Source organism: Solanum dulcamara, chromosome 6 (assembly GCF_947179165.1).
Source record: "Solanum dulcamara chromosome 6, daSolDulc1.2, whole genome shotgun sequence".
NCBI lineage: Eukaryota > Viridiplantae > Streptophyta > Magnoliopsida > Solanales > Solanaceae > Solanum > Solanum dulcamara.
In genome coordinates, this window is record NC_077242.1 from 1,434,091 (window position 1) to 1,540,421 (window position 106,331).

A 106,331-nucleotide genomic window follows, 5' to 3' on the forward strand; every position below is an offset into this window, starting at 1 on the left:
CTTTTGGGTGCAAGACTTGAACAAATATGAAAAATTCCTACTCCTTTCGTCTCAATTTTACATGGCTGAAATTTGAGGTATAAAGTTAATTATTTGTGTGACTATCTTATTAAATTAATTTTGATTTTAAAAAAGTATGGCATTCTTTTAGGGTCAAAATCACCCCCCCCCCCCCTTCCGAATTTTGGTTTAAAATCAAACTCCCCCTTTCCCCAACTTTTAACAATAATCATCTTTCCCCCTTTATCCTAATTAATTTTTCAAAATGCTTATTTTACCGTTTGTATTATCAACCTTCGTCCTTTTTTTTACTTCTTTCAAATCATGATTTTTTATTTTTTATTCTATTTAACAAATTTTCTATTAAAAATAAAAAATATTTTTTCTATTCGAAAAAACTAAAGTAAAAAAATTCTAATTGAATATATAAATTACCGATGTTCTATATGAAATAAATTAGTAGAGTAAAAAGTAAATATTTTAATAATAATCAAAACTCTAATGTATACTATTTATCTTTCTTAATCTAAGTATTTATAGATTTTTATTTAAGCACATTAAAATTATAAGTAGAATAATTTTTTTATCAGTTTGTCATTAAAATTTATGTTATTATTTATAATTCTTATTTTAATATTACATGCATTTAATATGTTAATATATATAAATGTATTTTTCAATTTTCTTTTATTCTTAAATGTCTGAATAGATAAACAATTTTTGTTTGTCAATAGTGAAATATTTTTTAAATTAAAAAATAAAAATTACTTACAATACAAATAGATAATCTTTTAATTTTTTATAGGACATACCTTTATTTTTATTAATATTTTTGTATTATTTTTGAAATATATTTAAAACCTATTATATTACCTATTATTTTTATTTGTATAAATAGGTGATGAAAAATAGAAAATCAAGAGCAAAATAGACATTTCATGGATAAAAGCGTGAAAATGATTATTGTTGAAAGTTTGGAGGGAGGGGAAAAAATTGATTTTTAAACCAAACTTCAGAGGGAAAAATGATTTTGACCCCATTCTTTTATACATATATTATGAAGATTGAAATAATATATTTACCTGTATAATTAACGTCTGAAGTTAAAATTTACATATTTTATTCTGTTTGAACTTTACAATATAAAATTATACTAAATCTATTATTATTATTGTCATTGTCAACGTCAGAAATTTGAACGTGAAATAAGTAGTAACAGAAATGGGGAAATGGTGGTTGGTGGGATTCAAAATTTCATTTAATGGGTGTTGAGTATTGACTATTGACTATTACCAAATTCTAACACAACAAGATTGTGACCCTTTCATTTTAATCGATGATTTTTCTTTTAAGCTTCGTTTGGTTGATTAAACTTTTAAAATTAATTTATTTTTAAGAAAATATTTTTAACAAAAAGTTACTTTTTTAATTTCTAAAAACTATTTTTAATATTCTCCTCAAAAGTTTGATGAAATGGTGTAACTCGTGAAAATAGATAAATTCTCCCGAGTAAAAGTTTAGGTAACATTTTTTACTTTTTTTTTTATTTTGTGTCATAACATAAAGTATACCAAAAGGGAAAAGAGAAAATATTTGTTTGTAATAAATAATTGAGCACCTAACATGCTATTGACTTCTAACAAGATATAAAATTTTCTAGCAATAATTTTTTTTAAAAAATGTTTAATATGTACGGAAAAGGCAATACCTTAAACATCCACCAACAATAATTTTTAAAAGGCATTTGGGTATATGATTATTTTAATGTATGATTGTGATAAGATAATATTCCATCAAACAACTCGTCAAATATTTGTAAGGACTTAGTGAAATTGTCCTTCACTTTGAAATGTTTGTATATGGTGTTTGTTGCTAATTAGATAATGAGGCATTAAGCTATTTTAAGACAGTCATAATTATTTAAGACAAACAAAAATTATGGGACAAGTAATTTCTTGAAAAGTGAATTCAATTTTATAATCGTTTTTGTTTGAAAAATGCATTGCGAAAAGCGATGCTAGTTGGCTCGATGAAGTTGTAGCCCAAAAAAAAAAAAGATTCGGAGTGGTTCTTCACCTATCCTTTTAGCCGTCAAGGGCCCAATGGAACATTGTTCATCCCTTGATCGATAAACGATAACTCACTTTCACCTCAGAATAGCTTGAATAGTCTATCAATAGCCGCCTGCCCCAGTTCTCGGAGTTTTTTTTTTGAAAGTTAGCAATCCATTTTGTCAACTTTTTTTGCTTACATTGTTTCATCGATCAGTGGCTATTCACTTCATAAAGAGCTTAACACATCTTTTATCACAAATAAATAAATATCACCACCACTTGAAAAAAAAATTGAGTACACTTAGAGCCCGTTTGGATGGGCTAACCAACTTAAAGCCCTTTTTAGCTTTTGAACGTGTTTGCCTAATGCTAACTTTAAGCCATAAAATTCTTAAAGTCAGTCAAAAATGAAAAGTTAGGATTCCTAACTTTTTTTTCTAAGTGCTTAAAATCATTTTTTTTACCATGAAAATTACTTTTATATCCCTTATATTTTAACTAAATTTTCAAACTACCATTTTTATTCTTTTAACCCTAAAATTCACATCATTTTCCTTATTTAAGCACTTTTATTCAAACATTCAACTGCTTATTTATAAAAATAACTTTCAGCACTTCAAAATTCTAAAAGCACTTCATACATAAAAGTTACTTTTTTAAGCCATTTTTAACGGGCTCTTAATATTATTAGTATTATGAAGTTGTTGAGACTACACGTCTGAACTTCAATTATATGTAATTTCACATATAAATTAAATAACGATGTCTAAATAAAATACCCCTTTAACTTTATACTAGTACTACTGCTTTGAGTGGGACTTTGACAAAAATGACCCCTCACTGTCAAAGCTTACCCACAAGTCTCAACTCTTGAAGAGTAAGGGGCACACCATGTGTTTTAGTTGAGTAAATTTAGTTAGAGATTGCATCATAACACATTATTATTATTATAATTATTAGTCTAATGTATCAATTAAAATAGTATTATTCTTTTTTATAATGATCATAATAAACAAAAGCAGTACAGGATTCAGTGCATTGCAATTGCTGTTTGATAAGGACATAAAGAAACATAAATTTAATACTATACAATATCAGTGCTAAAGTTTGACCCTCCATTATTTATAAACTAAAAGTTTTCTGAATTGGCATATTCTTGTTAGATTATGTTAAATGCCGTGTCATTTAAGAATTTTTTGCAGTTGTTCTCTGCCCCCCTTGTCTGGTTTTTCTCCATGGGGACAGAACAAGTATTATAAGTGGCTTTTTATTGGAATAATAAGACATTTTTATCCATAGGGCATAATAATAACCCTCCACAACATTTATAAGTCAAGATAGGAAAGTAAATGCCTTTTGGAGCAATTATTCTTTTTCCATTTCTTTATGCTTTTCCTCCCTTATTTGATATAACTCTATCCAAAACAATCTCTTTAATCTGCAAAAATAGGCATAAGATTTACTTACATTCTACCTTCTGCAAACCCCACTTATGAAACAACGTTCAATATAATTTTTACTGTTAATGTATGTAGGTAAAATTTTTAAAAATTCATATAAGGAATGACGACATCCATGTAAGTACCTCAGTTTCTTACTCATACAAATGAACTATTTCTCAACAACTTAGAATGATATTTGTCTAACTAATTAGCCGAAAGATAGGTATCAGTGTACAAAGAGAATACAGGTGACCAATAATAAGCACTGAGTAAATGGACAAATGAAAATAGAGAACTTTGTCCCTTCATTAGAACTTTTTTTTTTTGGTTTTCTAGTCGGTGTCCGAAGTCCGTGGAGCCCAACTAAATTCGGATCACGCACTGCAGGACCCATTTGGGGGTGGCGCTCCCAACAGAATTTTTTTCATACCCAAAGCTCGAACCCAAGACATCTAGTTAAGGGTGAAGCAGTCTCACCACTGCACCACAACCCATGTTGGTACCTTCATAAGAACTAAACCCCTCTGATAGTTCAACTTTTTTATTTTTCTGACTGACTATATAAAGGACTTATCAGCAGAGTATCCACAGTGAAAAAAAGAAGATAAAACTCAATTTCTCCAATTGTACAACCAGACAATGCATGAAAGTTTGAAATGTAAAACACGCAAAATAGCAGACATTGGAACTTGATCAATGCTTATGTAACTTTCTTTCCCAAAAAAAAACAAACTTTTTATACAATATTTTTCCAATCCTTGTTAATCATATGACTGAGTCAACTATCACATATAGTAGATTTACAATGTTTGATTCCTTTTGAATTAAAAACAATCACAAAATCATCTTCCAAGCATCTATGCCTATCCCCCACAAAATAAAAGACAAAAGGGTAAAGGGTCCATTGCTAAGCTAACTGTTACCTGCTCCAGTACAGTCAGTTTCCACTACTTCGAAAACCTTTAGTCACCTCAATGCAAAAAAAAAAAAAAAAGTTCCAACTGATTTACATGAATCTGCAGAAATCATTACCAAAAATAACTGATCCAAGAAGTGTACTAAAGCATGGTGTTGTGCTTGTAAAAGGAACCAAAAAATTGTAGCACCGGATCCACAGCTAATGCTTGCAAAATATCTGCTTGTTGGAGACTGCATCACATAAACATACAATAAGAAGCTAATAAGCATAAAAATGTCAGTATCAGGTTTACACATCAACTTAAATGCTCTTTAACAATCAATGACTTTTAAACGCAATACTGCAGTACTAAAGCAGAAGCTATTAGATGATCAAATTTGTCAACTGATTTCATTTTTTAAGTGAGCTGAATAATCTTGACACATATGAAAGATGAAAAGGCAAATCACAATAATCTTGCAGCGCAAAGCATGAGTTTGATATCGAAATAGGTGAAGTTACTTGCTGCATCAAGAAGCATAAGTGCAACATGAAATCCTTCAAAGTTCAAGTAAAATGATATACATCTATAGTTAAATTGATGACTTCTTGGTTAGCTGAAAGACTGGAGAAATCAAATTTCGACAGGCTCCAAAAGTAGATTTGCATATTGCAGTTTGCTTTCAACTCCTTGTGATGTTTCCACTCATAAAAGTCCAAAGAGGTTCTAGTTCAATAATTTCGTTGCGACACTGTGCTCTTTCGAATAAGAAATTCAGTGAATGTACATCCTAACTACAGAAACCAGATTTCATTAAGTGATTCCCATTTATCAATCTATAATGATAAACTAATGTCACACAGTCTCATGTGCAGAATTTCAGTTAAGTTGCCGAAAGATGAAACAAACGAGTCTGGATATAATTTTCCAGTCAAACCTTAACTCTATTAACATGGTAAGCTTTTGGTGCAAGCACGTGCAAATCTTTTTCTACCATATAAAGAGACATATTTTCATCTGGTGACCACGGATACACAAAATATTATCGTCATTATAAAAGAATGAGACTATTTTTTATTGATATGTAACACTAATTATAATAATTAATGATGCATATTGCAATTACTCTTGCCTTTAACTCCTTGAGGAAAGAAGAAATTATTTGATGTTTCCAGTTGTAAAAGTCCAAAGAGGTTCTAGTTCAAGAATTTCTTAGCAACACTGCTTTTTTAAAATACGAAACTCTGTGAATGTGAATCCTAACTCCTAGCTAGAGAAACCGGGTATTCAATAAGAAATTACCCACTCCCATTCATCTATTTATAATGGTACTCTAATTTAATACAGAGTCTCATGTGGAGAAGTTAAGTTGCTGAAAGCTGGAACAATTGGGGCTGAATATAATTGTCCAGTCAAATCTTAGCTTTATTAACACGGTGAGCTTTTGGTGCAAGCACGTGCAAATCATTTTATACCATATAAAGAGACATGGTGGACAATAGATGCACAAAAGTAGGAATAAATGAGAGATCTTATTTTGACCTGGCTAGCAACTACAACAACAACAACCCAGTGAAATCCCACAATATGGGGTCTGGGGAGGGTAGAATGTACGCAGACCTTACTCCTACCAAGGTAGGACGGCTGTTTCCTGGAGACCCTCGGCTCAGTGACCTGGCTAGCAACTAATTAAGTATTATAAATGAACTTTGAAATGTATATTAGCAGGACAACATATGTGTAATATGCGATTTTCAAGCACTAGATACTAAGCTTAACTTAATCCTGGATAGATGTACTTCTATGTTATTCTGAAACATGCATAAACCTTCCTCTTTTTGTATTCCCAAATTATAACTAGCTCCTTGCAACTTGAAAGTAACTCATATATAATCCACGGAAGACTAACCTTCTGAAAAATGACAAGAAATTAAGCATTCATCATGATTTCTTAGTAAAACTCAAGTTCATATCTTGGCCCGGACACAACATTATCAAAAACTAAAGCTCAAGTTCATATTTCGAAGGGCAGAATTTGAGTTTTTATGCTCATTACTATACTGAGAAGTCTGATTCAGATATTTAGCTAGTAATTTGAATTATGAACCAAAGCAGAAGGAAATAAAAAACAGATGCCACAGTTCTGCATAGAAAGAAAAATGACGAGGAAAACTAACAAGCTTCTTGATGGAAAAGGAACTCACATGTAAAAGCTCTTTTAGGTTTTACATAAACTTGATAGCACAGGACACTGATCCTCCGTGCCGACTCTGAAGTTGAGCTTCAACTTCCTTTTGCTTCTTTGGATCCCCAAAAGGTCTCTTTGAACAAACTATGTTCAGCTTCTCCAAAACAATTGCAATTTCCAGAAAATTTCTTAAAAAAGAAATTTCTGAATCATTACCATGAAAATTGCTGTATTTCACTGTCTTGAGACTAGACAAGAAACAGGGTGGTACGGATCTCAAGTTCCAGTCATCTTCAAAAAGGCGCATGCAGGGGTCAAGTCCCTGAATGGAAAGAAAAATGAAAAATAGAAAAGAATTCATGTGACTTGACAAGAACTTATAAATAAGTCCACAATGCCAAAGGTATCTACCTCAGAAAAATGAAGTGATTGCAACTTTGGCAGACATCGGAGCAATTCCTTCAATGGTCCAATGGTATGATTTTCAAGTTCCATACTCAACTCCAAATGTGTCAAGTTATAAAATATTGGAAATCGGTCTTCCTCAATATCTGCGATGAAGAGAGACTTTGCCAAGCAACAAGTGGGATCACAGAAAAGGAAAAAAGAAAGGACATCAGTATTGCATATTTAGACATTCAACATTCTAGACTGTGATGTTTTGTAGCTAATTTCCGTCTTGTTAGTAATTACCTCAATAGCCCTGCAAGATATTCTCGCAGCACTAATCTTGTGTAGCCCTCTAAAGAGCTTAACAGCACGAAAAGCAATTTGATTTCTCTTCTCATACAGAATGGGGATGTGAATTGATGCATTGACTGAGGAAGATATATTATACAAACATATCTCATTTGAGAGATAACCACTGTACTTAAGGAAACTAAGACTTGCTGCCTCAATCTTGATTTCGCAGCCATTTAGATCATCAGTGGAGCCAAAGAAAGGCAAATCATCGATTATCAAACTCTTTAATGAAGATATTGAAATCGCAACTTGCTTCAAGTTCATCCATTCACAATCTAATATAGCCAACTCCCGAAGCATAGGGCAGCTAGAAAACAGCCTCTGGGTTGAGCTATCATCCCGAAATGTGACAAGACATAGGTGCAAGGTTTTAAGTAAAGGAAAAAAAATACTAGTAGGTAGTTCCAGAACACAATTCATTTCAAGTTTTAGAGAAGTAAGTGTCTTGCTACTGAAAACACATTGAGGCAACATAAAAGGTTCTTCTACAAAAAGACAGAGATCAAGATCTTGAACATTATGTCTAATAACAGCTGAAAGCCATGAACAAATATGAGAAGCACTGAAGCAAACACGGCAGGAAAGGTGAAACTTTTTTATGTCTGATTCTTCTCGAAGTTGAAGGACTTTGTGAACAAAGTGCATGAAACAAGTGACCTTCATCGGATAACCAAGAACTCCACTTGAGTAGAGAAATGAGTCATCAAAGTCAATGTTTTCAACACAAGTCCAAAGATTCTTCCACCTTGTTGACAGTATACATGTGCCCACAACATCTCTGGTAGGAAGATATGAAAGAATGTGAAGAAGAATGGAATCAGGTAAATTGCTGATCTCATCCTCTCCGCCTTCAGGGTTATAAACTTCCAAAGCATTAAGCCGTTTGAAGCTGTTAATTGAGTGCCACCTACCCCCTGGGCAAGGAAAAAAGCAGTCAGTAGGTTGAACTTAGCAGTAAAGATGTAGAAATGGGCAAACACATATGCAAGTTGAAGCATAAGATTCTCGTTAGTTAACGTGTGGAAATCAAACTAAAGGAGACTTGAATCTCCAACACCATCAATGAATTACTTAACGCAACAATCAAAGTATAAAAAAAAAAGGGCAGCCCGGTGCACTAAAGCTCCCGCTATGCGCGGGGTCCGGGGAAGGGCCTGACCACAAGGGTCTATTGTACGCAGCCTTGCCTTGCATTTCTGCCAGAGGCTGTTTCCAAGGCTTGAACCCGTGACCTCCTGGTCTATACAACTTCGTAAAAACATCCAAATCCTAGAAACGAGACAAATCCATTATCAGCCTAATGCATTAGAAGTCTCACTAATGAATCATGCCTTTCAACTGAAATTGACCCTCTTCCCCAAGACCCCAACAGAAGAAGGAAACAATATGATTGATATGTGATAATACCCCCACTTGGTCATTGTTTGACAGAGCTTAGGGGTAGTTCATTCGATCCAAGACTTCAGTTGAGACAAATACCAGTTTAGCTGAGCCGAGGGCCAAGTCAGCCCAAACAATGAGACAAAGGCCAGTTCAACTGAGTTTAAACAAAACCTCCAAACCTTATGTCAGCCTATCAACTGGATAATGATTTTGAGGTTTCATGACGATAGGTTAAGCTTCAAATGGGTCTGAATCAATTAGATTAGCATGAATTTGATCATACCTTTAGCTAACTAAGCACAAGGAGCTACGTCATAGAATCAATCAAGGTCCAAGTTACTGTGGAAAAAAGTTTTGAATTTGACCAAGTCCAAAGAAACTTATAGGCAAAGGATCTAGTTAGATACTAACTTCCCAAGGAGTGAGGGACAAGGAACAAACAGTTACTTGATAAAATAACTATCAGCCATCCCAATAATATGTGGGCATGATCCACTTCTACAAACTTAAGGAGCAAGTCTAGAAGAATATGAAAAAAATAGTCAGGGTAGCTTAATTTCCATATCTAAATCCATAATATATAAAATCATCAACAACTTTTACAGTAGGTAATCAGGCATCCAACATAACACATCCATGACTCTTGTTATCCTTTTTTGCCAATTCAATTCAATGCAGTTTATTTTAGCTCAATTACTGCTTTCATGTTATATCCAGGTTTTACATCTTTTAAAGCTTTCCTGAAAGTTCATGCCCTTACACCTTGTTTGGATGGTTGTTACCCATTGTATTGTATTGTTAGTTTAAATATAATATTTATTTTGATTAGGTTTTATTGTATCGTATCGTTAAATCCATCATTAGGTAACGACAAAATGTCCCATTTTGTGCAACGAACGATTTGGTGTAATTGCATCGTTACCTTATTTTTTCTTCTCATTTTGTCTTTACCTATTATTTAATAATCATGTTTATCTTTTACCTTACCTTTTTATAGTAGTTCTATCTTGTACCCTAGTTTTCTTGTAGGTTTATCTTTTAAATTGTTGATGAGTGACATTATATAACAACGGAGAATGATACAATCTATCCAAATGTTGTATTCATTAAAACAATATAGTACGATACAATACAATACGATACATTATAACAAAATCCAAGCAGAGTGTTAATAACATTAATTTGCTTCTACACAAGTGATGCAACTTGTACTTGCTAGTATTTACCATTAAGAGCTCTATTTGAGTCCCACAATGAATCAGGAAATGGGTCGTCATCTCCTTGTGAACAAAATTATAGAGTTGAGTTAAACCTAAGGTTGATTTTCTTTACATGATACCAGAGCCACACCCATCACTACTCTTGGTTTACCTAATGTTGGGCTCCTATGTTATGTTATCCATGCTCCACATGCCCGCACTTGAGTACGCCGTGATGTTAGAGTCAATCCACATTGGTTGAGGGAATGGATTATTTTTGTCTCGAACAATCCTCGCATCATGAGGTAGCTTTTTGGAGTTAGGCCAAAGGTTTATTTCTAGTCAAGAAGTAGAGTCTTTCCCATGTGAATCATCGCAAATTTTGGGAATCATTAATATGTTATTCGGCTACACAACACAACTAACTAATCCCGGTGTCTTAGAAACTTTGCCAACAAAAGATCAGATGTATACAAAAACAACAACATAGCCAATTTTATCCAATAGCTAACAAAGAGGTTGTTTCTCAGAGGCGCTCACTCTGTTTTTAAAAGATCCTCGACTCAAGTAGCGGTTTGAAAAGGAAAATACCAAAGTAAAGAAGACATGACATGTAATAGGCAAAACATTAAAAGCATTCAGAAAAGGAAAAAAGCAGTAACAACAGCAAAATAATGCAATAACCCAAGCACAATAAACAACACGTACTAACAGAAATCGAAGGATAAAAAACTATGAGAATAGTGCTAATACTACTAATAACCAGATGTATACAAAGAGAAACCAAAATGTCAATTGAAAACTAGGAAAATAGTTAAAGTAAAGTGACAAAAACCAAAAGACAAATATAGCTATGTTTGATACTAGCATCAACAGCACCAGAAGCGACAACCTAAAACGGAAACCGAAAGAGGTTAAGATTCACTAGAAGAAAAGTGAGAAAGAGCTCACTAGAGATTATAGTGGTCATTTGAGGAAAGAGGACTCGGAGACTGAAGCTTTTGGCACCAACCGGCAGACAACACAAATGGAACCACGGCGGCCCGTAACCTCCGTTACCGGCGAAACTTCGTCATCGGAGAAGTACTGAACACGACACTCCGACTCTCTGTGTCACTGGTGTGCGTAAAAAGTGAACGGTCCTTTCAGTTGCAATGATGGGAAGCATGTGCTCGTCACGTGACCCCAAATCCTGTATTGGCAAGTGGCAAATCTTGCTTCCTACACGTGGATGGACCTGATTTGGTATTTTTGTTTTGTTTTTGGTTTATTTATTTAAGTTGTGATTTGTTAGGCGTTTGGACATATTGATTGAATGAATTTTGAAGGGAAAAAAGTGTACTTGTTTGGAAGTTGAAATTGTATAGAGGTATTTTCCTTAAAAAGAAGTTTGAAATTTTGTGAGAAGAGAAGTTTCGATTGAAACAATGGTTTTGATTTTGACTAGTTTTTTGAATTTTAAAAACTTTTCTTCAAAATCAACAATAATAAAATATTTAGTGTAATTTCACGAGCGAAATTTGGAGAATATGATGTATACTGAAAAGAAATGTTAACATCGCGAGAAAGTAAAATAGAAATAGAGGCAACAAAATTGCAAAATGTAAAAAACAAGTGTAGCAACATATATATATTAATATACACTGGAGAGAAAGAAGTTGTGTTATACCTAAATTATGCTACTAAGAGTAGTAATTATCCAGCTAAGAGTACTACGATATTACTCAACTACCTACTATCACAATTCTCGACCTTCAAATACATAATGATAAAACAAAAAATACAATTTTTTTTCTGGAGAGTTGTTATGGAAAAAGATATCACAAAAATTCTCAGTGCCATTAATAATACATTAAAATTCTCAGTGCCATTAATAATATATGTTCATTTGCAACTAAAAAAAGTTCTTCCAAAATAAAAACAAAAGATATTTGTAACCAAAAGAAATAGTTGCGCATCTGGGGAATCGAACCCCGGTCAATACCGTGGGAGGGTACTTTGATACTATTTTGATGTCGACATTTATATACAAACTAAATGTTAGTGGAACAAATTGATATAAAGCAAATGTGGGGTACAATGAGATTCGAACTACGTGCCGAAACTAGTAATTTTATGAAGAAGGTTCAAAAAAAATTAAACACGCTAATCAGAAAAAAAATATGATTATTAGGATTCGAACCCGCGAGCTAAGGGAAAATATTAAATCGATTTGCCACTGAACTAATTCTCTATCTTATGCTCAAGAGGTTCAATGTTAAATATATACACATAAATTAAAAAAATTATCTTATATATACAGTGTAATTTTTTAACGAAGGGAATAAACCCCTCACTTGCACTTGAGTCCGCCGCTGCCTAACACTGATGTTAAGGTGTGAATAACTCTCCAATTGATCTGCAATTTATACATGTATTATAAATTGCACAAAAGCTTATAAGAAAAACAACATTATATTCAACAAAATTATAAATAACAATATAAAAAGTTATTTCAATGTCATAAATATCTCAATCTTCATTAATTTTGATATTATATATTTTTTAAAACCAAAATGTTGGTTCGTCGGCATAGCGTTCATCACATACTAGCATCTACAATATGTTATGGGCTAAATGAAGAAAAATCTTCAATTTATACGAGAAATACTAATTGATTTGCAAATGTTAGAGGTTGTTTGATTGATAAGTTAAAGGATTGTAATTTTGGAGTAACTAAAATGTTAGATATTTTATCATATATTTGATACAATTTTTAACTTTTGGATTAGCATTTCTACATATATAACAATTGTGATATTATTTTACATTATAATTTAAAAATACTGGTAATTACTTTGATGTCTGGTTAAACATATGATTAAATAAGCAACCAAGTAAACACTTGTGAAGAACTTCTTAAACAAGAAAATGAGAATAATATATTCACATGCTTCTGTTTCATAATCTTTTCTTTATTTCTTCAAGTAATAAGAATCGTTACTTTCATGTAAATCGAGGAAAAAGGAAGGTCAACATCAGTATATATCTGCAAATTTTTCATAAAATATGGTAGAGTATTTTTGAAGTGATATAGGTAAAGATGACTTTCTTGTTACAAGAAAAAAAAAGATTTTTGCCAAATAATCTCCAATACCATTTTCCAATGGCTTCTAATGACTTCCCTTACACCTTGTACATTGTATTGTATTATATTATAAATTTAAATATAATATTTATTTTAATTGTTATTTAAAATATTATATTATATTATTATTAGGTAATAATGAAAAGTTCTAATATAATGATTAATTTGGTGTGATTGTATTGTTACCTTATTGTTTTCTTCTCATTTTGTTTTGACTTATTATTTAATAATTTATTTTATCCTTTAACTCTAAGCAGTGACAGAGCCAGCATTTTGAATAAGGGATTCAAAATCTGAATAACTAGATACGCGAACTATTACAAGAAAGTTCGACATCTATTTTATATATATAAAAAATTATTTTAACCATATATAAATGATATAATTTCTCTGTCAAATGGGATTCAGATGAACCCCTAGCCACAAAGTTGCTCTGCCACTGCTTCTAAGATAAATGTATGCTCTACATACCCTCTATCCTACGCACACTCCATTTGTGAATGAAATTTTATTGGATATATTTTTATTGTACTCAATCTTTTTTATAATAATTTTATTCCATATTCTATTTTTTTTATAGAATGATTCTTCAAATTGTTAATGTATAACATTAAATTATGACAAGAAATTATATAAATATTATATTTACTAAAATAATATAATATATTAATACAATATGATATATTCATACGTAACAACCACCCAAACGGAGTGTTAGTACCATCCCTACGGGAGGCAATGAACGTGATTAAGGTGGCCATTTATTAACCTGGTCCCTCTTAAAGTTTTGTGGGGACCGATTTTACCCACTGGATTAATAACCCGACCCAATACTTTTCCGGGTCCCATCCTGCACTTCATTAATCTTCTTCAGATTTTTACCGCTTGAAACGCCTGCGGGAAACACATACACAAACTCCCGCAGATACAGCTGAATCCTCCAAATTCTCGATAAGAAATTCCATTGAAATTCAACATTTCTATCTGTTTTTCTTCGTCGGAGATTTTGCAGATCTGTTAGTTGATTCATACATTAGGAGTATTCGCTTTGCCATTTTTGTAGAAGCTCAATAAACATGGTGTCCACCGCTAAGATCAAATCCGTTGACTTTTACAGGTATTTGCTCCTTTTTTTGATTCAGATTCCGTTTATATATTTTTTTGTGCCTCTTTTGTTGTTAGTTGATTGAGACATTGTTCGATCGACGTGTTGATTGGTTATGGTTTGTGGAGTAAACTTGAATAAAAGTGAAATAGTTGTGTCCTAGTTTTTTTTATTTTATAACAGTGGTGTTCGTGCCACTTTACGTGCACCTGACTAGTTTTACGGGACAGGTGCGACCTCTCACTAGTAATTCTGTTCACAAGATTAGAACAGATGTGAAGAGATAACTTAGTGTTTTGGTCTTTGCTGGGTTTTGAACACGTCGTGATTTTCAACCTATTTCATTGACCACTGGGCTACACCCCGGGTGGCAATTGTGTACTAGTGTTAATTTACTCTTTTAAAGTGAATTGATTCAACTAAATGAAAATGACATTAAACTGAGACTGAAGGCTAGTTCCCCCCAAATCTGCAGAAATTGTAGAAACAACTGGTGAAATGTTTAGACGTTTAATTGGGATATAGTTGTCACCTATTTTTTTGGGTGTGTTAATACTGAGAAAAGGGCATGATGAGGCAAGCTAACCCAGGTGGGAATCCTTCTTTAGCATCAAATATGCTTTTATCCTTGGGATCACTGCAACCCCACCACCTGCAGCTGCAATCGGAACTAAAAAGCACAAGGATGATGCTGGAGTCATTTTTTTCTGTTGAATTTCTTTAACTTGAACTGCAATTTGCACCAACTTTTATGTGCATAAAACAGTATACCAAAACTAGAAAATCCTACGAACAATACTGTTCTATGCTGTCAAAAGCTCTCCCTTTACCTTTATCTTATTGTTTCATCATCTATCTCTGAAACTAATTGTTTATGCATTTTCCATTTTCATAATCTTTTATAAAATAAGATCATTGTATGCTACTATTGGGTTCCCGAAAACCCATTAAGATAATTAACTAAAGGGCTTTGCTTATATTACCTTCAACATTTATGAATACGCAAACCTTAACTAAATAAGGCCATATCCTTAGCTTTCCAATTTCATCACGTTGCTGGTTTTGTTCTTTCTCTCCTTTTTTTGATCCATTTAGTCAGGTTCCATTCCTTTACTTCTCTTTCTTGTACGACATCTATTGAGAGGAAACAGGAGAATGGACATACTTAGGAGAAGAGGAATTGAGGGAGAAATATGTGTAATGCGCTTTCTGGAGTGTGGAAAAGGGAGGATAAAAATTTAGATTGGCTGTCCATTACCAATAAAAAAAACTGGTTGCTTGTTATGTTAGAGTAATTAGTCGTAGAGGGCAAAGATCACGATTGGAAATGAGTCTTTTACTCAGCATTCTACGAAATGTATATGTGATTATCTGGTGGGCTAGTTAATATGATTAGGAGCGTGAAAATATCAGACAGGTCAAATAGCTATACGTGACCTGTATATGATGGAGCCGCAACATTATTCCTAAATCCCTGCGCTTATAATCCATGGATGAGATGGGTGGCTTCACCTCTCCCAGCTGTTTTAAGGTTTTTAGTTTTCTCTATATTTGAGCAGTTTCATGGGACAAAAGGGGAAGGAGATTTCGGATAACAGTTTAATTTTGGCATCTTCGGTTGTCCTTCTTGTCTTTTCCATGTTGAACCCATCATGAAACATTCTGCAGTTTTTCCTTGATGTTGATGAACTAGTTGTGTTTGGTTTTTGAAGACTAGGGGATGGGAGATCTCTCTTTGCTTATGAATGCCTATATTGCATTACATATCTACAGGATCCTCCAATCTCCCGATTTTGTTTCTAGCAACTTTCACTTTTCCATGATCTCAATGATAGGGAGGCAAATGATCTCATGTCCTTTTATAAAAAAACCATCTTGTGTCCTCTTAGATTCTGCTTACAATTTTAGCCCTGTTTACGTCATCTGACACTAGAGCTTGGTCTCTTGAAGGTTCAAGTCTGTATACTCAAGTCTTTCTTCTCTTATCTGGTTTGTTCCAGAAATTGTAATTTTTTTTTGTCGTATCTTGTTTGGAAAAAGGAAGTTCTTTCACAGGGTCTCTAGTTGATTGCTACTGCACTGCTCCAGGGCTTTGATCTAGTGGTAAGAGCAAAGTGCATGATGTGTTGATTAGGCGCATGCCACACGTTCAAACTCTGTACAAAAGTCTGGTGTTTAAGTGAAGAAGGGTAGGTGTGAAAACCATTATCCACAGAGTTTCGAACTTTTCACCACTAGCCCTCGGGGATTACTCGGTTATCAAGGAAAAAAAAATAATTGCTACCGCACTACAATTTTCAAATTATTGTTTCATAATTGAGCTTTATGCCTTTTCATTGGAAAGCATCAAGTAGATGCACATTTACAGAGAGGCAATTTACAAAAGAAAAACGAATGAGAGAGCATTGTTTGCCTCAATACAATGTCTAGTCTACCAGCTAGAGAGCAAACTAACAAAATCTAAAAACTGTCCAGATCTATTTACTGGGGACAATCTTGTCCAGCTGAGAAGAGGAATTAAATAAGTTATGCCTTTTCATTTTCAAAGCTCTGTTAATAAATAAAATCACTATCTACTGTTAATGTTCATACACAAAATCTCACATATATACTATCAGTGCATCCTAAAATTGGGTGAATTCTTGCGTGAACGGTCCTCAAAGTTTACTCCTTCAGATTGTTGTATAAACTTATTTTAATTTTTATTGCAGGAAAATTCCCCGAGATTTGACAGAGGCATCATTATCTGGTGCTGGATTGTCCATCGTAGCAGCACTTTCCATGATGTTTCTCTTTGGAATGGTTAGAACTCAAAATGCTTAACCTTCATAATTAAAGAATAAGTGGTAAAAGATAGTGATTTAAGTGCAATTGCTGAAGCACACTCTCCCCAATCTCTAAGATAGACCTGTAATCGTAAATTCTGCTGCAGTTGTATCTTCGTACTGGTATTGTTTAACCTTGTCTTAATGCATTCTCTTTTGAGTGCTGTAATCAGAAGCAATGGTGATCGGTGGTTGTCTATTTTTCAGCTGTCTTGTAGCTCAATGACTAGCTCCTCATCAGGGAAGTAGTTTTAAGTTAATCATGTTTATTACTTGCAGGAACTAAATAACTATTTGACAGTGAGCACCACCACATCTGTCGTTGTTGATAAGAGTTCTGATGCGGAATTCTTACGAATTGATTTTAATATGAGGTAAGTCTGAAACATTTAGGGAAAGAATATTCAGTTTCCCTTTTTCTAATATGGAGTCACTTTTGTTTGACATACTTTCATACTTGGTTTTTGTTAAACACAAATGATGAGACTATATGTGAAAAAATTAAAAACTGGGTGATAGCAAGCAGTTGATTACATATTAATGATGCACTTTGCTGGATTATTTATGTCAGCATGATACAACTGTTTGAGAGTCTTTCTTGTTTCTGTTCAGATTGTTTCAGGATGTCTCATGTTTTTTCATTTTGATTTTCAAGTCATGCATTCCCTTCTATGATGTTGTATTAACCATGCAAACCATTTCTTTAAGTTTGTCCATAACACTTTGCATAAACTTGTCTTGCAGTTTCCCAGCATTGTCTTGTGAATTTGCATCAGTGGATGTGAGTGACGTCTTAGGAACCGTAAGTTTCAACTTGTTTCCTATGGACTCTATAATGTGACAGGAAAAAAATGCCTAAAGTAATTTTTACTATCTAAAAATTTAGTAAAGAACTACTTATGAGGCGCTTGTTTTAGAATACCTATTCAAGTTTTGAAAAATGTGTCCTGTTCAATTAGGCTGTGTTTTTCATTTTGTTCTTAATCCCTTTTGTTCCTATCTAGTCTATTGTCCTTGGTGACTCTGGGACGATGTGTTTCTTTCACATTGGCTATTTCTTCTCCCATCCTTCTTATAAAAGAAAAAGGGTGTGTGTGTGTGTGTGCAGGAGCATGATCGACCAATTAAAACTTCTGTAGGGGAACATGCTGCTGTTCTCCAGTTAGTCATGATCCTAGCTAATGAACTACCTTAGTAGGATATAATTTTTTTTAAATGCCCAGGTGGTGCAACTAGTTCTGTAAAGTGGGTTGTCTCCTCCAGCCGGTGCTTTAAAGTCCATTATTGTCTATTAACCTTTTATAACTCAGGTTTTAGGATAGGTGGTCTTTGGGCCTCTATATCTTCGTGGAGCTATTCTCTTGTATTTGTTGTATACGAGTTCTTTTTTCTCAATGCTTGACCCTAGGGGGAGGTGTCGGATGAGTAGTGTACTTTTTAGTTACTCAATACATTTGTTTTCCTGAGATAGTTTTGGAATCAATATAATTCTTGTTTGACAGGCTGTGGATATTCGTGAGGAAGAGATTTTCTTAGGGCCCATTGCGGATATGTATCTTATGTTGATATTCCGCAATTAGTGTTCAAAAATATGTTTTCATTACTGATCAGTTGTTACATTATTCTGCTAAAAATCGCCTAGTGAACTAACTATTGACAAATGATGCAAGATTGTCCCTATGATTCTAGTTGTGCATGTATATCAAAACATCATGCAGTTTGATGTAATTAGCCATTAGCTTTTTGTTTCTCCCAAAAGTTGTTAGTGTTTAACAGATTTGTATATATTAATTAATCTCAGAATAGGTTGAACATAACCAAAACAGTACGCAAGCATTCCATTGACAAATTCTTGAGACCTACTGGCTCTGAGTTCCATTCAGGCTCAACTGCAACAGAACTCAAACATGATGAGGAAGATGATGAGGAGTATGGTGAAGGGTCCGTTTCCTTAAATGGACAGAGTTTTGATAGAGTTACTCACCAGTGAGTTATTAGCTATACACTAGTCATCTGTTTTCACTCCATTAATGTTCATCTCTTTATTCTTATTCTTATCATCACTCTTTTTGCAGTTACCCAATTTTGGTTGTAAATTTCTTTGCTCCTTGGTGCTATTGGAGCAACCGACTGGTATTTATCTATTCAACCAAACTGCTACTTTCCTCCCTTCTTGTTTCTGGTTGTAGGCTAAGTTAAACAGAAAGTTTTGAGATATATGTGACTTGCTTTGCTACCAAGAAGTGTGGATTTTCTGTCTTAGGATGGGTTATTGAGGTCCTATCTTTCTCATAGTGATCTGGAAACAGGATAGTTTCAGGGTTGTGTATCAATATGCACTTACCAGTGCCTGTATGCTTGTTTAGATATATATATGCCTAAAGGATGCTGCTAAGAAATGGATCGGGGTAAAAAGATAGCGTACTATTTGTAATAAGAATGGAAACCAGATTACTTAGTTAAATATACAGTAGCTTAACTAGCTATAGTTTAATAAAAGGTCTTGGATTTGACAGTTATCTAGACAGGAAAGCAGTTAAGCAATGTGTTTATAGCTGCTTATATAAAAACTCTAATTTTATGACTCTTTAAGTCCTAATTTTTATCCCCAAAAAGTTAGAAAAAGGATTCTTATAGTCCTAAATTAGCAGCAACGCTAAAATTCTAAGAGTGACCTCATCATAAGGGGCAATGACTTTAGGGAACCACTAGCGAAGAAGAACAAGGTACGCAGGCTGGATTCCGCTGAGCCTAATATCTATGACTGAATAAAGAAACGAGAAAGAAAATGAACGTCTTGGTTACTTGCAGTTTTTTTTCCCTGTGTCTGGTGGACATGTACAAAGAATGCACAACAAGAAGTATTTATGCTAATTTAGAAGAGTACTACAACAACAACATACCCTGTGGAAGAACTCCAAGATGCTATGTTGCTTAGACTCTCCTAAAATGTTGCCGCACCCATGTCGGATCCTTCAAAAATTTACTACTTTTGGAGGATTAATCGATATTTTGAAGAGTCTGAGCAACATAGCCAAGATGTGAGATATCCTAATAGAATAAACACAAGGCATTTTCTCTCAGCTGAGAGAACTCCAGAATGTGAAATCATCAGAGGAAAAAAGATGAAAAAGGGAAGCAACTTATAACAACAGGAAGGTTAATGCACAACACATAGTATAACCTATGGAAAGGTTAAGTAATCAGCACAGACCCAAAGCCCAAAGGTAAATCCTAGCAAATTGTGTGGAGGTAAACATAGTTATAGGAAATGTTTAGATGGGGTTTCAACCCAAATATGTTCTGTTGAGGCTAGTTGTTTGGTTAGCCTCTTTAGTTTGCTAACCTTTCCCCTGTAACTAACTTAGACACCTTTCTGGATATTGTCAGCTCCTTAATTCTATACGTTTTTGTTTATTCTGGGCTGAGACATCCTCTTTTGTTGTGATCTTTGCATTTTCTGGATGCTTTTAACGACAAATCACTTCATCAAAAAAAGAAAAAAATATAGTTGACCAATGGAGTAATTTCCCATAGAACCTCTGTTCCCTGTAGAATAGCTAATATTCTTTTTCCTTTTTCTGAAAATAATTTTCCTGTTGTCGCAGAAACCTTCATGGGAGAAAGCAGCCAATATTATGAGAGAGAGGTCCACTTTGTTGCTTTTATACTTTTTTACAGCTTCTACCTGAAACAGTATATGCTAAACTCTATCTCATGTACGAATGGAGCTTCTAGCAATTCCCTGCTGATATGCTGATTCTAAGTTCCATTTTGCAATCATTTCAGATATGACCGAGAATCGGATGGGCGTATTCTTGTGGCAAAAGTTGATTGCACTGTAGAAGTTGATTTGTGTAGAAGGTATTACTTGAGTGAAAAATTTACTTGTTTAGTGGAGGTTATTGCTGTGCCTGTTCGGTAAAACCTTCTTGTCACCAAAAAATTACAACTTTGGTTTAATCATATCTTTGTTTCTGTGTTCAAGAAAAGACGGTTAGTCTAATTGTTTCCTCACAATCTCAAAAATGGAGAAGAGCAAACTGAGCTTCAAATCTTTGATTACATATGTCCAGTGGATTCTCAAACTATGAGAGGTTCAGTTAATTTAGGGGATAGTAGTGATGTTACCTCAGCTATCACAGACCTAATCCTCAATCTACCTCTTCCTTCAATTCAATTTCTCAATTGCTGCAGTATTGATTGGTTGGACTGTGATGGTGAACTTGCAAAAAAAAGATATCACCTGAATAAAGGAGGAGATTAGGTTGGACATTTCATACCATATGCTTTATTAAGGAGTCCTTGTGTATTCCCCAAGTAGTTTGATGGAAGTGCTCAGAGTTGTCTTGACTAATGTTCTTTTGGTTTATGAGTTTCTTACTATGATTTCGTTTTATCCTTATGCCTAATAATCATCTAATAATAAATGTTCAGGAATCACATACAAGGGTATCCCTCCATTCGCATCTTCAGAAAAGGATCGGATGTTAGGTAAACCATTAACTTATCTTTATCACTTGTGAACTTGCGCTACTACTATTTAAAGTTTTTAAATTGTAAATGGATTGTTTAATGTCCTTCATATCTCATTGGTTTGACTATGATCCCAAACATCTCAAATTGAAAAAGAAAAAAAGAAAATCTCCTGTTAGATCTTCATTATGTTGTTAACTGTAGGCTGTTATTGTGTGACTATGTTGCATCAATGCTAAGGTGTTAGATTGTCTAGCATGATAACAGGAGCACTTGTTATTTTATGTTTGACCCCTTTCCGAAAGTTTTGAACCTTATCAGTGCTACTTTTGGCCATGGAAAGTGTACTGAAATTCCTCTTCTTCATCATTCTATCTTCTGCCTTTTTTTTAAATCTCTATTTGCTTCTACTTTTCATGCTGAAAATTTTGAGCAGCATGATAACTTTGTTGAAGTTCATATCTACCCCTTGTTGTGAGTTATAAGCGCAGTAACCCTTGTTGAAGTTGCTACCAGCATTCCAATTTCTGAATAATTAGAGCTGCACATTAACCAGTGTTTGGATGGTGAAGGTAAAAACTAAAAAGGAAAGTAAATAGGTCAATGTTTGTTAACTTACTTCATTTCAACTGTGATATTTGGCCCATGTACTTGGAAGTTTAATGAATTCCGTTTTTTAAGCCTAAATCTTATTTCCATGGTTTTGTAATGTATTTATTGTTTACTATGCTTGCCATGCAGAGACGATCATGGACACCATGGTCACGAGTCATACTATGGCGATCGTGATACAGATAGCTTAGTCAAGGTGAGAACAATTGGGCTTGGATAAGGAAAAGAAGAAAACATTAAAAGAGGAAAACTTAAGGATGGTTAAACTTGAGGAAGAAAACAGAGCTGGTCCACATCATGCTACCTTTTTGCAATCACAGGGCACAACCGTTTGAACTAATTTTTCACAATGCCATGCCATGGGGCAGTTGTGTGGCATTAGATGTTATTGTATCATTTGTATCATGCCATTGAGATGACTGGCATATTTATTCTTCTGCAGATGATGGAAGATTTGGTTGCACCTATCAAGTTGGAGTCTCAAATGATTACTTCGGATAATTCGTCTACTAAGCTGGCAACTGGCATGAAAAGACCTGCTCCTGTAACTGGAGGATGCAGAATAGAAGGTTTTGTACGTGTTAAGAAGGTACGCAAGTTATTGATGGGAGCCAGAAAAGAATAAGTGCCCCTGCAGTTGCAACCTGAACTAAAAAAACACAAGGATGATTCTGGCGATAATGAGAAATATGTTATGTTTTAAGTAGTTTGAAATATATACCGGGGCAGTCAGATTGTTGAAGTGCTCATGCATTATTGTCTTGTTGAAGTGCTCATGCATTATTGTCTTGCTTATCTTAAAATATTATACAAACTAATATATCCATTTTTGTTATGTACTGTTCAGGTTCCTGGCAACCTTGTCATATCAGCTCGTTCAGCAGCTCATTCATTTGATGCTTCTCAGATGAACATGTCACATGTAATTTCTAGCTTTTCGTTTGGTAAGACAATAACTCCGAAGGTTATGAGTGATATCAAAATACTGCTACCACATTTGGGTCGAAGCCATGATCGTTTGAATGGTAACTCATATGTTACTAATCCAAGAGATTCCACAGAAAATGTTACTGTAAGCTTCCTACTCGCCTACTATATCCCTCCTTTTGTTTTTGGATAAGTAATTATTGAGTTGTGTGACCATCTCATCTACAAGCTTAACTTGTTATAAAAGATCACAGTTTTATCTAATTAGTTATATCCTCAACATGCCCCTCACATGTTGTTCGTTCCCCAAGCATGTGAAAATTCTTTTTGATAATAGGTAGTAGTGAGACTCGAACCCAGGACCCATGTGCTCTGATATCATGATGAAATGTGTGATCATCTCATCTAAAAGCTTAAGATGTTAGAGAGAACACACTTTTATTTACTTAATTATATTCTCATTATTTAGGTTCCCGTTTCTGTGGGTTAAGGGTGATTGGTTTCTTTATATGATTTTTTCTTCTTAGGCAATCCTCACCTCTTGAGCTAGTTATTGGAGTTGAGTTAGGCTCAATGTTCATTTTCTTATCATAATATCAAAGCCAAGACCATCCCAATTTATTGTTTACCTGATGCTGGGCCTCTATCTCATATTGTCCATGCTTCATTGCCAGTACAGGGTTTGCTGGGCTGTTGAGTTCCCACATCGGTGGGTTAACGGTGATTGGTCTCTTTGTATGATTTTGGGCAATCCTTACCTCTTGAGCTAGTTTTTGAGGTTGAGTTAGGTCCAATATCCATTTTCTTATCAGTGATATTTTATAAATGGTAAAACAACACTAAGACAGAGCATTAAAATTACTAAGTGTTCAAAGCCCCATTCATATCTAACATGGAATATACATCACTTACAAGGTCATGTTGCAAAAAAAATACTAGCAAAGAACCTCACCTTATTTAGATGCGACTGTAACTTTGCATGGAAGCAACTTCTACAAGCACGATTGCGAACTTTCAGAAACTGAGAAGCCACAATGATGACAATGCCACTAGTTCCTTTATTAGGATGTCCAACTTACACTCTTTTCTCTCTTACACTCATACTAGAGTGGATACGATTTAATTATGGTGAATTATCTACTTTCTGGCATTTACTATGTGATACCACAGCAAAGCGTTTTCTGAATCATGAGAATGGTACATGTGATGATAAAATGTTAATTTAAAATTTTACATTTTGCTACTTTTTCTGCCTCCGATATATAAAATCTTCCAAAAGTATGAAGAAATTCTCAATTGTCAGTCACGGCTTCGTGCGCTTCTCCACAAGTTTTTGGGTGCCCTTCTATAAGTTTTCTGGTCTCCACAAGCTTAGCTCACCTTTTTTCTTTATTGCAGATCGAACATTTTCTTCAAGTGGTGAAAACAGAGGTGATGACAAGATCTTACAAATTAGTTGAGGAGTACGAGTACACAGCGCATAGTAGTTTGGTGCATAGTCTTCATATACCAGTAGCGAAATTTCATTATGAGCCATCACCCATGCAGGTTTTGCATCAGTACATTTCATGATTATGTGATAGAGCTTAATACATCTTGTTTTGGTTTCTTATTCTTATTGCATGTCCTTTGCTATCAGGTCTTGATTACAGAAAATCCCAAGTCCTTTTCACACTTTCTTACCAATGTCTGCGCTATTATTGGTGGTGTTTTTACGGTCAGTTTCTCCTACTTGCCTCTCCCGTTGTTTCACACCTTCATTCCCTACTAAAAACTTTCTCTGGGCTTTTTTTGTGTCATCTGAGATCCCCCTACATTCGTTCTTTTTGGCTGTTACAGGTTGCTGGCATACTGGACTCGATTCTGCATAACACAATGAGAATGGTGAAAAAAGTTGAGCTAGGAAAGAATTTTTGAGGAGTGTAGCATGATGATAGAATTTTATTTATGCACTACATTAAGCTGGATATACGCTTTAAAAGTATACTATATTAGATATTCTCTTTGTTTGCGGTGAGTCTTGAAAACATTTTGCTTGCTGCAAGAGTTCTGGTGATCTGCATTATGTGTAGAATGTGGTTTTGGTGTAGATTCATATATCAATGAGCATCAGATTCCTCAAAAAAGAGAACTAGTCAATTTGGCGTGTAAAGTCGTTCTATTAAGAGGAAATTTCACAAATAGCTACTTTAAGTATTTTAATTATGCTCCTTATTTATACAACAATACCAAGTGTAATTTCATAGGTGGGGTCTGGGGAGTGTGTGTGCATATTTTACCCCTACCTCGTGAAGGTAGAGAATTCAGGGGAGACTGTTTCTGAAACACACTTGGTGACTCATCTTCTATGTCCATGCAATCTATACACAAACATTCAGTTTATTTATTTTCATCACAGAACCAATACAAACCAATTTCTCTCAGCTACATTCACTGAGAACAAAGTAGGAAAATCATGAAACATAAAGCCCAAAAAATGAAGTACAAACAATCAAATACAAAATAAATACAAACAATTCAACCAACTCTTTATCAGAATCCCAGCAGTATGGATGAACCAACAAAAGCTGCGGTAGAGCCAACAAAGCTCATAACGATGGACGAAGCGCCATTCTTAGGTGGAGAAGGAGGTGATGATTCTTGAGAAGGTGCTGGAGTTGGGTTGGTTGGTGGTGATGGCGCCTCCTCGCCCGAAGGGGCCGGAGACGGAGGAACATCATCTGCTGATGGAGAAGGAGGAGGAGAAGAAGCTCCTGTTTTGTTGTTGCTTCTATCAGCCATGACCACAAGATGCAACTTTTGATTCTTGACACAGTTGTCATGAACACCACTGATGAAGTAGTATGGTCCAGAATGGTTAAGCTTAACCACACTATGTCCATCACTGTACTTCTCAAGAGGAGAAGCTGTGTTGCAATTGTCAAAGTCTGCCTTGTTTACAAGAAGCACTGAGTCTTTATCAGGTGAGTAGTTAAAAGCTGCCAAGCCCAAGAAAAAGGTTATCAGAATTGACAATCAAACTTGTACATGATCTAGACCGAGGTGAATCCAAGATCCAGAGTTAGTGATTCTTGAATAAACAAGAGAATATAGTTTTAGTACTACGGGTTTGATTGAACCTAGTAGTTTTGACATCAAAGATTGACACAATATATCTAAAAGAACAACAATTTTTAGATTTTGAGTACAATACTAATAACTTTAAGATTTAACCGTCATGAATCATGAATTTGCCTCTAATCTTATGATATGTATTTATTTTAGACCTCTTTTTATATGTATATATAGTTTGAGCCAAAAGTAATGTATTAAAATGAGTTTGTAGGATCATGTTAGATCCCGCCTAGAAAGATCAATTTTGAAAATAGGAGGATAAGAGGCACACCCTAAACAAATAGTATGAGATTTTTTCACAAATAACCCGTTAGATTTACTGTTTATTTTTTCGAGTTTGTATATATAGATTATATTGATTATACACAATTACACATATCTGACAACTATTATTGGTTTAATCAGTTAGAGTAGGTGACTATCTAGGTTTATTCTTTTAAAAAAATATTGGAGCTAATTTGGGTGTGACAATTGAAGGGAAACATTGAAATGAATATAAACTTACATAAAGTGTCACCAATTTGGAATCTACTCCTCTCAGCCCATTGATTGTAAGTATTGGCATTGGCATCCATAGGGACACTCCAATCTCCAGAACCACCAACTTTGAGCTCATAACAATTGGCATTTTGTAACAACATCAAAATATTGAACGAGCCTAAAATATAAAAAAAATTTCTATTTGATCTTGAACTTCTTGTTTGAGCCATTGGGGAAAAAAAAATAAAGAACACAAGAAATAAAATAAAATTAAGTCCTTAACAAAATTAATGTTGGATGAGATAGAAAACTATTTGGGTGATGAGAATGGAGAATGAAAATGTGGGATATTTGTAGGTACAATTTGGAAGAACTTTACAAGTTGTGGCAGTGAAGCTTTTGTTTCTTTTTGTTATTCTTCTTCACCTTTAGAATTTAGATTTCTTGACAACTATGGCAAAGCATAAAGCCAAAGAGAGGAACTTGTTATTTTTGAGTACTTTTTAGTAACTTATTTTGGGATTATTCTTTTCTTGAACATTATCAAGAATTTTCAAGTCTTGTGTGTTGAGTTGAGAATTCTTTTTTTTTTCTCCTTTGTTTTTTCCTTTCTTTCTGATATTCGTATTGAAGTCTCGATTAATTTAAATTCATGCCACGTAAAATTCATTTAAGGAGAGAAACACTTACTAGCACACTTTTTCATACTCAGATTCTCGAATACGAAACATCTAATTAAAAATGAATAAAATTTATCCATTCCACTACAATTTTTGGCGTCTCTTTTTATCATACATGAGAAGATTTTCTAATTGATAACACAAAAGTGGAAAGGGAGGTGGAGTATATAGGTAGAAGGAGTATTTTGTGATTAAGTTGGGTGTGTTTGGTGTATGAAGAAAAATATTTTGTGGAAAAGTAAGTTTGAGTTTTTCATTTTGTTTTAAATGGAACGATTTATAGCCACAAAAATATTTATAATACGTTTTTCATCACAAATTTCTAATATCCTTTTTTTTTTCTTCATAATCTTTATGCCTCACGAAATTAACTTTTTAGCGGTAATGAGTACAAATAATCTCTTTTTTCTGTTATGCTAAGTGTTTCTCTTGCACTAATGCGATTAAATATTTCTCTTTTAGGACAAATATGGAAAGCTAAGAATTTTTTTATGCTTTAATAGCAATATATAAGAATCTAATGAAATAGGATAATAAGGTGTTATTCGAATTACATAAATATAATTATGCTTTGCTAGTTCCATTTGATTTAACTTAAGCTTGTATATATCTAGTAGGATTTAAAAATATTATTATGGCGGCAATTGGATGTGATTGTTATTTTCATAAATGCAGATTTATAGGTGGAAAAGGAAAAAAGGCAAGCCTTGTAAATTGAAACGATGGCTATGAATAATAATGTTGATTTGCTTCATGCCAATTCAATTTGTAGGGAAGACCCTAGCAACTCTTAAGGTGTCGAAAAAAGCGTTACAAAATAATTGATTAAAAATTCATATACTATTAGACACAAAAAAATATGATACAAATGTTACAAAGAAGATGACAATTTTTTGGAGAATAAAAAATTCTTTAACTCATTTGGATTGGCATGATTTTGATTTGTGTTTGATTTGATCCATCAAGATGTGAGTGAAATTTGATTAAAATTCGATAGAGTAAAGATTATACTTAAAATCATGCTTCGTTCGTTATGAAATATTTTATTCATATAACATTAAATAAATATAAAAATTAAATTACAAAGCATATTCAACAAATTTCATTAAACTTTGATTTGATCAAGCTCACTAGAAAATGACTCACTTGAATCGTGTAATAATTATTACTTTTAAATTAAATTACATCTATTAAGCTCAACTATGAATGTGTCAATTTAATAATTGACCCATAATCTTAATGATTTAAGACCAAAAATATGGTCGACCATTTCTAACTTACCAACTCAAATTGACAAGCCCATGACCACCGGCGACACTATTCCTTCTATTTTCTCCAAAAAAGATCAACATTTCCAACACACGCGCCGCCGTCAGCGCGTATAAAAATAGTCCCAATAAACAAATAACCTTTTGATTCTCCACTTTTTTTTCGCTGGATCCCACGTCTTCCTCGCTAGCTCTGAGTGTGCAATGTCACCCGCCAATACTCAACTGTAAAACACCATACTTTCCAAAAGAAGAAAAAAAAATTAGCCAATCATATGTAAATTAGGAAAAAGATTACTTTTTTGTTGTTGATTTTTATTTGTTTCTTGAATTTCTGTCAAATGGGTAGCTAGAAAAAGAAGTTTTATGATCTGGGTATGTCCCATTTTGTTCATCTTTTTGAAAATCTGATCTGGGTTCTTGAGTAGCAGCTGTTGGGTTTCCAAGATTGTATTTTTTTTTTTGTTTGAGGTTTGAGGAGTTTTCAAGCTGCAAGCTTGGAAATTTTCAAGAATGTGGAGGGACCCTGGAGCTCCTGCTGATTCTTTCTACCGGGTTCGCCCTGAGTGTACAGATGTGCCCAAAACAAGATTCAGAATCAAGGTTAGTTTTTTTCAAGTTTGTATGCTAGGGGATATTGTATTACATTTTGTGTTTTTGAATAGATTTTATGGTATGAGGTTAGATGAAGAAGTTGGGATTGTTTATATAGCCAACCTAACTTGTTTGGGATTGAGGTGTAGTTGTATGTTATAGAAGCTTTAATTGGAAAATTAGTCATTAGTCTATGCGAATGAATGGGGTAGTGCATTGTCTTATGTTGTGGGATGTGGTGGGATGATTGAAAAGATCATGTGTTTTATTGAAGATAAAATATGTTTATCTGTCAGACCTTATACTTGGGCTCTATATGGGAATCATCAACTGTAATTAGTATCAGCCAAATCAAATGATCGGCGGCTGCCAATGTTTCGTCTTAACGAAAATGTAGAACCAAATATCTATTAGATGTAATCAAGACTTCATTGTAGAACATAAATGTTTTGCTTACGGTTTGCTCCTCAGAATTTGATAGTGGCATAAAGCCTTATTTTTTGAAACATTTTTCGCTTGCATTCAGATTTTAGTAGTTGGGACTGGAACTTGGTCCAAGATTACCTGGTTTGAAGTTGGGGAAAAGGAGATGTTCACCTGAATTTGTTTGTACATGTTTCAGAAGCTGTACCCGAAGATTAAATTACTCTCTCCGTCCCAATTTAAGTGTCTTAGTTTGACTAGGCACGGAGTTTAAGAAATAAAGGGAGACTTTTGAATTTTGTGGTCTTAAATTAAAGATGTGTATAATCCTTTAAATCTTGTCTTAAACTTGTAATGTAGAATACTGGAATTGGAAAACTTACTAAATAGAGAAAACGACATTCTTTTTGGGACAAACCAAAACGGAATGTAAGACACTTAAATTGGGACAAGGGAGTATATGTTTTCCTGTTCCTTCAGTCTGGACAAATAATCTTCTCTTAGATTCTTCTCACTCTTTAAACTGGTTAATCAGTTGGATGACATTTCCAGGTTTTAAACTTATGAGGCTGGTGTGCAACATATAATGAGTAACTCTGCATGATGATTAGCATAGAACATCAGATCCCTATTTGTTCCATAACGCATGTGGCACATATGGTGTGAACTAATTTGGACTGTATCTTAAGTCGGAACTATGGGTATTTAGTGTAGAGTATATATAAGTCCTCACTTGTGTCACATCTGATGTCGAGAAGCTGGATGAGCATTTTAAAAGGCTTTTTATCGTGAAAAGAATTCAATTTTTCATTTATCTGCTTACCATCACAGATAAGCACTCAAAAACACTATCTACATTATCAATCTTATAATAACGATCAGAAGTAGTTCTCATATTTCTCTTGAATAAGTTGAACTCCTTACTAAATATCCACCATCTCCTGTATTTGTGTTGCCGGATATATATTATCTATTGGTTTACTTATTCAGGCTGGGAAAACCTTAAGTGCAAGGAAATGGCGTACTGCATTTACTTCAGAAGGTTATCTTGACATTGGCAAAACGCTGAGTCGAATTTATCGTGGGGTAAGTTTGACTTACTGATGTTTTTGAAGGATTGCGTGATATATTATCCTAAAGCTTCTATTCTACAGTTTTAATACACAGCTGATTTTCTATTTTCTCTTCACGGTCTCTGTGCTACTGATCAATGAATATGCATTACATATAAATTCTTGGCAAGATGATTAGCATAGAAATCTACTAACCATCAAGTATCTATGACATTGTAGGGGATTCATCCATCGATGAGAGGTGAAGTTTGGGAATTTTTATTGGGTTGTTATGATCCAAAGAGCACATTTGAAGAACGAGAGCACATACGACTACGGAGGAGGTAATTTACTTCCGTTATTGCCTAAGTTTGGAAAACGTATACAACACTTGAATTTTTTCATTTTACAACACTTAATAATTGCAAGTTCATCATTTGACTTCAATAGGGTAGCATGGATTTTTTTTTTACTGTTGGAGGTGACTTAAAAATTGTTTTCAGCTGAAAACGGTTCCATATGGGATCATCGGGTTCAGGTGACATTATTAAAAAACCAGTAGCTCATCAAAATGGTTAAAATTCTGTACATAGATGTTACCAAATTTGACAAGTTCTTCACATTTAGGAGATTGTTCTTCATCATAAGAATAGACATTGCTACCTCATCACTACTAATGACAAGAGAAATGTTTTTAATGTTGCATTTCTGAACCATGATGTGATTTTTTCCTATAGAGGATTTATATAGCCGAATGCAATAGTTTGGGAATGAGGCTTAGTTGATCATGGTTATTGATATAACTAGTATTTGGGAACGTGCGTTGCACGTATATCTTCAAATATTAATATAAAATTTGTATTTTAAATGATACTTGAATTTTCTCTGTGCTATAAAATAAAAATCAAAACACATAAAAAAAGAGAGTAACAACTCATAAGTTGCGGTAAGAAAGTCTTGCGTATTTGATGCTACTTTAGTGACATACATATTATTTTAATTTAACGATAAATACGCACTATAATAAAATTATTCATTTCCTAAAATTGATTATCATGCATTAAATAAAACTAAATTGATATATATATTGAATCACATCATGATCAACGCGGTTAGAAGTCAAAAAATCTTGCTTCAGCTCAAACACATGATATTATATAAAAAAATAACAATAATACTAAAGGAGGAGATGATTCGTACTGAAGATGATGGAGAAGATGACCCACAAAGTTGTGAATATGTTTAACCAAATGAAATAGTAAATAAAGCTTATTTATAATAAGATATTAGAAAGAGTAAAAAAATACTCAATTTTTATGAAATGTTATGAATAGTAGAAAATTTCATAATATGGTATTCATACTTAAAAGAACCAATTTGCAAGTTGATAATGCAAATTTCATCATCTACTAAGTAAGAAAATTTGATGCTAAAAAGAGAATAGAAAAGGGAAAGAAAATAAAGAAAAATTCAAGAACATATCACGATGAAAGATCTAGAGGAAGATCGCATACCCGATGTTGGTGTTGAATTTTCCCACTTTCTTTATCAAAAATCTCACCATTTCAAAATGGTCCAACAAATAAATAAAGAACAAATCAATATGAAACAAAAAAAATTGAAGGCAAAGGGAGGGGGTTTAGGAAATTAAATGGATTATAATAACAATGAGCATGAACGTATCAAACAAAAAGGGAGAGAAAGAAGGCAAACGTAGGAAAAGGAATAAGTGGTAATTATGAGGAAAGAGATATGTGATGGTCTATTTAGTTTCCTGCAGATTTCTAAAGACATTGTATGTCTAATAGTAGTAGTATTTATAAGAATTAATTTTTACTTTTCTTCAATAGATGAAATATTCATTAGTAATTCAATTGTGCATATCTTGGTTTTCTTGGAAAATGATAAAATTCATTTAGATAAGTAACGGTTTTTCAATTGTAACTGCTATACTCATTATAATTTGAACTTAATGTAAAAGAAATTAATGTTATTAGATATATACATCATTTTTTATTATTATGATATAAAGATATGATAATTTTACTATTTAAAATATAATTAATTAAAATATTTTATAATATTTTAATTTAGTGTATGGATAAAATGGTAATCCAACTTTTCATCTTAAAGCTTCCCACTTTAATAATATATGATATATGATATGATGATTTGGCTCAAATCATCTTCACATGTAAAAGGAGTATAATTTACCATTCCTGAGTATAAATTAACACTGATCCATACGCAATTTCTATAGCCTATTGCTGACCTGGATTTCTGTTATCTACGCTCAGGGTCCAGTATGCTGTACTGAAAGAAGAATGCCGCACGATGTTTCCCATGATTGGAAGTGGTAGTTTTATTACTGCACCTGTAATTACTGAAAACGGTGACCCTATTGTAGATCCTATTACTCTTCATGAGGCACAAGCAGCAAAAGAATTAAGTTCAAGTGGTCAACAAAACGGTAATCCTGGATGTGAAATGATAAAGGAGCACGACAAAAGAATAATCCAGTGGAAACTCTCATTACACCAGATAGGTTGGTTATCTATATAGATTGCATGTACTTGTTCAAAATTCAACAATTTGTTGCAATGTATTCTTTCTCTAAAAAGTGTTTACCTAGTACCTACTGCCATTTTTCTGTTGGCAAATCAAGTACTCCCTCCATCCCAATTTATGTGACATTCTTTCCCTTTAGTCAGTCCCGAATAGTCTCCCCTTTTCTCTGAAACTTCATGCCTAGTCAAACATATTCACATAAATTGGGACGGAGGGAGTAGTCATTTAACTTTGGATGCACCACATGTTTATCCCATACTCTTCAAATTCACTTGTTGGTATTCTTTCTCTTCATGGTGTTTATATAGTAACCATTCAGTCTGGTTTATGTGTTTATGCTAGGGCTCGATGTTGTTCGGACTGACCGGACACTTGTCTTTTATGAGAAACAGGAAAATCTAGCAAAGCTTTGGGATATTCTGTCTGTCTATGCTTGGTTTGACAAAGATATCAATTATTGTCAAGGTGGGTTGTCTTCTTGATGTGAAATTTTCTACATTATAGCTTTCTTTGATCGGATAATTGACCCTTATGGTCCGGCCCTTCTCTTGGATCCCATGCGTAGCAGGAGCTTTATTCACCATGCTGCCCTTTTTTATTTTTAGCTTCTCTCTGATCTGGTCAAATGCATGCATATTTGTTGATAAATTATTTTTAAAAGGTGATATTTTCCACAGCAACTTGTATGTGATATCATCAGCATTATTTATATCAAAGTCATCAGCACATAGAATCAAAAATCTTTCCAACTAATCAAAAGAGAAAGGGGAAAAAAAGGAACAAAAGAACCAATATTCCTTCAATTTTCTTTGTTAATGCGTTAGAGTTCCCTTACTTTATTTTGCTTCTGCAGTTGTTTATCCTTTTTCTGTATCGAATATTAAGCTCTTGACAATGCTGAGCAGGAATGAGCGATCTCTGTTCTCCCATGATTATTCTTCTTGATGATGAAGCTGATGCATTTTGGTGCTTTGAACGCCTAATGAGGAGACTGGTAAATACTCTAGTAATATGGGTTCCCATTATTTTCTAATACTTCTCATTCTAAGGTTATACCTCATTTGTAAAATTCTGTGGAAATGGCATACTGCAAGAGCAATATTTTGAGTTGCAGCATCAATTATTGGTGCTGTATGGATTATGGTTTTTGCAGTTCTAGTGACTAATATCAAGTGTTGTGTGAAATTTTAAAGAGAGGAAATTTCAGATGCACCGAGAGGTCTGTCGGAGTAGAGGCACAGCTGAGTAATCTAGCTTCAGTGACACAAGTTATTGATCCTAAACTTCATCACCACTTAGGTATGATCTATGTACCGAGTCCAGTAAAGAAACAATTTATCGTCTTAATTCTTCATGAAACGGTAACATTGAATTTCATTCTGATCTTGTCTCACAGAGACATTAGGTGGAGGTGATTACCTATTTGCTATCCGGATGCTCATGGTTTTGTTCCGTCGAGAATTCTCTTTTGCCGATTCATTATATCTTTGGGAGGTAGGATTTATTAATTCCTTCCTATTATTTTCTTATGGTCTCTAAATTTTTAATTTCTCGTCATCACCTTTGTATAACAGATGATGTGGGCTCTGGAATACGATCCCGACTTGTTTCTTATGTATGAAGACCCTGACTTAGCTGCTGCAAAATCTGAAGGATCTAAAGGAAGAACAAAATCGACACGCCAGTGTGGGAAATTTGAGAGACAAAATCTGAAAAATCGAAGCAAAGGTGCTGAAGTTCCCCTCCCAATTTCCGTTTTCCTAGTAGCCAGTGTCCTTAAAGACAAGAGCACAAAGTTGCTGACAGAAGCTAAAGGACTAGACGACGTTGTTAAGGTTGGTTTTGTAATTACGTAAATTTAAACATTATTTTGATCTCCAAGTTCCAACTCAAAGAGTCTTTTCGTCTAACCTCATTTTACGTTGAGAAAAATCTTTCGAATGTTATTGTAATAATCTATTTTAATTATAACAGATACTGAATGACATCACCGGAAACCTGGACGCCAGAAAGGCTTGCACTGGTGCAATGAAACTTCACAAGAAATATCTTAAAAAGGTAATGTCCTGAAACAGTTAACGTATACACGTAAAATTGTAAACATAGCAAGAGTGTTGGAGGCATATAGATTGTTCATAAGAAGTTGAACCAAATCTTACAAACAAATTAGAATTATGTGCAGCATCATTTTTTTGTACACAGATTAGGCAATTATGAATTTTTCGTTTTCTAATGATGATTGCTTAAAACAGGCAGCCAATGCCAACAGGTAACAATACACAAAAGCCAAAGCGAGCGCGCTACGCAATTCATAAGCCATGGAGCTCATGTAAAACGATATTTGTGACGGTACTTCCCCTGTTCAATGTTGCAACAGTATTGCTGCAGGGTAAGAATGCTATCGTGATTTTCGTTTTTTTTTGGTCATGTTGAGGAAGAGTGACTGTTTTTGTAATACTATGGCTTGAGGCCAATGTAAATTTCCATTTTTGATCCAGCTCCAAATTGAGAGTCTTCTTGTATACTATGTCACTCTTCAATAGGTTGTAACATAACACTTTTTCTTTTGTAGTTTACTAGCTAGCTAATCTTCTTGTATACCAATTAGGCAATTACCTTTTAGACAAAGGAAGTTGTATTGATGAGAAAGACGGTTCTCTCCTCGTTCTGTTTTTTTAATGAGGGATTGAAATAAATAGCCGCCCCAAAAAAGTAGCCGACAAATAAAGCACGATAAACATTAGCAGTAGGCTCAATGTTGCATGCGCGGGGGAGAGACCGAGCTCTCTGTGACATGAGCTTGGGCTCCCGGCGTCACAATCGTCTTTAGTGCTGGACAGCGGCATTTAGTGACAATGTTCCTCAATTCCTGGCAGCATTGTTGGAGATGCTCCTGTCCTTGGTTGTGCATCTCATCGTCTTCCGTCACCATGCTCAGCCCGTCGCCATAATATTGACCGCTTCTTGGAAGGAGCATCCTGCAATACTCAGTGACCCTTTCCCAGCTGGCCATCCTTCGTTTGCGGTCGACGTTCTGACTGCAGACTTTGAAAGCGGAACACAAACCTATTTTCGTCCAAACAGGCCGGCCATTCTAAGTTCCGTACGCAGAATTTTTAAAGTTATATCGTGCAATGAGTGTCAATGTTACACTAAAATTCGGAGTACTATGATGGTTAAATTATTTAATTTTCAATGTCAATTAGAATATAGAAACTACATAAAAATAATAATTACGGATTTAAAATATTAAAACCTTTTGACTTTCTAAATAGTAGAAGTCGGGTCACACAAAGTGGAACACAAAAAGTATTTACGTATCGTTTTTTAACCACATGTCCTAGAAGGGACGGGGGATTATTTTAAGACGTTATTTTCTGTCTCAACTTTATAGTTACCGTGTATTATTTTCAATTAGTGTTAGACTTATGATATATTGTATAGTATATATTATTTTGACAATTTTCTTTTGACCTGCAGTGATTGAGCCTATGCCCCTGGATCTGCTCTTGGCAGCTTTGTGACTCTTGATTTTCAATATCATCCTCCGTCGCGGTGACCGTGACGGTAAACTTGTTGGCAGTAACTGCTAACAAGCACAGCATAAAAGCTGGTGCAGCAAGTGAAACTTGCAAGTGATTGTGATGGTGAAATAGTCAATTTTATGTGTGTATTTATAGAAAAATTGGATGGTTTGCATGACAAGTACGTGTTGAGTGAAAGCTAAAAATGCAAATGTGAAATATTTTCATGAGAGGCATATAATATACGTGGGCAGCACCAAAGGAAAAACTTCGCCATGAATTAGCCATTTTTATAAACAATATTACTATTATTTAAATAAAGTGTTGAGTAAATAGTGATACATGAAAGAATAAAATACAATTTATGTGAATGGTCAAAGTGGATCATTGTACGACGACTTGTTAGGGTCGAAATAATTAGGTGTCATGTGGAAGCTAGCAAAACAAACCTCGAATGACCATGAGTAAGAAGACAAATGAGAAATATACCATAAGAGACACAAACATTTAATGTGGTTCGGTCAACTGACCTTCGTCCACAAGAAGAGATGAGCAATTGACTATAAATATGAGAGTACAAAATATCGAGAGAAATAACCTCACACAATTCACTCGGAATACAAAGAGGTTCACACAAATGTTAACGTAACACTTGTGTCTCACAAATTCTCCCCCTACCCAAAACTCTCATGAAAATCCATAGGACTACATTGTGAATGCTGGTATGTTCGAAGGAATGAGCCTCTATTTATAGAGTCATAAATTTTTTCCTACAAGAAAAAAGACTATCTAAATATGGAGAACCTTGCGTTTCCTTTTAGGAAAAGAAAAACTCAATTATACTAGGAAATCAGGGCAAACACCCAACAATTCTCCTCCTTGGCCTAAATTTCCGACAAAAAAAATTTGCTCCACCTTCTTTACATAATCTTCAACAGGTTGCATCTCCATCTGCAAAATCTCCTCTGCAAAATCTCTGTCTCGACAAACAAAATTCTCCGTTATTGTCAAAAAAAAGGTTACTGCTATAACTGAACCCACCAAGATGAACATCCGTTTTTAACCTCGCTCTGGTATCACTTGTTAGGGCCGAAATAATTAGGTGTCATACGGAAGCTAGCAAAGCAAACCTCGAATGACCATGAGTAAGAAGACAAACGAGAAATATACCATAAGAGACACAAACATTTATCGTGGTTCGATCAACTGACCTACGTCCACAAGGGGAGATGAACAATCCACTATAATTGAATTGTTCAAAGTTCAAGATGGATGTTTGAAACTTTTTTCATATTTGCCCTTTCATTTATTGAAGTTTTATATTTTCTAAGAGATAAAATCACACTACTTGCAAAGTTATATTTATGATTTTACAAAGGCCAATAGCAGCAACAAGTGAAATCTTCCCCATGGCAACAATAATATATCAGACGTGTTTAATTATTATTTTTTGGGTGATTAATTAATATCAAGTGCTTGTTATGTTGAAGTAGTAGATTTTAAGGGTGTATTTATAGCTGATTGGATGGTTTACATATTTAGTACGTGTTGCATCACTGCTAATTAATTAGGTAGATGAAAAAAATTAAAAATTAATCATTAGAAGAGAAAGTAATTAAACTTGGCTGGCTTTAACCTTCCGTGTGTCAAATTTAACATGCAAATGCTGCCGAAAAGTTCTTTGTTCGGATTCGCAATTAGTTGGGGTGGAGTTAGATAGTATTATTATTAAATACAGCATTTCGAACAAACTCATAACTTTTATATTTATATTATTAGTAAATTCATTAAATTATGTGTAAATATTTAGTTAAGAACTAAAATGAACTACAAGTTCAATGATAAGTTCAGAAACTCGTAGATTTTTAAATTTTTTATTCCACTGTTGTTTAGTAATTCCGTATTTTCTAGTAGTGATAGTCTGTATAATCAAAATGTAGAGCCTATCATCCACCTTTGAACTTATTTTTAAAATTGAGTCTAACACAATAACCAGCTACATTTAATCGCCCAAAGTTCACTAATAAACATGAAAAAAGATGGACTTTTCATTAGAATAGAAATTTGAAGAGATATAAACAAGCTATGATCATACAACATTTTTTTTCCTTTCTACTGTCACAACTTGATTACAGTACTCTTCAACTTCAGAGCTCATGTAATGGTCACTTTTTGCTGTTTTCTTCTTTACTGCTCCCATCTCTTCATGGACATTAATTGTCTCTAGAGAAACCTTAGTAATATATAGATGACAAAAAAATCAGGGGACAATAATGCTATTAAAGCAAATGCTTTTAACTATCATCTATGACCTTCAACTTTGGATAAGTAGACATACGCGTCTTACATGACATAATACATGTAGGACACATGTGTCTACTTATTTAACTTTATATAAATTTAAGTGTCTTCTTATAGATATAGATGTCAGATTGAGATCAAGTTAAAGGCCACGTTTATGTGTTATGCCTTTAAGAAATCATATCATTATAGGATCACAAAAATGACAATGATAAGATAAAAAAAATATCTTTTGAATATAGAAATGTGACTATTGCTCTAAGACAAACTAAAATGAAAATTGTGTCACGTAAAATGGGATATAGAGGGAGAGCAGTATAGGCTAGTTCACTGCAAAGGTATATTAAAAAAAGAGTTTTAAGTAATATATACCGTCAAGTTGAGTGATGATCAGTGTAACCCATTCGTCAAAAGAAGAAAAGTGAGGAGAGCAACCAAAATTGCTGGCAAAAGACCAATTTGGGATTTGAATGCTGCAGTGTTTTTAGGAAACTCCGGTGGAAGCGCGCATTCTTCACCATTGAAGAACACCTTAGAAGGGAATCCATCGCCACCTTCAACGTTAATATTTGGTGTATTCTTCTTTAAAAATGAAATAACAGATTGTTGTTTTCCAGGTACTTTTGGATCCTTACTAGGATTTGTCCCATTAACCTCTCCTACCAAGAAATTCAAACCAGGTAAACCTTGCATAAATATAGTGTTGCTCTTTTCATTAGGCAGTTTTGTACCGTTGAACGAGTACACATTTTCATAGCCATTAGCTACACCTTTCTTCATTTGGATTGCGGAAAACCAGTTTTCAAACGCGTCATTTCCCCAGTTAAAGAGTGTTATACGCGCAGTCCATCCTGTCTTGTAGTTACTATCAACATGCCAATTGATGCTCACTCCACAATTATCAGGACAAGGTAGTTTCTTAGGCATAGGGCCAAGATGTTTGATATTGCTCCAAGCTTTCGCCATTAGGTCCCTATTTTCAAAAGGGACGAGAAGCGCTTCTGGAGGAAGAAGTAGAGGCTTTTTGTTCGCGTCACATTTAGACGACTGTTCACAGCCACAGGCGCAAGTGTTGCAGGGGATAACAGATGCAGCATAATAAGCTGAGAAAGAAACACAACATTTGGCTGCTTTAGGCTTCGGACGAGTAATGTTACAAGTAATTTGCCAGCTAGCCACAGCAGTAGTAATTCCTATTCCTTTAGGATCCGGGAATGGTGATGGATCAATTCTGACTGGCGGTCCACATGTATAAGACGGGTTAATTGTACCCACGATTTTCCAGTTCTGAGGTGGATTTAACGCGGTTCTGTTTAAATCAGGGGGGAGTTTGAAAACTTCCATCTGGAAAATGGACCTTGCTTGTGTTTCATTCATGATAGGTGACAAAAGAGTTCCGTTTCTGCAACAATAAGGCAACCTCCCAATTTTGTCATCGTCTGCTTTCTCCCTAGGTAAATCGGAAATGATTGGTTTCTTTTGGCAATTTATCACAGTAGTGAAATCGAAATCCTTGTAATATTGTCCTTGAGGTCCGTAAATGCATTCAGAAGGGTCCTTTTTATGAGTATGAGCACCTTTAATATTGTAAATGAACTCGTTCCTCATCCATTCCCATGTTAAGTTCCAGTGATCAAGACGACCCAAAGGATTAAGATTGTCAATTGTGACTTGTGCTTGATACCTATTCGTGAATGCTGATAGAACATCGTAAGTTATGGAGAGGTCTCCATAGCGACGAGGCATGAACTTGGTGGTCACATTCTTAGGCTTGAATTTAGGATCCTTCTTGCAGCAAACATGCATGTAAGTTTCTGCAAAAGAGTTAAACATGTCAACCTTCTAGCAGTATTAAGAAAACAAATTTCGCCACCAAAAGTTTATTCCACAATTACATCGAAAGCATACACACATACATTTCGTTGGAAGAAGGAGAAAGGGAACGACGTTAATTTGTTTAGCCTTTCAAATGCATGTAATTCTTACAAGAAGTGTATATAAACACATAGTTCTTATGCTATGTGGAATGATTGGGATCTCGTTACTATGATCCAAAGGCCTATATATGATTCAAGGCCTATCTCGAATAACAAAGTGATAGTTGTGTATGTTCAACACAACTATGCATTCATTAATTTGACGTAAACAACTGATGCAAACAAGTTTTCACGGAAAAGTAGACATACGTACTATAGCGCTTAGGAGCAGGGCATTTGTATCCCTCATCGACGAGCTTGATTGTTGAAGGCATTGGATTTGTTTTCTCTTTAAGACCAAATTGCGTCCCCTTTATACTGATTTGAGCCGACATCTGAGTAAAATCTCCGGCAGTATCTATCGCTGTTTTCAAATCAGATTGTGGATACCCTGCCAATGTTGTACCATTTTTACCCACTCGTACCGGAAATCCATCTCCATCAATTGCAACAGCTCCGTCCGCCGATACCAAAAGCTCTTTATGCTGAAATCCGACGAAAACTTTCCATGATTTCAGCTCAAAAACCCCTGTATTCAACACCGTTAACATAGACTTAAATGACCATCCCTGTGCAGATACATTCTTCACCAATGGATATATCTTCTCTCGTCCATCGAAATTGTAGGTGATGAATATTCCATCGCAAGTCTCTTGCTCCGGTGGCGGTGCTGCCGGTTTTTCCTCTCCGCCGTAATCCTGCCCGTTACATGTTTGACAATTGTACGCAAACAAAACTAATAGGACCCAAGAGATATTCCTCCATGGAATTTGCATTCCTTTAATCATGGAGGAATATATCTGGCCTTTTTTTTTAATGATTTTGTTTGCGTATTTCGGAACACATTTACAGAGAAGAAAACAGGGGAATTATGAAAGCGGAGGAAGCTGGTGATCGATCACCACCACCAGCTGATGCCGTTGTGGGTGTGAAACGACACAACGGCGTGGAGGTGGTAAGGAGAAAAAATGGACGAAAATGGAAAGAAGAAAAAACAGAGTTAATAACAGAGAGAATTGTAAGACATTTTCAACTTTGCTCTCTTCCTCTAATTTTAGCGATTAATGCGGAGAACACATACAAATGTAATAAAAACTTGTATGGATGCAATGCAGTCAACAGAAAATACCAGCTTCATTCAGTCACTTCACAATGTTAGTATCTTCCTTCATGACTCCGGTACCACCCAAACCCCTCTCTCGTGTGTCTTGCCATAAGCAGGATCCATGTTGGTGTAACAAAAAAACAGAAAAATCTTTCATCAATTGCAGATTTTCATTTCACCATATGCGTTACGATGCAGAACAATTCGTCTTCCTTTTCTGTGGCGTCCTATGTCCTGTGGCAATTCTCGTTGTAATGGTGTCTACTTATTTAATTTTATATAAATTTAAATATATATTTATGTATGCAGATAATTATAGGAAGCTTGATCTCAACAATCTTTAATTTTCAAATTTTTTCCCCAATTAGAATTAGTTAATGTCTTAGCAAAACTAGCAACGATAATGTTTATTATACACATTTCATTTCAATTGGTTTGTTTTAGTTAATTAGAGTACTATTTAAACAATTAAATGATAAAATTCTATGTTCGAAATTAGTTAATTTGACCCTAGCACTGATGGGATTTTCTTGATGTTTTTAGTTTAAAAAATTATGCACTATTTCTATCAAATTTAACCAATACAAATTGTTAAATAGTTGACCTAAGCTAAAATTGTTAATTTTTGGCAAACTTGAAAGACCAAAACTATTTGATGTATATTTAGAAACTATTTTGAATACACCCTTAAATATAAGGGACCATTTTTGTCATTTATTCAATCAAATTATATACATTTTAAAAACTACCCAACTCATCAACCTACTAGGAATGGTGAACATGAGCTACAGGATGTTCAACTCTTAACCCAATCAATAGGCAATAATCATTAAATATGTGGGATGAAAACTCTGCAGCATTATCAAGGCGAATGAACTTAATATGATTATCAGGAAACTGTGCTCGTAGGCGTATTATCTGTGCCAATTATTTTATAACGTCAAATTGCGATATGATAATAGGCACACTTGAGACCATTTAGAAAAAGCATCTATTAGAAACATAAAGTATCTAAACGACCCACTAGGTGGGTAAATGGGTTCACATATCCCATGTATATGGTCCTAGAACGCAGGGGACTCAATCATAACTTATGTTGGTGATGGCCTCACAATTGACTTGCCTTAATAACAAGCATTACGAAAAAAATCGTCATTTAAAAGAATTTTTAGATTCTTTAATGAATGTCTATTTGAATTTTCTATAATTCGTCTCATCATTATAGATATAGGATGTCACAGGTGATCATGCCAAAGTACGAAAGTATTAAAATTAGTGAACTTCTGATTTACTATAGAATATGTCTCAATCACACTAATCTTCGTCCAATACAACCCAAAAGATAAGGCTGGAATTTTTTCTATAACATATGTCCGTCCAGAGACATTTTTGATTATACCAAGATATTCAAGATTTATTTCATCATTTGTCTTGATATGATAATCATTTTCACGGATATCTTTAAAACTCAATAAGTTTCTCCGAGACTTAGGAAAAAATATACCATTATTTATTATGAATTTAGCTCCCTTATGCAAAATTATAACGACTCTTCTGAATCCCTCAATCAAATTGAATTCCTTTAGCTTCTTCTTGTGTTTTTCTTTATATTTTGAATTTCCTCAGTGAAAATTCTGACTCCATCCTTTCATGAAGTTTTAACTTTGAAACTCCAAGATAATATTTTGGAATTACCTATGGATGTTCAATGATTAGGAATTGTTCAAACTATTTCATCCCTTTACTCTTTCTTTTTTTCAACTTTTAAAAATAGTTTTGTTATTAAAACTCATATTTCCATGAACGAAGACTTTATTTATGAACATATTACTTCAGATCCACCAAGTAGGGGTAAGATCTGCGTACACTTACATTGGGTATTTTGTTCTATATAACTTCAAATCTACCCAAGAAACTTACTTCCAGCAAACTGATGTTTGGTTTGTGCTTGGTGCAGCCTGCATGTAGCACAACCAAATAGCCATACTGTACTACTTATTTTGAGCTTTCTAAGGATACTGCAACATAAAAATACATACTTATGTCTTGCTACATAAACAGTGTGAATTTTATAGTAGCCTACTCATTTAATCCATCAACATACGCCACGCCAGTAGAACTCAACCATGATCCGCCTTGAATCAGCTCAGCCACGGTGAATGGCATAGCCTCAAGGGGAGAAGTAAGGATATGATAACCAGGCCACTTGACGCGCTTACTAGTACCAGCACCAGGTCCTTTGTTCATGTACTCCCCATAATATAATGTGCTCAAGGCAAATTCTCCGTTCCATTCAGCCCAACCCGCTGGATCAATAAGACCACCTAAGTATGATTGCATCACTACAGTTCTTGAATATTCTTTCCATGGCCTACCAAGATATGTTTTGAATTCGTTCACGACTGGTTCAAGGTCCGGACTTGCTATTATGTCACAGAATTGAATTGATGTCCCCGTGGCCTGATTTGGGTCCGTCCTGCCTTGTGCAGTCACCATGTTTTTCTGATTTTTACTTGGTTTTCTAGCTACGAGCTTACATTTCTGTAATACAACTGCTGCATTACCAAATATGAAATCGATAGTACCTGCAGAGAGACGGATTCAAGATTTATACTTTAAAATTTTATTATGTTCAAAATACTGAGTTCAAATGAACGCATAGCACATTTTGCATAATCTGCTTCACTAGTACCTGTAACGTAGGAGTCTCGATAGAATTGCCTTAGAGAATGTGCATAAAGGGTGTCTTGATAAGCATCAATACGACAACGATTTATGACAGACATATCAGCTCCAACTCGAAGTGCAACTGCTTGGTGTTTTTCGGGTCCTGCTGTGTTCTGTATGCATATGTCCTGTAGTATAAATCCTTGTCCAACTGCAGCTGCAATACGATGAAATAGTATATATGTAACACTTGTTCATTAATCAAGATATGAACCAAAATTGGCTAAGTTCTTATTATGAAAATACTATATGCATTCAGAGTTCATGTTATATGCATCCCCTCCCGAGCTATAATGGGAAGAAATGGGCCTATTTGCCCCCATATAAGGTACAAATGGCCACGAGATGGCAGAGGTGATACCGGTTAACTACTGGACATGCCACCATTGCTGCAGTTGGTTGTCATATGCACCTATATATAGGTTCCTGTACATTGTCATACGAACATTTTATACAGAGTTGAGTATTCTGAGTTCAGTTGTTATAACACAATCCTTAAAACTAGATCATGATGTGAAGAGGCTCAAGATCATCTAAGGAGGCAAACAAAATACATCCCAACGATATGGGAACTCAACACCCTTGCACGTCCAATATAAGTAAGTTGGAGGACCAATATCGGTAAATCATGAAGGGGTCTAATATACACTAGGTGATTGTTTTCCGTCTGTCGGAACAGTCGAGGTGCAAGCTGACACGAACACCACAGTTATAAGAATAGACTAATGAATTGAAAACTTACCAAGAGTGGCAGAGCGGAAGGTTGTTGTTCCATCGACAAAATTAAGGCTACCAGTAATGACGGTGGAATTCATACCATCACCAACAATCATCAAGTTCATTTTCTTCTTAGTCACCTCAACATTCTCTTTATAAATTCCCTTCTTTACATAAATCACATACCGCGTCTTACTCTTATCTGGGGCTGCAGCAACTGCTTCAGCAAGTGTTTTATAATCCCCTTTTCCATCTTTTGCCACAACTGCATTTGCTTTAATGTCCTTACCAGAACTCTCGAGCAACTTCCTATCCCTCGAACTCACCCACGATGGCATTTTCCCTAAAACCGGCCTCAAAACATCCTCATTCTGAGTTGTTACAGATGCGAGTATCGCCAATGCTACTTTAGCTCTCGTGATCAACTCATCAAGCATTGTTCCATTTTTAGTAAACGAATCAAGCTCATCTAAGCACGTAACGTGGTTAGTGAGCACTCCACTTAGCCATATTTGCGCGTTGGCATGCGCTAAGCGACTTATTTTATCAATTGCTACAATTGAATCAGACACTAAATCAATTGACAGATCAAGAAGCTCAAGACAATCAGTTAAAGCTCCTTGTTGATGAATGTCATTGATTCGGTTCTTGATTTTGTGGACCACTGGAATTGCATTGTTCATTTGATGAACATATTTAACTAGAAATTTCTGCAGAACAGTAAGTCCATCTGAATCTGATGTGACAACTTCATTGGACATGAAATCAGAGACATAACTGAGGCAGAGTTGGGAATCTTGTGCAGCTTTACATAGATTAGAATGTTTAATCTCAAATTTATATGGAGCAACAAGAAACACAACTAAGAACAGAGCAACAAAGAAAGTTATAACAAAAGTGAGGATCTTGAAGCTGATTATAGGATTTTGTTTGGGTGTTTTTGTTAACAAAGGTTGATGAGGAGTAGCCATTTTAGAAGTTTGGAACTCTGTGATATGTTTGATGTTTTGAAATACTTCACTTATTAAAGTAGTACTTTGTTTATATAATAGTTAAGGGTGAACCGATCACCTAAAATTGAAATCAATTTTCCCCGGATACTGTAACAAAGTTTTGCCTTCGTTTTAAACACCTCATATCATGTTCTGCTATGTTATTTTGACACTTTTGACTGACTTGACAAATAGTATGTATTGCACTACCTCACAGGGTGAGAGCTTTTTTTTTTCGTGAAATAAAAAAAATCTTTCTTTTTCTTGACTCTTTCTTCCTTTCACCATCCCCGACTCCACCACCATCATATCCACCCTTTCTCTGTTACCACTAATATCACCCATCTTGGTCATTTTTTTCTTCCCCCACCACAATAACCATGAAATTTCCACCCTTCTAATCATCATTTGTAATAATAGGTACAGTAAATCAAAAATGGATTCTAAAATATTTTTTTGATGAAACTCCATTTTTGAATATCCAAAATTTGAAAATCCTTCTAACTATGTATTAGGATACATAATTGTTCTTTTACCCATTTATTTAACGTTCCACATTATAACTACCTATCTTGGTTATTAATTTTTTTAATTTTTTTTTCGCTACAACAATAAAGAGAGATCTGAACAATCAGGCTGGTATTATGATACATAGTTATTCTTATTAAATTTTTTTGGATGAGAATCCAGATTTAAAATTCAAATTTGTTGGCTAAAGTTTGATTGAAATGAATAATAACGGTAGATTTGTGCTAAAAAATTTGATCCAAACACTGATTTATTACTTTGGATGGAAGAAATCGAGAGAAATTGGAACCTCCCAGCAAGAAAAAATTCAGATCTTGTTAAAATAATTTATATATTTTTTTTAACTCAAAATTTATTAATTAATAATTATTTTGAACACAAATGATAAATGTCTTCATTTAATTCGACACTTTACACGTGTCATTCGCGAGTGAACACACACAAATTACAGTTTTGTTGATTGAAAAAAATAAGTTTGAAAATAATACATCAGACATGACATGAGATGTCTAAAATGAACAAAGTCTAGTTAAAATGTTTAACTGAAAGTTTATGTTAACTTTAAGTGGTCATTCATGGGTTCATCCTTTAGTTTATATATATTAAAATATAATATATCTAACTAACGGATACTTGAGAACACTTGCAAAAGATTTTTCAAAATTTTGAGTTGAAAGTGTCTAAGAGGGACATTTTATAATATGTTTAGATTTTCAATTATAATATATCATAGTCTGAATATCTAAATTAAATTTACTGATACCTTTTTTAAAAAATAAAACAAAAATATATTAAATTTACTAATAAATTTAAGGGATTGTCAATGTATTTGGTCTACGTTAAAAGAGGGGTAATTGTTTGGTGTTTTATTTATGGAAAAATTATGCGGTATGACAAATTTTACTATTATACTACGCGTTTATGGTATAGTTTAAAATAATTACGACTCGCAGCAAACATATTTACGCAGTATGACAAATCTCACTACTAGATATACAATATATATGTATATCAGTTATCATTATACATTTTTTCAGACAAATATACATATACAATTCGACAGATATACATATACAATTCACCTCTCGATCTCGCTCGCCTCTCTCCTCCTCTCTCGATCTCGTGTGGCAGATATACAAATACATATGTATATCAGTTACATATATACAAATTTTCGACAGATATACATATACAATTCGCCTCTCGCTCGCCTCTCTCCTCCCTCTCTTGATCTCTCTCGCCTCTCTACTCCTCTCTGTCAATCTTGCTTGCCAGATATACAAATACATATATATATATATATATCAGTATTTGTATATTTCAGAATACAACTAATTTATGAGTATAACATTTGTATAATTCGCTTCAACTTTTATATAATCGCTACAACTAGTTTGTACTATATTATTCCCTCGCACATGCACCACAAGCTTATAGGCACCACATCGCTTTAAATGGTGTACCCACAAGCTTATAGATAACAACATCGCTTGTGGATGCATGTGAGGGAATAATATAGTACAGATTTTTTTATTTACTTAAAATTAATTGATTTTCATAATTTACTGGCTCAATAAATTTTGAGTCACACAAATAAGACTCATTAAAAGGAAAGCATTTTCTATCAAACATTTTTTTCATTTCTAAAATTCTCAAAATTTTTAATTAAAAGTGAAATAATTCAATTCATTTCATCGTAATCATTAACGCTCTCCGTGAACGGTGGAAGAAAATTGTGTAGTTGAGACCAAGTTTCTCAATTTTTCTATAGTGGAAGCAATAATATAGTGGTCTAGAAAGTAATGTGATAAATTTGACAAAAGAGAGAAAATTGATATGACTTAACTACTTTGTCCAAAGTAGGTATAACCATCTTGAGATTGTGATACTAGGACTTTCTAAAGGTGAGATTATTAGAACGGTTAGTTTCTTCACTCTTAATCTAATTTTTAAAATAAAGAATTTTTTAATCAAAAGTATTTCTTTCTTTAATAGATTTGAACTCGAACTAATAAGACCAATCAGTATTGAATACCTAATTGGTATCAAATAATCTCTCTTTCTTTATTAGAACGGTTGATATCTTTATTCTAATTGAAGGAAAGATAAAGTATGCTTCAAGACGGAACTACGAAGTATCAAACAAAGTTTCAATATAGTAAAAATAAATAGTTAAACAGAATTCGAAGTAGAGACAAATTTTCTATCTTATCAAATATGACATATAACATCATCCTCGTAAAGTCATTATTGAATATCCTAGATATTTATTCATATTAAACAAAGTCACTATCATACACATGTTAATTGAACAAAGCATAAGGTATCCTAGTGGTCCTTTATCTTATCACGTCACACGTGGAGACATCTTCCATTGTTCCTTTCCGCTTCATGCAATAGCACAAAAGCAAGAGTCAAGTTTCGAGTCGAAATTCTTGAATGAGCATTGATGTTAGCATGACAACAGCATGTGAATTTTAAAATAAAGTTGTGTCATTTTAAAATAAAAAGAAGAAATAAAAATAATGAGACATTTAAGGATAAATAATTTTCCTTTTTAAAAAAAATTATTTAGTTTTATTCAATGTACCAAAATAAAAATTATCACCTAGACAAGGTATATTTTCAAGAAGATCAAAGAGCAGAAAATGGCACTAAAGCTTTCAGTGGAGGCCCATTACTCAGGTCAATATTTTTTTCAAAATCAGCCAAACTAATTATAGTAGTAATATTTAGAGTGGGTTGGGGGGTCCTAAGGCTATACCATAATATTCTAATAATAATAATAAATGGTTGTTTGGATTAGTTTTTTTAAAATAGCTTATAAGTTAAAAACTAAAAGTCGTAAGTTGGCTTTTAGCTTATTTTTGTATTTTTTTGGCCTAAAAATAAGCGTTTAAAAGTATTTTTTATCTTTCTCAAACACTTTCAAAAACTACTTAAAATAAGTCAATTCAAACACCCTCTAATTCTACTATCATCTGTCCATTTCATATAACATGATTATTTTTATTTAAGAAGACAAATGATCTCTTCAATTACAATTTCTTAAATATCTTTTTCCTATTCTTCAATGTGCAAATTCTAAATATGTAATTTTCTTTGTTGCTTTTTTAAAATTTAAAAAATCAACTTTTTTAATCGACATCCCTAAAACTTTTTATGATTAACATGATATTTAATTGACGACAAATGAATAAAGTATCACCAAACAACAATATAATCAGTGTAATTTTATAAGTAAAGTTTGAAGAAAGTAAAATGAACACACACTTTATTTTTACTTTGTGAATAGAATGATTATTTTCTATGGACTCTAAACTTCAAACAGTTTGTCAAAAATTCAAGACCAATCAAATCAAAAACTCAATATCAACTATTTCTAAGGGTATTCAACGTAAATTTCACGTTTGTTTTATCGTTCTACTTCTATTGAGTTAATTTTGCATTCAAAAGTGAAAGAACTACAACATACCTAAGTTTTTTATGGAACCTCCACCATTGGCTCAAGGGAGTTTACAACAGGTTTCACTTGAAGTTACAGTGATGAAGTCAGAATTTTAACCAAGGAGGTTTAAAATTTGAAAAAACTAGACACACAAACTAATCGAAAATGGTTCGACATCTATTATATATACATAAAAAATTATTTTAATTATGTATAATTATTTAATAGCCAATAGTATGGCACCAGATGGGGAATGTGAGCCTACTCCATCCACCAGAAACTCTAGATGCTTCTACAAGTGAGCACTTTGTGGCAGCAGGTGTAATTTTTTATTTTTTTTGTAATGACAAACTATGTTTCAATAAATAAATCCCTTTTGAACCAAAAAAAAAAAAAATACTCTTTAAAAAAATTCATGTTAATCAAATGGACAAAATTTTGCTTTTGAAAGTAATTAGATGTATTATTTTTTGGACAAATTATGTAAAATATCAATTCATAAATTTTATTTATTAAATTTTTAGCTCAATTTGTCAACACTGTTCGGTGCTCGACCTTATTTTTCCCCCAAAAAAATGGCCACCAACTTCAGCATCTTCTTTGTTGCGTCTTCTCCCTTCTTTTTCTTCTTCTTTTTTTGCTGCTTCTTCTGCTTCGTTTTTCTTCTTCTTCTCCTACTTTAAAACTCGACGTACTGCAATATGAATCAGTTAAAAGGTGATTTTGAGTTGATTGAGATTAAATAGTCGGTTTATACTTTATATATAGTTAAACTATATTCAACTTTTTGAATGTATTATAATGTATAGTCGGTGTATAACTCAGGGACGGACCTACGTGCAAGTGAGGGGGTTCATCCGAACCCTTTTCGTTAAAAAATTACACTGTATATATAAAATAAATTTTTTAATTTTTGTGTATATATTTAACATTGAATCCCCTGAGCATAAGCCAAATGACTAGCTCGGTGGCAAATGGGGTTCAATATTTCACCGTAGCTTGTCTCAACTCGCGAGTTCGAATCCTATTAAGCACTTTTTTTTTCCTGATTAGCATGTTTAATTTTTTTTGAACCCCCTTCATAAAATTCCTGGTTCCGCCACTGGTATAACTCATTTATATGTAAGCTATATATTATATTGTGAATGTATATTTTCTGATTTTTAACAAATTATATTGTATAGTTAATGTATATTTACTATAATTTTTGACTATTTTTATATAAATAAAATACAACTATATTTATTATAAACTAATTACTATATTGTATATATTAACCCTGATTTGTTTTGTTCAGATGAAAATTTTAACCCACTAGAATAACAGGTACATAATCTTGAATAAATGACCTCAAAAAGGTCATTAGTGCAAAGATATCTTTAAAAGTAGTTCTCCAGGAATGGAATTTAGGCGACTAAATCACTTTCCTGAATTTAGGCGACTAAATCACTAAACTAAAAAGTACGCGATAAAAATTTTATTTTTTCATCTAACATAAATTATTGATGAATTGTCGAGAATAAAATTTAAAATAGGTAATCATATTGAGTATTATTTCATACTTATAATATTTTACAATAAGTGTTATATTAAAATTAGAGGCCCAAAAAAGACTTGAAACAATAATATTGAAAGTCACTTTACAACGAATTATTTCAAAATCTTATATATATTCTGACTTGAGTCAGACTTCAACTGAGAGTTAGTATGCTCCTTTCTTTCAGAAGCCATTTTCTAGAGGGTTAGTATGTGCACTAAGTTTGTACGTATCAATTTGATGGGCTATCCGTTGCTCAGTTGTATTATTGCCTATTTATTGCCTAGTTGACCTGTGTGTTTTTTTAAATTAGAGTCCTTTTACCATTTGAGCAAATGCCCAATATATACGAGAAAGAAAGATCTTGGCCCAATCACAATGTTCATTCACCCAAACCACATCAAGTACCAAAACAAAGTCCAAAAGGCCCATAGGATTATTCAACGACCAAAATAACAATCTACCACTTTTTTCACATAGAAGTTTCACTAAATCAAAAGAGAAAGAAGAATTGACATGACAACCAAAGCACACAGAGACATTCATCTTGCTGATCTTATATTAATCATCCCCTTGCCAATTTATCTCTCCACCACATAACCATACTCATCTAGGAAAAACTAATATTTTTCATATCCTTTCTTAGAAAACTATAAATTACATTCAAGCATCAGCAGTTTCAGCTTCATCAGCTGCAGCCAACATAAGCTCCGGGTGGATGCTTGTTTCTGCAGTTCCGTCAAGGGCGTTAGGCAATCCCAACGCTCGTAGGGCAAGGTGTGCTGCCTTCTGCCCTGATATCATCATGGCTCCAAAAGTTGGACCCTGAACAATATAAAACATTTCCAATTAGTTATACTAGCAAAACTAAATTAGATCGGCTGTATGAAACATTTGTGTCCATTTTGCTATATTAAGGCAAAATTAGGAGTTTCTCCCAAACTTGTTTGAGACTGATTGAGGCACAGTTGGCCTTGTTTGTTGTAAGGCAAATTAGGAGTTCATAGAATACAGACGTGCAACTACTTTATAGTAGTAAGAGTGGTGACAAATATACTCACCATTCTTGGTGCTCCGTCAATTTCAGCAACTTCCATTCCTGTAACAATCATTCCAGGTACAACTTCTCTGGTAAGTCTAACAATCGCGTCCTCAGCAGCGTTCATGTCCAAAGCTTTCATTCCAGGAACACTGTTGATCATGCCAATGCTCCTGAGCCTCTTAACACCAGTGGCTCCCATGGGACCATCGTGGCCACAGGAGCTGACCACAACCTTAGCCTCCATAACATTGGGGTCCATGCAGGATTGTGTGTCGTGGTTCTGGGAAACTAAAGACCAGTTAGTGACAACACCACCGACTCTTCCGTTCTTCACGATAAGGTCCTCTGTTGCAACAGCATTAAAGAGCTTCACATTTGGCCTGGCCAAAAGCTTGCTCATGATGGTTGAGGTGAACAAGGCAGCGTGTTTAATGACCACGTAGTTGTCTTGCTCGTCGTAATCAATGCCTAGCTCGTTCAAGAAAAGATGTGCTGGCTTACGCACAACCATGGCTGAGAAGAGTTGTCCACCTAGCCAGGCACCTCCACCAGGGCTCACAGATTGCTCAAGGATGGCAACCTACACATATAAAGTCAATTCACATAAACAACTCACAAGTTCAAATTGGAGAACATTGATATTGCAATCAACGACAATTATAGCAATTAGAACATCAAATGACTTCATTGTAATCGTGAATGTGTGTACACAGTCAGATCTAGGACGGGCTCTGTGTATTCAATTAAACTCATTGTTATCAGCTCAACTTCTTAAAAGCAATTTCACTGGTTCACAAGCATATAAACAACTTTCCCAATTAATATATACTTTTGTCTCTTGAATGGTCCCACTCAAATAGCAAATAATCCTAAGGGAAAAAGTGTCACATGATTTATGGGTACGAGTAAAGTTGCAAATACTTTTAATAGGAAACCTATGTGCCAATAATCTATCAAAAACAAGTAAAACAGTATCTATCAATTTTTTAATTCAGCCCAAAAAAAGGTTGCATTTTTATATTAACAAATTTTAAAAATCTTCGTTTTTTCTCACGAATCATGTCAAATCAAACAGTAACACATATGGAGCACAATTGACGACAGAACACAAACTGCAAAATTTCCCGTCTCTGCTTTTAAAATTTAATTGACATGTCTCCCGAGCCTTGATCTAGTGTTAAGAGCGCAACATATGATGTATCAACACTGGGATCACATCCCAGTTGCAGATAAAAGTCTGATATCTATGGTTCACCCAATTTTTATTGTATATTAGTTTAAAATCGCGATTTATCACTCTTAGACTTCAAATCGACCAAACTTAAATTTCGATATCTATGCATATATATATATAAAATAAATTTTTTTTATAGAAAAAAGGCATACCTGAACATCAGGGTTCTTGCTGAGCTCATAAGCACAAGATAGACCAGCAGATCCAGCACCAACAATAACAACATCAGTATCCGCATAAGTGATCATATCCGTCATGTACCTACGTGTCATTTCCCGAGCAACAATCGATTCCTTAATCGGATTAAAACTGAAACTTCCGAGATCGTAAGGAGGAGGAGAAGCATCAGCAGACATGGAAACAGCCATATTCTGTGGGGTTGATTTCACGATTTTCAATCTAGCTTGTGATGAAATTGGTACTCCATAGAAAGATGATTTGTGTGTGTCAAGGAAATTAGTCTTGGAAATAACAGAGGAAGCCAAGGTGGAAGCCATTGTTGCCATTGATAGAGAGAGCTCGAAGAATTGGGAATTGGGAATAGAGCGGAGATTTTTGAGTGAGGAAGTGGAAGGGGAAGAGGAAGGATTTATATAGGGGATCGAGTGACAAATATGGAGAGCGAGAGAAAAATATCATGTACATCTATCTCCATAAGTAACACTTGTAAAGCATGCAGTACTCTCTGCCTTTAAGATTTATCAACATATTCTATTTAAATATTTAACAAAGAAATTAATTATTGTGTTCAAAGTTTACAAGTGTAGATTAAGTTATTTTAACCATAAGGAAGAAAATGATTGGTATTCATCCAAAAAAGTGTTCTAAAATTCAGAAACAATTCAAGTTTACAATTTTGTTAAGAAAATAATTGGACCTCCTGCAAAATAAATTAAAATTACATCAAATATAAAAAGGTAAAAAGAAAAATAAGATGCATAAATTAAAAATAGAAAAAAATATACGTCTTATCACTCCATCCATGTATACGTGGTTAAGATTGAGATTTTTCATATCAAAGTTACTCTGTTTGTTTGGTTGGTTGTTTCAAACTCTATTTTTTTATTAGTTAGAATAAAAAATGATTTTAATTTGGATCATTAAATTTAAATTTAAATAAAACAAGAGTCGCTCATTCACATATGTAAATGGAGGGAAAAAATAATATTAATGGAAACCCCTCAATTAGAGGACACGTGGAGAGGGACATAATTTTATTTCGAGAGGGGTAATTCATATCGTGCTATTTTACTATCTATTTTCTTACAATCATGCGTAAGATATATTATTTTTCTAGTTGAGAGTTCACCTCTATAAATCAAACGTAAGAGTAAGATATGCAAACATCTTTTTTTTAAAAAAATAATAAAAAAAGATCTGCATACATTCAATAATATGTGAAAATTTTCTTCTTAATTGTATTATAACTATGCAAAATTGAATATACACTCAAAACATCTAACATTTAACTTTTGTATATGACATAATTTTTCGATGAATAATATGCATTGGACCACCTTTCGTTTAAGATGGCTCCGTCCCTATATGCATCTTACCCTTCTATACCCCAATGTTTTTCTTTCTTCTTTTTTTTCAAATTTAATTTCGAGAGGGATAGGATTTGAAGGGCCTTAATCAATGATACATTAAGGCTGGCCCACTTCTTCTGCAAGTGGTTTTGCTATATTGGGCTTTTTTTGATGTATCAAAGTGGAGGGCCCAGTTCTTATTGGACTCTTTTGGAAGAAAGTAGGAAAATTATTTGATTGAGTGTTTTTTAAAAATTAATTACTAATTTTAGAGATATTTTTTATTTATTACCATTTATAGCAATATATAGTAATACTATGATAAATCTACACTTGTATTAAAAGTGAATTATGCATACAATATAAATGTATTATAGGTGTTTTAAAATATATATTATATTTGTGTAGTAAAAAAACTGACATAATGTATTATAAGTCTATTAAAGTATGTGATAAATGTATTATCCATCTATAAAACTTGTATTATATATGTTTTATAAATAATTCTCTGTAATATATATTATAAGTGTTCACTGAATTATTTTTTTATTGCTATAGATGGTAATATTTTCTTAATATTGTATATTTATGTAAGTTTCCCTAAAATATCTTGATTTTTAAAGATTTCTTGTCTTAGGAATATCTATCTATCTATCTATCTATATATATATATATATATATATAATTCCATATATTATAAATATATATAAAAAAAATTACTAGTCCTACAAGCTAAATGTTTTTATTTTTGAAGAAAAAAATGAGGCACAAAACTTACATTTTTGAGAAATTTTTTGATATGTTTAAAAGTAGTTTATAATATGAAAATTTATATAAAGCAAAGTGCTCCGTTGGTGTTCTCACTTTAGGTGCGACTTTGCTTGATCAACAAATGGATCAAAATGAGCGAGTTCTCATCCTATATTCAAGTCTAAACATGATTTAAACCATCCACGATTCTCTCGAGGTTTTCAAAATTTATCTCGATTAAAAAGAGTCCCCAAAACCAACTCCCACCAAAACAAGCAAGTTGATGTTGTAGTAAATGTTTCCTATAGAACAGAGATAAGAGGGGTTGAAGGATGCAATTTAATTGATCATCCTATGAATCCTAGAAACCATAAAATATTTAATTTTGTTGTTATATTTTTATGGTTTAATATATGTAAGTAGGCTGTTTCAATTTCTATATGAATATCCTCTAATTTTTGGACAATTTAGAATTTAGAATCAATAATCTTCAAATTTTGAATTCTTCCATAAAAACTATACTAACTATTTGATTTATGGAGATGTTGGATGGTCCAAAATTAGCTTCATAATCCCCATTATTTTTTAGGTGTCATTTAGTAGTCATTTCTAATCTTTTCATGCTTTTTTGGTTGGCCTTCTTTGTTCATCATTTTGTGAGGTTGTTATGAGTGAAAAAGACCTTTACTATTTTAGAAAAAAAAAATATCTCCCCCCACCACATTAGCAAGACCTATTGGGGCAAATACTATTTGTTTTTTTCATAATCAGACACAAATTTAAAATTTATGCAATTTCAAGAAAGTCAAGATCAAAAAAGCTTTTTTTTTATTTCAAAATGTAGGAGTAAGATTTATGTATACATCATCTTTTTAGAGTCCATCCGTGGAATTACAATAAGTTTTTTATTGTGTTGTTGTACTTTCAAGATTATGTTATCGCTATAACTATAAGAATTGTTTAGTAGCTGTTTAAAATTATACATATATTAGTAATACAATAATTAGTTCTGAGTGAATCAATGTATTTTTTCATGAAGATTTAAGTATTCTGCTTTATCTCATATATAAAATAATAGATATATTAATTCACTTATAACTCATACACCTATTAGTTATGTGAATTTCTAAATTATAAACAAAACACCTGCATTATTCACATTCAAATCAACTATCAAACGACCAAACTATTCCTAACAGTTACCAAATTCACCATCAAATATTTATTAATATAATTTTTGCAAATATATCAAATTCCAGAACCCATATACAAATCTCTAAATTTGCCCCGCATCCAAAATGCCCCTTCAGGATCTCTAAAAAATAAATATTTTGATAGTTTTGGTGAAAATAGTTGCTTTCTAAAAGTACTTCACTACCTGCTTGGCTATACAACAATTTTTGGATGTCTATTTTTTAATCCTGACGCAAGCGTTAAACATCACTATCATTTTTAAGTCTCTGACTTTGTTATTTAAAGTTGATATACTCTTCATTATAAAAGTAACTTATATATACCATCAATGTTACACAAATGACTCACATATACACTTTTTCTTTAACAGAAATGAAAAAAATTAATTTAAACTTTTTTATTAAAAAAATCACACATAATTTTTTTTTTGCTTTTTCGATTCGACGGCTAATTTGAATTTATTATTTTAATCATTAGACTTATTTTTCACTAACTTTCTTGTAAAATTTGTCATATATACCCCAATATTTTTCTTACAATACAAAAAATAAATTATAATATATCCAAAAAAATTAGTTTTAAATTTTTTCTCTTACCTTTTTTTCTCTTTTTTCATTCACGCTTTTTTTTTATTTCTCATATTTTCCAATAAAGAATGAAAGAAAAAAATAAAATAAAATTAAAAAATTCAAATAATGATAATCAAAGAAGTAAAAAGAAAAAACATATGTAAAAAGGATTAATTATACTTCTACATGAATTTTTTTAAAATTCAAAAATAATTTTTTCACTTTGGTAGATAGAAAAATATATGTAAGCCATTTTTATAATTATAAAAATATATGTAAGTCAATTTTTATAATGGTAGAATATATACTATCCATGTTTGTAACCAGAACATATCAATTATAAATGACAAAGGATAGGCACATATCAGACTATTTTCTCTAAAGTAAAAGATAAACAAATTGGTGGTCGACAAAAACAATTGGGAGGATCTTTAGGAGATATTTCCTATTTAATCAGTCTATTTTCATGATGTGGATAGAAAGGGAAAGGAAAATCCACTGACCAAAGGAAAACATATCAAGTAAAAAAATGGGAAAAAGAAAAAACAAAGTGTCATGGAATATGCCTCAAAGGAGTAGTTTGGTACCAAAATTAATAATTTACGAATTATTAATATAGAAATTAGTAATGTATGAATTATGTTTTATCAAGTATTTGGTTCATTGCTTTCCACCTAATCTTGTGTTTGGATTAAAATTTTATAAAATAACTTTTTTTCAATTATACTCTTGAATTATTATGAGATTTTCTATTTTATGTAATTGAGTCAAGATAGATAGATGTCGGATTAGATTTATTTTTTGTAGTCTTCTAACTAGCTAGGAGAAAAATAATTTTGATATCATGTTTGCTAATTTCTACTTGAATTATCTGAGAAAAAATAATTATTATCTTAATAAATTGATCACAAAACATCAATTTTCAATTTAGAAAAGATAGATCATCTACTTTTATAACCGAAAAAAAAGAAGATAAATGACTGTAAAATTGAATAAACCATTTGCGTTTACACATAAAAATTGCAAGTTGTAATATTAATATGTATGCAATTTTATGAATAGTTCAAAATACAAATAATTAGAAAATCATATATATCAACAAATAATACATTTAATTAAAATCACAAATGTCATGTGGTGATATATTTGCCTTTTCAGTTAGTAAATGTTAAATAACTCACATTTCAAATATTGTGTCGATTTGTATTTGATTTATTTAGCAATAAACAACTCTCTCTAACTAATAAAATTTGTAAGTTAATTTATTTAAATAAATTTACTAGTACAAATATAAAACATAAAATCAAAAAAATAAATAAAATGATTAAAAGGATTTGAGGGGTATTTTATCTTTATATAGCTTAATCTCATGGTATTAAACCTATGTATTATTAATACCACCAAATAGAAGGTATTAGTTAATACCATGTAGGGTATTAGTTATACATAGGCCCAAAATTCCTACTAAACATAGTACAAAATAATACCATACATAATATATGGACTATTTCTTTTAATACTTCCTACCAAACGACCCCTGAGGATATTGCATATGAAACATTACCTTTTCCAATTGAAATCCCCTAGTATAGTGAAGAAGTGTTTTGTAAAATAAGAAGCTTATTTTATATAGCATTTATAAGCACTTTCGATTCAGATATCCCAAGTGTTTTCATTGTTGTGAAATAAGAAACCTCTCTTATAGCATCTATAACGCTTCTAGTTCAAGTGTACAACATGGCAAATATCTATCTATAAAAATTACCTTATCGACTTTCCAAAGTATTACTATAAGAATCGATATTTACATCCCATCAAAACTCGAATCTCGTATGTGATGTTAGAGAGCATGCTCAGGTTAGTTGGCGGAGGATACTCCGATAACGAATTCTGCCTCTTTCTTTACTTGGAGCGCGTGTCGGAAATCATCTTCAATTCCTGGTGCGCTGATTCGAGAACAATCTCACTTTCGTTCGCTTTCTGCTGCTTTTTTGTGATATAGACACTTATGACTTTTCCTCTGTGTTTTGCGGTAATAATGCTCTTATAATATGTCTTTTCAACGCGTTAAAAATTAATTTTACGGTATAAAGTTTGTCCTGTAATTGATACCCCCGAGGTTCCCCAAATGGCAAGCTCGTGTGGCACAATTCCTCAATCTTATTTTATGTGACTACTAATAATTAAAAGGGGAAAATGATAAATATATTTTGAAATATAGTAAATGATATCTAAATATCCTTAGTTATACTTTTAGGATACTTAGACGGTAAGGACATTAGTGTACTAAAGGTATAACGGAGGGTATTTAGATACCATTTATGATAGTTCGGATATAAATCTTAATAGAATGTGTATGGTATGAATAAAAATGTTTAGTATGAACCATATTTTCCTCCATATACCAAACAGAGACTCCTTTTTCTCCTGCACACTGATTGAATCCCATATTTTAGTATCCTAATGATGGTTACTATCTGTGTTCTCAAATTTGTGGACAGAAGAAAGATGTCGTATGGTGTGTGCTACTAGTCAGAAGCCCTCCCCTCTACTCGTCTCCACTTAAATAATGGGCAGTATTCGAAACATGATATATGTGTCTAATCCACACATCACATACTAGACCAAAGAGATGAAGCTAAAGAATGAAGTGCTTGAAAATATAACACGACTCATATTTGTAGAAGCAAATGCAGGGTTTATTCAAACCAGCAGAAATTAAAGAGTAGCAAGTTTAGTAGAATTGAGTTTGGATAGCATATCTCAGGCACTGACATAACAAGTATGATAACTGAGGCTGATGAGAGCAATCAGAAACCATGAATTTTGATGTGCTCTTTCTTAACAGTTCATCCTCATCCAGCCTGCTTCCACAAATCCAAAAAGAAGAAATTAGCATACATAGTAGCTACATACTATAACAACTGAACAGAGGAAGTCCAAATGATTGTTAATGCATGACATAGGATATTTTAAGCATCTAGTTATCATAGCAAGATAAGTTAATATTGAACGAGCAAAAAGACATAATCCCCACCTCATAGATGATTGGTTGTTTTGCATGGTTTATCAAGGGCGTTGGGTTGTCCCAACGATCGTAGGGCAAGGTGCGCTGCCTTCTGTCCTGACATCATCATACCTCCAAAAGTTGGACCCTGAATAATATGAACATCTCCAATTAACTATAACTTCAATCAACAATTTGCTTAAATTACCAAACTAATTTAGATCGGCATTTGTATCCATTTTGCTATACTAAGGCAAGTTAGGGGTGGAGCATCTGAACCCCTTGGTCCGCACCTGGTGTATTTATTTTCTTTATATTTTGAATTCCCTTGGTGAAAATTTGTCTCTACACCACTGTCTCTACGGATGTAATGGTGCACAAGTATATATTATATGTAAGAGTAAGTGGTGACAAGTATACAATTACCATTAGTGGTGCTTCATCAATTTCAGCAACTTCCATTCCTGTAATAATCATTCCAGGTGCAACTTCTCTGGTAAGTCTAACAATCGCGTCCTCAGCGGCGTTCATGTCAAAAGCTTTCATCCCAGGAACACAGTCAATCATGCCAATGCTCCTAAGCCTCTTAACACCAATGGGACCGTCATGGCCACAGGAGCTGACCAAGGGTGCATGCTAGATTGTGTGTCGGAACAACAACAACATGTTCCGTTCTGGGAAACCAAAGACCAGTTAGTCACAACACCACCAACTCTTCCGTTCTTCAAGATAAGGTCTTCTGTTGCAACAGCATTGAAGAGCGTCACATTTGGCTAGGCCAAAAGCTTGCCCATGATGATTGAGGTGAACAAGGCAGCGTGTTTGATGACCACGTAGTTGTCTTGATCATCGTAGCCAATGCCTAGCTCGTTCAGGAATAGATGTGCTGGCTTGCGCACAACCATGGATGAGAAGAGTTGTCCGCCTAGCCAGGCATCTCCACCAGGGTATACAGATTGCTCAAGGACGGCCACCTACACATATAAAGTCAATTCATATTAACCAACTTACAAGTACAAATTGGAGAACATAGAAATATACTGTAATAAACAACAATTATAGCAATTAAAACATCACATGACTTCATTGTAATTGTGAATGCGTGTACACAGTCAGATCACAAAATTTAAACAATCTTTCATTTTTTTTTCTTAAACATCCTGTCACGTCAACCAGTAACACAGAAATTGGGATAGAGATAGTACAATTTGAGGCCAGAACACAAATTGCAAAATTTCCCGTCTCTCTGTTTTTAAAATTCAATTGACAAGTCTCCCGAGCCTTGGTCTAGTGTTAAAGAGCGCAACACATGATGTATCAACATCAGGGGCGGAGCTACGTGGAGCTCGAAAGGTTCACCCGAATCAGTGGCAGAGCCAAGATTTTAAAGAATTTTTATTAGGGGGTGTCAATAAAGTAAAAAAATATATGTTGTTATTTGGAATAGAGCACACAACCTCAAGCATATTTTGCAATCCTTAACTACACTAAAGCTTCAACTTGTATTAAGAGGTATCAATACCTGTATATATATATTTATTAAACTAAATTTTGACCTATTTATATAATGTTATTTTTCGCCGAAGGGTGTCGTTTGACACGCCTTGCCCAAGGGTGGCTCTGCTCCTGAACGAAGCCCCCTTCATCGAAAAATTACACTCAATATATATGAGTAAATATATTAAAATAAAACTCAGTGCTAAAGAGAAGCATAGCTCATTGGTTAATGGGTTCATTGTTAGCTGAAATAGTCTGAGTTTGATTCCCACTATGTGCAACATTTTTCCTTCTTTTTTTTTTGCTTTGGAATGGGCCTCATTGTTTTTTGAGTTCAATGTAAAGCTTTATTATTTTTGTTTTTCATTATTTTTCTCGCTATGCCATATTTTTTTTCTCAATGTGTCTTTGCTTAAATTTATTAGCCACATTTTGATATTTTTGTCTTTTATTCTTTTTGTTTATATTGCTCATTTTGTTTCTACAGAAAAGGGTCAAATATACTCATGTACAATTAAAAATAGTTTAAATATATCCAGGGTTATAATTTCGATCTAAATATACTCCTCCCGTTATACTTTTGATTTAAATATACCCCTAAAATTATAATTTGGCATAAAATTGCCCTTAATTTTGACGGAAAAACACATGTCAAGCTCAAAATTCAAATGACCCAACTCCAATTTTAAATATTCGATTTCTAAAAAAAAACACTTGTTTAACCTGACTCGACCCGGCCCATTTTCTTTACTTTTCATTATCTTTTTCTCTTAAAATCCAAATATGAGTTTCTCTTCAAACAAAATGGATGTGATTTGCTCGAAATTCTTCATTATGTATGAAGAAAACAAATGTGATTTGCTAGCAAGAGTACGTATTAGATATGATAATCTGGCACTAATCCAGACAAAGTTGTCAATGTGTTGAAAAAATTAGTAAAATGCTGGTAACTAATTTGATCTTCATCTGCCATACCTATTAATAGGGATATAGTTTCATTGTGAGTTCTTTTTTAAAGATTATCGCCCTATATTATGAAGGCTGATCAGTTTATTGCCATTTCTGCGAGCAAATGTATCATCCTGAAGTTGATCTACTGTCCTCTACTGACCCACCCCAATCAGCATTATTATAGATTTCAACTAAGTAGGGAGAATCTAAATGCGATAAGACAAGGCAAGTTAAATTGGCGGGTAAAGATTAATATTTTCCTCCGATCTCGCTCCATTTTTTTCTCTTGTAATTTTCACGTCTTAATTTCTTTATACTCTGAACCACCTTCGTAGAAATCCTAGCTCCGTCACTGATCAACACTAGATCAAATTTTAGTTACAGATAAAAGTATAATATCTATTGAAGAAACTTATACAACGAAGAAACTTATACCACCTAACAAATTCAAGAACCAGGTTCTTGAACTAGTAACACGAAAGTGCACAGTAAAGACAAGACACAGAATTTATTGTGGAAAACTTCCTTGAACCACAATCTACACTCATAGGATTTTCACCAAACTTTACTAATCTTTCAAAGAGCAGTTTTAGATTACAACTCAATAATCAAGGAATTAACTCAAATCCCTAACCTCTAACGATTAACTATAATCGCAACTCAAACTCTCCCAGAAGTCAAACCCACTTCTTGTTACAAGCCTCACTTTCTATCTTAGAAAATTATAACTCAATAATATTTCTAAGTAAAGTTCAAACACATGAATTAACTTTCAGTATGAAAACCTAACTCTAGTTCTTTTTTCTTCAATGTTTTCTCTTGAATTGTTGCTTTGCCTCTTGCTTGACAGAAAACTCTCGATCAGATTTTTCAAGAAGAGCTGCAATTAATGTCGTAGCTTTCCTTTTATAGTATGCAAACATAAACCTTATTGAGTCCTATTTGAAAAACTATTTGTCCACCTAATTCTTTTTCTTTTAGGAGTACTCATTATAAGAGTCCTTATTATATCGCTTTGCTTGTTTGCTTTTGTTTACTTTTTATTTCTTTTTTTGTTGTAGCCCTTTTTGTTTTAATTTTTATGTTATCAACTTGATTCACCTTTGTCATTATCAAAATCCAGAACATTGTTGGGTCATCATCTATGATGATTAACCCTTATTAATTCAAAATCGCGATAGTACTCGTAAACTTCAAATCATGAATTGACCAAACTTAATTTTCGATATTTATGTAGTATAGTATATAACAAAAACAGGCAAGGCATATATACCTGAACATAAGGGTTCTTGGTGAGCTCATAAGCACAAGGTCATAGATCAGACCAGCAGATCCAGCACCAACAACAACAACATCAATTTCAGCATAAGTGATCATATCCGTCATGTACCTACGTGTCATTTCCCAAGCAGCAATTGATTCCTTGATCGGATTAAAACTGAAACTTCCGAGAGAAGCACCAACAGACATGGAAACGGCCATGTTCTGTGGGGTTGATTTTACGATTTTCAATCTAGCTTGTGATGAAATTGGTACACCATACAAGGATGATGATTTGTGTGTGTCGAGGAAATTAACAGAGGAAGCCAAGGTGAAAGCCATTGATGGAAAGCTTGAAGAATTGAGAATTGGGATTAGGGCGAAGATTTTTGAGTGAGGAAGTGGAAGGGGAAGAGGAAGGATTTATATAGGCGAGTATGGAGAGCTATGAGAAAAATACCATGTACGTAAAGCATGCAGTTAGGGGTGGCAATGGTGCGAGGCAGGTTATAGCATTTGCGGGACGGAGTGGGTTATAACATTTGCGGGTGCGGTGCGGGTTGCGGATTTTGGTCGGTTGCCTCTTTTTTGTCGGACTTCTATATTATTCTCTTTCAGTTATAGATTACTTTTAATACTTGGGGTAGTACGTTTCGTATAAATGTAGGCCATGCAGAATTGATAGTACATGAATTATTTATACGATGAGTAATAATGAAATAAAAAATTCTTATAGGTCATGAAGTTTTATATTGGGATTAATTATTTGGCTGAACACAATTATCATGATGATGAGAACCAAAAAGAGAGAAGTACGTACTTTTGGGTTTACTAAAGTTGTATACTAGGATTAATTATTTGGCTGAACACAAATATCATGATGATGAGAATCAAAAAGAGAGAAGTACGTACTTTTGGGTTTACTAGTCTCTACGAACCACGTCTATTTCAAATCATAATGTATTCATCACATCTTCAACACAATCAATAGATTTTAAAAGTTCATTTATTGATATTGTGCAACAGAAAAAATTTGTTATAAAAGAAATAATAGATTCTTACCAAATAAATATAATGAATTCTCATCAAACTTATCACATATAATTATAGTTATATCTTTTCCTGCGATTATGATGCCATCAAATTTGAAATAGGATAAAAATGACGAACATAAATACAATTAAATGTGTTAATGCATAGATGAAAAAGGAATCAAATAAAGGAAGAAATTTTGAAATCAACAATTCACTATCGCTTCTTATGATTTATCTGATATTATCCAATATCAAAAATAAAAAGATAAAAATTTTAAAATTTAATTTTTAGAAATAAAGGGTCCTGAAATCTTTTCATTAGCATCAACATGTTCTTTCCCTCGAGAAATTGCTCTTTACTTTTTTGGTTTATTTATGTCACCCTGTCTGGTCATAAATGCCTTTGGGAGTAGGTCCTTTCTGGAGATTTATCATATAGTACTTCATGTAGTAGATGTTTTAAACTTGTGCCGGATATTTATATTAATTCAAATAATTTTAATTTTGATAGGTTATAATGGATATATATTATTTTATCATGATTAAAAGATAAATATGTAGGAAAAATATATCGATAACTTCTTGAATTAAATTTTATTTAGATATTTGAACTATGACTTATTTTGATTGAGACACTACTAGAATTTCGTTGTTTTCCGATAGCAAAAGTAGTTGAAAATGGAATTTTTTGATGACTTTCCAACTATTTCTGGGTAGTCGATATATTGAACTTCGGAAAATATTTTCCGACTACCGTGCTCGAAAAATATAAATTTAGATCTGACTATTAAATTTTCTAAATGTCGACTACTATAGTCGGAAAACTATTAAAAATATAATTTATTAATATAAATGATGCCAACTACGGTCCTCGTAATAGTTAAACAATTAAATATTTAATTAATATATATTTCGACTACTTTAGTAGCCATAAATAACTTATTCATACTCACTTAAGTACTCGTCCGACTACTGTAGTCGGAATAAATAATTCATTTATTAATTAATTAGGTTCTCTCCTGTAGTCGGCAATGTTAATTTTCTGGAAAAAAAATAATTGAATAACTATAGTCAAAAAATTGCATTTTTGAACCCGTGAGGTGCACATGCATTCGTTAATTTTGAAAAATAATGTATATATATATATATATATCTTAAAATATGACATATATTTTATTAATCACCTAAAAACAATATTCAATAAAATGAATTGGTGTGTCACATCAAATTTGGTGCAATATTATTCACACACTAAAATGATATAGAATTTGGTGTTGGGTTGGAGCTTCAAATGCCAAATTTTGCACCAAAAGGAGCAAATTTTGGTATTTGGAGCTCCAACCCAACACCAAATTCTAAAGTGGCTCTACCCTGCATACGCCTTATTGTCCTAGACCCAATAGTAGAATTACACTGGCTATGTCTTTTTTTTTAAAAAAAACTAATGAAAAACTTATGTAGATATGTTATATTAAAAAAATATTTATCATCTATAGCAATAACAATTTTTTCGCAATAACAATTTTTTTTACTAGACACTTATAATAAATTTATAATACTGTTTTAATACATATTACAGGTAACAATTTATAAAACACTTATAATACAAGTTTTATCCCATATTTTAATACACTTATAATACTTTGTGTCAATTTCTTACCAAACAAACATAATTTATTTTAAAACACTTATAACACATTTATATTACATGCATAATTCACTTTTAATAAATATTGATGTGTATTGGTATAGATTGTAATGAATGAAAAATATCGTTAAAATCAACAATTATTTATTAAAAATTACTAATTTTTCTATAATTACTTTTGAGAGGGGATAGAATTTGAAGGGCCTTAGTCTATGATACAGTAAGTCTGGCCCACTTTTTCTACCGTGGTTTCGCAATATTGGGCTTTTTGTATGTATCAAAGTGGAGGGCCCAGTTTTAATTGGACTCTTTTGGAGGAAAGTATCTAGATTTTTATTGATTTCTTGTCCTAGGAATATATATATTATATATAATTCCATATATAACAAATATATAAATAAACAATTATTAGTTCTAGAAGCTAAATGTTTTTATCTTTGGATAAAAAAATCGAGGCAAAAATCTCATATTTTTGCGAATTTTTTGATATGTTTAAATGTAGTTTACAATATGAAAATTGTAAAATTGCAAAGAGAATGTTCTGTTGGTGTTTCTCAGTCTAAGAACAATTTTGCTTGGTCAACAAGTGAATCAAAATGAGCAAGTTCTCATTACATATTCAGTCTGACTTTAAATTTAACCATCCACGATTCTCTCAAAGTATTCAGAAGTTGTTTGATTAGAAAGAGTCCCAAAATAAACTCTTAGACAAACATGTAAGTTGATGTAGTAAGTGACTGTTTCATAAGATAAGAGGGGTCGAAGGATAAAATTTAACTAATCATCCTATAAATCCTAGAAACCATAAAATATTTAATTTTGCTATATAATTTTATGATTTACTCCTAATTTTTGTAAGTATGCTATTTCAATTTCCATTTGCGTATCCTCTAATGCTAGAAAAAAGTATTTTATCCTTTCAGAAAGACGATCAGGACGAAGATGTAGCGAACTCAGTAACTTAAAACTTAAATTATGTATTAATTTTAAAAATTCATTGAATATATTTATGATATTAGTTTGAAATCGAATAACTTATAAAGACTAAAATTTAGAGCTAACAATATTTACCTTCTGACTCCGCCTATTAAGAAATAAAAAAAAAACTATATCATGAATTTGATTTATGGAGATGTTGAATTATCCTTTCTAGTCTTTTCATGCTTTTTTTTGGTTGGCCCTTCTTTAATTGTCATTTTGTGAGATTGTTATGAGTGAAAAATTGTTATTTTAAAAATAAAATATCTCCCTCTAGTGATGGATGCAGAATTTTCGTTTAAAAAATTCAAAAAAACTAAACATAAGAATAATGTTGACAAATAAGCAAATCAAATTAAATATAAACGGATTGAATCATAAATAAGCGAGCTTATTACATAACGACCCCATAGTCACTTTCAAAACAATATTTATGTTGGCCCGAGTCATGGCAAAAAACTTGACATAAATATAAGAGATATCATTTTGTCACCAAAAAGGTGGAAATTTAAATCATAGTTAAGTGCAAAATAAAATTCCATACAAATATAATTAACTTGTTTGAACTGCATTTCAATAGTGTATAGCGAGATTAATGAATTGAAGTATTGAATGAACTAGTAAAATAAGTAGTTTTTATCTAAATTAGATGTTTTTATTAAAAAAAATATTACATATATAATAATGTTTGCTTTGAAATCAGTTTCTTGATTTATTATTAAATATTAATTTAAAGCTTTAAAAGAAACCCATAAATTGAAAATTTTGAATAAAGGAGTTCACAAAGTTTCATTTTTTTAAAATCATAGTAGTTTTAAAAAAGGATGATAAGAACTAGAAAGAAGGTGCCTGAGCCTCAACCAAAAAGCTAGAAAAAAATGTACCCACCAAAAATCGATCTTGGACAAAATGGGAGAACTTGAGCTACTCTACTGCTGAACCACCCATTAGTCTTGCATTAATGGAGTGCAATATCAAACATATATAGTTAAAACCGAAATCATAACCTACATAAACAACATAGTTTTCGGCTGAAAAGCTATTCCGGTGAACCCCTCAGCTCCATGTAGATCCGCCCGTCTCCCTCCACCAACATCAACAAGAACTATTGGGGCAAATACTATTTGTTTTTTTGTCAGAATCAGACATAAATTCAATTTGAAATTGTCCATGTAGATCCGCCCGTCTCCCTCCACCAACATCAACAAGAACTATTGGGGCAAATACTATTTGTTTTTTTGTCAGAATCAGACATAAATTCAATTTTATGCAATTTCAAGAAAGCCGAGTATTTACCAAATTAGTCCCCAAACTACAAACCAAACACCAAAATCATCTTTATACGTAAATAACTTACCTCATAACCAACCACCAAATGTGATGTCACTAGCACAAAATTTAACACATGCATAACTCACCTCTAAACTACCAAACCACCCCTACCAATAACCAAATTCACCATCAAATATTTACTAAAAAAAAATTTTGGGCAAATATGTTGAGTTCCCATTAACCCTATACAAACCTCTAAAACCGCCCCTAAATTCTAGCAATAATCTATGAAGACTTAGGTTAGCATCCCTCTCAAATGTTTCCTAGTTAGCTCTTCAGGCAATCCATAAAGAGTATAGAATACAAAGAATGTTCTCAGATAATCAGTGGTAGCCCGCCCCTCAACTCATCTCTACTTAAATACTGGGCTTTCGTCTGCAGTATCCAAACCATGATGTTGCCTAATCCACACATCACACTAGACCAAAGAAATGGACCTAAAGTAGTTAAAAGATTGAATGAACCCCACTCCTCAATACTAAAGTCCAACAATAGCCTTTCAAGAACCACCAAATCAAGAATGATCCCAAATATACAAATGGTATTGAAGCACGTAAACCAGAACTGCTGCATATGCAGTAAATTCTAAGCGGCACTAGACGATCAGCAACAACCCAAAATGACAAGGATCATGTCTCTTGAGCACTCAATAATATCATCATTGGTTCGTAAAGTGCTCGAAAATATAACACGATTCATATTCAGACGGAACATAGAGAAGCAAATACAGTGTTTATATCAAACCAGCAGAAATTAAACACTAGTAAGTTTTAGTAGAACTGAGTTTGGATAGCCTATCTCTGGCATTGACATAACAAGTATGATAACTGTGCAGCTGAGGCTGATGAGAGCAATCAGAAACCATGAATTTTGATGTGCTCTTTCTTCACAATTCCAGCCTGCTTCAACAAATCCAAAAAGAAGAAATTAGCAACAAAGTAGATAAATACTATAAAATTTGGAACAGAGAGTCCCATAAGATATCAATTTAAGTCAAGCTACAGAATTAGTAGTGCTGTTAGTTCTGTCATTGCCTATTCTCTCCTCCTGCCCTTGATCAGTAAATCTGTAACAAGTGACTCCAGTACATACACTCAATATCGAAATGAACACTGAACCAAAAGAGTGTCTTTTTTTTGCTTAATGAGCAGCTCAGCCTATTACTAACCCACTTCACTTCAAAAGACACGATTCAGGAGTGACAGAAGAAGTTAACTGAAACAGTGATATTCACAAATGACTGTTAATGCATGACATAAGATTTTTTTAAGCATCTATTTATCATAGCAAGATAACTTAATATTGAACGAGCAAAAAGACATGCTCAATCTGCACCACACTCACCTGGACAAGAAATGTAGAAACGTTCTTCCGCTGGTCACCCTGAAGTTGAATAACCTTCATAAACAACAAAAAACATAAGATCAGTCATAGAACTTGCAATAACAGAGACGAGGCACTGGAATGCAAAGTTACAAACCTGGCCTAATTCAGGATCCTGAACGACAGTACCATTGCAGCAGAACTCTTTCTTAAGATCCTTCAGTATCTTGTTATAGCTGAATTCTTTCTTCAACCCCTGCACAGTTGTCAGGCTTTTCCTACCATTCCTTTGTTGTATACGGATGTGCACGTAATCTTTTGACCCAGCACCAGAGTTATCAGCATTTGCCTCGGCAAAGGGATCTATAAAGCATAATAAAGCAGCATGACTGGTCAGGTATAGAAGATAAGAATATAATTCATATCCTCTGAACTAGCATGCTTTCTTCTCAACCCTTTTCTTTCTTTGCATCTAAACTATCACCTCTATAAAACATGAACCCGAACTTTTTTAACATTCAACTGAAACTGATTTACTGATCTGATAAGACAGGAAATACACGAAATTGCACTAAAACAGAATGTGATTTAAGGAGAGGCCCATACCAAAAGCGGTAGGAATTTGGACGTCGAGATCAGACATGAAACTTGGCTGAGAGTAGAAGACAACAGGAGCACACAGATCTCGAAACTTGGATGCTCAGACCTAGGCAAATGAAAAAGAGCTCAGCAGCTATTACAACAAGAAGAATAAACAAGAAACCAAATTCCACGTCTCAAGTAGTGACAAACATCAACGTAGACTATTTAATCATTTTGCATACATACAATGACAAGGAGTTATCTAAATATCCTATATAGTAGACAAGCAGCTGTATCAGATTATCAATACAAACACCCTGTCTAAAAAACAGGACAATCAAAAGCTAAATAGGACATAAACATAAACAGATGAAAGAAGAAACCTTTATTAGCAAGAAAGTTGGAAAAGAAAACAACTCTATTTATCACCAAAACAATACACACGAGACAGCTTGCAGTAAAGTACCAGCATAGTACTAGTCTTTCAGAAAATTCCAATTTTTATCAACAACATAATACACAAGATAAAGCTTCCGACAGATTCCATTATCATCTTGCATGTCGTATGTACAATAGAAAGAGGCGATCCACATATGTTTTAGTATTAAGAGCAACAGGAGGCAAAAGAACTGGTAAAAGCCCATCCAATATCCAAACCAAAAACAGAAAGAAAGAAAGAAAAAAGGTAGAGAATCAAATACAGAAACTTATTCATCAGAAAAAATAATCCTTCACCACAAATAGGGTTGGAAAGGTAATCTTACACACGCATTTGTTCCCCCCAACAACCAGAGTAAGACAAACAACAGATATTCTATAATAAGTATAAAAAACAGCATACAAATCCCAAAGTGATATCAAAATCCTTGGAGAAAACACAACTAGAATTCAGCAAAACAACACACCCCCATAATAAAATAACTAGGCATCAGAAACGGACAACTCTACTTTAAAAATCTTAAATGATTCCAACTCTTGGAGAAATACGACCAGACTATTGCAACAGAAAACAACCCAAAAGAAAAAAGATCAAAACTTGCATCAGAAAAAGTACATAGCTCTAGAGTAACTTCTTCAAAAACAGTACCAATCACAACTTTGATATAAAAGTTTCATAAAACGGTTCCAGTTACTATGAATATATAACCAGATCATTCAATAAGCATCACAATAGCAAGCAAAGAACAACCATAGCACCCAAGATTCAAATCCCAGCAGAGAAAAAACATTAGGAGATCCTTCCCATCTATTCTAGCATTGGTAGACTTGATGGACAGAGTTATCTGATAGTTGTTGCTGGTCAGAGGTAACAGATATACCGTGGAATTAGTCTAGGTGTGCGAAAGCTGATCCAAACAACAGGGTCATCATAAAAATCCAATATTTATCACTAAGCATCATAACAGAAAGCATAGAACAACCAAAGCACCCAAGGTTCAAATCCCAACAGAGACAAAACACTAGGTGATGAGGTGGCAGGTATACCATGGAATTAGTCCAGGTGAGCCAAAGCTGACCGGAACAACACGGACATCATAAAAATCCGATCTTTATCACTAATAATCATAAATCAGCATCTCTAGCCACAAAATTCCACCAATTCTTGGAATAAAAATCCATCTTTATCACTAAGCATCATAAATCAACATCTCAAGCCTAAAATCCCCAAAATTCTACCAATTCTTGGATTAAAAATCCGATCTTTATAACAAAAACAAGTACTAGACAAACAAACAAAGCTAATTCACCAGATCTGAAGATTATCAACCAATAAAACAAGTGGGTATTGAAGATTTACCTGATCCGAAGGTTAGGGTTTGTAGAGATTGAAGACGGTGGCAATACAGCAGACCCCAAAATCCGGATAAGTCTTGAGCAAAATACAGAAAAGTCAGTGCACAGAAGAAAAAAGGAAAATATAATGTGAAATCAGCTAATAAAGAGATGTGCTTTTGCCTCCTTTGTTAGGTCGGTCTAAAACATAAAGGGGGAGCCACGATACCCTGTGTGACGGACCAGCGTAGGCCCATGGACTGTTAAATTACTGTCTAGTCCTTGAATGTTTTGGTTACTCCAATTGTGTCCTTTAAGATATATTCGTCACAGAATTAGTCCTCATGTTTTACCTTTTGCTCCATAACGAAGTCAAACTCAATCCCTTTTAACTTGAATTCATTTGATATCTATGTCCTTTTAATTTTGATTATATATAAGTAGACACTTAAACTTGCATAGAGTTGGGCAAATAAATATACACGCTCTATTTGGCATTCTAAGTGGCAATTTTCTTCCTACGCGGCATCCTATGTGGCGTTCTATATGTATTACGGCATGTAGGACGTGTGTGTATACTTGTATATCTTTATACAAATTTAAATGTCTATTTGTACGCACCCAAAATTGAAAGGCGTATATATTAGTTGAGGGTAAATTAAAAAGGCATATTTATGTATTATACCAACATGAAAAAAAGTGTGATTTGAGTTAGACTTCGTTATAAGACTAGCACATCAAATAACTTTGAATTTTATTGTGCCGATGTATAAAAAAAAAAGCACAACGATTACGTAAATCTTTAGTTTGTCTATAGTTATTAAAATTATTAGTTTCTCACTATATGCATTCCACATGTATATCAAATCATGTATATGTGATATATTTAAGATCAATCAACACTTACGCCAATACAAAAAATAATTGAAAAATATTTTTTGGAAGTCCCTCATAAAGGTTCCCTGTAGAAAAAATTGATGCATACTCAAATTTAATCATGAATAAACACAAGCGTACTGCAAATTTTGGTGAACTTTGAACCACTCAACAGCTGATTGAGTTTTTTAAGAAGGAGAAGAGTAGAAAACTTAGAAAATTGGTAGTTTAAAAATGAGAGGGAACTCCTTTATTTACAGGCAACAAATGGTAGTATGAACAAGTGTTTGTTGTGCCTTATCAGAAAAATCACAACCATTCAGAAAAGTCACAACTTTTTGGATAAGTCACAATCCTTAATAAAGTCATAAACCTTCGAGAAAGTCACAATCCTTTGGTAAAGTCACATTCCTTCAATGTGAAAATTTGTCCGTTTTTAATATAATATAGATAAATAATAATATAATATAAATATATAATATAGAAGATATACAAAAATTGAGTCTTTTTAGTCGAGGATGTTGTAGTAATTTAACATCCAATTTTGGAATTTTTTTAGTCGAAGGCATTATACTAATTTAATATTTAAGTTTGACATTTCATGCTTTTAAGACAATATGAGTGATAGATAGATAGATATAAATATAGATATAGATGGATCAATAGATATACACTTGTTATACGATTATACACATATTTTACATAAAGAGTGTGTTGGATATGTAGCAAAAAAATATATATATTATTTTCAATAATTTAGATATAAAACTCAAAAAAATGGAATAATTTAGATTACACTTATCTCTTTTTTTTAATCAATTTTGGACTAGTTATCCTTTTTATTCATGAAAGGTCCATTGGACCCAAAATGAGCCCAATAAACAAAAGTCAAGATCCGAAAACCTTGAATACCGGCTAATAAAAGACAAGCTTCAGGTGAAATACACAAACACTCTAATAGCCTGTTTGGATTGATTTGTTTTTAAACGCTTATAAGTCGAAAATTGCTTATAAATTTTAAAAAAAAAAGTACATGCATGTCAATTTATTTTTTTTAACTTATAAGCTATTTTTAACTTATAAACTGTTTAAAATAAGTTCATCCAAATAAACTTAACTATTTATTTGAGGCTTATTTTAAGCACAAAATAATTTTATGTTGATCAGTCAAACACTTACAAAAAATTAAAAACAGCTTATAATCCAATCAAAACAACCTCTAAAAATAGGTTTCCTAATTTGTTCTTTCCTTTCTTCTTCGTTTCCCTACATCCCTCTTTGCCGCTGCTGTTGTTTTGTTGGAAACCAAGCTCTAATTTCCTCTCTCTTCTCTCGTGGGTTATTAATATTCTCCGTGATGATATTTGGAGGACCTTCCCGTTGGGCTATCAAAGGTAATATCCCTTCGTTCCCCATTTATTTATGCTACCAGTATACTCTTTACCCTCCCTTTTTGTCTTTCAGGTATAAACTTAAGTTGATACTCACAAAAGGACAACAAAATTTAGGCAAGTAAACCTCACTCTGCATAAATCATTTGCAGCAGCCACTCCCATTTTTAACTTGTAGAAAAAAAATCTGATTTTTTTTAAAAAAAATAATTAGACAAAACAAGGTTTTGAAAAAAAAAAACACTCACTCCGTAGAAGCAATTGATTTCAAGAAATAGGTGGATGAAAGAGAAGAGTTGATGGTTTCACCACTTGGTGGAATCCCACAACTAAGAAAAGCCTATTTCTTGAAACCGATTGTTTTTATGATTGAAGGTTCAACTCTTCTCTTTTATCCACCATAGGATCTTCCATTGATTCTTGAAAATGGACCATTCACCTTATTTTAGGACAATCAAAAAGTGACATGATTCTTTTAGGACAAGAAATTGATTCTTGAAAATGGACAATTCATTTGTTTTAGGACAATCAAAGAGTGATTTCTGATTCTTTTAGGACAAGAAAAAGTACTTCGTGAGTATGTTTTTTCAAAACCTTGTTTTGTCAAATTTTTTATGAAAAAAAAAAATTCTCCGATTTTTTTCTACAAGTTAAAAATGGGAATAGCACTTCTTTGTCCTTTCGTGAGTATCAATTTAAGATTATACCTTGACTATAATGAAAGTACTTTTTAAAATATAAAAACTAAATATACGAGTAAATTTAGGGATTCAACAAATAGAATATATATATATATATATAACAAAAAGTTTTCAATCCAGCTTGACAAATTACATTCCCGCACAACTACATTTCTCTGTGTGCCCTTATCGTTCGAGTTGCGTGAGTTTTAGGAGGCAGACATTAGCCCCATCGCAGGTTCCCAATTTTCCTCTATCCGAAATATAGCCATAACAGGTGTAAAACAATCTGCAAGAAATATACAATTATAGATGAGAATTAGCATAGAAAGAATATATATGTTGAGAGCAATGTCAGAGAACTAGACTTGAAAGAAAAAGAAGACAGGAAGAAAATGATAAAACTATATCTCATTACGCTGCCGTATATGGTTCGTTTTACAAGGATATGAGAAGAAGAGACCAATCCAAAGTTCAGGCTTGACAACTAGTGATGTTAGCAGTGAACAGTTGTCTCTAAATTGTTAACAGATAGATATTATATAGCTTATGTACATGCCAATAAAAGACTCAGTGGTGCGCACATACCATGAATAGTTGCTAAACAGTATCTTTCCCTAGTTGGATCGACGGCATCAGCCGGCTGATGGCTCCAATTGTGCGACTGTCAATATGGCATCAACTTCATACTGGGATAAGTACCATCAGAGCTACATTCTGCTCAAATACCTCAAGATCAGAACTTTTGATTTGGAGACTCCACTCCCATTCTTATCACGGTTGTCTAAAATGCAAGAAGATCTCATTATCAAATAGCCTTCAAGCTGTCACTAGAAGACTAGTAATTTTGTTGTGCTTTTCTCCTGTCAAGCTTTCAGTCAGTAAAGCCCTGCATCACATTCATGTAAACTACATACCGCCGAGATTGCAAACTATCCTAAACGGGAAAATAGATCAAAGATTTGAATAGCTGAGGACTTGAGTCTTGAAGATACAACATGGACGCTCCACAACACATTACTGAATCAAATCTTAAGATGGCCCCTCTCTAAGTTTATCAAAAAAAAAAGACGGCCCTCTCTAATTACTCCAACAATCTCTCCATTGTCTACAGTTCTCTGCTCTCCTGATTGAAAGCAAACCAGAAAAAAGAGGGACCGATCATACAACACGATTTGACTGAGTCACCATTGCCTTGTTTGAACAACCGTAACAGGTGTAAAACAGTCCAGAGGTTGTTTTCTGCAAGAAATACACTTACTCGGAGATTAAAAATAGAGAAAAATATATGACATTGCAGCATAAGACAGAGAGAAAGTTCTGAAAGGAAAAGATATGGGAAGAGAATGTGATGGTTCCACTCCATGCAGCCATGTATATCCGTCTCATAACAGGAGTGTCGTTCTTGAAACTTAGGGGTCATTTGGTTTAGATAGAAGTTATGCTATGCTGGGATAAGTTATGATGGATACGTTATGCTTGGATTAGTTATGAAGAGAGTAGTTTGTATTGCTTGTTTGGTTAGTCATATTCAAAGTTATATTCATTGCATAATTTCTAACAATAAGTTGTCTGTTTATGAAAATACCCTCCATCTTATTTAATTTTTTTTTTATATTTTGTTTGCAAGCTTTAGTTATTCATTCCTAAAAATAAAATTTTCTTTTTATTTAACTTAAATATTTTTATTTATGCATTTTCATGATTGTGCAACGTTTTTTAAAATTAAATTTTCATCTTATTTAACTTAAAAATAAAGATTTTATCTTATTTAGTTTTAAATAAAACTTCCATCTTATTTAACTTAAAAATTAAACTTTCTTCTTATTTAGCTAATAAAAATAAAACTTTCATCTTGCTTAGCTTAAAAATAAAAATTTTATTTTAAGTTTATTAAAGAAAAAGTAATTTTGTTATTAAAATTATCTACATTTTAAAGTTATCTAATTTGTTAATAAATTATTTAATTAAAAATATGTAATTTAGTAGTGGAGTGAACGGTTTAAGAGAAATCAAAATATAGATAAACGTAAGAATTAGACAAATAAATTCAAATTATAATATATTCATAAATAAAAATTATATTTATAAAATCTAATTTTTTAATAGAAAAATATATTATCATAAAAACAATAATTAATTAAAGTTATGAATGTTATTATAAATGTATTTAAAAATTATGTAAATATACATGAATGTAAAGTGGTGTATAAAAAAGAGTTTATGGGGGGTATTTTTGTTATTTTATATCTTTATTCTAGAATAAGTTATTCTGAGATTAGTATTCCACCTTCAGGGAGGATCAACTTATTCCAGTACTAATTGTTAATTCTGGCATAAGTTATTCCAGCTTTTACATCCAAACAAAGAATTAAAGACCACGTAAAAATTATCTTGAGATTAATTCCTCTAATCCATCACACCAAACGACCCCTTACCGTAAGTGTTAAGAGAAAAAGGAACAAGCCAAAGTCCTACCTTGAAAAATAGCATAAACAGTTTAACCAGTCATCTCCAAATGAAAAGACATTATATAGCTTAAGTTCCTGCCAAAAAGATACTGACATCCATAAAATATGTCAACCCCTCAATCTGCAGGAGGAGAGATGGGGAAGACTCTCCAATCCCTGGTTCAGCATGGCATCATCTTCTTATTGAGTTAGCACTTACCTATCAGCCTCGTTCTCATCGAATTCTTGTCATGATTCAGAAATTTTGCTTTGTGATACCCATGCAGATCAAAGTTGTCTGAAATGTATGCGGCATCAACTATCTCAAAAGAAAATTGCAAGCAGTGTTGATTACAGTATAAATGGTCTTGTACTTCTCACTAGAAGAAACCAGTAAGTTAGTAATGCTTCTCTTATTGTACTTCAGTCCCTAAAGTCCGCCTAGCGGCAGTTGATCACAAATTCATGCAAACTCCACGTACTTGAAGACGTGAAATATATTAAGTGAAAAAATAGATTAATGATTTGAATAGTTGACGAGTTGAATACAAGCTGGGAGCTCCGAGACATTATTGAATCAATAACAAAGCCAGGAATGTACTAAGCACAATTACCAGAAGCCCAGTAGAGTTGATACCAAAGAAGAAAATAGACGTACATAGTGTTGTCCTCTCGTTATTCTGATTGTCTCATCATTGTCAATAGTCTTCTGCTCTCCTGAATGAGGAGTAAAAAAGAGGCACCCATAGATGGTGATTCCCTTGTTTGAATAGCCATAACAGATAAAAAAAAAAAATCCAGACAGTGTCTTCTGCAACTGCTACTAAAAATGAGATATTAGCACGGAGAAAAATATATGATTTTCAAAACAATTAATATAGCTGAAAATTCCTGCCAATGAATACTGACATTCATAAAGTATGCAACCCTCCAACTTGAAGGTAAAGAGACAGGGAAGACCATAGGGGCACCTCAATAGACCATAAGCAATGCACTCAATGAATAGATGCTAATTAGCATCTCTCTAGTTGGATCCAGCAGTATTAGTATGCTCCAATCGGGGCCAACTGTCCATCATCTTCATACCGGGATAACTAGCTATGCCTCGCTAAGCTCAAATTCCTCGTCGATATTCAGATTTTTTTTATTTGGTAATTCCCATTCCATCAAAGTTGCCTGAAATGTATGCCGCCTAGACTCTTAACCAAAAGAATATTGCATGGGGTGTTCATTATTAAATTGCCTCGTACTTGTCGTTAGAAGACCATTAAGTTTGTTATGCTTCTCTTGCTGCCTTGTACTGCATGAGGTGTTCATTATTCGTATACACTTCACGTACTGCTGAGTTCACAAAATATCCTAAGCCCAGGAGTTGATTCCAAGGAAGAGCACAGAGGTACATAGTGCTGTCCTTGTTATTCCAATTCTCTCTCATCATTGTCAAATGTCTTCTTCTCTCCTTTTGTTATGCTTCTTTTGCTGCCTCTTACTACATGAGGTGTTCATTATTCGTATACACTTCACGTACTGCTGAGTTCACAAAATATCCTAAACCCAGGAGTTGATTCCAAAGAAGAGCACAGAGGTACATAGTGCTGTCCTTGTTAGTCCAATTCTCTCTCATCATTGTCAAATGTCTTCTCTCCTAAATGGAAAAAAAACATAAGAGGAATGTTGAGTTGAGTTTTAGGAGACTCACTGCCTCGTTTGAATAATCCTAAGGTGTGAAACAATCTAGAAATGCCTGCAACTAAAAGATGAGAGATTAGCATAGATACAAGTATACTGAATAGCAAGGTCAGACAGAAAAAAAGACTTGAAAGGAAAAGATACGGGAAGAGAATTGTAGTTTGGAGTTGGTTTCGCTTCATGCAGCCAGGTATATCATCACTCCTGCATTTTATGACCCGTGGAACTTAATTTAGAAGGATAAGGGAAAAAGAATGGTCCAAAGTTCTAACTAGAAAAGTAGCACTCCCCATTGACAATTTTAACCGTTTGTCGCCAATTGTTGAGGAAAACTCAGGTATGCTGCACCTCAATAGATGATAAACGCTCCATGAGTAATTGCAACGAACTGTACTTCCTAGAAAAATCCAAAAGTATCAGCCGGCTCCAATGCATAACAACAGTCTAGCATCAACATTATACTGGGATAACTACATCAGCCTCATTCTGCTAAAAGTTCCTTGTCAAGATTCAGAAATTTTGATTTGGTAAACAGTCGGTTATTAAAATACCTCGTACTTGTCACTGAAAGGAGGGAGAGAAAAATTCACCATCACCAAAAGAACACGAGATTAGACATTCAAGATATGCATCCTCTTGCTTGTCCACAACTCAGAATCACATAAGTCGTAATGAACAGAACCATGAGAAAACTCATTCTAGGTTCCCATTGGACAGAGCACATCATGAAAAGCAATAAACAACCAGATGGACAGAAACGACTGAAACAAGACAGCGACATTCAGCAACAGTTTAAAAAACCACCACGGAGACAGAAGCCAAGATACAGAATTGATATCATCTGGATGGTATGCCAGCAGAGGTCCTCCATTCTCAGCCGCTTCCATTAAAGAGATCCTTCCATTCTCAGCTGCTTCACTGCAAATACAAGCTTACCCTGATCTGGCGGAATTTGGAAGGAAGGTCTCAGATGTACCTTCGGCATGTACCAGATTTCCTTTCCTCTGTGGATAGTATCCATCTCTCCACTTTCAAATTAATGGTCTTCAGAAACAATGTACGTCCTCAAGAAAATCACATTACATCATGGAGACATAGGTGAATGGTGGTCTCCTTCTGGGTGTTCTACTCCCACGGATGCCGTCATCCTCAGCTGCTTGCCAGCAAAGATCATGGTCTGGGAGATCCCCACCTTGTGCTGAATCTTGATGTTGCCATCAGTAGTGTTGAAACTTTCAACCTTTAATGTTATGGACTTCTCAGTTAGGGTCTCAACACAAATCAAAACGTCACCACAGAGATGGAGCACCAGGTGCTTGGGTTGACTCGTTCCAAATGCTGCAGCCTAGAGTGTGGACGCCCTTCAACTGTAATAACCAAATACTGATCCACGCCAGGATGTTAACTAGAGCATAGACTACCTAGAATTTCAGAGGGAACCAAAAAAAAGATGCATAGAACATTGTTTGCCTTAAACAGTAGCAGTATAAGCCACATAAATTACAGGACAGTTCTCGTCGACCACCCACCTACAGAACAAATCGCATACAAAAATGACCAATATGAACAGCAAACCACAGATAAAATTAGAACATCCCAAGATCCAACCAAATAGTACTAGACAACTCACATCATAATTGTCACAAAGTACAGTGAGCAAATAATGGATAAATAGGGTCTGAAGAGGGTTGAGTGTATGCAGACCTTACCGCTAACTCATAGAGGATATAATGGATCAATCAGAACCAGAAATCATTTTTGCCAACAAAAGGATGCCCAAGCAGTACTATCTAACCTACACCTACACCCAAACTGTAGAGCTAGGCCTTACATTGACGAGCAACACGAAGCCAGTCGAGGAATACTAAAACTCTCTAAAAGCATAAGAAGTGTAAAGTATGAACTGTAGATATTCAACAGCCACAATACTCCAGAAAATGTTGGCATGTTGCCCCTAAAAAGCTTCTATACATCACCTTTCCTTATTTGATGCAAAGAAGGAGCATGTGATGACTTCTGAGTCCACATAAACAAAATCCTACCACAATAAGCAAAACATAGCAAACAAAACTCAACGAGCAAGATTAATACCTTCAGAGACGCCCTAATCATCAATGGACTGATGCACACGGAGCAACAACTCTAGTGCCCTTTAGACGGAGGCTTTTCTAGTTTGAATAAGTTTTTTTTTTGGGTTAAATTTTGGTATTTTATTGATGAAGTAATGAGTATAAACACCACCTCGGGCAAAGCTCATTCCTCACATGGTCCAATTGACTAGAAAAGAAATAAACAAACAACCAAAAACCAAAACATCTAACACTTTGAACCTCCCTGTCCACTCTATCCCTTTGCTGGAGTTTCTCTCAAATAGGGACATTTTAGTTTATCACTATTAATGATCTTTCTTCCTGCTACTTTCAAACTGCTGAAATCTTGATAGTTGCACCCTCCTTTATCGATTGCAATATTTGTCAAGTAGTCTGCTAGTTAATTTCCTTCCATGAGAATGTGCTGGAAAGTATGTTGTTTATCCTGTAAGGCTGTTTTGATTTCTTTCACCATCTCTGTGATTATCCAGGGACATGACAATATTCCTTCTAGAATCTTGTACAATAGCATATAGTCTGTTTGAATGATTATATTATGGTGTTGTTCCTGCCTGCTATGTTTACATGCTTCTAGAATCGTCTTCGCCTCTGCTATAGTATTAGTGGAGTTTTTAATAGTAACTCTCTCTACATACAGTAAATCCCCTTTTTCATTCCTCAAACAAAAGGCATAAGAGCTTATACCTGGATTTTCCCTCGAAGCCTCATCTGTATTGTATTTTAGCCAGCCTACTGGTGGGAATTCCCACAATACTCTTGTTACCTTCATCTTGGGACTATAAGCTTCCAATTCTTTAATCATATCTAGCCAATTACTAGAACATTTCATATTAGGCTTCCTCATTTGTATCATCATGAAAATGTTCCTCGTAATATTATGAATAACTCTTTGAATTGATGTCTTCTTTCTCTCATGCTTCATTATATTCCTCTTTCTCCAAAGTTCCGATATTATAAAGCTAGGGATAGCTTTATTGTATGGTCTCATTCCTTTTTTAACATCTGTCTCCCACCATAGCATTATCACTTCCCTCAAGTGTAGTCCTTCAATGTTAAAACCTGTAAAAGAACAAAAATAGGACCAAGTCCTATTAGCTAAAAAAGATCTCAGGAACACATGAGCAAGTGTCTCCTGAGTAGGTTTTTCACAACACCAGCACCTAGATGGACCTTCCATTCCCCATCTTCTCACTCTGTCATCTACAGGTAGTTTGAATTTCCATAATCTCCATATTGTAAATGCCACTTTGAAAGGAATGCCTTTTGTCCAGATCCACTTGTAAATTTTATTTTCACCTTTTTTATGCCTTATATACTGCAAAGTTGATTTCACAGAAAATGTTCCTTTATTGTCCATCATCCATACTGGCTTATCTGACTCAAACATTTGTCTAGGAGGTTGAATATTACTACTGATATACTCTACTAGCTCCTGTGGCAGTATATCATTCAAAAATTCTATATCCCATTTTCCCCTCATTACTAATTCATCAACTCTTTTGTAATTATCTTCCCATTCATAGTCTTCTCCTGTAATGATGTACAAGTTCCCCATTCCAGTCCAGTTATCATGCCAAACTGATGTTGATCCCTTTCTTAGTAACCAAAAGATTTGATGCTCGATAAGATCTCTGACCTGTAGCATTTTCTTCCACACTTGTGATCCTCCATTTCTTGTTCTCCACACCACTGCATTTGCATTCTCCTTTCGACAATACTTATTCCTCATATACTCACTCTATAGTGATGGTTTTATTCAAAAATTCCACCATAGTTTACAAAATAGGGCCATTGATACATCTTCCATTAGTCTGAATCCTAGTCCCCCTTCCTTCTCTGGCAAGCATAAATCGCTCCACTTTGTTTAGTGTCTTCCTCTCCCTCTAACACAACTGCTCCAAAAAAATTGTGCCATCAATTTTTTAGCTTGATTCAGTACATTCATGGGAGGATTCATGACCGGCAGACATTGAATGAGAGTATTTTGGAGCACATGTTTTATTAGAATAGCTCTTCCTCCATAGGATAGTAATTTTCCTTTCCATGCCTGAATTTTTAAACCAATCCTTTGTAAAATTTGCTGATAATATGCTTTCTACTTTATTTTATAGAACATAGGGCATCCCAAGTAAGTGAAAGGGAATTCCTTTCTTTGGATTCCTGTTGCTACCTCAGCTATCACTGCTTCTCCTCCTGCTACAGAATGATGCATATAAATAGCACTCTTCTCCTTGTTTATTTTCTGCCCAGAAGTATCTTCCTATCTTTTTAAAGTATCTGTAATCCTCTGCATTATTCTCACTTCTGTCTTGCACATTATAATCATATCATCTGCAAATGCTAAATGATTTGCTTTGAGACTACCTCTTGGCATTCCAAACCTCTTAAAGTCCTTCTTCTTCATAAGAGAATTTAGGGATCTAGACATAACTTCAGCTGCCAATATAAACAGGGTAAGTGAGAGAGGATCACCCTGTTTTAATCCTCTAGATAATTTAAAGAATCCCTTTGGTTGTCCAATTAGTAAAATTGAGTACCATTTGTTACTGATTGGTTTGAACACCATATCAATAACTCTTACCCCAAAACCTATTATTCTTTATACCTTAGTCATGAATATCCATTCTACCCTGTCATTAGTTTTCATCATATCCAATTTTCTAACTAGATTTGATGGCTTTCCTCTCTTTCTGATTTTAGCAATGATTTCTTGCACTAATAGCACATTCTCTGCTATACTCCTTCCTTGCACAAATCTTGCTTGTTCCGGAGAAATAATCTTAGGTAACACCGCCTTAAGTCATTCATGAATAATTCTTGAAAAGATTTTATTCACGAAATTACTTAAAGAGATAGATCTAAGATCTGAGAAAGTATTCACATTAACTTTCTTAGGAATGGGCACTAAATTTGTATAGGTTATAAACCTCGGCAGCTCTGCCCCTCCAAAGAAAGCCCTGACCATACTGTAAATGTCCTCTCCCATGTTTGTTGATAGAAAGCTCCTGTCATTCCATCTGACCCTCGTGCACTATCTTTATTTAGTCTCATGACTGCCTCTTTGACTTCGTCTGCTGAAAGCATTCTCTGAAGTTGCTCTTTTTCTTCCTTACTAATCACCACTGGTAGTTCGTTCAGCATTTCAAATTCATCCCCATCTGCTTATTTTGTAAATTGCTTTATGTAGAACTCTTCAGCTGCCTTTGCAATGTCTTCTTGATCCTCTAACCATTCCCCATCATCATTGTGGATTTTGTTCACTTAAAGTCTGTTCCTTCTCCCCTTGACTATTGTATGGAAGAGCTTTGTGTTTCTTTCCCTGTCCTTGAACCATTCCATTCCTGCTATCTGTTTCCAGAATTCCTCCTCCCTAGAAAGTTGGTTTTTAAGCTCCGCTTGAGTTTTGTGAAGCTTTTCCCTATTGGCTTCTGATGTGTCTATCTCAAATTGAGTTTCCTTAACTTTAATGACTTCCTCCAAAGTGATTATCTCCTGAAATATATTTCCAAAAGTATCTTTACTCCATTTGGCCAAAGCTTTCTTTAATCTTTTTAGCTTATGATGGAATAAGATAAAATGATCCCCTTCAAAATCTGCTTTACAGTGTTGCTTTACCACCTCCTTAAAAGAGCTTTCTCTTAACTAGAAATTAAGGAATTTAAACGGTCTCACTATTATCTCCTCAGTGGTTTTGAAGGTAATTAGAAGAGGTGTATGATATGATCCGTTTCTCACTAAGTGCTCCATCTCTAGTACTGGGAAGAGATCTTATAATTTGTCATTACCCAACACCCTATTTAGCCTTTTAAAAATGCACTCTGCATCTGTTCTACCATTCCGCCAAGTGTATTTACCTCCTTTAAATCTCTTATCCTCCAGATTACATACATTAATACACTGATCGAAAACTGATAGACCCTCAGCTTCTCCTCTTCATTGCTTATTACATTGAAATCTTCCCTTGATACTATCTGCCAGCTCCTCCATGGATTCCCATAGCCTGTCTTTCACCCTGCGTACATTTAGCATATACAATTGATACCACCACTTTTGTGCCCAAACCTTGATTCTGAAGTTTGAGTGTTAGCATATGCTCTTCATCTCCTTCTATAGAGTCTTCATCAATGAATGCCCAAATTTTGCCATTCACAATTGCCACTGAACAATGGTTCTGCAACCAAAATGCAACTACAAGGAGTAAATGCGCATTCAAACATGCAGATGAAACAGCCAAATCAGATAAGAGGAAACTGATTGAAGGAAAAGACATTAGAGAATGAAGCGTCATCTGAACTTCAGAGGCACTTCCTGACACCTATGTACACATCTAGGACACCTGCATTTGGTGGGTTCTTGAAACCTGGTGTAAATGAAAGGAGAGAACATTCCAAAAGCTCCCTGATACTATAGACATCAGAAAACCAGTAAGATCCGCTGATAACATTATATTAGGTAGACTTTTGAAATTGAAAGATTGGCGTTCATATAAAATGTCATCCCTACAAGGGATGCTACTTCAATTAAGTGGTATTTGCAGCTCTCTATTCTTGGTTGTCTCCCAGTTACATTCTGGGATTGATGTCATAAGCTCAATTTGTTGGATCAGGGTCTTCCATTTCATGCTCAGTTCCAGATCCAGATATTTTGATTTATCGACTCCATCCAAGCAAAAATACAGATCATTTGAGACGCGTACAACGGCCTTAGATTCTGGTCCAAACTCAGATATTTTGATTCATCAACTCCTCCCCTTTAATCCAAGCCTCGGATTCTTGGTCCAAATTCAGATATTTTGATTCATCATTTCCTCTCCCTAATCCAAGATCATTTGACATGTACACCGCGGATCTACTAAAACACATTTTTGTAATCATTGTTGCAGTTACTATTTATTTTATTTCCTGTTGTTAAATTGTATGACAGAGAGAAAAGAGCCCATCCAGCAAACAGAGTAGAATCACGGTTTTTTTTTCTTTTAAATCGAGCTGCCCTACGTGAAACAAATGGGCAATGGAACAGAAGCTCTAATCTTCAAACTAAACATTTTCATTTGGATATTCTTTTGAATCATCAAATAAAGACAGCTCGACGGCTGGGATAGTAATTGCACAATGATATATTAGACGGAAGGAAAAACTCAACTGCGATAAGAAAAGATAGCAAACTAGACACTGATAAAGAACCCAACTTTTATTCACGAATGAGACACACTAAGGAACAGAAAAGAGAAAAAACAACGCAGATGATCATTAGAGACCATCATGCAAACACACAACCACCACAATGGGCACAGCAACAGACACAGCCAGACGACACCACACGACCATCATCAACGATAGAGAACCTAAAAACCACCACGGAGACGGAGGACAAGGTGCAGGGTCGACTCCTTCTGGATATTGTAGTCAGCCAAAGTCCTTCCATCCTCCAGCTGCTTACCAGCAAAGATCAGCCTCTGCTGGTCTGGTGGGATCCCCTCCTTGTCCTGAATCTTAGCTTTCACATTGTCGATGGTGTCAGAACTCTCCACCTCCAAGGTGATGGTCTTCCCGGTCAAGGTCTTCACAAAGATCTGCATTCCTCCCCTCAGCCTCAGCACTAGATGAAGGGTGGACTCCTTCTGAATGTTGTAGTCCGCCAGGGTGCGGCCATCCTCAAGCTGCTTACCAGCGAAGATCAACCTCTGCTGGTCTGGGGGAATTCCCTCCTTGTCCTGGATTTTGGCCTTGACATTATCGATGGTATCTGAGCTCTCAACTTCCAGAGTGATGGTCTTCCCAGTGAGGGTCTTAACAAAAATCTGCATACCACCACGGAGACGGAGGACAAGGTGAAGGGTGGACTCCTTCTGGATGTTGTAATCGGCAAGGGTGCGGCCATCCTCGAGCTGCTTACCAGCGAAGATCAACCTCTGCTGGTCTGGGGGAATGCCCTCCTTATCCTGGATCTTGGCCTTTACATTGTCAATGGTGTCGGAGCTTTCCACCTCCAAAGTGATGGTCTTTCCGGTGAGGGTCTTCACGAAAATCTGCATACCACCACGGAGACGGAGGACAAGATGAAGAGTAGACTCCTTCTGGATGTTGTAGTCGGCTAGGGTGCGGCCGTCTTCCAATTGCTTTCCTGCGAAGATCAACCTCTGCTGGTCTGGGGGAATGCCTTCCTTATCCTGGATCTTAGCCTTAACGTTGTCAATGGTGTCGGAGCTTTCGACCTCAAGGGTAATCGTCTTACCCGTAAGTGTCTTAACGAAGATCTGCATACCACCACGTAGACGAAGCACCAAGTGAAGGGTAGATTCCTTCTGGATGTTGTAATCAGCTAGAGTCCGTCCGTCCTCAAGCTGCTTTCCAGCGAAAATAAGCCTTTGCTGATCCGGGGGAATTCCTTCCTTATCCTGGATCTTAGCCTTAACGTTGTCGATTGTGTCAGAGCTTTCCACCTCAAGGGTGATAGTCTTTCCGGTGAGAGTTTTCACAAAGATCTGCATCTGCAAATTCATAAAACAACCAAACAATCAAAACATCGAAAATACAAACCCAAATTTTAGGGCTTTGTTCAGTTCCCTGATTAGCTGATTCGGGAATCAAAAACAATCAATCAAAACAATAAAAGAAACACTCAAATCTAAGGGCTTTTTCACCAAAACTACGAAAAGAAGTCAAAATTTAGGGCTTTTCACCACCAAAGCCTACAAAAACGAAAAATCGAAGAAATTTCTAACCTTGAGAGAGAAATTTGAAGACAATTGAGAGAAATTTTAATTGAATCAGATAGAAGATGAAGGAATGAGGGGTAGAACGCTTAGTTTTATAGATGCCATGGCCGACCCAAGACGAAACCGTCTCATGGGTTAACCAATTATATGAGAACACGTGTTATAATGACGTGTAGTGCACCAAAACAACACGCAAAAGAGACCTTTCCTTTGTGTGGTGGGGAAAATTAGGAGGTTGCAGAAAAAGCTAGAAAAATGGAGCTCATAAAAATACCTTCTTTTATTTTAAGTATTAAAAAAATTATTTGTAATATTTATTTATTTTTTCCTTATTGGGTAAAATTAGTGACTTGGTAAATAAAAAATTACGTGCATCCAATAACATCATTTAATTGAAAGAATGAATTGAGAATTATAAAATTGAAATTCAAATAAGAGTATTAGTTAAAGTAGAAATATTAATGATTAGTTCCTCTCTTTCTTCTTTAAACTTTTATTTTTTTATTCGGAAATTTCTTTTCCTCCTTTTTCATTATTATTTAATCAGTACTCTCCTCTTTTTTTTTTTTAATTAAAGCAAAAGAAAAGGACTAGTTGAACCAATTTTTTTATGATTTTTGTCCTTTATCCTTCACAACATTAAATTTTATAGAGGAATTATTCTCGATAAACAACACCTACATTCATATTATTGTGTCTACTAGTGCATGTTTTAGGTGCAAACGGCTTCTTCGTGGAAGAGGCTGGGTGGAGCTGTCAAAATAGGTTTGATTTATGAGATTGATTTAATTTAATCTTTAAATTAAATGAGGTTGAATTAAATTTTTTCAGCCTATATAAAAATGAGGCTTTTTAGCCAACCATATTTGGTCCATCAGTTTTATAAGCTTAATCCACGAACTTCAGAGGTTAGTCCGTGGATCGTCGTAAAATTTTAAAAATATTTATTATATATATATTTTAAGTAGTGTTTTATTTTGCCAAATCTTCAGCAGCTAGGCAAAAAGTTATTATAACTTTAAATCTTTGATCTTTTTTACTTTTGTGGTTATACCTAATTTTGCATCTCTCCTTTCTTGTTTAAGTTTATGAAAAAAACGATCTGTAATGTATGTTGTTCTGATGAATCATAGGAATATTGACTGTTGTATCTTGCCTATTATGTTGTTTTGTAAGTATTCTATTAAAGTACGTGCAACTCATGGACATGTAAATTTTTGGCGTATTGGTGTTGTGTTCATCAATGTTCGATAGTTTTTTGAAGAGGTCAACGTTGTCTATTTTTTGATTGAAGGGTCAACCCGTCACAACTCGTAGCCCGCTTAGGGCTAGGTTGAACTGCTATTTTATAGGCCCTTTATTTAAAAGGGCCTATAAAAACATTTAACTTAGGGAAAAATTAGTAGAAAAAATATTTTTTAATAAATAATTAATGATTTTAACTATACTTTTTATTTATTATCATTTATAGCAATATATAGCAATATTATGATATATCTAATATGTATTAAAAATGAATTATGCATGCAATATAAATATATTATAAGTGTTTTAAAATATATTACACTTATTTGGTAAGAAATTGACGCAATGTATTATAAGTGTATTAAAGTATGTGATAAATAAATTATCAATGAATAAAACTTGTATTATATGAGTTTTATAAATTATTCTCACTAATATGTATTAAAATTGTATTATAAGTATTCAGTGAAAAAAAATATTATTGTTATAAATGGTAAATATTTTCTTAATGTAGTACATTTATGTAAATTTCCCTTTAGCTTGCCAGCCCATTTTGACAACTCTAGCCAACAGGTTTGGGGTCATTCAAACCTCCTTCGATGAAAAATTTATATTATTTATATATGATTGAAATTATTTTTATGTGCATATAGTAGATGTTGATTTTTTTTTTTGATTTTTGTGTATTTACTTCATATTTTGAACTTCTTTTTGAAAATCTTGACTCCACCATTGTTCGTGGTAGGGGTGTGCATCGGTCCGTTCAATTCGATTTTATGTATTATCGATTCGGTTTATCTATTTTCGGTTTTGTAACATGCGAAACCAATAAGATAATTTTTATCGATTTTCATCCTTAACGGTTCAATTTTTGGTTTAACCAATAAGAAAATACTCATAAAATAATTATATGACTTCTCCAACGATTTGGCACGATGAGACAATAATATTACTTTATGGAATGCTCATAAAATAGAAACAATAATGGCTAACATAAAAAGAACTCTATAAATGCTACACAAATAAAAAAATTAGGAAAATAATGTGAATTGAAGATTAAGGGCAAAGTAGTAACCAATAATGTATTGATATTAATATTTAATATTTATTTAAAAGTAAAACAGTAAATTACTATTGTCTTAATAAATTATCGGTTTATCCAATATTAAAAATTAATATCAAATCAATAATCCAATAATTTTTTTAATAAAATCACTAAAAATTCAATAATATTTTTTTCTATTCAATTTATTAATCGATTTAATTTTTCACACTACTAATTCGTGGAGCGTTAAGTCCAAAGTGGGCATAATTGACCTTAAAAAAAACCAGGGGCACTTATCCATCCACTTGCCACTTGATTTTGTTTAATTGTTTTCTTTTTTGTCAACTACCCCCAATTTGGTTTTACTTTGATTAAGATATTTTTATGGACCTACTTTGTTTTGTATAATAATAAAGATTCTTTTTCTTTTTTTTTTTAATTGTCAGTGGTGTCTTTTTAAAAGCTAGAAAAAAATGCATATCCATTCAAGGTGGGCACGGATTTTAAGTAAAGCATGATTAATCAATCGTATCGAATTATTATTATTTCAAAGGTATAAACAAGAAATGAAAGGAAAAATAATCAAAACTGTAGCAGGTAAAGTAATGGTAGATCATATGACTTTTATGTTATATTTAATTTAATTTCTAAATTATTCACAAATTATGTCGTAATATAGAGCTACAAATTAAAAAAGTATGTAGTAGAGAATGTTATATTCAATTATATTTGTCATGTTAAATTAGTCGCATATTATAAAAGATGGTTATGAGTTTAAAACTATACACAAAAAGAGGAGTTAGAAGCATGAAACATACATAGTTAAGGATTAGACATATAATTAGTTTCTTATCATTTTCTCATCCTTTTATCATCTTTTTGTTACTCGTTATTTAATTATTTTATTTTATTCATTTTCCTATGTTTTTTTTTAAAAAAACAAAATTCTACCATCCTACTTTTTATTTATAATATTCTAGTTCTTCATATTGTTCATACCTAACATTATGAAACAACGAAAACTATACTATCTATTCAAATGTTAAATACATCCGAAATTTTCTTGTTTAATCTTTCTGCTCTCATTGAAGAACTTTTCCCACAACAGAATAGGTCTTCAGTCAAAAGTAAAAAAAGAAACAGCAGAAAGTACTAGAGATTCTAATAAGTTGCTACTAAGATGTGATTATTCTACCAATTGAAATAATTTACTAGCATTTACCACAACCACATATTAAGTGTAATGATCACAGATCTTAGGTTATTTTCAATAGACTCTAAATCAAGAAAAATTTACTAGCATTCATTGGAAGAAAAAATACATGAAATGTGATCAGAATATTCAATAGAAAGTACAATATCATATCTCAATTTACAAAAATGATGGCAAATGTAGCACAAAACAAGCTCCTTCATATGAAACAAAACTATCATTTTTCCAAGTTTTACCTTTAAGGAGAGTTTCCTCCTTGCAATTTTACCAAAGAATAATATGCACCATATTTTCCTATAGAAATTAGATCAGAATGTGAGCCTTGTTCTGCAACTGTTCCATCCTTTATAACAGCAATAGAAGCAGCTTTCTGTACTGTCGATAGCCGATGAGCCACGACAATGCATGTTCGTGCCACCATCATTTTCTCTAGTGCTTCTTGGACCGCGCTTTCAGACACGGTGTCAAGAGCACTAGTTGCTTCGTCTAACAATAGGATTTTCGGGTTCTTGAGTATTGCTCGGGCAATGGCTATTCTTTGTTTCTGACCTCCTGATAGCTGCACTCCTCTTTGTCCACATTGAGTTTCATATCCATCATTCATCCCACTGCATTACAAAAGTAAGTGAGTTAATGGTATGTATAAAGTTTGTGCAACAGTTTTGTTTAGTAAAAGGGATAAGAGCCCGTTTGGATTGGCTTTAAGTTGGTCAAAACCAACTTAAAGCCCCTTTTTAGCTTTTGGACGTGTTTGCCTAATGCTGACTTTAAGCCATAAAGTTCTTGAAGTCAGTCAAAAATGAAAAGTTAGGATTCCTAACTTTTTTTTCCAAAGTGCTTAAAGTCATTTTCTTTGACCATGGAAATTACTTTTATATCCCTTATATTTTAACTAAATTCTCAAACTACCTTTTTTTATTCTTTTAACCCTAAAATTCACATCATAAGCACTTTTATCCAAACACTCAACTGCTTATTTATAAAAATAACTTTCAGCACTTCAAAGTTCTAAAAGCACTTCATACATAAAAACTACTTTTTTTAAGCCCATCCAAACGGGCTCTAAGACACAAAAACACACTTGAAGTATCATGCTTTAGTCAGTTTCCTATCTGAACTATCAGGTGTTCACTTTTCTTATCCGAACAATCACTAACTATTTATCAAAACACACCTTGACTAGTATCTGATGGTGCGTGTACACTCTTTTTCTTGTTTAAAAATGTTGCCAAGTGGCACTTTTTTTAATAAAAAAAAATAAACACTTGAAGTATCACTATATTGCGATTTCTGTACATGAACTATCAGATTTTTGTGTTTTCTATCTGAACTATCACCAATTATTTATTAAAATACATTTCGAAATTAATGAGTCAACTATCACGTGGAAGAAATTTTATGGGAAATAAGTTGTCACAAGAGTTTTGGCGATTGTATTCAAACACTTGGTCTAGTCAGCTTTGAGATGTGTTTTGATAAATAGATGGTGATTGACTGATTGTTCAGATAGGAAACACAAACACCTGATAGTTCAAGTATGAAACTCGCAAAAACATCATACTTCGGGTGTTTTGACCATAAGTCTCAAGTAAAAATGACCTTTGTTATGGAAAAACTTCATATTAACTTGTGATGAATGCATATCTAACCTTATAAACTCATGAGCATTAGCGAGCACAGCGGCTTTTATTATCTCAGATTCGCTGGCGTTCTCTTTTCCATATGCAATGTTCTCATAGATAGTTCCTGCAAAGAGAGTTGGTTCCTGGCTAACTAATGCAATACTTCTCCTCAGGGATCTCAAGTTGTAGTCTTTTATATCCCTTTCGTCGATATAGACTGATCCTTTATATGGATCATAAAATCTTTCAATAAGCCCAATTATCGTTGATTTTCCACAACCACTTTGTCCAACTAATGCTACTGTGGTTCCTGCACTTATCTTGAGGCTTAATCCCCTGAAAATCAGCTGGTCTGGTCTTGATGGATAAGCAAAGAACACTCTTTTCAGCTCCACACGTCCCCTTATTTGTGTTCTCGTTGCATCTATTGCTGACGAATCATCTGGATTGATCTCGGTGTTTCTATCAAGGATTGCAAAGACTGAACCCACAGCATTATTTCCTCTAGATATATCTTTAGTCATGCTTCCTGCCTCAGCAATAGTATAAGCAGTGAAAAGCAATGCTAGAAATGCTTGAAAAAGTTTCTCAGGAGATATGTCCCCTTGTGACAATAGTTTTCCACCGTACCAGTAAGCTAAAGCTGTAGAAGCTGCAGCTAGGAATTGAGAGCTACATAGACCTATACCGGCATACCAAGATTGTCGTATGCTTTCCTTTCTTGGACCTTCTAATGTGTCTCTAAAGAGCCCTACTATCCTTTTCTGAGATGAGAAAGCAGTGATAGTTCTGTGATTAATAACAGCTTCACTTGCTAACTGGCTTCCCTCTCTTTGAGCTTTCTGTGCTTTTACAGACATACTCTTCATCAGTACAGTTCTCGCATAAAAGCTTCCAATGAGCAAAGGCTGAGCTGCCATCATCACTAAGGACAGCTTCCATGTTAGGAAAAGTCCTAATGTATAAGCAAATGTAGCGGCAAAGAATGCTTGAGTTAGCAGTGACATGCGATCTCCCACAAGGGAACGAACCATGTTGGCTTCAGTTGATAGGCGAGCACATATGGCTGCACTCGTGTTCTCATCTTGATCGAACCACCTGATCTCAAAGGTCATGAGTTTGGCAAGCAGGATCTCCCTTATCCTTCTGGTTAGCCTTTCTCCCATGACAGCAAAATTATAGTGTTGGATAAGATTCATGAAGAAGTTGAAAACAGCAAGACCTATGAATATGAAAGAATAAATCCTCGCGTGGGATTGGATGGAGGATTTATCAGGTCGAAAGTAAACAGATATAACTGCTCCAACACAGTAGGCATTTATTGGCTGAACAGCTCCTGAACCTATCGCTCCGATGCATCCAAGCAAAGCTCTGCCCCATTCAGGAGCATTCATTTGGAGCAAACGCAATTGTGAAGGTGCTGGATGAGCCTCTTTTGTGAAATGGTCATCATAACTTTCATATGATTCTTCATACTGAACAGAGTAAGGAGCTGAGAATGGTGTACTTCGAGAAAATGCTGGACTGAACGGGTATATAACCGGTGTGGCTGCTGCACTAGAGATCATGTTGAATGGACTTTGAGGGGTATTAGTAACTTTTCGATAGCTACTTCTTCCACCCGTCTTTCGATTAGGGGTATTGGCTACATCATTTAATGTAACTAGTTGCTGCAGCTGCACCAGTTTGTAATACTCTCCACCTTCACCATCAGTCATTTGCATAAGCTCTTCGTGTGTTCCAGACTCGATTACCCTCCCTCTTTGAAGAACCACTATCCTATTCGCCATTCTAATAGTGGACAGACGGTGAGCTATGACGATTGCAGTTCTTCCCATGGATGCGTGATCGAGGGCCTCTTGTACAACTCTTTCAGATTGTGAATCTAGTGCACTTGTAGCTTCATCAAGCAGCAGGACTTTTGGATCTCTTATCAAAGCCCTCGCTATGGCTATTCGCTGCTTTTGTCCTCCAGATAACTGCAGACCAAATTGGCCAACCTGCAACATTTTTACAATTATAACAAGGACTTAGAACACAGTAGACTTGTAGTGATGTGGTTTTCTTTTTACTATCATGACTAGGTACTCCATTTCAATTTGTTTATTATACTTTCTTTTTTAGTCTCTTTAAAAGAGAATGCCTCTTTCCTTTTTTTGGCAACTCGTTAGTTCTTACTTTCCACATGGCATGTTTAAAACCACAAGATTTAATGGAACTTTGATATATTCTACGTATCTTTAATTTAAGATCACAAGATTTAAAATTATTCTATGGTTTCTTAAACTCCATACCAAGTCAAAACCAGACAAACAAATTGAAACAGAGGGAGTACTAGAGAAAAATTCAGATAAATTCTTCTGAACTTTGAAACTGAGATTATGTACCTGAGTTTCATATGCATCTGGTAACTTGATAATGAAATCATGAGCATTTGCAGCTTTTGATGCCTTCTCTACTTCTTCCATAGTTGCTCCCTCTTTGCCGAATAGTATGTTCTCTTTTATCGTTGTTGCAAAGAGAATTGGTTCTTGATTAACTAGACCTATTTGGGACCTCAACCATTTTATATGGAGTTTCTTTATCTTGTGTCCATCCAACGAAATATCGCCTTCAATGGGATCGTAGAATCTCTGAAGCAATGAAATGATTGTGGACTTCCCAGAACCACTACTCCCAACAAGTCCTGTAGTTTTTCCAGGAGAAATTCTAAGATTTAGGCCTTGCAAGATAGGCGTATCGGGCCTTGAGGGGTAACTGAAGTATACACCATTGAATTCAATTTCTCCTCTTACATATGACAATGCTTTCCCCTTCTTGTCTTCAGTGTCAATTGCAGGTTGTCGATCAATCATCTCAGTGATCCGAATTGCAGCAGATTTTGCCTCTGTGATTGCTGTAAGATTTGGAAGAGCCGACAGAATGTTTCTGCATGAACATGAAGAGATTAATCAACATCATTTCCACTTTCCTGGAACATATACAGACTAAAAGCATGATTATTAAGGTAAGAACTATATTGCTCGGACTCTCCAAAAAAGTTACTTTAACAGTGTCGGGTTCTCCAAAATGCACTATTTTTGGAGGATTCGACACTTTTGAAGAGTCCGAGCAACATAGGATAAAAGAAACTTACAATCCTCCCATAAGAACATTGAAACCTGCTACGAATACATCACCTCCTTTTTCTCCGTGTTTGCTGACTAGAATCGATCCAAGCCATGCTTGAAAAGCCCAACTAATATAAACCATTCCCAAGCTACCTAGCAACAACCCTCTAGCAAAGCCTTGTTTAATTCCTAGTTCCATAACTTTCTGCAACGATTGGCTGAACTTCTCGAGAGTTTGGTTCTCAGCTACATAAGAATACAGAGTTCTTATAGAAGAGATAGCTTGTTCTGCTATTCCTCCAGCAACCCCATATGACTCTATCATCTGCATTCCCACATTCATCATCATTGTACCAAATCCAAGTCCGGGAATGATGAACATTAAGGTGAATGGTATGGCGGCCAATGTGATCTTCCATGAGAGTAGAAAGGCAAAGATATGACAGAACAGGAAGGATGACATGTAAGCCAGGCAATCAGGTATCTGCATCAAAACACAAAATGAAGACAAGAGACTATAAAATGTAAAACTTGAGAATAAAGATTGGCTATTACATTTTTTTCTATAACTGAAATTAATTCTATAGTTATTCTACATTATTTGAGAAGAAAAAATCTTACTACTGCTATAAATATGCTGGTTAAGTGTTGCAACATATAAATACGTCGTGTTTGCTATTCTTCACCTGTCACCTTGCAGTGGGGGATCCCCATTGACACAAGAGTGATCACTTGAACATCTCTCGCAAGAAAATCATACTGTATACATAAGTTAAGTATTACCTTTTATACATGTATACTAAAATCTTGAGCTCCCTTGACGGAATTCCCTTGATAAAAAGCACGGATGAGGTGGAGAAGTGGACGAATAAGGAACTTTATAAGATAGCGAGGAAGGAGGCAGTTTCGACGGCAAAATCAGCTGCTTTTAAATGCCTTTATGCTGAACTAGAAGAGAAAGGTGGGGATAGAAAATTGTTCAAGCTAGCCAGGGCGCGGGAGAGAAGGGCACACGATGTGGATCAAGTGAAGTGCATTAAGGACGAGCATGAAAAAGTATTGGTAGAGGAGACCCTCATTAAACAGAGATGACAGTCATACTTCCATAAACTCTTGAATGACGAAGGTGACAGATACTTTGTGTTGGGAGATTTGGAACATACAGGGAGGCGTCACGATTTTGGGTATTGCAGGAGTATTAAGGTCGAGGAGGTTAAGAGTGTTGTTCGTAGGATGCGCTGGGGAAGAGCAACCGGACCTGACGAGATTCCTGGGGAATTTTGGAAGTGCGCGCGCTCGGTAGGTTTGGAGTGGTTGACTAGGTTATTTAATGACATCTTTAAAACGGCAACGATGCCCGAAGAATGGAGATCAAGCGTAATGATCCCTCTATACAAAAACAAAGGGGATATCCAGAGTTGCAACAACTATAGAGGTATCAAGCTACTAGGCCATACTATGAAAGTATAGGAAAGAGTGGTGGAGATGAGGGTGAGGAGAGGCGTGTCTATTTCAGAGAACCAGTTTAGATTTATGCCGGGACGCTCAACTACAGAAGCCATCCATCTTATGAGGAGACTGGTGGAGCAGCATAGGGAGAGTAAGAGGGACTTGCATATGGTATTCATCGACCTAGAAAAGGCTTATGATAAAGTTCCAAGAGAAATACTATGGATATGTTTGGAGGCTAAAGGTGTACATGTGGCATACATTAGGGTGATCAAGGACATGTACGAGGGAGCCAAAATCAGGGTAAGGACAATATGAGGGGACTCGGAGCACTTCTCAGTGGTGATGGGATTGCATTAAGGATCAGCTCTTAGTCCGTTTTTATTTGCCTTAGTGATGGATGGATTGACGCAACAAATTCAAGATGAGGTGCCATGATGTATGCTTTTCGCGGATGACATAGTCCTGATGGATGAGACTCGTAGCGGAGTTAACGCTAAGCTGGAGGATATGAGACATACCTTGGAGTCTAAAGGGTTTAAGCTGAGTAGGACCAAGACAGAGTACTTAGAGTGCAAGTTTAGTGAGACACATCAGGAGGTTGGCGTGGAAGTTAGGCTTGGTGCCCAGGCCATCCAAAAGAGAAGTAGTTGCAAGTATCTTGGGTTTATCATGCAAGGCAGCAGGGAGATTGACGATGATGTCACACATCGTATTGGGGTAGGGTGGATGAAATGGAGGCTCGCTTCCGGAGTGCTATGTGACAAGAAGGTTCCACCAAAACTTAAGGGCAAGTTCTACAAAGTGGTGGTTAGACCGACTATGCTGTATGGGGCGGAGTGTTGGCCAGTTAAGACTTCTCACATTCAAAAGATGAAAGTTGCCGGGATGAGAATGTTGAGATGGATGTGTGGGTACATTAGGAGTGACAGTATTAGAAATGAGGCTATTCGGGACAAGGTGAGAGTGGCCTCGGTGGAAGACAAGATGCGGAAAATACAACTGAGATGGTTTGGGCATGTGAAGAGGAGAGACACAGATGCCCCAGTGCGGAGGTGTGAGAGGCTGGCCATGGATGGTTATAGAAGAGGTAGGGGTAGGACGAAGAAGTATTGGGGAGAGGTGATTAGACAGGACATGACACAGTTACAGCTTACCGAGGACATGACCTTAGATAGGAGGGTGTGGAGGAACCACATTAGGGTAGAAGGCTAGTACATAGTCTCGTTATTCTTTCCTATTCGTAGGTGCATTAGCGCATTACAATTTCGTGTGCTCTGATTTCTGTTATTTCTGTTATTATTTATTACTCTCTATACTTTGATTACTCTATTTTATCTGTGACGCTTTCGTTATTTGTTTTTCCCATATCGCTTTTAATTTTTTAGCTTTATCTGACATCTTTTTATGCTTTTATTGAGCCGAGGTCTCCAGAAAACAACCATCCTACCTTGGTAGGAGTAAGGTCTGCGTACACTCTACCCTCCTCAGACCCCACGTTGTTGGATTTCACTGTATTGTTATTGTTATTGTTGTTGTTTCTACATTGTCTTCATTATTTTGTTCCTTTCATCGTTCCTTGAGTTAGTTTTTAAATCGAAGGTGTAACTTTATATTGGGAAAACTACTATCCTAAAGAAAATTTCCTGAAAAAATGTATGCTAAACTTCATTCTTGTATTTTTATAAAACAATTCATTGTGCACATTTAGACTCCTCATAATTATTCCTGCTTTGGAAACATTTCTTTTGAGTGGAGGATCTATTAGAAACAAGTCCCTCTACCTCGCAAAAGTAGGGATAAGGTTTGCGTACATTCTACCCTCTCCAAACTCCCCACTTGTGGGGTTACACTGAGTATATTATTGTTATCTATTTTCAATGAAATAAATTCACAACACAAATGGAAGAGAATATATATTTACCTTCTCGCCTATGGTGATTTGGATGGTAGTTGAATCAGCAGATACAGTTGATATTACTTGATAAGTAGTGGAAGATTCAGCTGCCTGTGTGTCGAAAAATCCAACTTCTTGCCTCAGAACAGATTTTAGGTACTCTAGTCTCATTCTAGATGTTTGTCTTTCTGCAGTTCTTGCCCAACATAATCCTTCTGCACTTGCAAATGTTTTAATATGTCATCTTTTGTAACAATCACGAAAAAAAGTTTGCATGTTTTTACAACAATCTCAAGTTAATATATAATACTAATAACCAAGTTCAGAGTCAAATAATCCAAAAGAGAACCCCTGACCCTTCCCACCAGGAGCTACCCCTGCCCTAAGATAAGACTATTCCCGACCTCTAGTCAGAGCTAACTGGTTCGGATAAATTAGCAATTCCTAGTCCGAATCCTGAACTTTGTTCACACTTGAAACTAGCAATTCTTCTTCCAACTTCGTAACTCTATATTATAAACAGGAGTTCGTCCTTCTTCAAAGAGATAAAAGTCATGTGACTTTTACATACTTAATTTCTTACTCTATATACAAAGTTTGAGAAAAAGATATAGAATACACGTGAACTCATAGATTACACTGTTTATTCGCCTTCCACTCTCTTTTTTCCCCCACCCCACTCTATTGGGAGGAACAATAGTGTTCTCATTTACCCTCCAGCGTGACTCGAAACTGGTGGAGGTGCTCGACCACTTGAGCAAGCTTAACTTGTCATTGAACCTTAGATTCACTTACCAACAAAAGCAGCCAGTCCAACTCCAATTGCAACATAGAGCAACCTGAGAGAATACTGCAATAAAATGAAAAAGAAACAGTTAGTTACTCTAAATTAATGTTTACTACTACTAATTAATATGCAAAGCTAATCAATTAGTGTCACCTTGTTGACAGTCTTCATAGGAACAGAGTTACTTAGGTTTCCATAATCATTAATTACATCACTAAGCACAAACATCATTAGAGGAATCTGCAAACCATCTCCCATACTACCTAAAGTACCAAAGAACATTAACAACTTGTCTTTTTTATCAGCAAATCTAAACATGCCTCGTCTATTATTATCCCTCATAATTTTTTATTATAGAAACAATACACAAAAACTCTATAATTATCCTTGTTTTTATAACATGCTTGTTGCAGGCTACAGAGCAGATTATTAGCTAATGGGAATATGCAATAAGTTTATTTTTGCCGGCTTTGTTGGTTGTTAGCATTAAAGTTTACAATATTTGTTGGTTTTGACAATTCCTGCAGGACAATGATAGCTTGGTTTCCTCGTTTTTAATTATTTCTCAGTTCTTATCATCACATATTAGAATGAATTCAGTATTTATAGTTATTAGCACTAAAAAAAAATTATATTTAAGTGTGAATTAATCTCTAGTCTTCTAGGTAAAGAAGACACCTTCAATCAAGTATAACATTTAACTTTCTTATAACATGAGTGCTAAATAGATAGTATTATCCCAATCATCATATCATATATATATATATATATATATATATATATATATATATATATATATATATATTATTATTATTATTATTATTATTATTATAAGTGGGAAGCTCCCAACTTCAAAGTTGGATTAACATTTTGCCCTTGCAACAAATTAAATGTAATTAAGTAATTTTTTAATTAAATATAATTAATTAATTTTTTAATTAAATAATAATATTTTAATGCAATATAGTCCAACGGTTCCTTACTCTTCAAAAGTTGAAAACCACATTAGCCTGTAGTCATTATTATTTGGCCATATTAATGCACAGGAAACTAAGTTAAGATATTAAATTGGAATCCTATTAAATGGTAAATAATGGCTATAATGGCATGTTAATTGGCAAAAATATTTTACCACAAACTAAGCCATTTCTTCCTAGGATTAACGTAAGTTTGATCTTTTAGAAAGTAACGGCTGAACTTATTATTCAATTAATTTAAATGAACATATTTTGTCAATTAATTTGAAAACTGAAAAGACTTTATCACTTAATTATGTAATTTGAAGGGATGCATGAAAAATTAAAAGGCTATAATCAGTTATGTATATTGTATGAAATTTAAAGGGTTACATCTCGGCAAAAGACACATTCATCTTTGTCGGGTCTGAATCTTGACTTCGATCTTCCTTTCTTCATTCTTGTCTGATTCTGAGAACGACCTCTCACCATGGTATGAAATACAAATGGGTACATCAAAACTATGGCAGACATACATTCATATTTTATTCATTGTGATTTTATCTCTATAAATAAATTTTTATATGCATAAGTGTAGATCCTTCTGTTTGATTTAATCTAAATGGTAATCTTGTGTTTTTTTTTATAGGTGTACTACATATATATGATAGAGGAAGAAGCTATTGAATCGTACTTTAAGCAAATTCAATGAGGCTGATCTTACATTTTACACAATAAAAGAAGAGAAGAAGCTAAAATTTCAAATAAAAGAAAGGTAAAAACTATTTTGCAATTTTGACTTCTCTTGGTTTGATTGTTGGATAAAGAGAAAAAGGGGAGAAGAAGTGTAGATGATGGAGAAAAATTAGAGATTTCGAAAAATTATATTTGGCAATATCTCTAGAGGTGTGTATCGATCGGTTCGGTTTGATTTTATGTAATATAAGTTCGGTTTATCGGTTTTCGATTTTGAAATACGCCAAACCAATAATAAACCAATAAAAATTTTTTTATCGATTTTGGTCCTTAACGGTTCGATTTTCGGTTTAACCAATAAAAAAATCTCATAAAATAATTATATGACTTATCCAACAATTTGGCGCGACAAAACAATAATATAACTTTACGAAATACTCATAAAATAGAAACAATAGTGACTAACATGAAAAGAACTGTATAAGTATAACACAAATAAAAAAACTAGGAGAATAATGTAAATTGAAGGCTAAAGGGCAAAGGTGGTTACCAATAATATATTGATATTAATATTTAATATTTATTTAGGGGTAAAGTAGTAAATTACTATTATTTTAATGGGTTATCGATTTACCCAATAACTCAATATTAAAAATCAATATCGAACCAATAACCCAATAATTTTTTTTATAAAACCATTAAAAATTCATTAACTCAATAACCCAATAAATAATCTAACAACATTTTTTTCGGTTCGATTTATTGGTCGAATTAGTTTTTCCACACCCCTAAATATCCCAAGTTCCCAAATACTAGAAAAAACTAGCATCTAGGCATCTTCTAGTATTTGAAAAGTTTTAAATATTTAAAAATTACCCAACTTTTATATTTTATAGAAAACGGCATTATTTATTTATTCTAACTAATATTTATCTATCTTCTCCGAAAAATTTTGAGTTATAATTTGAGTGACAAGATTGAGAGAAAAAGAACAACTTATTTTTAATGGATTATAATTTCAATTGAATCAATGACAATTTTTTTTTTATTAAACGGACCTTACCCAAGGATCTCACCCCTCATGGCGTTCAGGGGTTTAGCCGAACACCCTCAAGCCTTAACATAATATAAACAACAAAAGGTATAGTGATAAATTTGAGTATACGATTAATGCATTATTCTTGCTTATATTGTTATTTTATTGTTGTTGATTGTTATCAATTATGTTATAAAATTATTTTTTAACAGCAAACATTTATTATAAAATAATAACACAAACTTATGAATATTTTAAATAATTTTTAAAATTTACTGGTATAAATCATATTTCATTCTTACACCTGTAGTGCAGTATAATTGTCAAAGTTACTAAGCTCTCAAGTTTATAATACATTATTGTATGCTTTCCAGTGTTGTTGCCAACCAACTTCCTCGTAACTCGGGCTAATAGTCTAATCTTATACTTTGATTCATATTGCTTAATTGTATGTTTTGCTTATTTTATTGTGCATTTCTTACAAGTTATTATTATCTTTCAATCTTATTATTATGGTCAATTCTAACTCATGTATCCTTTAACCACACACAAATTTAATTATACCATTTTAAGGATAAACAATGACTTTCATCCACCATCAAGTTAGATACGATCTTATAATATTGTCGCTAATTGTTGTTTATGGCCACTTAGCTAATATATATACGATTTGGCCATCATATAATACGTCTTGCACGTATACTTACAGGTCGTCTCTTCTTAGGGTTTATAGATGTTGTCAATAACGGAGCATAGAATTTTCATAGAGATTTATAATATTTAAAATAAACACATGAAGAATCCATTTAAATTCTTTAGTTTTAATTTTGTATATAATGTACAATATAATATTTTGATAAAGAAAGAAGGGAAAAGGGTCAAAAATACCCATCAATTTTTATTCATTAGTTGACTTTACCCTTATCGTTAAAATCGAGTTATTCTCGCCGTTACCAAACTTAGCAAATATACCCCTCAATTGGACGGTTCCCCCCAAATCAACTTAAACTATCCAATTTGAATTAAAATTACAGTAAAACCTCGATAAAGTAATAATATCGCTAAATAAATATTTTTCTCCGATCCCGACTTGAGCCAGTTATATTAAAATAATATTCTCGCTAAATACATTAGATAATAATTAAAAATAAAGTATTAATGGCACCAAAAAAATATAAAGTAATAATTACTAAATCAAGAATTTATATATATTTAATCAGTCAATAATACTAAACCAATAACTATTTCTTTTTAAAATATGATTCTATAGTTGAATTCTCATTCTTATGGTCACATATTGCGTTTCTTATTTTATTGGTTAAAGATGATTTTTTTACGCCTTTCAAATGATGAGAAAACATTATACTTGGATTATAATTTTTAAACATCTAGCCTTTTCTTTTTATAGTTAACATAAAATCTATTCATTTTCTATATACATAAATACAATTAGAAACATTAAACTTCAGTAATAATCTCAATAAATGAATATTTTTTCCGATTCCAAACATATGCATCTATAGAGATTTTATTATACCTGATTCCCTCTTTTAACCCGAATTCGATCCACTAAACTAAATAAATTCATAACAAAATTAAATCCCCAAACCCTTTTATTCCAATTTTCTTCATTCCTCAAACC

General features: G+C 33.9%; 11 protein-coding genes, 1 long non-coding RNA gene and 1 pseudogene across 12 annotated transcripts; 2 read left to right on the plus strand and 11 right to left on the minus strand.

The window, feature by feature from the left end:
- Window positions 1-4,203: 4,203 nt before the first annotated feature.
- Window positions 4,204-11,136, minus strand: LOC129892655 (F-box/LRR-repeat protein At4g14103-like). The gene is made up of 5 exons (XM_055968243.1): window positions 10,861-11,136; window positions 7,277-8,241; window positions 6,995-7,150; window positions 6,600-6,905; window positions 4,204-4,645 (listed from the first exon to the last, which is right to left on the minus strand). The coding sequence occupies exons 1-4, from the start codon at window positions 10,877-10,879 to the stop codon at window positions 6,621-6,623; spliced, it is 1,425 nt and encodes a 474-aa protein (XP_055824218.1). The 5' UTR covers window positions 10,880-11,136; the 3' UTR covers window positions 4,204-4,645; window positions 6,600-6,620.
- Window positions 11,137-13,905: 2,769 nt separating this feature from the next.
- LOC129891637 (protein disulfide isomerase-like 5-4) lies at window positions 13,906-25,183 on the plus strand. Its single transcript, XM_055967055.1, has 15 exons — window positions 13,906-14,153; window positions 16,853-16,943; window positions 17,246-17,340; window positions 17,711-17,768; window positions 18,768-18,952; window positions 19,042-19,099; window positions 20,575-20,615; window positions 20,756-20,830; window positions 21,404-21,460; window positions 22,184-22,250; window positions 22,497-22,643; window positions 22,902-23,126; window positions 24,380-24,529; window positions 24,621-24,698; window positions 24,821-25,183. Exons 1-15 carry the CDS (start codon window positions 14,113-14,115, stop codon window positions 24,896-24,898), a joined length of 1,446 nt encoding a protein of 481 aa, XP_055823030.1. The 5' UTR covers window positions 13,906-14,112; the 3' UTR covers window positions 24,899-25,183.
- A 161-nt stretch (window positions 25,184-25,344) lies between these two features.
- Window positions 25,345-26,898, minus strand: LOC129891638 (early nodulin-like protein 1). The gene is made up of 2 exons (XM_055967056.1): window positions 26,601-26,898; window positions 25,345-25,959 (listed from the first exon to the last, which is right to left on the minus strand). Exons 1-2 carry the CDS (start codon window positions 26,803-26,805, stop codon window positions 25,514-25,516), a joined length of 651 nt encoding a protein of 216 aa, XP_055823031.1. The 5' UTR covers window positions 26,806-26,898; the 3' UTR covers window positions 25,345-25,513.
- A 1,637-nt stretch (window positions 26,899-28,535) lies between these two features.
- LOC129893023 (rab GTPase-activating protein 22-like) lies at window positions 28,536-35,809 on the plus strand. The gene is made up of 11 exons (XM_055968511.1): window positions 28,536-29,126; window positions 30,531-30,626; window positions 30,833-30,936; window positions 32,890-33,137; window positions 33,503-33,625; window positions 34,066-34,154; window positions 34,354-34,459; window positions 34,557-34,654; window positions 34,735-34,995; window positions 35,135-35,218; window positions 35,413-35,809. The coding sequence occupies exons 1-11, from the start codon at window positions 29,037-29,039 to the stop codon at window positions 35,431-35,433; spliced, it is 1,320 nt and encodes a 439-aa protein (XP_055824486.1). The 5' UTR covers window positions 28,536-29,036; the 3' UTR covers window positions 35,434-35,809.
- Window positions 35,810-35,912: 103 nt separating this feature from the next.
- On the minus strand, window positions 35,913-38,095 carry LOC129891795 (2S seed storage protein-like). Its single transcript, XM_055967276.1, has 3 exons — window positions 38,059-38,095; window positions 36,635-36,770; window positions 35,913-36,138 (listed from the first exon to the last, which is right to left on the minus strand). Exons 1-3 carry the CDS (start codon window positions 38,093-38,095, stop codon window positions 35,913-35,915), a joined length of 399 nt encoding a protein of 132 aa, XP_055823251.1.
- A 679-nt stretch (window positions 38,096-38,774) lies between these two features.
- On the minus strand, window positions 38,775-42,277 carry LOC129891092 (COBRA-like protein 10). Its single transcript, XM_055966347.1, has 3 exons — window positions 41,176-42,277; window positions 39,358-40,799; window positions 38,775-38,917 (listed from the first exon to the last, which is right to left on the minus strand). The coding sequence occupies exons 1-2, from the start codon at window positions 41,747-41,749 to the stop codon at window positions 39,376-39,378; spliced, it is 1,998 nt and encodes a 665-aa protein (XP_055822322.1). The 5' UTR covers window positions 41,750-42,277; the 3' UTR covers window positions 38,775-38,917; window positions 39,358-39,375.
- A 1,583-nt stretch (window positions 42,278-43,860) lies between these two features.
- LOC129891093 (pectinesterase 2.2) lies at window positions 43,861-46,553 on the minus strand. Its single transcript, XM_055966348.1, has 3 exons — window positions 45,536-46,553; window positions 44,759-44,950; window positions 43,861-44,651 (listed from the first exon to the last, which is right to left on the minus strand). Exons 1-3 carry the CDS (start codon window positions 46,479-46,481, stop codon window positions 44,146-44,148), a joined length of 1,644 nt encoding a protein of 547 aa, XP_055822323.1. The 5' UTR covers window positions 46,482-46,553; the 3' UTR covers window positions 43,861-44,145.
- A 5,877-nt stretch (window positions 46,554-52,430) lies between these two features.
- LOC129892560 (thiamine thiazole synthase 1, chloroplastic-like) lies at window positions 52,431-54,926 on the minus strand. Its single transcript, XM_055968142.1, has 3 exons — window positions 54,444-54,926; window positions 53,077-53,637; window positions 52,431-52,840 (listed from the first exon to the last, which is right to left on the minus strand). The coding sequence occupies exons 1-3, from the start codon at window positions 54,795-54,797 to the stop codon at window positions 52,679-52,681; spliced, it is 1,077 nt and encodes a 358-aa protein (XP_055824117.1). The 5' UTR covers window positions 54,798-54,926; the 3' UTR covers window positions 52,431-52,678.
- Window positions 54,927-60,851: 5,925 nt separating this feature from the next.
- Window positions 60,852-65,390, minus strand: LOC129891797 (thiamine thiazole synthase 1, chloroplastic-like; annotated as a pseudogene).
- A 5,288-nt stretch (window positions 65,391-70,678) lies between these two features.
- LOC129893178 (protein translation factor SUI1 homolog) lies at window positions 70,679-73,899 on the minus strand. Its single transcript, XM_055968668.1, has 5 exons — window positions 73,744-73,899; window positions 71,970-72,069; window positions 71,521-71,726; window positions 71,385-71,438; window positions 70,679-70,939 (listed from the first exon to the last, which is right to left on the minus strand). Exons 2-5 carry the CDS (start codon window positions 72,004-72,006, stop codon window positions 70,895-70,897), a joined length of 342 nt encoding a protein of 113 aa, XP_055824643.1. The 5' UTR covers window positions 72,007-72,069; window positions 73,744-73,899; the 3' UTR covers window positions 70,679-70,894.
- Window positions 73,900-76,892: 2,993 nt separating this feature from the next.
- Window positions 76,893-77,339, minus strand: LOC129892083 (uncharacterized). The gene is made up of 2 exons (XR_008767258.1): window positions 77,254-77,339; window positions 76,893-76,954 (listed from the first exon to the last, which is right to left on the minus strand). It is a non-coding gene; the product is annotated as an uncharacterized LOC129892083 (long non-coding RNA).
- A 10,748-nt stretch (window positions 77,340-88,087) lies between these two features.
- LOC129891987 (polyubiquitin) lies at window positions 88,088-89,748 on the minus strand. The gene is made up of 2 exons (XM_055967501.1): window positions 89,640-89,748; window positions 88,088-89,405 (listed from the first exon to the last, which is right to left on the minus strand). The coding sequence occupies exon 2, from the start codon at window positions 89,403-89,405 to the stop codon at window positions 88,260-88,262; it is 1,146 nt and encodes a 381-aa protein (XP_055823476.1). The 5' UTR covers window positions 89,640-89,748; the 3' UTR covers window positions 88,088-88,259.
- Window positions 89,749-93,374: 3,626 nt separating this feature from the next.
- On the minus strand, window positions 93,375-102,343 carry LOC129892546 (putative multidrug resistance protein). Its single transcript, XM_055968128.1, has 7 exons — window positions 102,155-102,343; window positions 102,010-102,064; window positions 101,242-101,429; window positions 97,895-98,352; window positions 97,146-97,686; window positions 94,786-96,758; window positions 93,375-93,744 (listed from the first exon to the last, which is right to left on the minus strand). The coding sequence occupies exons 1-7, from the start codon at window positions 102,341-102,343 to the stop codon at window positions 93,375-93,377; spliced, it is 3,774 nt and encodes a 1,257-aa protein (XP_055824103.1).
- Window positions 102,344-106,331: the final 3,988 nt, after the last annotated feature.

Excerpts from the sequence above, each read along its gene's own strand:
- LOC129892655 (XM_055968243.1), bottom strand. Across the intron at positions 7,151-7,276 it reads TATCTTGCAGGGCTATTGAG|TCTCTCTTCATCGCAGATAT; the intron begins GTAATTACTAAC and ends TGCTTGGCAAAG. Across the intron at positions 6,906-6,994 it reads AATCACTTCATTTTTCTGAG|GGACTTGACCCCTGCATGCG; the intron begins GTAGATACCTTT and ends CTTTCCATTCAG.
- LOC129891637 (XM_055967055.1), top strand. The coding sequence starts at position 14,113 with ATGGTGTCCACCGCTAAGATCAAATCCGTTGACTTTTACAG. Across the intron at positions 21,461-22,183 it reads AGAAAAGGATCGGATGTTAG|AGACGATCATGGACACCATG; the intron begins GTAAACCATTAA and ends CTTGCCATGCAG. Across the intron at positions 22,251-22,496 it reads ATACAGATAGCTTAGTCAAG|ATGATGGAAGATTTGGTTGC; the intron begins GTGAGAACAATT and ends ATTCTTCTGCAG.
- LOC129891638 (XM_055967056.1), bottom strand. The coding sequence starts at position 26,805 with ATGGCTCAAACAAGAAGTTCAAGATCAAATAGAAATTTTTTTTATATT. Across the intron at positions 25,960-26,600 it reads CCAAATTGGTGACACTTTAT|CTTTTAACTACTCACCTGAT; the intron begins GTAAGTTTATAT and ends TGGGCTTGGCAG.
- LOC129893023 (XM_055968511.1), top strand. The coding sequence starts at position 29,037 with ATGTGGAGGGACCCTGGAGCTCCTGCTGATTCTTTCTACCGGGTTCGC. Across the intron at positions 33,138-33,502 it reads ACTCTCATTACACCAGATAG|GGCTCGATGTTGTTCGGACT; the intron begins GTTGGTTATCTA and ends TGTTTATGCTAG. Across the intron at positions 33,626-34,065 it reads AGATATCAATTATTGTCAAG|GAATGAGCGATCTCTGTTCT; the intron begins GTGGGTTGTCTT and ends AATGCTGAGCAG.
- LOC129891795 (XM_055967276.1), bottom strand. The coding sequence starts at position 38,095 with ATGGGGAAGATTTCACTTGTTGCTGCTATTGGCCTTT. Across the intron at positions 36,771-38,058 it reads TGTTGCTGCTATTGGCCTTT|CTTTTATGCTGTGCTTGTTA; the intron begins GTAAAATCATAA and ends TTGCTGCACCAG. Across the intron at positions 36,139-36,634 it reads CATAGGCTCAATCACTGCAG|GATGCTCCTTCCAAGAAGCG; the intron begins GTCAAAAGAAAA and ends TGAGTATTGCAG.
- LOC129891092 (XM_055966347.1), bottom strand. The coding sequence starts at position 41,749 with ATGATTAAAGGAATGCAAATTCCATGGAGGAATATCTCTTGGGTCCTA. Across the intron at positions 40,800-41,175 it reads CCCTGCTCCTAAGCGCTATA|AAACTTACATGCATGTTTGC; the intron begins GTACGTATGTCT and ends ACTCTTTTGCAG.
- LOC129891093 (XM_055966348.1), bottom strand. The coding sequence starts at position 46,481 with ATGGCTACTCCTCATCAACCTTTGTTAACAAAAACACCCAAACAAAAT. Across the intron at positions 44,951-45,535 it reads CTTCCGCTCTGCCACTCTTG|CTGCAGTTGGACAAGGATTT; the intron begins GTAAGTTTTCAA and ends ATCGTATTGCAG. Across the intron at positions 44,652-44,758 it reads TCGAGACTCCTACGTTACAG|GTACTATCGATTTCATATTT; the intron begins GTACTAGTGAAG and ends GTCTCTCTGCAG.
- LOC129892560 (XM_055968142.1), bottom strand. The coding sequence starts at position 54,797 with ATGGCAACAATGGCTTCCACCTTGGCTTCCTCTGTTATTTCCAAGACT. Across the intron at positions 53,638-54,443 it reads GCAAGAACCCTGATGTTCAG|GTTGCCATCCTTGAGCAATC; the intron begins GTATGCCTTTTT and ends TTATATGTGTAG. Across the intron at positions 52,841-53,076 it reads TTGACGGAGCACCAAGAATG|GGTCCAACTTTTGGAGCCAT; the intron begins GTGAGTATATTT and ends TATATTGTTCAG.
- LOC129893178 (XM_055968668.1), bottom strand. The coding sequence starts at position 72,006 with ATGTCTGATCTCGACGTCCAAATTCCTACCGCTTTTG. Across the intron at positions 71,727-71,969 it reads CCAAATTCCTACCGCTTTTG|ATCCCTTTGCCGAGGCAAAT; the intron begins GTATGGGCCTCT and ends TATGCTTTATAG. Across the intron at positions 71,439-71,520 it reads AGGATCCTGAATTAGGCCAG|GTTATTCAACTTCAGGGTGA; the intron begins GTTTGTAACTTT and ends TTGTTTATGAAG.
- LOC129891987 (XM_055967501.1), bottom strand. The coding sequence starts at position 89,405 with ATGCAGATCTTTGTGAAAACTCTCACCGGAAAGACTATCACCCTTGAG.
- LOC129892546 (XM_055968128.1), bottom strand. The coding sequence starts at position 102,343 with ATGAGGGATAATAATAGACGAGGCATGTTTAGATTTGCTGATAAAAAA. Across the intron at positions 102,065-102,154 it reads CTATGAAGACTGTCAACAAG|TATTCTCTCAGGTTGCTCTA; the intron begins GTGACACTAATT and ends ATTTTATTGCAG. Across the intron at positions 98,353-101,241 it reads AAATCACCATAGGCGAGAAG|ATACCTGATTGCCTGGCTTA; the intron begins GTAAATATATAT and ends GTTTTGATGCAG.